Genomic DNA, 142,055 nt, shown 5'->3' with positions numbered 1-142,055 from the left:
CGCCGCCGCCGCCGCTGCCGCCGCCGCCACCGCCGCCGCCGCCGTTGTTGGTTGTCGTCGTTCGTCGCGCGTGTGAAGTCGATTCGCAGATTCGCGGAGGGGGAGCGCGTGTATGTATGTGTGCGCGCGCGCGCGCGTGTGTGCGCGGTGTGGCGTGTATGTGTTGAGTCTTCGCTGCGTCCTCGTTTGCTCGCGCCTTGACGCATCGGGGATACACACACCGGGGTTACCGCCGCTGACCGCCGCCGCTATCGGCCGCTGTTGCTGATTCCCGAAGAGGACGAAGCTGCGAGAACGGGCCACCTGCTATTACAAAGCATGGAGATATCCAAGAGCCTGCAGGAGGAGATCGTCTCCGTGCAAAACAAACTGCAGAAAGCGATACTCGAGCATCAGGTGAGAAAGAAAGAGAGAAACGATGCTCTGTGTGTGTGTGTGTATGTATGTGTATATATATATATGTATCTGCACGCATGTGTGTCGATAGCGATCGAGAAACAGACCGTCAAGGGGATTAAAAGGTGAAAAGAAGACGCGCGACTATGTGACCACGGAATTTCTATTACGGTTGTTTCTCAGATTATGACACGCAAGTTCTTTTTACATGTGAGGTTTGCGGAGATATTCGCACGGAAAGAGAGAGAGAGATACGAGGCCGGTCTGGCGATAATGCGATAGATCGATCGTTCGAGACTAAACTCGAACGATAGATCCACCACACAACGTCTCTCTTTCTCTTTTCTCCAGTTAATTCAAGCGTGCGTGCGTGCACGCACCTGACTGTTCGCGCGAAAACTTTCGGAATTGCGTGACTCGGCGCGAAGAACCGACGGAAAGTGATTTTGCATCGAAAGTTTCATTTACGACTCCCGAGTATGTTCGTCCTGTTTCGTTTCTCGTACTTGGCGTCTTCGTTGTACATACGCCCTCTCCAATCCGTCTTTCTCGCCTCTCTCTCTCTTTCTCTTTCTCTCTTTCCCTGTCTCTATTTTAGCCATCCGTCTCTTTCTCACTTTACACGCGTATCTTGTGCGCGCGTCGTCGTTAGCTCGACGGAAACTGTCGCGTCCGAGTCGCGAAATTCATCGCCGACTCGAGGAATTAAATTAAAAAGGTGTTTCACACACACCCGAATATATATTAATCTCCGATTTGTTGCGTGAAAACTTGTTGATTGTTTCGCTTGTCTGACAAAAGCAATGACAAAAGTTGTACATCTCCTCCAACGTACCAACCTCCTCCTCCCTATACGCTTCCATTTTCTCGAATAAATATATCAATAACACGCAAAAGTTTTTCACTTGGAGCGTCGAAGACTGACGTTTGGTTTAACAGTTTCGATAAAATTGCTCGAAACCGTGAACAATGAATGATATACGACGCTGTTACGAGGAGTCATGTGTACGGATGAATCGGATTGTCTTCGACGTTACAAAACACACGTTTACCTAACGTTTTAACCATTTATGATCGTTATTGTAACAACGAACGATGATAATATCATTAGGAGAAATTGATTTGTATTCCAGTGAAGACAAACTCTTTCAATTCCCGACGAAATCAATACTTCATGTATTTTATCCGACACAATTTTCCGCAAGGTCGAGAAGAATTTTTTCAACGATGCATGTCTCTGTCTCTGTCTCTCTCTCTCTCTCTCTCTCTCTCTCTCTCTCTTCAATCTTTTCTCTCTTTTTCTTTCTTTGATTCTTTTCTTTCTCCTTCCTCTCTCTTTATTACTAAAATATTACTTTAGAATAAGTATCGACAAACGGTAACGTTAGGTGTTTATTTTATACAATTTGCTTTACACATGATTACAAGGGAAACAGTTATTGCAGATATATATATATATATATATGTATATAATAAAGAATATATGTATTTTTTTATTATATACACAAAATATATATGTAACATATTTGTGTGTGTACTGTGTATGTGTAAAAAAGAAACAACGCTTGTGTGTCGCGGTTTCGTAATCGTTGAACGCGATTTATGTAATCGAAGTTCGCTTATTTTGTTAGAGAGAGACAGGTGCAGTCGATACTCGCGCGCGCGGAGAAGCTTTCCAAGTTTATGCTTGATTTACTTTTCCTGCGAAAATGTTGACAAGATCGTTTTCGCTTACTTTTACGCGCATGCTCCATGCGCGTTTAGCTTTGATTAATCCCCTTTATTTGCGACGAATTATGAGCGACAAAACATCTCCGAAAGTTGTACGATATTGCTTGAATGATTATCTTTGTCGATAATTACTATCTAATAAAAACAAAGGAATAAGAGAGAGTGTGTGTTGATATTTTTATAACTAACACTTTTTTTTAAATATATTTTTGATGAAATATTTAATTATAATCAAGTTGTAATTTAGTTTTTTCTCGTTATTAAATTACAGACGTGCGTGGGAAAGTCGAAGGACGACCCAAATGTGAGTATTTTTGCATTGTATTATTTGCATTGTATTATTGTTTATATTTTTTTTACCTCTATTCATCGCAATGTCTTTTTTTAACTGTCTGACGAAGAAATATGGACGTATTTCTCTCTACGCTGCCCAGCAATAAATCGGTTTCGCGAGAGGAAAAGAAAATTTTCCCCCTTCTCTCTGTGCGCAGCAGTTCTCTTTCCACGCGTCGCGCTGTCCACCACTGTCGGTCGGACTCTCGCGGCTCCGGTAAAACGGAGCGCATAGAAGGAAAAAACCCTTCCCCGCTCGCGCGGAACCGATTTATTTTTCGTGTATGTGTGTATGTGCTACGGCATTACATACAATTACGTATATTTACTGAAAACACGAATCTTTTATTAAGCGATTAAGCGATTTCATTAATTTGTATGTGTTTATTTCTCTAAATATTCCACACAACGCTTACGCACTATATATATATATACATTTATGTATTATTGCACATTAATTATGTCATCTGTTACGTCATTAATATTTCAAGAACAATTCATTTTGTAGTCGTATGATTATTCACCGTGTTACAGAACTCAGCCATTCTTGGCCAAATACAACAGATTCAGCTGCATATCATCTCTTTGGGAAGAAGCCAGGTAAGAAGCGGGGACAACAATTGATTTTCTTCCACATCGCACACACAAAGATTTGCGATGCGATCTATATAATCAGTTTTTATTTTCCAACTCAAGTTATATGAGGTCATGCGATTTCACGTTATAAATCTCTCGATAAATCAATACAGTTATTGAATTGTTTTTATAGTTTGCGTGCGCGCACACACACAGCAGAAATATAAACAACAAAATTATATATTGATCATATATCACACGGTGATGCACCGCTTTAAATTGCAAAAGCTTCGAGATACAAAAAAGAATGTCAATTAAATTTGATTGTATAAAATTTGCGATTGCGACAATTTAATTCTCTTTTGTATACGCAATTTGTACTACTTGTTCCTTTTAACTCGCTTCGGTGCGACATTCTTTTCTTCGATCGCGACGCCGTTGTGCGATAACGCGCGAGATAAATAGTTAGGATGTAACGGACGGAGACAGACGGATAATACGCAGAAGCTGCGAGAGTGGAAAAGCGCGATGCGGAGGGAGAGGTGGGAAGGAGGGTGGTAGAGCGGACGGATGAGCTAGAGAACGGGCGACAATTCAGAAAGAAAGAGCGAGAGCAACTTGGAACGAAGGAAAAGCCGAGAGACAGAGACGGAGGAGTTCAAAATCAATAAAATGTTCTGCGGAAACGTTTTCGGCTCTTTACAAAATGTCACAGCGTCTTCTACACTTGGTTTTTGCATTCTTTCTCAACTTGTTTTTTGTCCCGAGATCTTAATCGATTCTAAAATCATCATTTTTATTTAACAATTATACGTATTTCTTGTTTCTTGCATTCTGCACAAATTAATTTACGCAATACTTAATATGTACATAAATATGTACACTTGCTGACAAAAGTTAAGAAACAAAGTAGTTATTTAAGAACTTTGGTGTACAAGTATATATGTATACCTACATATATATATACATATATATATATACACTACTAAGTGGTCAAAAATTCTGGTGGAGTGATGAAAGTAAATTCAATTTATTCTCCAGAAAATAATGTGCGGCGTCTTACTGGTCAGCGATTTGATGTTAAAAATACTACTTTGTTTCTTAACTTTTCTAAGTAAACATACATAAATTTTGCATAAAATTGTTGATACATAGAATAGTAATTTGTATGCGTTACAGCACACACATGTGCGTGTGGAAATGTGCACGTTATATATTTAATTGTTACTACTTGGTTTTTTGCAGAAGCAAATTGTACAGCGGCTACGTAAAGAAGTGGAAGCGTTCAAGGCGGACAACGCAAACGGATCGAAAATTTCCATACCATCTCTTTTAGGTCTGAACAATAACAATCACATTACAAACAATAACGAGACGAAGCATGAAGCTGCCGTTGAAAATGGATTTGAAACAAAATCTTCCAAAGAAGATTACGAGGAAGTTGTCAGAAATGGCGACGTTCATCGTTCACCCGAACAAGAAAACGATTGTGCAAAGTAAGCATGTGATGCTAATACGAAATGGTATAAAGAAATTTTTTAAAATTAACTTCTAAAATGTTTAATTACAAAATGTTTTTGTTACAATGTTGAAAAAAATTGTAGAATTGTTTTAAATCAGAAGTTTTTTTATCTCTTTGTAGATTATGTCCTAGTTCGGTGGAAACTATCTCCAATGAAGATGACGTCATGGAGATGTCAATGGACGAAAACTCTAACGAGAAGCAAGAAGAAATGCAACAGGAAGAACAAGATGACGCTGAATCAGCGGAACAACAAAGTTTCATGTATATTCTCGGACTTATCACTAAATCGAAATTTATAGAGCTTCAAAATAAGAGAGTAGAAAGAAAGCGTCGCAGCACGGCAAATCCGCAATTTGTGTATTCCATGCTTGAACAACCATCTGTAAGTGTAGGTGTAACTTTTTCTTTGATAGTTTTTTTTTGTAATCATTTGTGCCAATGAAGAAGCAGATTAGCATGGCCTTTTTTTAACGCATATTTTAGAAGCGAAAGAGACATACGTACCTGCAATCCGGAAATGCGCCACATACTCGGCAGACGACAGCGCGTATGAACGGTCCGTCACCACCACCTCTTAGCAAACCTCAGCCAACCAAATCTACCTCAACATCTCCACCAGCTCAAACAGTAACGAAGTCGCTGATTCCAATTCAAAGATCCATCACTAGGCCAAATATTCTCCGGAACACGGACAGCAAAGTCTTCGTGAATAAAAGCAAAGCCGAAGACAATCAAACGCGATCGTCCGTGCCTAGTGCCAAATCAATTCAGTCGATAAGCAATAAGACTGTTCACATACCTGGACTACCGTCTAGCCTGACTATCGAGAGAATCGAAAATGACTCTATCGTGTGCATCTGTTGTAGAAATCCAGGTGAGTAAACATAAACCAATCTCAAACACACAATATAAATTAAATGAAGGTTATATACGTATGTACATGTGTATATGTTATTAGTATATATTACATATTGTTATATTACATATTATATATATATATATATTATCATTAAAAAATGAGGTTTGATTGATGCGCATTTTTTCGATAGGTATATTAACGGTGTGCAAGAATTGCTCAAATAACTATCACATCTCGTGTCACATTCGATCATCGGCTCCAGCCAGAATATGCCCAAAATGTGTATTAACAATGGATGAAGATGAAGATGTAAAGGATGAAGTAGCTGAGATTGAAAGCCAAGTGGAAGAAGAGAACAAATTGCCGCGTTGCAAAAAAGATGAAAAATTCGGTAAATCGTCCTCGGTTTCTCAAAAGAGGAAATCCTCTCCTTACACTAGCACTAAGCGTGTGATTGACAAAAAAGTTCTTGTTCCTACACTCTTAGTACGTCCGTGATAGGCTTATTTCATTTCGCGGCAGCAACTTGACCGGGAGTCATTGATGTTTCCGGATTGTGAGAAAAAATCGGCGATTTTTTTGCTGCCTTCTCAATTGATGGATTGTAAAGATGCGAAACAAAATACGAGAACTAGAACCGAGATAAAGTCACAAAAGTCCGGTAAACCGGCGCAAAGCACCTTATTCTGAATAAGCGTACACGGATTTGTATAACATGAGTCCATAACTTCTAGATTTAACATACAACGAGGTATCGCAGCGTTGCCGCAGACTTAATTGAGTGTAAGCACGCACACACTGAGTAAACGAGAGAGGCAGCCTGCCGGAAGAAGTGTCCGCGTGTGAGACCGGCTTCTCGAATAACGGCCGAAGAATTTGCAATTAAGAAGAACTTTTTGGTCGATCGTCCACGATAGGGCACAAAAAAAACAACCTGTGTATTGAACGCAAAATATCTTGCAGAGGAAAAACAGAGAGAAAGATATGAGCTGCGCGAGCGAAACTCGGATCTGAGAATGCAAGTTTACGAATTGGAAAAACGCTCACAACTACTCGGCCAGTCATTTCAGGTTCGTCCTGTGGCCTGCGTGTAGAGAATTTTATAAACTTTATTTTGGAATGCTTTTGAGTTGATCGTTAACTTATCAATTACAATTTTGCATCCTTTTGCTTTTTTATCCCCATCATCAGAAAAAACCTGCAAGATCTCTGCGTTGGTATTTCTTGTTTTAGTTGTAGGACATTTTTATCTAGACAGATCGATTTTTAACCTTTAAATATATCTTACATGTATCTTTCTGAGAGATAAATCTCTCCGAGAGATAACGTATCAAATCAATTGAAGATCGACTGTTCAAAGATATTTGCTCAATTATTTTAATATATATATATATATATACAGGGTGTCCGACAATTACTTTAACATCTCTCGTAGGCAGGTAGAAAGAGTAAAACTGAGTCGAAAAGTCCTGAACCATTTTTTTCTATTACATATAATAAAGGAGTAATTATTGAATAAATCAAGCCAATCAGCGCCGACCTTTAGCCGGGCTCACGTCAGTGAGCCGCACGGAGCGCTCACGCACACCAGACGTGTAATTCACTGACGTGCGTTCGGCTAAAGGTCGGCGCTGATTGGCTTGATTTATTTAATAATTACTCCTTTATTATATGTAATAGAAAAAAATGGTTCAGGACTTTTTGACTCAGTTTTACTCCTTCTATCTGCCTACGAGAAATGTTAAAGTAATTGTCGGACACTCTGTATATCAGTTAGCTTTATTAAGGCTATCGCACAGCTGTAACCATAAATTGCCGTAGCTGTAACCACAGACGTAGAATATATAGATTGCGTGTTTGGCTGAAAAGATGTCTTTACGGTTGACAGAGACAACATACTTTGAACAGTAACTCTCTCTGTCTCAATGTCTGTGGTGGGATCGGGGCCTGCTGTTTCACACCGCTTAACCTGCCATCATCCCTTAATCTCTTTTATTCCTCTTCATCCCCACTATTTTTCTATCCCCACTTTTCCAATACTATTCTATCAATCAGCGAAGACTTCTTTTTCCCCCACTATTTTTTGCTAGACAAAGCTGAGGCTACAGTTCAACACCAGCTGTCTCTCTCAACGTTGAAGACATTTTTTTAACAAGGCAAAGATAGGGAACGCGCAGTCTATATATTCTAAGTCTATGGCCGTAACGTAAGACATGCCGTAAAGGGCCTTCTACACAATGAGATATTAGTAATAAATCAGAAGTCAGAAGCAAGAAATTGACCAATCACAGTCAAATCACAGAAGAATAATCGATTGTGATTAGTCAATTTCTTGCTTCTGACTTCTGATTTATTACTAATATCTTATTGTAGAAGGCCCTTAAGAATTGACCAATTACGATCGTTTGTACTCGAAAATGGCAACCGTGTGATTCGAAAATTATTAATATACGATTGATTAATTTTTATGGTACGTCTTATGTTACGGCTACGGCAATTTGTGTGCGAATGCCTTTAGGGCATTAATGCCTTTAATGCCCTAAGTAATGAATTTTGTTTTATTAATGCTCTGTGTAATTTATTTTATTCACCGAATTTACATAGAAACATAGAACGCATGATTATCAAAATTCTACACCTTTTGCTTTATTATTTATTATTATTATTATTATTATAGTTGGGAAACGAAAAAGATAAAGTAACATGAAATTAAAAAAAGTCTGTGAATTATTGAGACACATGATAGATTATTGAAAAATAATATTAGAAACTATTGTACAAATATTAATGAATTATTTCATATATATGCAACGCGCCAGATTTTGAGATTTTATGAAGAAATTTTTTTTGAAATAAACATTCTACAAAATATTTGCGATTCTTATTTTGCTAAAACTCATTTTGTACATCGAAAAAACTAAAAGACCGAGAATAGATATTAAGAACGCGATACTATCTGTGATGAATATATTAAAATTTAAAATAGTAAAAATCAAATGAAAAATTGGATCTCTGAAATCAAAATTACAATTTTGGGAAAAATGTGTACATATGTGCTTCTTGAACAATGTAACCACAAGAGTTGAAAACTTACTACATCTCAAATTGGGGATTCCATCAATTCTTTCTCGGTTCAAAGTATTTAATAAAAATTTTCTTCTATTTTTGATAGTTACAGCAGCGCTTGCACCAGGAGCTATTGGGAAAACAAGAGAAGACACAGAAGTCAATAAAACGACTAGTGGATTTCATAAAGTTGATACAAGCCAGAAAAAACACATCCTCTCCAGTACCTTCGGCGTCAACCAGTTGTCCGCCTCAACCTTCCTCATCCCGATCGCCCCAAACAACACCTCCACCTCAATCGTCGACCAATCAGAAAGCGGCAAATTCACTCCCGTCGTCGATACCGAACAACGACAGCAAGACATCGTGTCCCGCAACTCTCACGATCTCTACCAGCATTCACGATCGAGCATCACCTACGTTCAAGCAAGAGATCAAATGCCTTGCTCCTACCAATTGTCCAGTAGCGCCGTCCAGCAAGAAAAACATCAATCATATCTCATTGTCAAAGCAGTCGAACCGACTGGGAGGTGCAATCAGCCTAGTGACGGTGAAACCGACGACCAAAACCACTCTACCACCACTCGCTCAAGTAACAACCTTCAGCTCTTCTCAGGCCAAGGCATCACCCGGTGCAACGACATCCGTAAAAAGCAAATCAGTCAAGGAGTCCCATCGCTACACCGTGTCCCTTTACCAAAACTGTCAAATTCTCCTGCCGAGAACTTCTATCACTTGGACCGAGCGACCTTCAATGGCAGAAAGCCCTGGGCCAAGCTCACACGTGGAAAACTCTGTATCAATCAGTCAGCCAGACTCGCCACAGAGAACGTATTGTCTTTCTACAGCGACGCCGAAAACAACGATGACGAGCAAGTACAGCACCGACCAAAGTCAACCGGATCAGCAGAAGAGACAGGAGCAGCAGCGAACTTCGACAGTCGTAGTAAACACGGAACAAGAGCCAGCACTCTCATGCACACAATTTTCTCAAACTGTAACAAGCCCTATACCATCACCAGTCGTGTACGCGAGTCACGAAGCTTCGGCCCAAACGACCGAGACTATCCGCTCCTCCGACAGCAGCTCTGCCGCGCAGTGCACGAATTTGAATCCCGAGAACAATCAGACGATAAGCCAGCAACAGTCCAGCTCCAGCGGCGCGCTCTCACGAGATTCTTCGAGCACGTGAAATTGGAAGAAGCGCATATATCAGCGCCACTTGGAACAAAGCTAGCATCTCAGGACGAAGTCAATGACGATATTTCCCGAGAAAACACGCGCATCGATGACGGTGGTGCCGTTGCTGAAACTCCACTGTTGACGTCGTACGACGATCTGGACCGAAATCATGTGGTCGTCCGCTGGACAGAAAACTACCGTGACGATGGCAACGCCACCAACAACAAGTCGCCCGTCCATCATTCCTCGGACGTAGCCTTAACACATTCCGGCGATCTCGCCGGCTACGAGCTTGATCGCGATAACGCACAAGTCGATCTTCGATCGAACGATCAATCGGCGGCGTTCCGCGCTCTCTCGCTGCGTTTCGCACAAAGCAATCCGTGTACCCGTGTGGAACTTTCCAGTAAGGTTTCTGTTCCTGATGATAAGGCTGACACCGAGAGACAAGACTTATCCAGTGGTAGGCGATCGAAAAGCAGAAGTAGTAGCACCAGCAGCAGTGGCCATAGCGACACCCCCGAACAAGCAATGAACAGTGCGAGTGACCTCTTGAATGAATACGAACTTTTGGATCTTGACGTTATCTCTCCACGTGAAACGGTGGAGGAAGAGGAAGACGAGGAGGAGGAGGAGGAGGAGGAAGAGGAAGAGGAAGAGGAGGAGGAGGAGGAGGAGGAGGAGCCACGCGAATCTCTGATGGTGCGTGAGCCTGATCACGGTGACGCCACCACTGGCTAGACATAGTTAGGCTAATTATATTGACCTTGTGTTAAAGTACGTTTCGCAATTAAAAAATTTGTGGAGAGAGTCTCGGCGATGCGTTTTTCGTAAAATTCTCTCAAAAGAAAACCACCGTGTGTGCTTTTGCGCAAATCGATTTTCAACAAAAAACCAATTATATAGCGCTTACGTCACGATCATGTATTCTAGAAATATTTTATGGCGACATTCTTGTCAAGCTCTCGTGTCAATCGCCTGCATGATCGCGCATATATCCCGAAATTAACATAATTTGTATATATCGATTCTTCTGTAATTAATTATCTTAAATCAAACAAAGTCGTGGCGACTCTACTATTTTTTCTGCTATTTAATTTTGTACGTATTTTTTTGCAGAACGAATCGTTACTTCCTACGTATAAATTACACAAGTGTCACACATACGAGATTCTTAATTTATTGCACAGAGGTCATGACACTTAGAAAAAAGTCATGTTCTTTGTGGCCATCAAATATTCACATATAAGGTAAAAACTTTGAAACCGAAAGAATCCTTTAACTAAAGGGAGAAACATGTGAAGTTTTGAAAACTGTCTCTCTTCTAAAATTGGCGTTTTAAAGTTACGGGATTGACGTAACTCCAAAATGCAAATTTATATACGTAGGGAGTGACGAAATTATCGCCACTATGTTTCGTTACGTGTTTGTTTGTTTGTTTTTTTTTTTTTTTTTGTTCTATTACATATCAAAGTCTATTAGTGATGCAAATGTATTTTTTTGTCAGTTACATTTCTCTGTACTTACTGACAAAAAAAAACAAATCTGTAGAAAGTTGATTGGTAACCGCAACTGAGTGGTTAAAGAATTTAATCGCGTTCTTGTTTCTCATTGATTTACATAACTCGTGCAATGATTTCCGTTACAAAATATAGAGAAGTCGCCGGAAAAAATTTACTATACTTTTTTTTTTCATTAAATTATTAATCGCGTTCGTACATATAAAAAGGAGCATGTATATATATCGGGAAACCAATGTTTTTAGTCAAGTGTGAGAAATCACGCATCAACATTACATTGCCGCAGACACGTTGGTGACTAAACAAATACGATAATTGATGTCACACAGGTGTGATGCTAATGAGAGAAAATTGTTTTTTTTTTTTTTTTGTTTTTTTTTCTGTACATTTCGTATGTGTATATATATCTTGTATTTGTGATTCTATGAATAGAGAAACAAGTACATATCCGAGATTTTGCGTAATATTAACGTTTAGAGAAAGAAAGCCTAACTATATACGTGAATCAAGTCATATTACCATACTGCCTTAATAGTGATGTAAACGTGGTTCTTTGTAAAAAGAGAGAGAGAAAAGAAACAAACCGGCAATCAGAAAGTTATGCGCATCCCAGTAAAACTACACAAACGTGTGTGACGTGTAATCTCGATGATTGAGGAAACGTTGAATGAAACAATACGGTTTATAATCAAATCCTCGTTACCATAATTGAAAATGTAGATATTAAGAGTCGTCGAGTCCCATAGAGAGAGAGAGAAAGAAAGAGAGAGAGACTCGATCAGAATCTATTGTTCCGTTTCTCACAAAAGTTGTATCCTTGCCGAAAAGAGTTACAAGAAGAGAGAGAAACAGAGAGACAGAGAAAGAAAGTTAAAAGAGTGAAAAGGGAAAGAAGATTTATGTACGCGTATGAATGATTGCTACGTTTTTTCTTTTTGGTACAACTTCGATGTTTGACAATGAATGAATTTTAATGCGATAGTGATTTTTTTCGCTTCAATGAACCGATCTGTGATCTTTTGCAATGTTCTGCAAACAGAGTCCAGAATTGACCGTTTGAAGGATACAAGTACTTCGATAAAAAATATCGATACTATTATTATTATCATTATTATATAATTATTACATTATTATTGCTTAAAAATACGATAGTAATTTTTAAGTTCGACGAGCCATATTAATTATTTATTTCATATTAATGTTAAGTTCTTTTAAGGGCGTTATCGCTGCCGGTTTGCTCGAAATATTTAAGTATTGTATAAAAGTAAGGAAAAAGTTGTTATGCAATTGTAGGCAACGGAGAAAGTGAGATCGAAATTCGTATTTTTTATGAAATAAAAAAAACCGCTGAAATAGCATACACTTTTGTGCACGTGCTCTTCTCAAGTGTAGATCGAAGAGTCTGCAATCCATTTGTTTTTTCTTCAACACATTACGTACTGCCCCAAAAATCATATCCTACCTAATTACCTTTATCCTGTCATACAAGTGAAAACTGTTACGTACTACGTAGAAAAAACAAACTCTTTCACTTCCTTTCGGACCGGATTTTTTTTGTTTTGTGTGAGATTTTAAAACTGAGGCAGAGTATCGAGCAACCGTGTGTACCCGTCCGAATCGCGAACGGGGATCCCGTTGAAAAATGGCTAAAACCGCCGGTGATGTGCAGGGAGTGCGGCAAGAGTTACTGACTTGGACAAACAATCGGCTAATGACATGTAAATATGGCGGAGCTAATCAAGCGGCTGTGCCAACAGGCCACGGGAAGAGAGTACGACGGTGTGTGCGGGGCGTGCACACCGAGGTCTCTCTCGCGAGGGAGCGAGCAGAGCGAGTATTCGATACCCCCGATGTATTTGCGCCCTCCCCCTCCCTCCCGACCTGCGCACATGCATCGCGCTGTAGCAACGCGCGCGTACATATTTAATGGTTGCACGTTAATTGCGCTCTGTTTGCCCATTCCCCATTCTACGCTCCATCTACACGTCCACCTGCATTCTCTTCACCCTTTCCGTGCCGCAATTCTCCTTTGTTAGCGTGCGTGCGTGCGCGCGCTGCCGCGCGCGGTTCGATTTTAATCAATTCACCTCGAGCACCTAGTTGGTTCACGCTCGAAATCCCACGGAAACCTACTTTCGCGCATCATATTGAATGCACTCATTTCCGCGTTTACCATAACGAATTTCCAGCCTGCCGGTAAACGTGCGATCTCGCGCGGATACGCAGTTATTTTCAACGGGGGGAGAGAGAGAGAGAGAAATAGGCTGCGTGCGGGCGGGAGTTCGAATGCGAACGATGAGAGAATTTCATCCGGATTAAATTAGATCTGGAAGGCATCGGGAAATGTGAGGGGATGCGCGCATCATCACCACCACCACCACCACCACGCGTATACACAAGCTCGCAAACGACAAAGAATACGTTATTGTTCAAAGTCCTTTAATTATTTTCTTTTGCATCATAAAAGAGAAGAATCAGAAATGAGAAGTCTTGTTCTCCATAAAACATATTTTTTACACTACTTTGCTTTTTCTTCTCTTTAAACGTGTACTTGCTTTACGAGAAACGAGCTAATTAGAAAATTCTTTTTTTTTTCTCTTGCGCACTCTAATAAAATAAAAAACATATATATACCGCAAATCTGGCATCGCATTTCTATGTTGTTGCGAACAAACGAAGAGATTTGTTATTTTCGCATATCTCGATGCCGTTCGAGTTTCGCCATTCGGCGCAAAATTGTGGCGTTTTCCAGCGTGGCGAGCTAAAACGCCGAGTAACTCATTTACCGGAAACAATTGTCCGTAAAATTGATTCGCGTACGGTTCTTGCACCCGTGTGGGTGCAAGGATTCGATCGCGCGCGGGATTCGTCGCGGCGTCGAATTTCGGACATCGAATTTTTCGGAGACTGTGTGCTCGTTACGTGCCTCGCTTGCGATCCTGACGTTAATTGTCCGTTAAGCGGGTTGAAACGCGCGCGCGCGTGTCGTTGTCCTGCAGGAGCCCGCATGGAGGTTGACGAACATCCTCTCTGGGATCGTACGCTGGGAGAGACAAACGAACGCCGTGTAGGATGGACAGGTGGGGGGAGGGGGAGAGGGAAGAGCGGGAGAGAGAGCTCCAAAGAAATTTTAATCAAGCCGATCCCACGTTTGTGTGTGTGTGTGTGAGTGGGTGGCTGGTTGGCTTCGTGCGTCGCTTACGCGCGCGCGTGTGTATGTGGATATGTATGTGTGTGTGTGTGTGTGTGTGTGTACGCAGACGCGCACTCGCCTCCAGTTCCGCGGTAAATTACACATACGGGTTCCATTACCGGACCTCGTTACTTTGGAATCGAAAGCCTCGGCATCTCTCCCGGCCACCGATGTTTCCCGGTGCTACGGAGGAATCGATATCTTCCAATAGCGGGGAGCTATCAAGCGCCGTTTAGCGACGTTCGGCGAAGAGCGCAAGCGAAAGAGAGTCGCGGAGAAACGTCGTTTTTTTTTTTTTACGAAATTCGCTAGAATTAATAGAAAACGGAACATGTAAATTAGCGCGCGTGTTGACTTCTGACAAAATTACCTTGGAATTGTTACGATATTAATTTACTCGCACAAGTGTACGTGCGCGCGAAAGAGAGAAATAATGTGCGCTTGGACACAAGTTAAAGTTATCCCGGAAAAGAAAAGCGTAACGGGAGAAAACGCGAAGGGAACACAGACATGGCTCCCTTTATATATATATATATATATACATCCTTTACAATCCTTTAACGATGACACATTACTTCCGAGTCTTCCCAATGGTCGCAATTCCGGCTACGTTACTGTCACTTAGCGAGCAAAGTCGCGAATCTGTCTCGAAGGAGACCGACGAGTAATCTTCTCTCAAGATTCACTCCGAAAGACCGAGTCACAGAGGTTCTACGTGTATATGTTTGCAATTTTTATATTGCGTGTCAAGAGAGAGATATTAATTAAATAGTAACAGTAACTTAGTTACTTCAGCTTAGGCCAAGAAGAGAACTTGGTCCACAACAAGAGAGATTAATTTATAGACTATTGGAACATTTGATTAAAAATGATCAATTTGCGAAAGAATCTGTTTTAAATATCTCGCAACGTAAAAAAAAACAGAAAATTCTTCAATGTCACTACCGTTTTAAGTTTTTCTTCTCAAGTTGTCGCTTCTTAGTGCAATTCCAAACTCCCCGCGTGTGACGGGAAATTATTCGAAAACAACGGTGCCGGCCATTTGAAATTGCAAGCGATAATCAAGGTGAGAGCAGCGTTCTCTCGAAGATATTTGCTAAGTTTTTCTCAAGATATAACTGCGCAACTGCGAAGGGAAAGGATAAGAGCGACTAAAAGATAAGGGTGTGAGCTGAAGAATAGGAGGTGGGGTCCTTAGTGGCGTGTCGTCCTTCTCTTCTTCTACATCGTTTCCTTCCAGGCGCGGGCAAGTGCGACCGATGAGACGGACCGGCGAACGGTTAGTTAAGGAACACGAGAAAGCACTTCTGGATCACTCTCGGCGCTCGCGTCCCTCCCTCCGCGAGCATCGTCTCGGATACGAAGATACGATCGACTCTCCCCATAGATATCATCTCGTGCATATAATACGTCAATTTCACGCGCGTTCGTCGACACATGTGACGAAGACTGTATACTTTCGTCTTATTATTATTCTTTGGTCCGCTTTTACCTCTTGGTGGTTTTATTTGTTGCTCGAAACATCGAATCGTCTATAGTTACTCTCGAAATAATTAGTAGAGACAAATCTCTTAGTTTACGTTTTCACATTGTTCAACTCATTTTCGATAATTTCCGATCATATCCGCGAGACTGTGTTACGAGTATCATCGAGTTACATAAAAGAGAAAAGTCGGGAAGAAAGAGCGATTCTTCGAAGAGAAGAATCCTGACGGCGAGTCGTTCGTCGTCTCATCCTTTTTCGTTCTGTCGGCGGATTTTTCTGCGGCGCGCGCCTTTTTCGCGCGAAACCGAACTCAGAAGCGATGCATCATAATCAGGCGGTCAACTTACTTAGTCCGGAGTGCTGCGCGCTTAAGTTAATTAGCTAATTACTAATTTTAATCGGATGACGTATGCGCATCTCGAGGGATACAAGCAAACCCTCTTAGCTGGGGGATAGCTCACCTCCCCCTAACTCCTCGCACACTCTCACGCAAACGCGCGCACACACACATATACATATCGCCTCTCTCTCTCTTTCCCTCTCTCTCTCTCTCTTTTCTCACCCTCTCCTTTCGACTTCGCTATCCCCTGTCGTATATGTCCGACGGAGTAATTCCACGGTCTAAGTAATTTAACTAAAACTTCTCGGACATTTTTCCACCATTTTCGACCGTCGAGACTCCCTCTCTTCCTTTCTCGTCCCGGTGCGTTGCGCGAGCGTTCGTTTGTCGCGAACGCGCAATTTCTCGGTCTTTGTTGACCGGACGTGTACGACGTCCGAGAACGTTTTATTCAGGCAACGAGCGGGGCAACTCTTATGCGCGCGTAAGAGAACCGTCGAATATGAAAATAAAAACCGTTTTCCGTGTTTTGCGAAAAAATCGCAGTAATTACGTCGCTTGTGAAAAAGACTCGTGAGGAACAAAAACAAACAAAAAAAACAAAAAAAAAGACGAAATAAGACGAGTCGCGGAGAGAATCTGACTATGTCTCTTTGACGGTGTTTTAATTAATATCAATGTAACGTCGATGTGTATCGCGTTAGGGTCTTATTTTGTAAAGCTGCAAATACAGAAAGAGAGAGAGAGAAGGAGAGCAAGCCGATAGTGTTCCGAGAAAAGATGGAAAAAAAAAAAAAAAGAAATCTGGACGAGAGAGCGGTCAGGGCGAGGAGATAGTAAAATCTAGACTCGTTTCGTTAACGAGACACGGGTACGATTACAAGGGGATAACGACCGCCCTTGGAAAAACATCGAGCCAGACCGCTGGACATCGCGCGCGGCGCGCGGTCTTTTATCATCACTCGGCCGCGTCGATAATGCGCCGTTGTTAACGCGTCTGAATTCAATATCTAGCAGTCGACAAATTGGCAAGGAAAAGGAGGGGAAAACGGAGAAAAGCTGTCCACATGAAACACAGCGTTGCGTCGTTTATTAATAACAACGATAACGCATCTGCGGCGAGTGCGCGTATAAGCTTTCGCGATTTCCGTCGCGCCACTTACACGGGAGAAAAACACCGGCCGGCCGCGCTGTGCGCGCTTGCTCGCCAATGAGATGGGAATTAATTAATCGAGGATAAAGCAAACGAGAAAGATTGCGAAGAAGAGAATGATCCTGGATATCGGCGAAAAGAATGAAGCTGATGTATGAATAAACGTTAAAAATTCCGCCTGTCGTTCTTTCTTACGTGTTCTCGGCCAAATCGGCACTCGTGAATATTGAAATATTCTGAAATGGAATTAAATATTTATCAATGGTTTCTCAAATTGTTAATTAATGACAAAACACAGAATTCTAAAAAAAATAACAATAATTTCAACAAATATTAAATTCTATCTTAACCCCTTCTAGATCTCAAAAATGACGATTAGTTGGACAGACTGAATCTGTGAGACTCACTTTAAAATCAAATATCTCCCCGAAAAATCAATATTTTTTAAATTTTGTTATTTAAAATCAAAAGTTTGAACACAATTCTGCGTCAAAAAAACCTCGGTGAAAAAAACAAATTGAAAAAATCTCTAGTAATTTCGAAGATAGAGTAAAAGACTGTTACTGTCACCCGAACAATGAACTCTAGCGTCATTGCATTGTTTTTTTATTATTTATTTATCAAAAACGTGTTCTTTTTTTTATCTGTTATCATTCCATGTTTTTAATATAAGAAAAAAATTATACGTCGCTCAAAATCTCTACTTTTATTTATAATTTCAATAATATTAAAAAAGAACGGTGTGAAAACTGTCACTCCTAAAATCTAGTGTTGACCTAATTAGCGGCACTCTAATTTAAAAAAGGGGCATATGTAACATAAAATTAAAAAAAAAAAACAGAATTTCCTGTTTTTTAGTATTTTAAATCAAATAGCTTAAGGTAACGCGGTAATTAGGCAAATGATAGTAATTAAGTCTTTTACCCTACAAGCGTTTAAGAAAAAACTAATTTTTGCTAAAGACGCGCTAATGCGCAATTTTTAAGTAGGTCTGAAAAGATCCATGTCTGTCCGCGAAAGGTTAATAAAATTTTTCAAAAGTCTCTCCTAAGAAATTTTTTTCAATGAACAAAATTCCCTGAATAAATTTCAGATTTGCAAATTTGTCCAGATAATAAACAGTTCTTGATAATTGTTCTGACGTTTGCATAATTTTCATTTATCTGATTTTAATAGTGATCCGACTGCGAGAGCTGACGCGTGCAGTGTCGAGCAGGGGAGAAAGGGCCGTAATAATTAGGGAATCTATAGTCGCATGGAGTCAGCTAGAGCGATCGAGTTGCGCGGACTATCTATTCAGCGTCATGCTGTTTGTGTTTGGTTGTATCACGTAGCAATCTGACCACGTGTTAAACCGCACCGGACGAAAGAACATTTTGGAAACGCGTAATTTCGTCAATTTTACGACGAATTTCAAGCGATAGTTTTTCTTAATAAAAACCAGATAGTGCGAACCGTTAATTATCTTTAAGTAAGCATCCCGACAATTAGTAGACGCAGATAACGCGCGCGCATCATTCTCTGGCACATTACATCGCGTAGGAAGCTTCTATCCGCTTCGTTAATGAGACAGATTATTCGCGCCGGTTCGACTGACAAGAAAACTAACGAGAGTGTGCATAGGAAATGGTTTGTCGCGTTTGCATACTGATAGCACGGGTAGCGTCCCCAGCTGGACAGATAAGTGCATCTGTCAATGACGTCCGTCTCTCCTCTATGTTTTTGCAAGAGTGAAGATGTTGGAATCCATAATTTTGTTATGTAAAATACACATCAAAATAACCAAAAAAAAAAAAAAAAAAACAAAAACAAAAGATGACAAGTTGACCGGAAGTGTCTTTATATATTTTTGCATACGTTAAACGTTGTATTATCATAAATTGAAAAAAACAATAGCGTTCTGCGAAGTTTGATAGATATAAGGGCAGCACATATATAGGTAGATAGAATAAAATTTGTTACGTTTTCGAACCAAAGATATTCTCACAGAGATGGAAATTCGAGAAGGTACCGAAAAGGTATCGGAAAGATACGTGCGTGTATATCGGAATTGACATGTATATGTAAAAACGTGGCGTACAGAATACAAAAATAAAAGCGCGACCGGTCAATGTCGAGCAGCAATCGAGGGGTGAGCAGAAGAAGATTCTCACGCGAGTGGCGCTTTCTTCGGGTTGGCAATCCTTCACAGTTAACGCCCCTAATCGTATTCATTAAAGTGCTCTCAATGCTTTTACACGGCTCTCAAGCTTCGCCACCACTTTCTCGCTCCCGCTTCTCACAAACGCTTCTGGCTCTCGCCCCCTCTCGTCGTGGTTCTTCCGCCTTACCGCCTCCACTTTCAGCGCCCAAGATTTCGAGCGGATTCCTTCCTCTCAGCCTCACTTCTCCCTTTCTCTTTCTTTCTCCTTTTTCTCTCTCTCTCTCTCTCGCTCGATAGGTTAAATAAAATCTCTCCTTCTCTCTATTTTTCTTCCGCGCTACATTTCGCCAGGGCCCTCCTCGACGTCACTCTCTCGCGTTCCCTCTCTGTTTCTCCCGCTCTTCGTGTCCGGTCGTCGGGAGAGCTTTTAAGTTGGCAACAATGCGCGGATTTATAAACCAGCGGCACCGGGCATTGTTATCAGCGAGTGATTGGAAGGCGTCGTTTCGACACTGGCCGAATACCAACCATCGGTTGCCCGGCCATTGTTGACCCCTTTATCTTGGAAATTCGTGCTGCTACGGTCTCTACTTTCTGCGTGCTTGCTCGTACGTCTGTCCGGGGACTCGCTAAATCACTTGGTTTTATTGATGAACCACGGGCGGAAAAGCGCGCGCGGGCCGGCGTATCAACGACTCCTGATAAACGGCCCATTGTGGGCCGTCTTTTCTTCATGGTTCCTTAGTGTGTCGCTCGTGCCGCCCGACTTTCGACCATTTCCCATTCGAGCGCCCGGCCGAAATCGAATTTACCTGCTCGTTCACGACCGCCAAGTGACACCGCCGTTGCCGATGCATGTCGAGATCGAATACATATATTCGGTCTCGAACGCTCGATTTGAGACCTTACTAAAACGAAGGAGGTCATATTATGTCCGCCTAATATATTTACATAGTTTAGAGTCTTTAAGTTCAGAGAAATGCAAGATGTATATGTTTTAATTAATCAATGTGACATTGACAAAAAAAAAAAAAAAATGAGAAAACAACTTTTGAGAAAAACTCGAAGAATTAGAAACAATAAATGATAAATAATATTTTTCGCAATATTTTAAAATTAATTAGGGGGGGTATACGGGATCTCTCATATATGTGATGCAACTAAAGCATCCTATGAATTTAAGAATTGAAATTTCAATTCGGAACTCTCGTGTAAAAATTTACACGAACATATATGTACATATGTAATAAAAAGAATACGCGACAAACATCCAGCGTACGGCTCTCATTGACCGAAAATTTCACGTTTTTTGATTTTCAAAAGCCTTAAAACTCATTATAAATAATATTTAACAATCTATACGCAGAGATGTATATACGCGGATGATACTGCTTTTATACTTCGCTACACACAAACTTGTAGAACTCACATTCAACATATCATCGTTCTTCTTTTCATGCATGATGCAGCTAAAGGATGGAAGAAAGCATGACCACTCCTCGGGATATGTAAATTGGGATTTCCAGTTCACATTTAACCGCCTTTACATCGTGTACGCACCGCGTCGCGACAGAAACGACGTTCTCACCCTAATGTCTGTGTTTCACGTTTTCTATATACCGCGGTGTAACTTTAATGCGGAGCACGTGGATGCGCGTCGATCTCATCGAATTATACGCGTCGGTGACAGTCGTCGTACAATGGGAGTATAGCAGGGTGAATCGCACGTTTCTCTAACCAAGCCGGCTCGGGCAAGCTGACTTTCCCATGATGTGCCCGTAATCAGATCATCTCTATCCAACACACCCCGTCGTATATACCGATGCCCGTGTACCGCACGCCGCTCCGTGTGCCGCATCACCCCGTCCTAACCCTGCGCTGCCACATTATGCTATCCGCCACACCGTCGGCTTCTCTTCTATCCGCTATGTCACACACGTCCGCGCTTACACAATCCCGTCCCGTAATCCCTGCGAATTTTCTAACTAACTGCTTTTTTACGCACCGCTCAGTCGAATAATCAATCTAATGACTAGTCTTTGTTATACCGTCACGTTCGATACAATACCGAATGTATTCTATTAATGTGCGCTTTGTGTGTACACGTTGTGTGTATAGACGTTATGTGATACTCTCGTGCTGTTTTTCTAAAATTGAAATCTCTCCCGAAATCATTTGCAATTAAAACTTCTCACGGAGCAATATTTTTTAATAATAAACATTCATTTACATTCTCTCGGACGACAAAAGTATAAAACAATTTTTAATATAATTTTTAATATAGTTTTTAATATAATTTTTAATATATAAATTTTTAATATAATTTTTTAATATAAAAACTAATTATTGAATTATGGTAATTTATTATTATTATCGTTATTATTGTTGTTGCTGCTGTTGTTGTTGTTATTATTACTATTATTATCGCCGCTAAACGTTAATAAAGTGACCAACCGTTCCAAATTAGTGGGACAATCTTAAATTTTAACTGTTTGTTTCACTTTACAATGCGATCTAAAATTTATTCCAAATTAACCCTTTGACTGTAGACATAAAAAAATCTACGAGAACCGTAGACCGGGTCTGTGAATCCCACGCAACTTTAAGATCGAATATCTTCGCGAAAAATCAATATTTGCTAAATTGCTTTTATTCGAATCGACAGTTTGAATGATTCTGCGTCGATAAAAAAAAAAAACAGATTGAAAAAATCTCCCGTAGTTTCAAAGATACAAGCGTTTAAAAACAAACTTATTTTTTTCTAGAAACATCAATACGCACTTTTTGAGTGTGGGTTTGAAAGATCCAGTACGGACGAAGTATGCGGGTCTACTGGAAGATCCAATCTACGGTTAAAGACCTGATTATACTGTTCAACATATTTTTGGGACCTGTATTAAAAAAGTGTTTTCTAATCGAATTTTGGCTGCTGGAAACGAATCCAGCGATGAAATTGGCCTACCACGTCAGGTTTCCGAGAAAATTGCGGTAAATGTGTCAAAATTGGCGTTTTTGGCTATACTTACCATTTTTTTGCGGCCAAACCGAATTGTTTTCTGTAATTTTACTTACGTTACATTAAAGTGCTATCTTTTGTCTATAATATGAATTTATATTTATTCGTACGATTTTTTTCGTACACATAATTGACATGTATTATAAATCATTGAATATAGATAATATTTTTGCTAGATGTAAGAACGTAGTCGCATTTTGACATTGTAATTATCTCGTAAAATTGTTTATTTTTTACTATTGTAACTGATAAACTTATATTTCATACATATATATAAAAATAGTACATGGAAAAAAAGATTTTGTTAAAATAGCAAGAAATTAGTTACTATATGGCCAGCAAAAAAGCATTTGCTAAGTTTATTAAGATATTTGTTTTGCCGACAAAACATTTCGTTGATGAAGCAACAATTTCATAGATTCAATTTTTCTTGCTGACTATATAATAGCAAAACTTTTTTTTTCGTGTAATAATCATTTTCAAGTTACTGATTTATAATTATGTATATGAAACAAATATCGTAATAAATATAAATTCATATTATAAAAAAAAAATAGCACTTTAATATGACGTAAGTAAAATTGCAAAAACCAATTTAGTTTGACTGCAAAATAAAATGGTAAATTCAGCCAAAAAAATACCAATTTTGGCACACTTAACCTTAATTTTCTCGGAAATCTGACGTGGTAGGCCAATCTCGCCGTCGGGAATTCGTTTTTAGCGACCAAAAATCCATTACAAAATACTTTGTTTATTCCGATTCCTCCGAAACAGTTTATTTTTGTAGGACTGTGTTATGAATCGCTTCTTCTTTTTTAATACATAATCATAATGCAATATTAAAAATTTGAACGATCAATCGCAAAAATTATGGAAATGTATATATGATGTTATTACTTATGTAATTGATAATTATAAATATCAATTACACAAGAATCATAAACCCGAAAAAACATCTTTGTATGTTAATCGTAAACCGTTAAGTATTAAAATTCAGCTTGCTCAGCTAACTAAATTTGATAATTTACTGTTTAAAAAACATTCAAAAATCTTTTATACAACTTGTATAAATTATGTAAGTTCTTGGACTGGTCATCTTAATAAAGATAAATATTTTTCTTGGTCATTATTGAAAACTAAAATTGAATAGAACAGTGTTTAAGAAACGGTGCAAACGATAGAGAAAACATTCGTTTATACAAATTGATGACAATATTGTAATTAAAATAAATAAAAAGATTAAAATGTGTTTTTGATGAAAAAAATAGAAGATTAATATGATAATAAAGAAGTTGATCAACGATGGCCGGAAATATTTCTACATTAAAATCAGCAGCACATTGATATAAAAAATTTGAAAGTACTCGTGGAATTTGGTTTACGTATTCCAGGGACAAATGCTTGCATCGCGAACAAGTTTTTTCATTAATCAACCAAATATGAACTCGCGAAAAAACAAATTATTGGTAAAAACAATAGAGGTCATAATAAGTGTAAAATACAACTTTTAACTAACGTGTGAAGAATTTTCTGATTTTTATTAAAAAACGCAAATATTATTAAAAAACTACATTCAGTGGAAAAGTACAAATTTAAAATGCAATTTAAAATGTAATCTCGTACTTTGATCAGAGGATCTCATGTAATACGTTAAGTATATTATTTACAAATAAAATATAATATTATGTAAAAATTTATTTACAAATGTAATATTTTATTATTAAAGAAATTTATATATGTAAAAAAATGTTCGTCCTTTTCTTTGCTAGGAGTTGGTCACCTTAGTCTCAATATATCAACTTGATTTCGAATTTATACAATAAGCGCGAAACTGTATATTCTAAAATTGTTATAATTTATGTCATTATCTCTCAAGCGTCATTTGAAAGCGACGACGACCGTTCGCTATGATTTGCGACATCGCGACGAATTTTTGTATGTGCTAAAATAATATACAAAGAGACGCACAAAGAACTATCGATTTTCATCCACAACCGACACGTGGCCTCCCCAAAATAGGAGGACACGTGCCGGCCCGCGTTCGGTTCCGGGGAACCGCGAGATGCGCGAAGAGAGAAGGCAGTATCTGCCGATTTCAGTTGCACGCGTGCAAGTTATGTTAGCATCGCGTGTGCGTTACGCGTATAAATGCGATCAACTCCCCCATAGACGCGATTCGACGTTGCTATTTTCGCAGTCTGCCGTTCGAAGCCAATCTACCATCGATCTAATCCGTAATTACGTCGCTGAAAGAGCGACCCGAGAGTCACGGACACCTCGATAACGGAGAACTCGAGGAGTACAGTCATTTTTCAGGATAAGCTTTCTCCCCGGAATCAACTACGGCGGTGTAGTCCGTCAGTGTGAGATGACATCTTATATATAAATGCTATTAATGCTGTTGTAGTAGTAATAGCATTTTATTAATGCTAATACACACTAAGAATTCTCTCTCTGCTTCTGTTAAAAATATCGTTACGCTGAAATATCACAGTCAACTGTTTACGCAGTATTTATACGAGACCTTGTTGAATAAACGCTATGTTTACCTGCCCACAAAAAAACTGCTGTTCTCGACAATTCTTTCACGTTTCGATTGAGATTTGCACAATTTCGTCCGCAATAACCGTCCGTATAACGGCTTTAACGGTTCCGTTGCGGATACGCTCACACGCTTCTTTGCCACGCTAATCTGTCCCTAATCGCGTACCGACTTTGTCACGGTCGTGTCGTTTTCCCCGACGATTCAATGCGAACCGCCGTTCGGAAGGATCCCGCACCCCTCGCACGGCCTTCTCGCTACGACGGTAAACAAGCGGGCCGGGGTTTTCTTTGCACAATATGTTGCAGGACCATTACTTAGTCGTGGCAACCTCCGTTCTCGCGGGGAGAGTGGCTCTTACCTAAATAACCACTCAGTCACTCGCAGACTTAGCTGGAGAGGACGGCGCGGGGAAAGAGAGAAACAGAAGGAGAGTAAGTGAGCAAGAGTAAATGCGCGAGTGAGAGAGAAAGAGATGGAAGAGGATAAAGGATGTGAGACGAGGGGCAAGCGAGCAGCAGCCCGACCGGTGGGGGTGGTGGCTCCGATACTATTACGTGATGTAAGAGTAACCGAGCATCCAGAAACCACCCCCGTCAGATTAACGAGGCCATTCTCCGATTGATTTCTCGAGGAGCGCGCTTCGACCGTTAACTTCTATATCGCGCTCGCGAAGGTGGAGCGACTGCTTTTTGCGCGAGATCCGATATACAGGGTGATATTGAACTCTAACTCCGGACGGACTTTCAGCTATTTAGACGGATTTATTTGGCCACTCTGGCGTTGATTCGTTTTCTTCGATAAAAATGCTATTATTGTTAAATTCAACAGTTATAGTTACACACACACGTGTAAAAAATGTAATAAATTTTTTAATAGATTTTTTAAAAAGAGATATCAGTCGTCGAATCAATTTGTATATTGCAAATAAAAATCTGCTGACAACACGTGTTTTAAGAAATTATAAATTTATAATATGATCTAATTTTTTTATATTATAAATTTATAATTCTTTCTCTCTCACAGGTTGTGTTTCAGGTTATTTCAAAACAAAAGCTTTATCTTAACAACAAATTTTGAGTTTTATAGGTAAAATGTCGAACATTAAAGTTAAAAAGTTGCAGTTGTTAATAAATCGCACAGCCACGCGTAAAACACATCGAGTGGCGTTATTCGCACCACAGAGAAGCGGAACTCGAGACACACAGAGAGAACGCGCGAAAGGAGGCGAGACGAGACGAGACACGTAATGGCGTGTCGGAGTTAACCGGCTGATAACCATCGGCTATAATTAACTCGGGCGTACCGGCGAACGAGCTTCAAACCACAACTATGAGTTTGCGATACACACGGTGTCTACATGTGTGTCTGTGTGTACCAGAACTCCTTGCCCTTTCGACGATCGCGAGATCCTTGACGAGGTCGCGCGGTGCGCCTTGTAGCCCTTAGCGGAGAGGAACCGGTTCATAATCGGAATCACGTTCGAGCGCATTATGTGTCTAGTGCGGAGCATCCTGTGCATACGATAATTTCTGTTTCACGCCCTGGTGGCTTCGTTAACCGACTATAATGTTATACTCGTGTGCGGACGAAACCGTTTCTATCGAAAGCGAGAGAAGATGACGTTGTTACGTTCATCTATATGGAATAGTATCTAAACTATACTCCGTAATATAAGACTTGGGGAAAGGGAATTAGGTGATGAGAAAAACCAACTGGCAGTCAAGCGTTAATTATTAACTCTTCAAGTTCATACACTGGGTCTTCCAGACCTACTCTAAAACTTGTGCGTCAGCGTTTTTAGAAAAAACTAGGTTTTTTCAAACGCTTTCATCTTCAAAACTACTAGAGAGTTTTTCAATTTGTTTTTTTATCAACACAAAATTGTTCAAACTTTCGATTAAAAAAAAACCAAAATGGAAAAAATATTGATTTTTCATGGAGATATTTGATCTTAAAGTCGCGTGGGTCTCACAGACCCGGTCCGGCCAACTTGTCATCATTTTTTTGAAGTCTGGCCACGAACGGTAAAATACATTGTTTTTGTGTAGTTGCCAATAAACCGCATTGGCAGTAATCTCATTTACTCAAAGCAATTTTCGTTATAAGCAATGATTTCATTTTTTCTTTTTTCTTCCCCGCTTCCGGGAGTCCGTTTCGTTTTTAAGGGGTTGCTCGCCGCTATAAGAGGAAGGAAGGTTACACCGCGCCGCGCGCAATCTTTCATCGGCCAGTCTTTTAATTTCCTATATTGGCGAGAGAAAGAGAGAAAGAGAACATATGTACACAGAATTGGAACTAGTGTGCGGACAAGCGTACGTTTACGACGTGAGGATCAGTGGCGGACGTGAAACAGACGTTGCGCCTGACGTCTCACATATATAGGATCAGTTTGAACTCTCGTTCTTTATCATAAGTCGTTGATGATTGTTGGCTTCAAATTGCGAAAAAAGAAAGAGAGAGAAAGAAACTATCATTATAAAGTGAACGAGTTCATTCCGCAACACCGTGTATAAGAGTATACAACATCCTGCAGAAATAATACCGCGCCTAGGGCGTCAAATTGTCCCGACACGTCACTGACGCGAAGACGAAGGATCGCGGGAGGAAAGGAAGCAGAGTGACGGCGTACGAGATAGAAAGGGTCGGATGAGATGGTTTTGTGTGTGTGTGTGTGTGTGTGAGAGAGAGAGAGAGAGAGAGGAAGAGAACGAGAGAATGAGAAGAGACGAGAGCAAAGGATAAGGGAAAGGAAAAGAGAGAGAGAGAGAACGAGAGGTAGAACGATGGCTCGTGCGCGAGGGTCGGCACGGAGTGGTAATTGGCTGTCAGTGCTTCCCAGTCCTACCAACCGCCCAACAACCCCGAGAGATTGGTATCGCTTATAATTAACTTCTCCGTGCCACGAAGCCACCGTTTCCATCGGCGAAAGAGAGAGAGAAGGGAGCAGAAAACACAAGTATGGAAGATCACTGACTCGCGATGGGGTGCGAACGGGAGGCTTCATACATCGGTTGAACAATTGTTTTTTGAACAGTCCGCAAGTTCAACGATGACCGCGTGCCGGATATCTGCGGAATATTAGTTTCCTTCCTTCATTTTACACACAAATTATACGTGTGTTTATTTAATGTTTTAGTGTTTCTCCGATTCAACGCGATAGAAAATATTGACAAAGATTTTTCGCGTATGCGTTATATAGTTTTCTTCGTCATCTTGTTGGAAATTCTTTCCAAAAAACAATCACTCGTACGACAACTCATTCTGTTGTACGGAAAATATAATTACTACGTTGAATATAGGATAATATACACATGTGTGTGCAACAATATTAAGAGAGAAAATTAAAAATAAAAGTTTTACCTCAACGGCAAAATCTGTTCCTTCGCGATCCTCGCGAACCGTCGCGACGCCGGGCGCGGCAGATTGAAGCTAAGCGTGTGCTGTGGAGGGGAGGGAGGGGTTGCATCAAATCAGCGGGCTAACGAACTCGCAGCATCCGCGCGCGGCTGGTTAGTTACCGTCGTGGAATACGACGTGAGTCCGGGGCATCAACCGCCGCGTGTACCACCCGCCACACATACCTCCGACTTCCACCTCCTACCTCGACCCCAGCATATAGGATCCACGGAATATCAGTGCAACCCTCCGGTAACTAGTTTCTGAGCAGGTCACCCCAATTAACGTTTCCACGTACAGTACGACCACCCCTATCGTCCCTCCCGTTCCCTTCAGTCTCGTCTCCTCTCTCTCTCTCTCTCTCTCTCTCTCTCTCTCTCTCTCTCTCTTTCCCCTCTCTCGTAAATGTCTCCCTTCTGATTCCGAGCCTCTTGCGTTCCACCGCTTTCCGCTGCGCGCCGCGCGCCGCGGTAAGTCTCCCAGAAACTTATAATTGCGAAAGGAGTCGGCAATTATAATTGCCTCAGACCAACGGAGACGGCTGTAATTATCCAAAAAGTCGGTGCGCGCGGCGAGAAACGCGCTCGAGCACCGCAGCTCTGGCTATCGCGCGAGTACGAGCGCGCGACCGTAGTAGTTCTCTCCGAATCGCAGGGATTAAGGAGAATAACGAACGAGAGAGAGAGAGAAAAGGCACATTTGCGCTCGGTGGAAAATTTGGTGCAGCTCCCACGTAGTAGCGCAGACACGGCAAGCGGATAGACGGTGCTTGGCCTCGAATTAAAGTTCGTTAATTATTTGCATTCTTAGAATTTAATCCGTACGAATCGAGACCTAATTCGAAACTATTAGCGCCGGAAATTGCGGGACATTGTTTCGGACATATTTCGATCAATTTGTTCGCCTCAATCTCCATTTCCGGTTAAAAAAAAAAAAAAAAATGCGCGATAATAAATGATGAAACATCGAATACTTTTAGACACGTGTCAGGCGTCGTTAAACTGCTGCTCGATCATGATCGAACGTTCTGTATTATCCGAACGTACGGAACTCGTCTGGCTAGTAAAAAGCCGGGGCAGCGTTGCGCCGTGCCGCCGACACGCTTAATCCTCGTCCGCCCGGCGGAAAACGCTCGCAATAAAATTCGTCGCGCCAAATCGAGTTTCGCCTCTTGCCGGGGTTCGGCGGTGTTTTTGATTAAGTTCGCTCGGGCGGAGGCATTTAACGGAAAGGCATCCTGTTCCGGTTGCAATCGGTAAACTGATTAAAATATAATCTCGGCCCACAGCGGACAAACAATCGACACGATCGCGTGCGCGAGTATTGCGACTGGGCCGGTTCGCGTCGGTCGATTCGTCGGCGAGAGCAAGGAAATTTAGCTCGGCGAGATATTCGATTTCACCGCTGACCTCTCGATATTCATCATCCGGGGCTCCGGGGCTCGGGAACAAATTAAAACAAAATCGAACTAATTTAACGCTATTCAATCAACGCGCCTTACGTCCGCGTCGCTATTTAGTCGCGCGCATTTTGCGCTAATTACGCCCGCGTCTGAATACCGCATTTCATTCATCTGATATGAATATTGCGCTCAACGTTATCATGCTCAACAAATCAAACAGCCGCATTTAACGCTAGTTGTAGGTCGTCTGAATATTCTCTCTCTGCCTATCTCTCTGTATGTGTTTGTTTTATTCTACGTGTAGTATTTCTACATTGCATCACATACATGTATATAAACTCGTCAATTATATATTTCTATTAATTCCTATGTTGTTGCATATAAAGAAAATGGAAATAAATAATTAAAGCGCAGCTAAACTGTCGTAACTTCACAATTTCACCGTTGATTTGAAATACACGTCCTTATTGCTATTCCGGTTGCATCGAGTGCCATCGATTAATTGGATCGGTATTTTTTAATCGCGCCCTTCAAAATTCGCTCGATATCTCGTTTAAAACTTTTGTCGTAAAAGACTGACTGCTCGACCTTTGGGGAAACGTCTCTTAAATTTGTCACGCACTCGTGATACGTTGTTTTTCGAAAATCATTGAACGCCTTAGCGTCGAAGAGAGAAAGAGAAAACCGTTCGCCGTCGTACCGCGTCGTCACCGCTCGTTGGCCGATTGCGGATGCCTTCTTCACGGCCCCGATGTAATTTTCTGAATGACTGCGTAATTAAAACTCTAATTTCCTGCGCTTAATTGACCGGAGTCTTGGTTCCCCCTTTGCTCGGTACCTCCCGTCTCTCTCGCGGCTTCCTCCCCGGCTCACTCCGGCTCGCCCACCAGTCATGCCCGCTCGCTTCGTTCGCTCGCCCCCTTACGACCTCGTCGTAAAGACGAACAAGGTGGAAGTGGGTGGGACCCTCGTGCTATTCTTTAGGCTCTTTTCTCTCTGGAAAATCCTACTGGCTGTATCTTGGAAGCAATATAAATTAGTGTCATCTGTGCGAATTATTATTTCTATAATTAGAGAAAAACGTGTATTAAAAAAATGTCATATATTATGAAGAATAATACGTACTGGCTTTGATATAGAACAAAATATTTTTGACAAGAAAAAAACATAGCACTTTGATATCAGCCTTGAAATTTCGCGGAGATGTCACACGTTCTCCGTTGACACGTTGCAAATGCGAGAATGGAAATGAAAAATCACGAAAGAAAATCGGGGAAACCATGGCGCGGTTACAATTAGGAAAATAGATTTTAAATCCGGAATATAGCGCTGCGAAGACGGGCGCCGCTGGTAAGGATCGACGCGAATAGCCGCGAGGGGGGTTGCGCGTGACAGTGGAGACGAGGAGACGGGGGACAGAAGGTGGAACTCCAATGGAAATTAATTCATTACTCTAATGCATTGAGCGAGAGAGAATGGGCCAGGCGCTGAGGCGTCGAGCGCCAAGCATTTCGCTAAAGATGGATGTCTCGTTTTCATTTCGAAAATTAACACTCTTCGCCATTACTTTCCGAGCCGGCAATGATTCCCTTGTTTCGCGTCCTTCTGGTAGTAGTCGGCTTCGCACAAATCTAAGGACGCTTTATAGTTTCGTATTTAATGAAAACTTCACAAATGTAATACCAAATTATGATACACAGTAAAAAATAAAATGTTAATTTTACTTTGAGTGGACCTCCCGGGGACATGTAAAAATAACTCATTTCGTCATGTGTTACTTATTGACAAACTAGTAACGTTAAGCAATTGACGTTTTACATTTATACTTGTTATTTTGTCTTTAAGGAATGTAAAAATAAAATAACATAATTAAAAAAAACTACATGGAAAAATAATTAAAATAACTCATAAAAAATGTACTTCAAAAAGAATAAATACATTTCTTATTATTGTAACTGTTCTTTCATGTAGTTTTTAATTATTTTTATGTGTTATTTGATTTTTACATTACTTAAATAAAATAACAAATGTAAAATGTCAATTGCTTAACGTTACTAGTTTGTCAATAAGTAACATATGACAAATGAGTTACTTTAAACATTTTTATATATCCCAGGAGATCCATTCAAATTAAAATTAACATTTTATTTAAATAAAAAGATAGGGAAATGGCAATAACAATTTAACACCAGATATTCGGTACAATTCTTTTTTAATTCGAAGATTTTATTAACATTTTATTTTTTACTGTGTATAATAATATATAATATTTAAAGTTTTGTTTATATTATCTGTATACATACAGCATCTTTCTTTGTCTTTTTTTTCGTAATAAGGGGAAAGCGTCTACATATATCCGGATAAATTCACATTTTCCAGTGATACGAGACGTTCACGTTTCTTCACGTTAGATTTTTCTCTTTTTCTGTGACAGAGACTATTATATTATTAAAAAAACCACGTTTAAAATGATTTGTGCGAATAAATATTATCTAAGGTAGTGTGTGTTTTTCCACACAGGTTTTTTTTTATCTAATAACGAAATGTTTTTTTTATGTCGAGCCTTCGACTAACGATTCCCATATTATGTCTTTTTCTTTGCGCGCTTTTATGTAAGCTATTCCGTTTTCCTCGTCGCGAGGCTCCTTGGCCGCTGGCGATGCTCGCGAGGTGCGTAGCGCGCTCGTTAACGTATTCATGGGTTTATGGGACAATTAACCCTTTGAAGGACAGTTTAATTACAGAAGTGATTAAACATCTTAACGTACAAACTCGGTGGGCTCCGGACGACGTATATGCGTTCGCAACGCGACGTGGCAGGCAGCCGGGTTGGCGAGCGAGCATGGCAGGAGCGAGGGTCGGGGGTGAGTGAGGCACAAGCCAGGCAGGCTGTTACCAATTAACATACTAATGACACGAACCGCTTTTCGAGGGCCGGTGTAACCGACCGGCCGGGAGAGAGCTTCGTGTAGGTGCGCCTGTTGACATATTCTTGCGTGCGCACACGTGTCGTATAAGAATCGCGCGTTGTGGTACTCTCGCGCGAGTTTACAATCGAGTTAAAAACACCGCGTCTTTATTTCGTACGCGCCACTTGAGAGAAAAAAATTCAACGATTTAGTTGACCGTTAGAGAAAAGTGTAATCTGTGAAATTGCGAAATTTACGCAATTTTCCCGTTTCTTACTTCATTTATGTGGGTGCAAATAAAACTAAAAAAAAACAATAAAAGTACATTCAACTACTCGGAATTGTATTTTCCAAGTCGGAGATTTATATTGACGGCGATATTTATTTAATTAGTTAAGCTCGGATTCACATTTTTATGAGAAAATGTCTAATTAGGGAGTAAATATCAAGCGCTGCTGCTCGCGCGCGTGTCCGTTGAAGTTGTTCGTGATCGTAGATATTATACCGCGGACGTGATCGTCGGACCGCGCTAAAAATCCATGAACTTTTCCTCGCAGAGCTTAATTAAACGTTTATCGGCAAGCAATTACGCGTCGGATCGCAGCGCCGCTCGCTGAAATGCCGCGACGAACCGCGCAAGCGATTCCCGATAGTAAATCTTGCTCGACACGATTGAATTTCACGATATTGTGTATCTTTACGGTAGAAGCGAGGAGAGGGTGCGGAGAGTGTTTTGTGTGTGTGGGGGGAGGGAGGGCGCAGCGGGGGTTGAGTGCGCTAGATTTAATTAGCTGATTATAATGTTTATTTAATTAATATAATTGGCAAAGCCCCGCGAGCGTGTGTATAGACTTACACAGGCGCCCCGCGGCCATTCCGCCGGCGTTGCATTTAATGACGTCCATTAACGAACATTTACATTAGCAGTAATTATTATCGCGAGGGCGACGTCAGTGCGCGCGAACCGACCGAGGAATTTTCGGGCACTCGTTGCTGGGTGCGGAGGCCGATAAAAGCGACGATTACACACACACACACACATTTTCTTTACTTCTCTCTCTTTCCCGCGCGATTATTAACGATATTATGTTAAACTTTCCGCGTGCTACACCATAAAACCGAAGCGACGCCAAAATCACTGTTTAACCGATATTCGTTACGTGATATTAATTGAGCGTTTACACCGATACAATGTTTGTTGTTCGATACCGCTTCCGGCAGCAATATGCAAAGCAAATATGTGCGGCGTGATAGCTCGCAAAACAAGTATTACCACGCCATATTTTTTGGCGTCGTGAACAGCCGCAAACTTTTCATAATATCCTGCGCGTGCGCAATGCGTGTGTACCGTACAATCTCTCTGTCCAATACTTCTCATCAAATTTCCTAACGCACAATATCTTAACGCGCGCTCAATTCAAACATTAATTAATTATAATTAAAACCAATTTGCCTCATACGCGCACCTTTACACGCGCAATTCGAACTAATATATATATAGAATCGAATTTGCGTTTCTACACATAGATCATTCTGATGCGCTGAAATCCTATCATTCGTTATCAACGGCATGGTCAGCTCCTGACGACATCTCAGATTCCGTTGCGCGTGTGTCTGACGTGCGTGCACGACACGCGCCCGCTTTCTCTTCTCGGGAGAATCGTAGACGTGATCTCTATGACGTGGGAGGACGCGCGCGACGTAGGAACGCGCGACGGCGATCCTGTATAACCAGTGTATCCTGGACGCGTCGGGGGAGCGAAAGAGAAAACGGGATAGATAGATGTATACACAGGCACTTGCGATCGTGCCACGTCGGGCGCTCCCGGCGAGTCTCGTGTCACGGTACGCGTCGTCCCCCGCATTTCGTGTGTATCCGTCGTGCCGAACGGACGTGTGCGACGAGTCGCGCCAATAGCGCGATTGCGCGCAGCGACACCAAACGGCCGCGACGAGTACGACGGTTCACGACTCAGTGCACGACTTGGCGCAGCGGCGAACAGCACATCGGACGTATGCGATTCGATGATTGGCGCGAATCGTGGACCGGAATATTTATTGTGAGAAGTGTTTGCGCGCGCGGACGATTCAACTAACTTCGGCGACCGAAGCGGATCGATCGGGTCCGGAGTGAGTATTCCGAATAACGAGAATTTTGTTCTTGTGTGAAACCGCGCTGCTCTCTTCTCGCGAACATCTTTCCGTGTGAACGGCTTCCCGTCACGACAACGACGAACAACAACGACGGCAACAACAACAACAACACAACGACCAGCTTGTGCTCCATGAGTGTTCTGGACTGCGCACTGCTCCGAGCGGACGACGACTGTTTGTCGCGAGGATTTTTTGGCGCAGATCATCATCACTATCGGCTTACAGCGGCCTTCTCGTCATTGCATTGGTGAGTAAAATTGCAATCGATATATATTATATTTTCGAGCATCGCGAAATTTAAAAGAGATTTTGATCATGTAAGACCAGTATGTCCTAATTAACGCTATGATAATGGACCGCGGATGAAACAATGCGCGACATAATTCGTGGAAAGGACAGCGGCACTGTGCGCGGTGCAATGAGAGCGATAAACAATGATGAGTGATGGTATATTAATCACGACGATTGTTTACGCGTAACTGTACTGCTCCGAAATGCAAATAAGATTACAATAAAATTCATTAACAGATACAGTAAAAGAAAAGTAATATTTTTAATATTTTTGCGGTATTTGCGGTAAAGTTATTCGTTGTTTGAAAACGCGTAAAGTTGTTGCGCGCGACTTTACGCACTTGCGGTGATCTTGCTCTGCGCGTTTTTTTTTTGCGCGTTACATTTTTAATTTTAATTTTTCAAATATACCTTAAAAATATGCGAAACTCTGCTCCTCTTTGCACGCATTAACGAAATTATGATGTTAAAATTACTTTATCGGTTTACGATTGTCATTTACGATTTTAACGAAACGCATTTCGCTGATTTGTGATATTGCCCTGAAAATAGAGACACTCCGCATAATTTACATTAATTTACGCACGCAGGCAAGATGTGTTGCATCGAATTACATTTTCGACATTCGATCGATAGCGTGTGTGTGTCTGTGTGTGTATACAGGAGAGGGGGGAGGGGGCTTCCTGTTGCCAGTTATGAAAATTATATCGAAACGCTTCTACATCACGTTAAAAATCTACTACGTGTTCGCAACATTTTGACGACAAATTGAAATTCAAATCGCGGTGATGGCAGTGATTCTCAATAGTAAAGTCATGCGCACTGACCCACTCATCAGGCCTGTTCATTTTGTGCCTGATTTAAAGCCAGATATGATTTATTAAAAAGCTCGCGCGTTCTCGAAACATCGAAATATTTCTCTGTAGATAAATGGAAATTACATGGAGTGTATGTTGTTGAAAAATTTAATTAAGATACAGTTTTTTAAGACTTGTCGAGAGAAAATATTCTCTTTAATTACTATTAAGGCAGATGCCAGCATAATAGAAATAGAAGCAAACGAAGCATAAGATCAATTCACGCTGTTGGCGAAACACGAGCAATTCTCGATAACACTCAATAAGATCGAAAACGGACGCACAAGCGACCGGATGAGGAATCAGTGGCAAAACAAGGTACTTACGAAGAGAGGGTACGTCAGACACCCGGGCGAGGGAGGAGGGAGGGTGGGAGGGAGGGAGGGGGTGAAGGAGAGACGGGAGGCTCGCATGGGACACGGGGGGGATGAACAGGACGGAAGAATCAACGCGCGCGTGTGCGTGTACGTACGCGCGCGTGAATCAGCGCAGGCGCGTTCGCCGAAATGGAATAGTATGACCGAACTCGAACGAGAAAAGGGAAATAGCGACGGGAAGGGTGAAGGGAATGAGATGGCAAGGTGGCGGACGAGGAGGAGGTGTCGGGGGGAGGAAGAGGAGGGAGCGAGGGAGTGACGAAGTGGGCGAATGCGGCGTAGGGAACGGGCGGGAAGAAGAGCGAGGGGGTCCAAGGCGTTGCTTGCTTAATTACTAAAAGCTAATCAATTCCGGAGGAAGTAAAGTTTAAATTGCAAACTAAAGTATAGCTACCCTACCCCGGACGTAACCCTGCAAAGCGATATTACCGCTCACTGCATTCTGCAATTAGCCCGTGGTAAATCATTGAAGGAAAATTATGGCCTCCGTATTTCGGCTTTGGAGCGAGTGTCAGCTTCTTCTGCAGTGAGAGAAATTAATGTGATTTCACCGATTGACTCGATACTTTTCTCTTACTTAGATCTGCTTTTATATAAAATCATCTTAATACATTTTTCATCAGCAATGTACTGTATAACAATACAGGAGCAAAGTTTTTAACTAAATTTCAATTGAAGGAATTTATATATATATATTTTAAAAATTAGATTTAGTATTATGTAAAACCGATTTATATGTTGGGCAATATTGGAAAATAAACTTTTGCATAACGCAACAAAGAGTTGCCGAGGTGATAGTGGAAAACGTGTCGCGGTTCTGAATGGGGTGGCAAGGGGGCGGCAAGTAGGTTGGAAGATGGAGAAGAGGGTAAGGATGAAGTATACAGCACTGGAAACAAGCAATAAAATCAATGTCGTTTCCGGCGATTCAATTCGCAAGACACATCGCACAATTTCACATACAATTTTACGGCAGAACGACCACGACTCCTATTTACTTCACGGCCGCCATCCCCCTTTTCCCCCGTCGACCGTTCGCTAGTTCACTCGTTTTACCGTCCCACGACTTCGTCTGTACCCTTGTGTGTTTTTTTTTTTTTTCACAAAATAATTCAAGTTTGTTGACTTAGTCGTTCGGTAAAACTGAACGACTACTTTTGCAAGAGAAAAGAATTTCATAACAAAAATTTATATGAGAGAATAACAGAAAAAATCGTTTGAGTAATTCTGTTTTTTTTCCGGAAATATTAGATAAGCTTCGTGTATGAATAACAAATCAAAAAATGCACGAGCGCGAGAATCTTTTGATCGTTACCGTTAGTTTTATTTTTTTTTTCTATAATGCCTATTGCTAAACTCAGGGAATAAGCTCATTCGTGATTCTCGAGTTTGGATTATCCCTTGCTCCTTGGCCGGGATCGGATTCTTAATCGGTGAGCACTGGCTGGAAAATAGCCACTTTGCTCTGGCACGAACGGGCGCGAATCTACAAACGCTCCTATCGCCTGTACCATTGCTTGCGAAACAATGGAGGGGATAGATGGAAAAAAAACTGACTCGAAAATTCGTTTGAGAAGGAAAAATTAACTGCGTTGTGCTTGTAGCAATTAAAAGAAAAAGTGAGAAAAAAATTCGTGCGATACATAAGTTTTACACACATCACACAAAACAAAAAATATGAAACGCATTTAACAAATATTCTCGTGCAAGGCTTTTTTTAATATTCAACTAGCAGAGAAATAAGGCCCATTAAGAGCCAAATGGATGTATATGCGCGAAATATATTTTTTAAATATGTAAACACACACATGAATACACACACACACAGTAATTCCGAATTGAATTCATTTTTAAAATTCCGATGCTTAATTTGCATCTCATATATAAACTACCTCTTTTATGCTCTTGTAAAATTAAAAAAAAAAAAAAAAACATTGCGGAAAAGACACCTTGGCCAGGAGTCAAACTCGGATTTATTTCACAGAGGGTAAAAAAGTGTAGTTTATGTATATAAGATGCAAATGAAGTATCCGATATGAATTTTCAGATTTAAATTCAGTTCAAATTGCTATAATGTATAAATGTATACGCTTGAAAAATATATTTTTGCACATACGCCCGCTTGTTTATTTCTCTGACATTTATATTTATTTTCAACTTACTTCGATTCGTTCTTTTCTAAAACAAAGTTGAAAGAAAAAGAGAAAGGTTAAAGAAAAATAGTTGGAAAATGTTCAGGCAACTTTATTTTTGAACGTTGAATATAGACATCGTAGTAAAAGATTTCCGTTTTAATTTGTCGGCTTTTCAAACGTTTGATTTTGTCAGTTTTCGGAGCGTTAATTTTTGCAAATTAATATCCACGCGTTCGGAGGGGGCGTGAGATGCGATGGTGTCATTCATCCGTGTAGCCGCGGTAGGTAACTCTCTCTCTCTCTCTCTCTCTCTTTCTCTCTCTCTCTCTCTCTCTCTGTACGCATGCCAAGAGGCGAGACCGTGCGCCACGACCAATCGATATCGGCGGGTAATAAAATTTGAAAGAATGTAATTCCGAGAAAAGTAGAAAATGCAATAACGCTTAATCGTATTTGCAATCTGCATCCTATATATCAGCGCGGAGTCGCGTCGAACAGTCGCGATTGCGCCGCGACCGATTCGATCTGGCGATGCGGGTATCATAATCGCAGCGTCGTAATATTATTTTTATCTGGTTTCGATATCGATTACGTACATGATGCGCCCGCATCTCATCGCGGTAATCGTCGGATATACACGCGCGGTAATAACGTAACTAAATATGCGCGTGCACGATACGCGCCGTGTGTCGTCTTTCATTGCATAATATTTTTGTACGCTTATAATTGTGTATATATATATATATATATATATACACACGTATCTCTTCTCCCGTTATTTTCGAATTTTGTTGGATCTTCTAACACGCAACGGCTTCCTTTTCGCGGCAGTAATTAATCGCGCATAAATAAACGCTAAGCGAACCATTATTAACATCCGCGATATTAGCGTATTACGGTATTACGTATCACGATATTACAATATCGCAATATGAATATTAATCGTCAACGTATTGTTCGTTGGTGTAATTAAAGTGGACGTTCGTTCTATCGAGCTGGAAATTGAATCAATCAATACGGAGCTCGCTTCCTAATTATCTGCTCCTGGTTATACGGATTTTTCGTTGCTTCAGATTGGATTATCATGCGTCGACCCATCAATCGCATAATAATGCAAACGCCATTGATCTCGCTCGATGTTTCAATGTATGTAACTGCACTGCAGAAATCGACCAATAACAGCAATCGTGTACATATATATATATATATACTATATGTACCACGACATTGCAGCGTTATTATATTAAATGAAAGCGTGAGAGAGGGAGAGACACAAAATGTAATGTTTTATCCGGAGAGGATAAACGGCGGCGGCTGCAGTCGCCGGAGTAAATTTTCGGGATTTCATTTGGAAAACATAACGTGCCCCGTGCGGTATTTACGGGTTCCATTAGGGAGCTGTCAGTCGGTGATCCCGCGGCGCATCTTCGTGCCGCACGTATCCAACAGCCGGGCCGCAGAGACGCGCGACATACGATGCACCGAACTGTGCACGAGACGCTATACGTTTCGATGGGGGACAAGCTTATGGGATGGAACGTTCATCCGCGGTGATCCTCCGAGTACCGTTTCTTTCGGCTGACTTCCAACAGTCTCACTCCGCATACCTGTTTGATCCAAGTGTGTGCGAGAGATTCTCTACATCGTCGCTCTTTATTGTGTTAGATATATATATGTATAGATTGTATAAAACCTTTGTGTAATTTCATTTTGTGCGTGATTTTTTGTTCAGTTTCTCATCTACAATAAATCGAGATTCGAAAAAAAAAAAAAAATCTATTTTCGGAGGAACAGATTACCAGAGAATCGCGCGCCGAGCTTTCTCTATGAATGAAACATCTCGGTCGCCGGTGGTTCGCGATTTTTCTGGAATTTGAGAGACTACCCCGCTACCAATTTGCGCTCCAAATCCAATTACGGTTACGATCGGGCAAAAATAACACTACATGATGACACGTGTGTTTTTGAGCGTTTTTCGCCCACCTGAAATAACTCGACTACCCGCTGGCCGGGTTGTTACGAAATTTGATATCCCGCGGAGAGCTTCGCCGCGGTTTCGGCGTCACGAGATCGAAGGCATCGCTAATAAAAATGTTATCGGGATTGCTCGAATCCCGGATAGTTCAATTGTCTATTAACGCTTCGTCTTTTTCCATCTTTTTTTTTTGTTTATTTTAGTGACGTGTTACACGCCAAGTTACTGTGCGCGCGCTATCCGATTGAACCTAAATTAGTCGCAAAACAATTTACCGCGCCAGTGAATATCTTTTTTTTTTTTTCATTTGACACGACTGTAAATAGTGTCCACAGCTCTCTGCTTTGTAGATATCGATTCGGTGTTGTCGGCCAACTGCACCAATCTTTTATTGGAGGTATACGTAGGTGTTGATATAAGAGCACCGTAAGATCGCAAAAATTCGCAGATTCTGTTTGTTAAAAACGTTTCGAACATTTTTGACGTGTTCGAGATAAAAAAAAACTCACATTTTTATGAATCTTTTTCACAGTTTTTCTATAAAGTTTTTGTTTTTTGATACATAACAAAAAATGAGAAAATGATGGCGCTTTGCTTACGTGTCTCATATATATAAGTCTTACATTACACGCTTCTGTTCTATTTAATTTTTCGTTCACACGCAAAAACTTGTTCATCCGCGCGCGATAGAAACTGCAAGCAATCGGTTAAATTCTGAAATATTCACAAAGACGCGATCGATACTAACCGATCGCGTAGTATTGTGTAATTATCGAGCCGTGCGGATAACTCAGTAATTAGGAATTCGCGCGACGAGTTGTTGTTACGCTTTGCAACGAACGATCTTCACATACACGCGAGCAACGTTAATAACTTTATTAATTTACGTATAACGATTAATGTGACCGCTGATAATTAGTCAACGTAACTCTCGCACAGTGTTGCTTTCAATGTGCGAGGCGAGCGAATATATAATATTACGCAAATCGTCATCCAGTTTCCACCAAGCTGCGTCGCGCCGTTGGAAAAACTCGCTTTTTGTCGCGCGAGTTAGGTCGATCATCGACGTTGTCGGATGCGATGGCCCGATATGGAATATTAATTTTCGCTAACTCACCAACCTCTCACCTTCCCCTCACGCCGATCTGTCGTCCTGTCTCCCTTCCCGTCGTCCCTCACCCGCTCCTTCGTCACAATTCCGTGTCCCGTCCCGTCCCGTCCCGTCCCGTCCCGTACTACAATGTTTTCCAATTAACTTTATTCGAAATCGAGCGAACCGCCGCGCCGTTTTCCCACCCCCTTGCTCTCTCCGACCAGTCGCACCCCTTATTCGCTACACTCGGTCGTAATAGCCGGATTCCATGTACGGAAAAATTTACGAAATGCTAAAATATCGAAAATCCAGAATGTGATATTTCGCGCAAAAAATGCGCTTAATTTTCCCGTCCTATTGGAAATGACGGGGAGGAAGGGAGGGGGGAAAAGGGAGTGTGTTTGTGTGTTTTACATTCTGCTGTTGCTTTTGCACTGATTTTAAGAAAACAAAAACATCTCCGAAAAAAACTAAATTTATATTTTTGATATCTGCAGAGAGAGTTTGGGCTGAACTTCTGTAATATTAATTAAAATAGACATATATATATATATATATACATGTGAGCGTTCAACAATTGACTTTAAACTCATCAGTTGATTAGCACGTCTCGGCCGGCAGAAATGCGTCATAGTTACCTCGGGCGGAAGTCCCTGTATTATTTCGCTCGCGCGAGGTGATATAAAGTTAATGATATTTGGTGCTGTCACGTTCCGAAAGTTAATTCGTTCTCGGTATTAATACGGAGAGTGCATCCCCGATAATGAGATTGCGTTGTGCGAGGGGACGGATATAAGAGGTAAGTTATAAAGCTGGATCGTAATAACGTATTGTCTGGCCAGCCAGCCAGAGCGCGTGTCTATCGAAAACGAAACGACTCGTGTATGCCGTGATGCAATACGTCAAATGGAAGAAATCCGTGATGCACTTTTATATTTAATAATTGCAATTAAACACGTGTATTAAGTTTGAAGATTTTTAATAAGTCACATTTTAATGTTTAACTCTTCGTGGTCAGATGTCAAAAATGACGAGTTAAGTCAGACCGGGTCTGTGAGATCCACGCGATTTTAAGATCGAATATCTCTGCGAAAGATCAATATTTTTTCAATCTTTTTTTTTTTAATCGAAAGTTTGAACACTTCTGCGTCGATAAAAAAAGACAAATTAAAAAATTCTCAGTAGAGTTTCGAAGATATAAAATTAGTTTAAAAAAACTAATTTTTTTCAGAAATGCCGATGCGCAATTTCTGAGTGGGTTTGGGAGACCCACGTCTGACTACGAAGGGTTAATATTCGAGGTAACATACATTCAACACACATTTTCTTATTAAAATTTTTTATTAAATGTGTAGAAGGTTTGATCTTAAGTTTCTTAACGGAATTTCTAGTCTTGACGATGCCTCTTTTCTCACAACATATTCGACAACTTGACGCATGAAGTCATGTCGCATCGTCGGGCATTGATGCATAGGAGTGATTGTCAGATCAAGTATATTTTACTGAAAAAATAACTTTAAAATAAAAATTCGAAACGTTCGGGTGTTACATAACTTTTTCTTTTTATTATTTCTGCAAAACATTCCGCAAACGATTCTAAATTGGCGAATTCTCGAAGATAATCTCTCGAAAATTTTTTACGTTTTAATTACAGGCAATAGTAGTTTTTATTTTAACAAGTCGAACACGCGATGTGTTGAATTTCACTTGTAGTTTTCAGAATACGCACAAACTATCTGTGTGATACAATTGTCAATGACTCTATATAGACGTACGAACTATTAAAGTGTTAATAAATCACATAAGCGAGTCGTAATTTCTTTCTTCGGAGTCTCTATAACGGCGATGGTGGGTCTAAAAAGCACGCCTTTCAAGTCTAATGCGCGGGACCCATAAATCGAGACGGCTTCTTGTCGGTGGGCCAGGCGATGCGACCGACGGTCCGGCCGTTTTTAGTTCCGCTCCGCTGCTATTATTGCGCCACGCTTATAGGTCAGAAATCCACTCTTATACGGAGAGAGATATTTATACGCTATTCCATTTGGGGCAATCATGGATGAAACAAGTTGGAGAGAGAATCCTCGCATTGCGACACATAAATTATGCGCGTTGCCTTGTACGTTTTTCCTTCCCGTTCCCGAACACATTTTTATGCAAAAATCTTTATTCCTACAGTTACATATGTTTTTTTGGTTTTTATATCCACCGGGATATTCTATTTTCTTCGTATATATAGGAGAAACTTCAGTCATAATTTTACGTGTTTTCACGATCCGGTCGAATCTCACATGAAATTGTTTAGCGAACGAAATGTAATATAAAATGTTACTTTATTTGCAAAAAAATATTTTATTTCTCAAATAAAACGTTTATTAAGTGTAATTTTCTGTACCGCGCGCGTAATGTGTGTAGTTTGAAACACACACACAACGTATACTTGTTACGGAAATTACGATGGCGAAACGGATCGCGATAGTAGGTAGTAAAATCGCCGATGTATTGGCCAATCATGCGTAGTTGCGTGAAAAAAAGGTATTGACGTTGCCGGTATGCGGTGTGGCCAATGTGTTAATTAGACGAGTTTTCTTGCGCTCTCGGACGCAATTACCGGTTTCTCCTGTCCTCATCTTTCTCACCGACACGGAGAAACGATCCATCGGCGTTCCGACGTTTCTCGTCCAACAGCCGGTGGTGGCTTCTGTGAAAAAGAGACGTGACCGGCCGTTCGGAAAGATTCAGATAATTACTTTCGCTTCTCGAGCGCGCTCTTCGGCGGCGAGTCCGAAACAAACCGTATCTTGCGGTCATGAATTTAATTAAATATTTTCGTGGCCGAATGTGTCCGTTCGGCCGCGATTATCTCGCTGTTCTTTCGCGCGCGGAGAGACGAGGCAATTTACTTTTTTAATCTCCGTAATGAATTAAACGCTTTCCCCCTCGGTCTGGCTGCTCGCGATGGCGCCTCACCCCAGCTTCAAACCGGACTCCCCTTCACCCCGCGGCACTCCATTCCGTTCCGCCCTCCCCCTCCTCCCTCGCCTCCTCCTGCCACGTTGCTGTATTAGCTTTTCCGATGGTTCTTGGTCGTCCATTGAGCTTTGTCGGTCGCGATAGATATGCGCGCGTGCAGCTGTAGAGCGATATTGCTTGTTCGGGAAATGCGATCGTGATAATTTGCGCCACCCGCAAATGACTAAACGAGAAGCCACGGTTTTTCCGAAACAATTTTTTACTTTAAGTTTTGTTTCAACCTTCACACTCAGCGCCAGGACATCTAGAATTTAAGATCTCTGCAATTTAAGATTTCTTGTTTTTTTTTTTTTTTTGATTTGTTGTTATGTCTTTGGTAATCATAAGATTGACATAATTTGTTAACATTGATTCAATAACATTTTCTATTTTCTTGGATTTAAATTTGACGCCACGTCATTCAGTCATGCCGTAGCTTCCTTCGATCAATCCTATTTCTGTCGCGAAATCGATGCTTTTCGATGTACTCGGTGATGAAGAGAGAAAGAGAGAATAAAAGAGAGAGAGAGAGAGAGTCGTGTCGTCGAGTATATATACGTTGTTCCCTTCGTGCTCGGATAACAATCGAAGTAACCGTCGAGAAACCACGAGGGAAGACAGTAAAAGTGGCCGAGAGCGCGCGTTTCCACCCTCGCCGCGGAATCTAATTTCGTCGAATGTCATCCCCGAGACTCGGCGGCGGTGCAGCGATCTGCATTCGAGCGCTCGAATCGCTCGATAGCGATTTCCAAACCAGCGCGGCGAGAGGCGAGACGGGGAGAGAGCGGAGGCAGGGTCGCGAAACGGGGGTGGATGCGCTGTCCGTTTTCCGAGGAGAGCGCCTCGTTGAAGTATCGAGCCCTCGGATCGTGCCGGCTATAATATATTTTTTATCTGATCGAGGGGATCGTCTTTATGGGAGGGTGTTCCGTGCAGGCTCCGGATAGTGTGTACCGGGTAGCGCGTACATACGTAGACGCGCATCGAGTATAGTCTTTCTGTGTACAAAAACGTTAAAAAAAAAAGAAAAAAAATACCCGACCAACATCGAGTGCAAAAATGTCGACGTCGAAAGCACTCGTTTTATAGGGGTTAAAGTATCAATATTTCGTCAGTCCCGACACGTCGTTCCCCGCTCGTGTTCACACGTGGACGTACTTTAGCCTCCGATCCGTAATCCCGCATCCACTCGGGACGCACGTACTCTGTGGATTCTCGCGAGTTGCGCGTGTTTGCGTACGCAGCCGCGTATTAGAGACAGCGTATATACCGATGGTTGCTGTTTCCTGAGCTAATGCGGGCGAGCGACCCTTTGAGCTACGAAAATTCGCAGTAGCGCACTTAAAAGCATTACGAGAAGGAGAGAGAGCAAGAGAGAGAGAGAGAGAGAACTAGACAAATAAACAGAGTTTGCATTACTCACAGAGGTGAGTGAGAAATGTGACAGTGTCTTAAACGAAGTTACGTCCAAAGCAATGCCGTTGCGCGGAAGTGAAATAATAATTTTGTGAAGTGTTTTTCTAATATGCCTTTTATACGATCTCTCTCTCTCTCTCTCTCTCTCTCTCTCTCTCTCTCTCTCTTGTGAGAAATTGAAGAGTTCAGCTTCTAGTTTTGCACCGGATTTCGTACTATTAGATTTCGCATAAATCCGACTTTTGAATACGAACGCCACAGCAGCAATGACGTCGACGAGAGAAATCTACCGGGTGATACGCGCGTGTATAGAGAAGAGCCGGAGGGGAGAAACAGAGCAAGGAGAGGGCTACGCGGAGAACTAGACGGAGATAGCGGATCAGATGCGGGTGGGAGTCGCGGCTAGAGGGGGTTAGGCGGGACGGGTCGGTATAGGGGATTGAAAAGCAATTTCCCCGCGACGGGGGATGCGCGGGATGTATGTGTGGAGAGGAGGAGGGCGGCCCGAGCTTTATATTAATGATCCAGATATATTATCGGACGTGACCGAAATTGCTGTCAAAAAACTCGGATATTGGAGCGAGTCGAGATCGCGAGACGAACGCTCGCTTGCTCTCTTCCTTCGCGTGCGCTTATATATGTGTATAACACACACACACATTTACGCGAACGAAACGCCGCTCGTGGAAAATAGCATCGATCAAATAGCGCGGGAAAAGTCAAGACTTCACGGCCGTTTAGGCGTTTTTGCTTGTAGCGAAACTGTCACGACGACGATGAATCATTCGTAAGCATCCTATCGAATCGTATACTCTTAATCCTACAACAAACCTCGATAATCATTTTTGTTCGGTCGGTATAGTTTTTCTTGTATCATGATTTTAATGTCAAAAAAATACCAATTTTCGACTTGTATTGTTACATTATAGATGACGACTAATCTCACTTCACACAATGGTGCGAACATTAATACATTTTGTATTTTTCACAAATATTCGATAATTCTCTTAATCTTTTTGATTCTTATTTCAATCTCACTTTGTTAGTAATTGCTATTTATATTTTTTTTACCTTTCGATTATTCACTGAAGAAGATCCCAACGACGGATAGAAACGTTTGGTCGAATAACAAACAAATTAAAAAATTGATACACCAAGATCATTTACACAGGCTCTTTTCGCCTTTAATTCTAATTCCAAAAAAAATTGTCATTCAAATAGCGTAATTATGTTTTATCATTTTGATTTGCATAAAATATTACTCTGTGTCCTTTTAGATAGTTTTCTTTGAAAAAAAAAAAAAAAAAAGAAGAACGTCGTTGTTTACGCGGAAACGCGCGTAAGATATGTGTTCTTATATAAAGCTTATCGAATCCGAGCGTGCGTGTTGAGTGCGCATAATAGCTGGATAGGCATTTATTTTAGGGACGCCATTTATGCGGGTACGTTAAGTAGGAAAACCTGTCTTACCGCATGCGTATCATGCGGAGCATGTCTCATGCGAGCTCATGATAAGCAGCTGCAACGCGGCGAGCATCTCGAAAAGATAACGCGCACATCCCCTATGCCTATACCTACGCTTCGCAACACCCATATCCCTTTTGCCGGCGAAGATAGCTCGACGATTAGCGATTAAGTTCATTACGCTTGTTAATGAACTTTTTAGCGTAATGAGAACGACGTGGGGGACGGTAATTGACCGCCGTTGTGACTCAAAAAGATAACATTTGCACGTACATTCTTTTCTCCGCTTCTCCCGAGTAACGTGTTCGTGTGTCGTGTCGTTCGCGAGCGTCTGTGTTTATGGAAGTTGGTGGTGGAGAGCTAATTAACGATTATTATTTATAATCAGTGTCTGTTATGTTAAAAAGTTTATTTTATCGCACAACGATGAACAAATTTTTGTCTGATTTTTCGACATTTGTGTGCGTTTTCTGAGCGCGACTGAAAAATTAACGATAGATAATTACCGGTTTAACTCCATTACGCTCGTTAATTTTTCAACTGCACTCAGGAAAAACGTGTATACACACAATAGGTACAGAGAGAGAGAGAGAGAGAGAGAGAGAAATAGAGTTTAATAAAATCGCGTTGGAGAAAACTTTCCGACATAAAAATCGCAAAAGGCAACATATAACTGTGTGGAAGGACTCTGTTCATATTACACATTATGAAGAACATGTCATTATATTATACAATACGACGTTCCGAGATGTTTCCAGTGGACAATATGGAAGCCCATGAATATAGGTAGATTATTCCATAATGAGGCATCGATTATATCGCAGAGCGCTAAGGGGATTTGATTCGCCGGTCGGTCGCTCGCTCACTCGTTACTGCGAGCGCGCACAAGCCGATATAATAGCGTCGGAGTCGGTGCTCTGTTCTCGATTCCGGATTCTCAAAGATCGCTCTCTTCGCGTTGCTACGGCTATTTACATAGCCGGGATACACGGACTCGGGTAATAGAAGCCGGTTGACCGCGGGTTGGTCGAAGGGTAACGAGCTCGCCTGTCTAACCCGGTCGCGTTGGATCGGACATCCACATTGGCGACGAGGTGAGTTAACTCACGGGTTGCGTCGGCCACCGGGTAAGGTGCTTGGATAGGCATAGCTCGGATTTCCATATCTGGGTGATTGTAATGCACATTTATTAGCCGGTAACGAGAACGGGCCGGAATTAACATTCGGCCAGGTTGCCGCCGCGTATTTATATTTATGGCTCCGCTGTCCCTAATGCGATTAGCTCGACTACGTGTTTCTCCCTTCGTCAGCTTGTCGTGTCGTGTGTTCCGTGCGTCGAAGGGCTTCCGGCCTCTTCTAACCAATCAGGTTCGGTAAGCAGCCGGACGGCGCGTATATATACATATATATATATATATATCGACGCGCACACGCTTTTAGGGTATCGTAAGTTGGCAGGTCGACGTTAAATTAACATAACTAGCTTTCTCATAAATTTCTTGCCGATCATGATGTTTTTATTACTTCAATTAAAAAGCTAGCGAGAGCTAAAGAGAGAGCGAGCTTGCTTTTCTCTCTCTCTCTCTCTCTCTCTCTCTCTCTCTCTCTCTTTCTCCTCTTTGTAACTTAATTTATCGCAACGTTTTTACACAAAAAACAATTTAAACATTTTAATCGCACCAATAAATAAATTTGCGAAAAATTTATTATCCTCTGTTATAAAATATAATTATTTCGTGTTTCTTTCTCTCGTGTAATAAAAAAATAAAAAAATATTCAAATTGTAATCCTGTAATGGAGACGAGAGAAATTTGTTTAGACGACGGACGCGTAACCCGATTGATTGTTTCCATCAAACAAAATGTACTCCGTACTCGACGGAAGGTTGTGGCGCGCGGCAATAGCTACCAGCTACGGCTAAAACGTACGTCGAGTCGACGTATCACGGGCGACAGTAAACTTCTACTATCGTTGAGTGCACAAAAACCGATCCCGAAGCCGGAGCGAAGTAGTAAGGGAGACTCTTCGACCGGCACTTTGCGCTGCAACGTCGTCGTCCTCGTGGAAATCGAACGTGGCGTGACGTCGCGGCGAGGCTGAATCGAGTAGCGCGGCGGAGTGAGATATGGGGATGGATGTGTCGGCAGAAGCGGATGGGAAAAGACGGAGGCGGGTGGGGGGGTTGAGTGGGTGAAAGTGGTTTGTCGAGCAGTGCGAGCCAGACGCGGCTTGGCAAGCGGGACGAAAAAAAAAAAGAGAGATAAAAAACTACTATAGAAGATAAAATAATAATAGCGCGATAATGTAAGATGGGCCCGGGTAAAAAAAGAAAGAGAGAGTGAAAGAGAGCGCATTTTTCTCTTTCTCTCTCGGCTATTAGCCGAAGATTGACAGCTCGCGTATTAAGCTCTGCAATTATTGAAAACAAAATCAAAATTGAAATAAAAAACGATGAAAGTACAGAAACGACAAAATCATAAAATTATATGAAATCGGGATAAAAAAGTTTGCAATCGCGCGAAACAGATCTTGGGTTGCATCGGCTCGACCGAGCAGCGCGACTCGAGTGCGTTGCTACTCGAGCTGCCGGTTGTGCCGTGGAACAAGCTCCGTGGAACAGCAACGGCTGGGGATGGAAGAGATTCTACGTGCGGTCGCGAGGGGCACGAGGGCTCTCGGAGATCAGTAGGTTGGTCGAGGGCAGTGGGTAGGGCTGCGTCTGTACTTAGTTAGCGGACAATGCGGCCTCTAATGAACAGCCAGGGGCGCGCTTGGCGCGCTGCGCCGCCGCGCAGAGCAACCAGTGGAGCGCGCCGACCGGTCTCTGAGATTGCACTCGCGAGCGAGCGTTATATGCCGGCGTTAACGCCGCTAATGCGATGCGGTGCACACACGAGAATCGTAATACGTTTTAATGTCCATTCCGTGCGCGCTTTAGCGCTTGGTAGCGTCTCTCGGTTGAAAAAATTCCGTTTTGCGCGATGTTCGCCTCATTACGCGAGTCGCTACTTTACATACATGACGTCGGTCATACGCCACCATCTCTATTTTATCAGCACGTGGCAAAACTTGCTCATTAATCGAAAAAATAATATCATACATATGTTCGATATCAGCAAAAGAAAGATTTGTGTATGTGTGTGTGTTTAATTTATAACGTCTTGTGACATATACGTATGGAAAGTTGGATACTGTGAATCTTATTAAGGACTTATGGTCTTTTCCAATCTCGCGGCTGAGCGCGCATGCCGTCAGGAGTCTTTTAATAGTTGCCGTAATGGAAAAGAAAATTGACGGGCGGGAAAAATATTACCGGTGCCGTGGAGCTCGACGTAACGCGCAATATCGACTCGATAGAGAACTAGAGACGGAGAGGATACGGAAAAAAACGCGACGCGGAATGGGCGGGATTGAGTATCACTGGCTGCCGCGACGCTCGTAATTAGATTCAATTGTCTCGCGTTAAATCAGTGACTGCCGCCGCGCCGACGACTCCCCATTCCGCGTGTCTGTCCACCGTCGTCCTCTTCGCTTCTACGATGCGACTCATTGAAATAACTCGGCCGTGGTTTACGTGCATGTTACTTTGCGTACGGAAAATCAAACTCGCGCGTTCGAGAGAACTTGAAAGAAAGTTCCGCGTGCCGGAAAGACACCCGATTCCTCGTCGCGTTCTTTGTTTGAGCAACTCGATTCCGCTCGCTCGCTCGCCCGCGAGTCGCATTATGCTTTTTTGGTTTTTTTTTGCGTAAATAACACAGAAATGTACCCATCAGGGTTGCAGGTATCTACGTATCTCTTTCTTGCGAGTGTCATTCGCACACAAAGCGATATCGTTAAGGAATAATTCAATTTTTGATTTTAAAAATACATTCATATTGCAATAAAATAATAAAAAATATATATATACATATAATGGCATATAAAAAGAAACGATGTGTTTAAAAAACTCGCCGAACAGTAAGTACAATGTTTCTCTGTAAAATAAACTTTAGAAAAAAAAAAAAAAAAAACTATACCAATTGTCGAACGCTTCATGCGGGTCATTTGAGAGCCCACGTCTTTGCCGGGGAGAAAATTCTTCTCTTGCGGCAATTTAACGGAAATCAGCGTTAACGATCCGAATTGAAGTCATCAGGAGGAACGCCGGCTGGACGAAAGCGGGATGAAAGAGAAGATAGGGGGAGAAACTGGAATCGATCCGGCCACGACGACGTGCGGCGTCGAATATGCCGTTTCATTCGAATCTCCTAAGCGGAATTAATAAGAGCGAATTAATAACGAAACATACCCTCCGCGTAGCAACCCGTCCTCCCCCTCTTCCTCACTTCTCTTCTCACTCCTCGCCCCGTGTTTCCGCCGGGCTTAATCTCTTTACGCGGCGGCCACTCGGCACTCGCCTACAAAAGCGAAGACTTTTGCGCTGGGCGAACTCACCGCCGAGTTTAATGAAAATAGTTCTTACGTTTTTACCTGCGGATCTCGGTCGGGCAATCGTGAGGTCGCGGGGTAAACGAGGACTTACGCCTCTTAACGAACATTCTAATTAAGCGAGTCTTTTATTAGCCGCCGCACTTCTCTTTCTCTCTCTCTCTCTCTCTCTCTCTCTCTAACTCGATACTTAGCAAAAAAATAGTATCGGTATCTGCTGGATCGAACGGTATTCTAAGACGTAGGTGGAAAAAGTGTCAGAGATAAGTTCATAACATGTAGCTTTGATTAAGCGCGCCGTTTATGTTCCGCTGTAGATACCGGCGTGTCTTGTGTTTGCATCAGTTACGAAAACGGTACTTCCCGGGATGTGTTATCGCGCTATTCCTTCTCTCTCTCTCTCTCTCTCTCTCTCTCTCTCTTTCTCAAGCGTGGTTGCTATATCGATAATATCATCGACCACGCCGTAGTTTCGCGAGGATATTCTATACAACAATGTTTTTCGAGATCGGCGACTACATCGAAAATTGCAAATTGTTTCTTCGTAAATTACTTCTCTTTGTACGTTACTTTTAATACCGAATGGTGTGTCTCAAGATTTTAAATGACGATAAATCAATTCGTTACATCCTCGCTTCGCTCTTCGCGTATCTACCGCTCTTTTCCTGAAAACGTGAAATTAGCACGTATTTCAGTCTCATCCAGGCTTTCCGTCGCCCCGAAGAGTGTAGAAAGGAGGCCACAGCCGGAGGAAAAGGACACTACTACCGGCTGCGGCGGAATTTCCATAATTCCAGCTTACAGAAAACGACAGGTTTTAGCGTTGATGTTCAGTTTGTACCGGGTGTATTATTTTAAGTGGCGCTGTCTGTATAATTCAAGACCTGCGGTGCAGGCGAGATGAAAGACGAGAGGAGGACGTGGGCGCGGGGGTTCGAAGGGGAATACGGCGGAGGGGGAGGGGGACCGAGTGAGAGAGATAGACAAGGACAGGCACAGGAGAAGCGAGACAGAGAAGAATGGTGGAGCCGAGGGTGTGGGAGAAGGTCGACGCGGTAATGGCATCGTCGTGTCGCCAGCCTCAAGCTTCAGTGATCCTCAATCGCGCGAATTCGCTTGCCGGATGCGCGCCATATGAAGGCCGCTTTGCGCGTCGAAGTAAAATCCTGAAGCGAGGGTTGCCTCGTGAGGCGGTAAACATTGCGCTCTTCCAACGACGCCGACGACCTGGTGCAGCCAAACGGTCCAAATTAATAAACGACCGTACATACGCGATCTTGTTAAAATAAACACGCCACATGGCGCGTTCGCGCAGGATGTTTCGAGATCGACCAGTTCTTGTGCGGTCGTCTTCTCCGATATACCCAGACACCAGCCTTTTCCGTCTAATTGTCCACGTTCCACTTTGTATCCTGATCCTACCGCCTCATTAAATCGAGCGATTAAAGCCGAGAGACGGCAATGCTGCCTCGCGTAGTTCTATTCTGACGGAAGAATGCTGTCAAATTTATATACATGTTTTTGTTTTTGTTTTTTAACTTTGACGGAGATTAATCAAATTAAAAGCATTTGCGTGTGTGATAATGCAAAAGTTTGATATATTTATCTATTTATTTATTTATTTGAATAATTCATACACATTATTTTGTCGTGTTCTTTTGCAAAAAAAAGTTCTCGTTCTGAAACTTAATACCGTGTTTTTAATAGAAGTTTCTGGTGGAGTTTTTTTTTGAAATCCAAATATGTTTTAGTGTAGACACAGTGAATTCGAATCCGATAAAATTCGGGTTCCAGGATTGGACTGGCATTACAGCGAACGCGGGATGAGAGAAATCGAGTACGTGAATCGTTCCGTGGAACCGCTTAGTCGCTCTTCCCCGATACCGCGGCGATGGTTAATTCAACGGAATTTACCGACGTTTGTGCGCGGGCTGAATAGCGTATAAATTTTACCGAGCGAGACGCATTACTTTCTATTGTGCCGTGTTGCGGTCGTCCTCGCGATACAAAAATCTCGCTCGACCTTTCACGATGATTGTCTCGTTTTGATTGCGCGCATGTTGGCAATCTAATGAACGGTGCAGTTACGCATTGCGCGCGAACAGTAATTAGATTATTTAAATAAAATTGTTCATTAATTCTCTCTTTCATTCGTCGACAACTTTCTGAGAAATATTTTGAAAAAATATTTCTTAACATTCCGATATATCGCAGGTATATATATAAAACTGTATTTTGTTTTTAATATAAAACAATTTTTTAAATAAGCATATCGTTTGTGTATGTGATATTTTAGAGCGCTTTTATACCGTCTGAATACGATTAAAGAATATTTGACAAAGTTAAAGCGTGCGCACATATATCGCACTAATGATAAGCTCATCAATTTTATCGTTCACATCACGGTTCGTCGCTTATCGCTCATTAACGTGCGCATGATTTTTATCTTGTCGGCAACGTCGTCGGGGTTTTGCGGGAACGAAGACGGAATTCGAAAAATCCAGGACTCTCGCAACGGTAGTTGGGCGACGAGTGTATTTAGCGTTAACTGCCGCGATATTTAAGGAACGATCGGATCGCCGCTGATGACGCCCCCGCTAATGCGAGAGACGGTAAAGAGAGAATGGCGACGAAGGGAGGGGAGACAGTTCTGGAAGCGAAGGGGAGGGGACGAGGGCCGATAGACGTAGGCGCCGTCCAAGTTGCGCCGTTGATTGCACCACAAAGGGTGCAATTATGCGGCCCTTCAGCAATCACCGCGCATTCTGCCCGCCATTTGACCCTCCGGCTCCCCCCTGCCGTCCTTTCTCTGCCTATCCCTCGAGCTCCCAACCAACCCGATTTTGTCCCGCGCGAGATATATCGCGCTCCAAGAGCGGGGGCTATCGTGTCTTTTTATTTAAATGCACCCCGTCGACGTGTCGACGTGCACCAGGTCGACCTGAATGCAATCCGCGGCGTCGAATGCGATTTAACCCATGTCGGCAGTGCCGCCAAGAAATCTGTTAATGAGCGATTGTCGCGTTTACGAGATCGGGATAAAAGACACGCCAAGCTGAAAATTGGGCCGTGCACTGTGGGGCCTAGAATTATCGCGCTTTCTTTCGCCTTGCGGCTTTCAGGCGCAATTTGCAGAAAGAGATTTTTCCTTTTAATAAAAATTGGATCGCAGCGCGTTCGGTCTTCCCTCGTTTATATTGTTTTTACATTTTTCACATAAAATTAAAATTCAACGATGATGAAAGTACAAAGTTTTAAGTTTACTTTTTATATTGCAGACGTTTGAATATTCGAACAATATTTAAATACTTTTCTAATTCTTCAGCATGTTTTTTCAACTTTGTTTTTCTTACGAAATACTGAAATATATTTATATTTTATTCGTTTACATCTAACTTTACTTGTGTTGTATATATATTTTACGTGTATGTATATTATATGCGTATGTATATACACAAGATAGATTTTAAAATACTCTCGCTAATATACTTGTGATGAGAGAGCGTGATGTTAGAATTCTTCTGTTGTTGTGCACGTACGACAAGAATATTCGTGCTATTACAGCGACGCGATGACTTTCGACGTGCTAGCGTGCAAGGCCAAAGCGTGTAAATGTCGAAATGCAAGAAGAAAGCGAAAACAGAGACCGTGAGAAAGAAAACAAGAGGTCGAGAACGCAGAGGAGATACCGCGAGAGAGATACGTTCCAGATGTGCTCTCTGCTTTCTCAGCAAGTTCAGAGTCAAGTTGCCAGACCGCGGCTTCACGGCATGACCGCCGTAGACAGGAAGTGCCGCATTAAAGTAGTTAATCCGCACGCTTTCGTGCCTCTCTTCGTTGCGTCGCACGGCCGCATCAATTCAATCCATATTCGAATATCGTTAATCCGTTTTCTAATTGAAATCTTTTGGAAGGTTTCCAGCGCTTTCTGATGAAAACAAATTTGCGTGAAAAATAAAATTCTTTTTTTTTGCCAGTCTTTTTTTATAAACAAGTTCGGTGTTAAAAATAAAGCCTTAGAATATAATTTCCATATTGTTCTTCAGAGATTATAGTTATTACTTATCAAATGTTTGACGGGAGAAAAGTTAGAAATTTTCTCAGTTCTGCTGGACCGGTACGGTGCGCGTGAGGTGATCGCAATGAGTCATCAGAGATAATCAAAGGGGCCGAGACGTTTCACAATAACGCGCGCGAACAAACCGAAGGGATACGATACGGGACGATGCGGATGTAACCGCGGTTTGAAGTAAATTTTGAAAACGGCTTCGACGGCCCTCGACGGAAATCTTTCCCTGCGGTCCGCTTCCGTAATCCGAGGACATTAATTTGTCGGCGGCGGTAAACTTACGAGCGCCAGCCGTAACGCTCCCCCCCGAGGGAGTTTTTGTATTTTCTTAGGTTATCCTTCGGGAGTCTCACAGCGGAGCAGGATAGAACTTTACGTCGTGACAAAATTTTTTTATTTACTTTACGTTCTGACAAAATTATACGGCTCCGTATCGTGGACATTTGAAAATATCGTTTCGAACATTTTGTCACCATGTTGTTTTGTCAACATGTTTTTGTCATATCAAAAGTCGCGTTTAAATGGTTATTATTATTATTATTATTATTATTATCCCTTACACTACAAACCACAAAGTCATTCGTGTCCGCGCAAAATCTACTTGCATCTATAACTTAAAGATGAGAAAAGAGAGAGAAGGGTCTGACCTCGCCCTAAAAATAGTTGTATAGAAAGGGAACGTAACTGCCAAATTTCAGATCTCCATTACAACTTCGACAGCCACAGTGACAAAAAAAAATCCAAAATATTTAATAAAATGCAATAGCATGATTTTAAAAAATGAAAACTGCAATCTTTATCTTCAATTTAAGTATTTTTTTCAATTCGATCAATTTCTTGGAAAGTTACGATTTTTTTAAACAAAACTACATTTCGAGTAAAAACTTTATTTAAACAAATTAATTTTTTTCAAAATGTTCTGATTGATTTGTAAAAGGTAGAAGTTTTAAAGATACTACGTAAATTTTCTCAGAAGTTTTCTAAACTTTAACATAGAGAGAAATACAGTAGGACACAAACGACCCTGGTTTGCAGATAGAAGTTGAAAAAAACTTTTGCAGTTTGAGTGTTATTATTGCTATATACATAATACTTTTAATGTAATGTGAACGTGGAAGATCTCTCTCTCTCTCTCCTTCTCTCCCTATTAGGAATTTTAGTTGTCTGTCTCCGCAGAAGCTTGTCTAAGTTTGCGCGCGCATTATGCTATCAGTAAGATAATATTGTGCGCCGGTAATGTTGCCATAATTATGGTAATTCTATTGCGTTTATTATCGTCTGATCATAAGCGTCATTACGCTTCGCAGCATCCTCAAGATACGTACAATCCGACGCCGTTAAAACACTAGATGCAAACGTTTGCAGAACGCTTGATTAACATAAATGAAGACCTCGTGGTAAGGAGTGTTAGCGATTAAATGCGCATTCTTGTGCGTGCACGTGCCACTATCGTGGGACAAAGTTTTAACGGTAGCTAAAAATAAAAAAAAAAATTTGATTAAATCCCGCGTTTACATGATTGAGATTTCATGGATTTTCCTCTCGTTAAAGAAGTTTGTATATCAAGTAAAGAACAGCTGCAAACATTCAGCTACAAAAAAAAAAAAAAAAACAATGTATTAAGTTATATTAAATAAAAAAACGTACTTTCTTTTTTCCAGTAGCTTATTCAGAATTTGTTTTTGTAATGAAAACCGCATCATTTTGTAAGCAAATCGTTTACAAGATAAGAAAAAATAATACAAGATACATTTGCAAAATTTATAAATGTTTTTGTAAACAATCGAGTCCTCAATTTTATCTTAACTTTTTCTCTTCTATCTAAATTCTTGTGTTAACGTAGACAAAAAATATATATTACCGCGTCTGACAAACACAAATAACCAACAATCGGTAACAACAAAAGTGAAGTTGAGATCGAGAGAATAACACAAATGAGGAAAAGAATCGGCGTGAAATCTCACTTCCTCCGTGCGAGACGCAGACGGTGTTCGCGTCGTCGAACGGTATCAGTGCTGTCGTGGTGGCAGAGAGATCCGAAGGTGGGTAGCGAGCCGGCGAACGAGAGCGGGACCCGAGAGGGGGGCAACGGGCGGTTATTGCCTGTTGGGTGATTTATCTAGTAATACTAGCCGACAGGGGCCGCGAGTCCGGGGCATGGGCAACGGGGCGAACTCGTGGGCTCCTAACCCGCGGGGGCCAACCACCGGCACTGCTGGAAATTAAAAACTCACTTTATTACACGTCTCATTCCGCGCTCTCCCGCTTCTACCCGCTTCGACCCTTCTGCACGGCCTCCTCCTCCTCCTTCTCTTCCTCTCCTCTCCTCTTCACCACCTCCTCATTCTCCGTCGTCGTGCCACCTCACGCGTCCTCTTTTCTCTCCTCACTTCACCCCCTCTGTCCTCCATACTCATCATATTCTCCGACGGCGCCTCGTTCGCGCGGACCGACTTAATATGAGGCCGACCATACCTGATGGAACGAATATTATTAAAGTTCGCCCGCACGCGAAACTGGTGAAATATCGCTCGACCCCCTTCGTCCTTCGATCCCCCTTTGCACGTTCTATCCTTCCCCTTCGGCTTTTCCACCGACCTTTCGGTTTCTCGCGCGCCGGAGGGCGCTTCTTCCCTCGTCCTTTCTCTTCTCGCCACTGCTCTCTTTATTATCTTGCTTGTACCCGAACTTAAGTGACATTTCAGCCGTTGAGATGTTGAGTTCGCGGATAAAAGCACGGCGCAACGGTGGGTGTTGCGCGCGCCCGATAATGTTGCTCGTTATCATACTTATCGAACTGGAATATATTTCAATGCTCGAGTAGTGCGGAGCATTCCATCTCTCATCGAGAAATATATAAGTTGTTGGAAACTCTTCAACTCTGGTATTTATAATCTTAACCGCGCGCGCGCACTTAAGAGCGATACGCAATGGGATTAAAAAAGTTACAGAGCTCAGAGTGTTACAATGAATTACGGAAATGTTCAACTTGCGTCAATCCAATATTACAATTTCCTTCGTTACGGGATAGTAAGCGCGCGCGCGCACACACATAACAACGGACGTTTCGATGACATTAGGCGTCGGTTCGCATCCGGCTCGTTTTATTAATGTCAATAAGGCAATTGGCGACGAGTAGTATAGATCGGTGATATATATCTCGTTCGTTTACCGCCTATGGCGCGTTGCGAGTGTTGCCCCCCCCCCTCACCCCCCCGTCTCGGCTGGCGATGGTTTCGCGCGAGCGCGCGTTTAATCCCGCGCATATACGTCGTCGTGTCGGGAAAGGGCGGATTATACTATTATACTCGCTCGTTTCGATAATCGCGCACGATAGATCGACGTCGTCGAATTCGCGAAGCGATCCGCGATTACGCGTCCGCATTGCGAATTCAACTCTCGCCGCTTTCGTTAATGAATCGCTCCCTTCGCGCGAGCAAACAGATAATTATCGCAAAACAGCTTGACTGCGTTAACAGTTGAAGGATTACCCGCGTGCGTTTTTTTCCGCAACGGGACAAGTGGAAGCACACCGTGGAACGAGATAACTCGAGTTTACGGTACTTGAACGCTCGCGCGCGTCACTCGGCGCAGTCGCTGAACGAGATCTGAGAGGTTGGGGAGAATAATATAGGAAAGAGAGGTTTCCTTGGTCTCGCGAGCTAAGCAATATCCATCCACCCACATGCTTGCCCGCCTATCTGTCTGCCTGCCTGCCTGCCTGCCTGCCTGCTTGCTTGCTTGCTTGCTTGCTTGCCTGCCTGCCTGCCTGGTTGCTTGGCTGCCTGGCTTTTCGGTACCGTCGCTATGTACAGACGCGCGTTCAACAATTTATTCATTACTGTCTCGCAAATACCCACCCGATGCTCCATTATTCCGCGCTTCGCGACTCGCACGAATCTCGAGGAGACAGGACAGTATCCGTTCTCTTTTTCCTCATTTTCTTTTGTTCTTCAAGACAGATTTTTGCAAACTCGAAAAGGAGATACGCGCGTATCTCATTTCTTCGAATCTCGCGCGATTTGCGATCGCGCATCGCCGATGACACCGCGATTAAGAATCCCGCGCGACGCGACCGAGAAGTACTTGGCGAGTATGTAATCGCGTGAGTGCTCGTACACTCTCTCGCAAGTAATGCATTAACCGGGTAAGTGATTGCCCGTAGAACGGACCGCAGCTGCACACTCAAACTCGAGCTATTTGAACAGTCGTGCTTATTCTTTGGGGACTTACTTATATTCGTCGCGCGCTTATTCTTCACTTTTTAAACGACGAGGAAACGTCAATGATATCTCTAATCGATCACTTTTCTCACGTCCTTTTCTTACGGATTGTAAAAAACACTTATTACATTAAACTAAAATCGCATATTCTCGGAGAATATTGAAACATTAAATTCGTTACGCGAAACGTTCGACGGAGAGCAACACAAACGACGAATTTTACGGAAGCGAAGTAGAATTTTTCGAAGAATTTTACTTATTCGAAAAGTACTGCCGACTCGGGAATACCTTGGAGACGCGGCAGCGTCTATCCGGGGAAGTCTCGGGATGGCCCGTGGTGCGCGTAGCGCTCCAAAGACGTATGTCGGTCGGGGCAGGCGAAGGCCCGCGGAGGCCCGGCGCGGAGGGAGTAAAAATTTCACGGAGTGAATAAATCAGGGGACGCCGCGGCAGAGCGGCGCTCTTAGTTTAAGTACATCTGGCACGGCATTCGCGGCTCTCTCTCCTCTTTCTCCTTCTCCTACTTCTTTTTCTTCTTCTTTTCGCGCGAAGAAATCTTTATATCCCAATGTACACATTGAGATGAGCGTTAACGTAGGCCCATTGCCACGGCAATCGTTTGGACAAAATTTTAGAGATTTAAATTTTCACTCAATGAATCTGTTTAAAATAAATAACGTATTAAAATGGCGAAGTAAAATTAATACGTTAAAATATTAACAATGCAATTAATATATCTCAAAATCCGCTTATAAAATCAGTTTGAAATCCGCTTATTAATGCGAATTAAACCGTGTAATATTCTAGCGTAAAGTGTGAATTTTATATAAAACAGTGTATATTTAGAGAGAGAGAGAGAGCGAGAGAGAGAGAGCGAGAGAGAGAGAAAGAGAGAGAGAGAGAGAGAGAGAGAGAGAGAGAGAGNAGAGAGAGAGAGAGAGAGAGAGAGAGAGAGAGAGGGAGAGAGAGAGAAAATTCAATTGCAACGCTGCTTCAATTCTGGAAAATGGTCCCGCGCAAGATTTGAGTGCGGTCGGTCTTCGTTCGCATTCGTCGAGTCTTCAGAAACGCGTGGCCATCCTTTACGTGGTCGAAGAACAGGATTGATCTTTTAAATTGCATCGTGTTTACGGTCTGGCGCGATACATATATACATACATATATATATATATATATATATATATATATATACACGTATATATACAATACATATAAAGAGATAGCAAGAGACACGGTGGTGGGACGAGCGAGTGAGTTTGCGTATCTACGAGCAATGTGTGTAGATTGCAACGTGTCAGTGAGAGAGTAGTTGGAAAGGGAGTTGGGCGGTCGGATAGGTGGGGAAGGTCATTCGGGAGGATGGCGGCTCATCTTGTAATGGACTCAGAAGACAGGCGAGTCGGCTAATGGAGCCCTGCTCTTCCAGAAAAGCTCTTAGTATCCGCGCCGTGCGAGCGTCGATGCTGTCGGGCTGCGTCATTCTAAATCCGCAGCATCCCCAGCGGTTATTTCCGCGCGCAGGTGCAAAGGACAGATGGGCGCCGAATTTGGATTATTTCGGGTCTCCGAGATACGTGACACACGTCTCTTGGAATATTTATAAAAAAAAAACTAAAATGTAAATTGTATGATTGTACGTAAAAGCTGTTTGAATTTTTTTCGGAAGGTTGCGCAACGTATCCGCACGTGTAAGATTTTTTTGACGTTATAAAAAATAGTCCACGTCCGTAACATCATTGCTAATACACTTTGGCAACTGTTTTTTTCCTCGAATCCGATGATGGAATTTAAATGGAGAATAATACTGTTTTCGAGAAGCAATTATATTTTTATTACTATCATAAATTGGCAGAAACGGGCACGGAGGATTGTAACACGTCGCCTTCTTCATGTTCGACGCGGAATTTATCGTCGCGCCGGCGCGGCGCGTTGCGTCGTTAAATGCTTTTTCGCGAGATAAGGGCATCGCGAGCGCGGTCGGCGAGAGTGCCGCTTAGTTTAATACACGTAACGCTACTTTCCGCCCGCTTTTTCTATCAAATGCTCCGCGCCGAGCTCCAACGGGGTTCGAAGTAGTATAAGTCGTGGACAAAGTAGACGGCGTACAGAAAACCTCCATTAAAGTCCGTAGAAGTGATTAGTACGCTCCCCATCCCCCTCTTCCGACCCGCGCACCCTCCTCCTTCATTCTCTGTTCCTCCTCTCTTGCCCTTCGTCCTGCAGCACACACACACGCGCGCGCGCACTCTCTCGATTCTCTTCTCGCTCTATCTTGTTTCTTGTGACTTCAGAGCTCTCTCTCTCTCTCTCTCTCTTATTTTTCGCTTTCTCCCTCGCGCGAAGAAGCAAGCTTTCGAAACGCGCGACTCGCGATACTCGTGGGAGAACTATTATCGAACGTCGTATATGGCGATTTTGGATTCGCGACGGAGAGAACGCGGAGAGCATTTTTCATCGACTAGAGATTTCCCGTGCGATTGACTCTCGCTTGATATTACATAGGTACAGTTGCTCGATGAAGAAAGAACGGGGAAGAGTCATTTTCTTTCCTTTCATAGCTCTTCTCGATTTTCTCAGTATTAAACATCTTGATAAGCGCGGGCGTGCGCGTTTTTAATTTACGACATTCAATAACTAGATAATTAAGTCGCCAATTAAATCTCTGTTAAAGTAAAGCGCACCTGAGATTAATTGGCAAATGAAGTTTTATTAGCTATTTACATTCTCGAAACTTATATTCGCCGTAGCTCTTTAATTTTCAATATTAAACAACTCTTCAACTCTAAACCTCGGGTTTGAAGAACGTCGACTTGAAACTTATCTCACTACTCTCTCTCTCTCTCTCTCTTTCTCTCGAGAGACCATCCGGTGTAAAATACTTTTTATGAGTGTCCTTGGAAATTCGTTGAAAATACAGAAGCTACTCCTATTTTCTCTGATAACGTCGCCAAGATTAACGCGAGGGATAATATAAACATGAAAGGTCAGATAAGATCACTTTTTTTTTTTTTTCTGGTTTACTTCCTGAAAGGTAACTCGAACTTCCCGCGCTGTGATAGCTCTGACGTCATAAATCAGTCGATAATTAAAAGAGACCATTCGACAGCGGTGGCGGCGATAAACACGGCTTAATCCATTTCGTCGGCCCGGTGGATATGGGAGTGGAAAAAAGGTCGTAGCCTTTCTAATTTAATCTGGCGAATGATTCCGTGATTCTCGAAGCCGGCGGCAACCCTTTCATTACTTACGTCCCCACCCTCGCGCGCGGCTCCTTGCTCGTGTTCCCCCTTGCCCCCCATCGTCGCGCGCGGGCGCCACCGTGAATCGACGCAGAACACTAAATCAGCGACCGGTGTAATTTTTGTAATGGGAGGTGTGGCTTCGTAGGGGTGGTAGAACGCGCAACGCGGAGTAGGGGACGCGAGCGCGCGGAGGGGATATGCCATCCCTACGATGGCTCGCGTGTAGGTGGAATGGTAGGGAATTCGTAGGGGTGATTCTGGGGATATCCCGTTGAGAGAGAGACGCGCGCCACGCCGGAGGTTAATCCTTCGCAGCTATTTCACGACCATCGACGAACGCGCGATCGTTCATTACAACGATCCTTACCGAGCGCTTATACGGTTTTAGCTGTCAGCTAATTCATCAGTTTATAATTAGCTTGTTTTCTGATAATTCGCACATTCTATGATATGTAATGCATATATTTTCCTGCACTTTATGTTGTTTAATATGCGCATTTATCTGTTTTTCTCAATGTTCCTCAAATAGAATATTTAATTTGTAGAATATAATATAAATCAACACACGCGAACGTGCAATTAAAAATAATTAGACAAAAGTATTTTATTAGTAAAATTTTTATTTGGTCCAATACGTGAGTTACAAAAATAGTGTTATTTTTAATATGACGTTTGCGTGCTTCAAAGATTGTTTTGCAGACACGAGTCTATTAATTTTTTTAGACCGCGAGTCTATTACGCATTTGCTATAAGAGTTTCTTCTCTTTCCGATGAAACAAGAAACTATCTGAATTATTTAACATCTTTCTGATGCATTGGCGAGAATGTTGTGTATTGATATTTTTAGCACGAAAAATATTGACACTAGAAAAAGTACATTAAGTGAAAGAAGACTCAAGAGCAATTTTAATCAATCGTTGCTTTCTTGATTTAATCATTCGCTCTCTATTACTGCGTTATGTCACGTTGGCGATTAAATCGACGAGACGGAGTATCGATTCATTACGCATTCATTATGATAAACCGCCGATAATTGAAATCCCCCGTTCAATCGTGATTACGATCACTCGCTCGCGCCCCTTATCGAATCCCGGACAAAAGTCGATTTTTTATCCTCAACGTCGACGGGCGTTAAATTAAAAAGAAACAAACATACCGACAAAAGCGTGGAATATAATCGATATTCTCTCGCATTTGTCGTCGTCTTCGCGTCGTCTTCTCGCGTGGGTGTCGTAAGCGGCACGTTTCTTCACCTCCCTCCCCCTCCCCTCCTTCTGCCACGCTCGCTCGTTTGCCGCTGGAAATCGAGAGCTCATAACTCGTGTCCTAAACGCGCCGCCTAATCGACTGGAGTGCGGCCGCCGCTATCCCGAATCGGGGGTGCATCCGGCGTGATGCCGCGCGGGGGTTAAATTGTGCGGTAGAGCGCGGATGGTTGAAGGATCGACGCTCGCAATCGTGCGAGTCGGGGGTGGAGGGATGAAGGAATACGGGTGAAAGACGGAAAGTGCGAAGGAGAGAACGAGAAAACGCGCGAGCGCGCGAGAGAGTAACGTGTCGGTGGCTTGCTGGTGGTGGCATTCGCGACGCGGTGGGGAGAACACGTAGGGGTAGCGCGCGGCACCGCGAACCACGGAGTGGGGGAACGATGGGGTGGCTCGGCAACCCGTTGGTAGGGGTTTATCACTCTCGGTAGCGTGCTGTGGCCACACGCGGCACTCGGCAGTTCACAGCCGACCGCTGAAGCGGCGGCCTCGTGATATTTTCGGCGGACCATCGCGTCACAACACACACGTTTTTCACAGACGTGTTCTGTTCAATCGGGGACAAAATTTATTTAAGGGGGATCGCGCGCACAAGACAATTGTAGAAAAACATTTGTCGCGTGAAGAAATTCTTTGCAGATTGATTGATCGATCGATCGATCGACAGAGTAAGACCGCGCGGATGGGGTTAGTGGCCGTTTCGTGCGTCTTGTGCAGTGCCACGTGATGCGAGGAGCTTAAGCGGCTGCTACTCGCACGAAGCCTTTGCCGTCTCTCAGCGATTGTTGCCAGGTGAGTGCGATTGGAGATTGCGATTAGATTAGCGCGCGCGCGAGAGAGAGAGAGAGAGAGGGAGAGAAAGAGAGAGAGAAAGAGATGGACGGATGGGAAATAGAATGAGACTTTGATGAGAACTTTAGATCGCGTCGAGATTTGATTAGGATCCTCTGTAAAGGATCGGAATCTAATTATTCAGCTCAGTGATAGATTGCGTTTACCGCGATATCAATCTCGATCCTCGCGATTCTTGTAACGTGATATTTGTACGAAATATATTTTTTCGTGGGAGAATGCATAGGAGTGAGATGAGAGGATAGAAGAAAAACGAAAAAAGTAAAAAAAAGAAGTGCTGATAAGCTCGTAACGTATATAGATGATGTATAAATGAACGTGCATTTGCTAAAGAAGTCGCGTGAGAGTCTCGCGTTAATTATAAACTGTCTTGCTTTTTAGCCCGGCAGATAAGCACGCGCTGGTATACTTGTGTGTGTGTGTGTGTGTGTACAATCATTCACCCCCTTCTTGCACTTGCATCCCGCGCGAGTGTCCCATCTCTCATCGACCGACGCGACGTCTGTTCCAATTACCGGTGGCGTTTTAAGGCGATTCCGTTGTAGGGTTGCCGTTATCGACGCGGATTAACTGCATCCCTAGAAATGATTCGCATAGCTGCCTTACTTCGCGATTTCTTTGTCCCGTCGAATCGTCGTAACGGCGCGATATTATCGCAACCAGAGAGTGCGCCTGCGAGGGAACGCGATTAACTCCGATGCCAATCCTTGAGACGTTTAATTAACCGCCGCAATAAAAAAAAAAAAAAAGAATTATATAGCTTGCGCGCCCTCGATGAAATTATATTTATCTTATACCTCTCTCGAGTGTTATTTCAAGAAATTGAATTTGTCGCGACCACGTAAAATGCCTCCTTTTATCATCGATATCACGTGTAATTAACGAACGAAGCGAAAATCGTTACAACAGAAGTTTGCAAGAATAGCTTTGATGTTTTTAGATATAGATTGTTTTTACATATAGATTGGTGCAAAAAGCTTATTTTTGTGAAGAATGTGTTATATATATATGTAAAGAATGTGTTATATATATATACATGTATATATGTATATAAATCATTATTTTCGACAATTTGTAAATCAAATATAAAACCTTGGTTTTAAGTGGAGAGACAAAATATTTTGAATATGACACAATATATATATGACAAATTTTGATCGATATAGTTTGAAACTTTGTTTAATTTTTGAGTGTTATTTTGACAAATATGAAACAAAAAGTTTTTTGTGCTACACAACTATAAACCTTTCAAGTTTGAAGATAAATTGATTTATTTTTAAGGCGATATATGGACACATCTCTTTATTGAACTGTCTTACAGCGAAATTTCAGAGGGATGCCTTGAGATAACATAATGCACTATGTATGAATCGTTTTCGAGATATCGTCATCCAATATACAGGAGCGAGCCGCTTGTAGCGCGTGACAAAGCTTTCACGAAGATTAGCGCTAGGTGCAATCTCGCAAGCGATTCATCTGGAATGGCACGTTATTATATAGCTACGCGGAATTTATTTCAAAGCCTATATTATGAGATAAGCAAACTATAAATACATCTTTGTCATACACATATATATATACATACACACACACACACACATAAGATCTGCAGTCTAACTAAACGATTTATAAGTAAAAAGTAAAAAAAAACTTAACCTTCTTTTCTAAAATAAAATTTTCTTTTTTGAATTTTTCAAAATGAAATTAATTTTTCTGTTTGTATTAGTTTTTAAGCTGAAATATATATTTCACCGAGATGTATTTCTAAAAAAATTTTATACACCGCTAACAAAGATCTTACGCGTAAAGAGCGTCCTCTATTTATTCAGCTAAAATTTAATTAGAAGCCTAATTAGAGCGAAATATCGAGCGTGGAACATCAGAAGGCTTCACAGCCGATTAAGAAATTAAGAAGAAAATTCTAGTGGAGAATGTAGCATCGCGACGAGGTTGTTCGTTAAAAGAGAACCGGAAATACTACTATCTTCTTTAATATTTTTCTTTTTGAGCAACAGATAAGATACAGATGTATCCGCCTCACGTGGTCACATAACGTGTTTTATTCCCATATGTTGTCGGAGGTCTTGGTTGAAGTCGAAATAATGAAGCTAACTGTTTGCTCGGAGGAGCATCCTATCCTGTTTCACGAAGATTCTAGTCTTCCTCTTCATCAACGAATCTGCCTCTCTCTCTCTTTCTCTGTCTGTCTGTCTCTCTTTTCTCTTTTTCCGTTTCTTCCTTCACCGTCTCGACGTCCCGCCAAAAGAGCGACTCAACTATCGGCCACCCGCGTGTACTCGTCCGTTTGAATGCCGATAATTGGCACTAGTTTCAGCCGGCGGCTGGCTCGTTAGTCGGCCAGCTAAAGAGAATCACTTAATTATTTCGTTTGAAGTTCGCTTCCGATAGGAGGAGATAGGTAGGTAAGCACAGCTCGGCTCGCGGATCACCCGTGGCGCGGATAAATCGAGAAAACTAAAACGAAACGAATAGAAACGAGAGATAGAGAAAGAGAGAGAGAGAGAGAGAGAGAGAGAGAGAGAGAGAGAGAGAGAGAGAGAGNAGAGAGAGAGAGAGAGAGAGAGAGAGAGAGAGAGAGAGAGAGAGAGAGAGAGAGAAGGAGAGAAGAGAGACGTTTTCGAGACCAGGCGTTTGTTTCGCACCAACAAATTGCTGCGGCTAATTAGCCTCGCGGGCTAAAAGAGGAGCACCCGTGGATGCCAGACCCGTTATTTTACCCGGTTTATTACCACGACTGCTCTCTGTTTCTAAGTCAAAAGTGAGCCATTATCGTCTTTCGTTCCGTTATTTCGAAAAATTCCCTCACCGTTGGCCTATCTGTCACAGAAACGGAGCGAGTTATTATCGGTTCTCGATACGGCAATATATTTCCTTTCCTCTCGCACACATTTACAAACAAACTATAGTTGATATTATAATTATTTTAATAGTGTCTAGCGTGTGAAACAAATGATGGGTTATAATACAAATTTTATGATAGAAATAAATTGTTTTATAAGAGTTGAAAACACATGATGCAATGTTAATAATAAAAATCTACTTGCGTGTATCAATAATAATATGACTGATGAAATAAGTCTCGAAACTAATATTCGTTCGAAAAGTAAAAGTCTCCCCCCTCTCTTCTTTCTCCCTTTCTCCGTCTCGCCAAAACAGTCGTCTCTCACAACCGCGTTTTCTCATTTCCTGGACATTATAGCGTGTTAGCAGGGGCTGCTGCTATAATTTAATAACACCGGGGCGCGCGCGTAATGCCTTTCGACACGAGTCAGCGATAATTCCGCGGCGAATGTCCAATAAAAAGCCACTTTGCCCGATCGAAATATCAAATGTAATCCTCTTAAGTCGGCATCGCCGAACGTGTATCTCGCGAGCTTGACCATCGCGCCTTGTCTTCCTCCCCGCGCTTCGAACCCCCGTAACTTTCCCGGCCTATCAACCCATTCCGAGACTCTATCTCTGTCCGTCTTCGGTCGAGCTACTAACTTTTACTTCTCTCTCTCTTTTGATAGCCTCACTTCTCTTGTCTCTCTCTCTCTCTCTCTCTCTCTAACTTCACTTCCATTCTACTCTCTTTTCTCTCTATCGTGTTCCTTAGGTTCGGAGGGGTCGCTTTTACGGCGATTGAAGTTTCTCGTGGGTCCTTGGGCAAACCGCCAGGTGGCAGTGCCGCGTCCTTCTGGGCGTCGGCCCCGATGTCCTTTATCCGTGAGATTTTTCTCCAACCGAACGAACGGCCGAAACAGGCAGGAGGGAGGGTTGTGTGTACTTAGGATATCGCACGTGCCGCCCTGGAATATCTTTGTGCCAAGTATGTCGGAATGGAGGATATACAGAGGGTCGAAAACTGAATCTGATTTTCCGAAATAACTTGGGTAACTGGAGTCACATTGCCTCAGTGTGTGTTTCAACTGTACAAAGTAAAGAAACAGTTTTTTTCAACGATATAGAACGGTATGATAGGTAATAGGACTCTAGGAGTTACGATATTTCGGAGATCGCAAATTCGGATCCGGGGCGCGGGAAACATAGCGGGACGTCGCTGTGGCGAGAATTCTGCAACATTCTTTTTATCGATCGTTAAAAGTTTCATTGGCTCACGACTGGCTCCTTGGTGCGCGACGCTATTGAGCACCTCGTACAATTAGCTCCTCTCATTAAAGAACCATTAAGCAGTGCCACCGAATGCCGAGCGATGCTGAATAATTAGCATTCGACCGAAATCGATTTGTTAATTAATAAAGCGCTAACGTTCGCCGTACTAATAATACCGATCAACAATTGAATAGAAAGCGCGTTCATTAACTCGCCGCGCAGCCGGCTAAACTGCGGCGCGTCGGATCGGGCGCTCGATATCGAATAATCGAATTCGTTACGGTGCTTCACGAAAATTCCCTTCGAGCGATCGGCGAAACCATATCGACGATAAATTACATAAACGATGTTTATTTACACAAAGAGAAAAAGCAACAACAATGAAGAAAAAAGAATCTTATTTTATCGTTGCAATTCTTTTTATCTCCTCGTGGTTTTTTTTCCTTTTCGTTTTCTGCTCGCTTTTCTTTTTTTTTTTTTTTCTACCACCCCTTCTTTTACTCGGGCAGCGGGACTTCGTGCCGCGAATTTTCCCGTTCACGAAAAGGAAGCCCCGAAGGAAAGTTCCTTTAACCAACTCGTTCGCCGCTCTGGCGGGTTAGCGGCGGCTATTGGCCAGGATATCTTTCGATTATCAAGACCGTCCATACCTACCGCCTTAGCCGGCCCAGCTCCATTGTCTTCTCGGCTCTTTCAATTAATGTTTTGATTGATTTCGGACCCTCTCCTTGGTTTGGAGAACGACCCTTCCTCACGGTCGACGCGCCCTCTCTCTCTCTCTCTCTCTCTTGCTCTTCACTGGCAATACTCAAGTTGGTTCCCCATAATCGGCATTCCGCGGAAGACGGAGCTCAGGAACGTGAGAATTTCGCACGTTAATATGAAAGAAGGATATTGCATCTTCGTTGCTTCCTTCGTGTGCCACGTAAAACGCTTGTAATATAATCGCTCGATTTCATTCAAAGTAGACGAGCTGTCAACTCTGTGCTCCCGAAAATTTAAATCTCAATTGTTTCCGCTTCTTTTCAGACTGTGTAATATATAATATTACACACACGCGCACACATTTATGTGTAAAAATAAAACATACTCTCGGTAAGTCTCAAACTTTGTTGCGTAAAACTTCGATAAGGCGAAGATTGAATAGCGCATTAGAGAGTTAACGATTCTAAAAAGCTAATTGCGGTCTCGGAGCTTGGATTACCAGAGATTTTCCTCTTCCGGAATACTACGTGCCGGAGATAAATTCTACCCCTAGAACGCGCCGCGGGGGGTTGCGCTACGTACGAGGAACGCGCGCGACGTCGCCAACGCTCGACATCGTCCTCGCTCGGGATAGCGCCGGGTTGGCTGCTGGTAGACGACGGGAACCTCTCTCCCTCCTTCTCTCTTCCACGAATCGGTGTTATACCGGTGGCTGTTTTATTGCGAGATTTGCGGCGTGGCCTCCCCGTGTAACAAGACTTACTGAGATCTTAATAGAATCTGAGACTACACACACATACAAACACACATATATGTATGTATATACAGGGTGTCCCAGAATTGCCGTACAATCTCTTGTAGGCAGGTAGAAGGAGTAAAACTGAGTCGAAAAGTCCTGAACCATTTTTTTCTATTATTTATAATAAAGGAGTAATTATTGAGTAAATTAGGCCAATCAGCGCAGACCTTTAGCCATACGCACGTCACTGAGCGCTCACACACACGAGGTGCGCGGCTCACTGACGTGCGTCTGGCTAAAGGTCTGCGCTGATTGGCCTGATTTACTCAATAATTACTCCTTTATTATAAATAATAAAAAAAAATGGTTCAGGACTTTTCGACTCAGTTTTACTCCTTCTACCTGCCTACGAGAGATTGTACGGCAATTCTGGGACACCCTGTATATATATTACACACCGTGTCGTAGCACGAAACTCGACTTGGTCCTCGTCTACCGTCTTGGGTGCGCCTTTCCAACTTTCTTCCTCCTCCCCTCGGTCACCAATCTCTCTTTTCTTCGATGGACTTTGAGGGACCGGAGGAGAGGAGATGCGGGCGCGGTGAGGGGGGTCGAACAGGAAGTTGACCTCGGCACTGCATCCCTTCCGCGAAAAAAAAACTGGCGCTTATATTCTAAGCGTATATATAAGAGGGATGGGAGAGGGTGAAGAACGAAGAGTGGAGCGGTCTGAAGGGTGATTTATGAATATTGCCTACGGAGAAAAGTGTATCGCTACAACGCGCTACCACGTCGATTTTGCTTTCTCCGCGAGAAGACTTCGCGAAAGAGCTTCCGCGCTCCGATTTCTCTCATATACATTCGTGTTGTTTCCGGAAGAGGGATGGTCGGCCCCGGCAATCGAAATGCCTTCACCAAGACTATCGTGGAATTTGACGAAATACATAAATGGGGATGTAATAAAAGCACGTAAGAACAAAAATTGTTCTATTTTACGATGAACTTTTTATCATTGACGCAAGTCTGCGTTTGCGCACGTTCTGTAAATGAAAAAAAAGGTAGTTTTATTTTTCAAAAGATAAACAAAGATATGTAGCACGTGTGCGTAAGTTCGAAGGAATAGAATGTTCTTCGACGAGGAAACAAAACAGGTCTGATCTTACCCGCGTGATTTAAAATTTGATCTCTCGTCAAAGCACAACAAAGTAGACGAAGAAATGGGTTGGTTGAGCAAGTTCGATATCATATAAATTACACAAAAAGAAACAAAACAAAAAAAAAAAAAGAATAATAGATGTCATGTTGCGCGAGATGTCAGAGAGTCGAAGCTGTTTTATAATCAAGTCCGCCCACCGTGTTTCGCTCTTTTGTCATTTCGGTTTCTCGCAGTCCGGATCGATATAAACCTCCCCCTGCGAGCTCTGGCGCGCTCCGAGGCTCACCCTTATCCCGTAACGAACACAATTGGCATCGTCAAGACGATCTCACGTGCGTCTTAATTATACCGTGAAGCGGCGCCGGTCCGGTCAGGAGCATCGAGTTGCAGTGAATATTTTATAGCAGCGATGCCAAAGAGAGAGAGACGCGAGACGTCGCGGCGCCGCGTATAACGACGCGAGAGTAGGTTTGTCCTCGCCCTCTTTCACTCCCTCTTTCCCTTCTCCGGCCGTCTTTCCCCAGGAAGCTTGTTAGGCGACGCCGTGCTCCGCTATCTTCTAATTGGCGATATAATGATCCTGAAGGATGGAATACCTTGGTCCTGAAGGACCTGAGGGAAGGGGAGGGAAAGGGAGCGAGAGAGCACCTCTCTCTCTCTCTCTCTCTTGCCGCGCCAGCCTCTTCTCTTTGTCAAGGGCGAAATTAAAATTTGGTTCTGCCCCCTCTGTGTGTGTGTGTATATGTGCTCTCTCGTTGCCCTCTCTAACATCTCTTTTTGGTCTCTCCCTTTACCGGATTTATTTTTTGCGGCTTTATTTCTGTGTACCTTCTTTTGACGCCATTGTGTCGTCGCAATTTGCAGACTTATTGGAATAAAGAAAGAATAAAAAAACAAAATAATCTAATTTGCATTGTACTGTCGAAATGTCCGTGTCGAAAACCTCGTATCGTATACTCTCTTTCTCTCTCGCATTATATAGGGCGGCGGTTTTAGGTCCAGTCGCGAGGACTATTAATTAATCGACCATTACCTATACATAGTTGGAAATGCGCAACGCGCGGAACGGGTACTCATTCTAATTACGCGCGCGCCCTCATTAACCATAGTAATATAGTAAATTTACAAGTTGTAATTATCTCTCATCCGGCATGACGACGTTGGTTTGCAGAGTCGCGACGCAGTTTCGCTCCGTGTTCGTCCAATCAGGACGAAGACGGTATATCCGTATCGTTATCGCTGCTCGTCCATTCAGAATTTACGAACGGACCCTTGTAGCGGTGTTGATAGTTACGATGCCGGTCTCAATTAGTGGAACTTACGTCGCTAGGGTCCAATTAGACGTAGGCCAGCGCAGCTACACCCTGTTTGCCCAAGTTTGCCGTGCATCGTTCTCGTCGTCGTCGTCGTTGTCGTCGTCGTCGTCGTCGTCGTCGTCGTCGTCGTCGTCGTCGTCGGCGGCAGCGGCGGCGGCGGCGTCGCCATCGTCGTCGTCATGGTCGTCGTCGTGGTCGTCGTCGTCGTCGTCGTCGTCGTGTCGGATGAGGTTGTTCGCTATCCCGCAGCTGCAGCTGCGCCGGTTGAAGGTGTCTTTTTCCTACGCTAATGACTAATTAGCAGTCTCTCCACTTCGTAGTATAATGACACGGGATCCAGCCTGGGGAGCCGTCGTACTGGGATCATTATTAAGCCCCGAAATTGCAGTCGTGCTTGCTCTATCTCTTTCTCTTGGCGTTCCTTTTTAGAGTCCTGAAAGATTTTTTGGCACAAACCAGGGATATTAATAAACGAATTTCTCTCTGTATCGGTCCGTTCCTCGTCGCGCTCGAGAAAACGCCATATTTTATTGAGCGTACTCTTCGATACGAGTTTCTCGACGCAAGAAACGATTCGATTGAACCGACGAATGCAGTAGCGCGCAGTTTGGGTCAGCTGGGTGCGTCGCACGCTGACCTCCAACCGTAATAATATATATCGAGTTTCCGCGATATTCCCGCCGCTCCTCCTTCGAGACGATTTCACTGCCCCCGTCTCGTCTCCCGCTCTTCCGCCACTGTCTGTCTGTCCATCCTGCTTTCGGTTTCTCTCCTTTCCTCTCGCCGGTCTGTCTTTTACATTTATTTATTTCCTAAACGTCCATCCCCACCGGCTACTTTATATTTGACATTTTTATTAAACCACCTAGCGGCCCCTGCCCATCTCTCCCTCCTACGGGATATCCGGAATAGAGACGGCGAAGGGAAACGCGAAGAGGGGTTGTAGAGACACGCGCGGGTGCAAGAGACACCGAGGAGGAGTGTATTTCTCCCATATTGCTGTTAGGGCAATTTCGTAATCTTCGGAGAAGGGCTCGCTTCTTTATATTGACCAAATAAGAAGTCGTATCCGTTGCCGATTTGACGATCGAATGCCGCCGTTTTTTTTTTTTTTTTTTTTCTATTCTGTATTTGGAGATTGACCGTTTCTCCATATCGGGTAAAATCACAACGTTCGAAATCAGTTTTGCCGCACTTTACGATTATGTTATCTCGTAGACGAGGGGCTGTCGTGCGGTACACGGACGTGAGAGTGATTTTATCAACGAAGGATCAAATTTCTTCGAGATCTGAGTTACACAGAACGGCGGTCACTTTTTTTCAACTGTAACTTTTCAGTATAATATACAAGCAATATTGCGTGGCAATATACGAAATAAATACTTGATCGATATTAAAATTATTAACAACATTGACATTTTTTATGTTATTATCGCATATATTGAATTATTTATTTACATATATGTTTCATTATGATTTGTGCCGTTCTTGCTTTGAGTGCAGTTTATTGTGAAACTTCTCTGTGTTTCAAAAATTTCCGAAAATTTTCGGGAAAGATGTCGCTGCAATAAAGTTTAATTTCCATAAGACGGCTAGTGCTAATAAAAGACGCCGTAAATCTCGTCGAGAGCAAAATTTGTCCTTGCAATTTCGTTTTATATAAGCGATCGAAATATTGACGTTGTCCGTTGCTGACGACATCGGCTGTACACCGCGAGATAATACCAATATCCGAAACGTCCTTGTCCGCAGAACGGCCGATCGTTCAGTGTGACAAACAAGTCGCAATATCCTCTGATGGCGTATTAGCATTCACAGAAAAATTACGCTTTATCCCAGTTTTTCCAGAAGACTTTTACGCAAGTCTCTAAATACATCTCGCTTCTCTAAAAGGTTTTACTTAATTCGATTACCGTTTAGACGTAGTGGTTATTACTTACCGATTGTTTACATACAACGTTTTCTATTTGTTGAATTTCAATTGCTACCGAATAAGCAAGAAAGTTAACGACCGCGATTAAAGACGCGTAAAATTTCATTCGGCTTGTGCGAATTTTTTCGCGGTCATATCGCAACAAGCTCGACACGGAAAATTTTTTGCCGACGCAAACGATTAATTCCTGCCGAAATATTTTTTTGTTTGATATTTTGGCCTACGCGCCGATTGAACTTTTAATTTGCTCGCGAATATCGTCAATTTCGATATTTGTTATTTGCCGATAAAAATGTCAAAGTAACGTTCAATGTTTTACTCTATCAACCGTCTGTAAAAGCACAGACCGATCGCGATCAAATATGATAGACGCGCAACGTACATGTAAAACGGAAACACCGGAGTTTGTGGTGGTCGCGACCTCATCACATGGTTGAACTCATTTATCTATCAGATTTATTCTAAACGATCGGTCATTGCGATCGGTATAATTAGCATTAAGCGGGTCTGTCTCTTGGAAACGGGCAAAGAGCTTAAAAAACCGTTATCGTTAGCCTCGTTTTTCAGCGACACGTCACATGGTATCCTTCTTTTTTTTTTTTTTCTTTTTTTTTTTCATTCTCTATCGCGATATCAATCGGACCAAGAGAGAAAATCATTAAAAAAAACTAGATCCAGGGAAAAAAACGGAGCGTACGGGTCGTTTGACGAATCACGAGACGGCTCTTGGATATACACCGACGTGGGATCGTGGAGGCGCGCCGCGGGAGGGAGAGAGGGGAATGATGTTTTTTTCCTCGGCGGCGCCTCTTTAATTTGCCCTCCAATTAACGGACGGGGTCCTATTTGAAAAATACCTGCCACGAGGGCTGGCAATTATACTCCTTCCTTTTTTTTGCGTCACGAGCGCGTTATTAGCGCTATCCGTCCAGCTCTGCTTCCTCTCTCTCTCTTCCTTCATTCTCACATCCCTCTCGCTTTTCCTTCATCTCTCGTTTGCTCTTTCCACCGACTCTCGCACTCCCGTCTCGCGCCCGTCTCCTCCACCTCTCTCTCTCTCTCTCTCCTCGCTTTTCCTTCATCTCTCGTTTGCTCTTTCCACCGACTCTCGCACTCCCGTCTCGCGCCCGTCTCCTCCACCTCTCTCTCTCTCTCTCTCTCTTTCTCACCCATTTTGTCTTAGCGCATGTGTGCGAAAGTGGGCGAGCGTATCCGCGCAATTGTATGCGTTTTACGTGTATTGCGGAGCACGCGGGTGAAGTGATGCGGCCAAGAGGATGAAGAAGGGGAGAAACAAGAGAAGGAAAAGGACGGAGCGAGATAACGAGAGGCGAGAGAGACAGAGAGAAAAGGGGTTCGGTGGTGAGTAGTAGCGAGAGAGAAAATTGGAACCGGGAGTGAAAGCGGGTTAGCGCGGGGAAGAAGAGGGAGGGTTTCGGTGCGCGGAGCTGCGCGGCGCGGTGGTGACTGCGGGCCGGAGTAAGAGAGGGGCCAGGGAGGAAAGGAGTGGCGTTTATAACTCGTGTGCCCGGGTCTCCCGGCTTTGAGAAGACCAATTAGCAGCATAAAGCTGCAGCTCGGCCCCGAGGCCGAGGATGTTTGTATGTAATAATGGATTGTTACTCAAAGTATCCGGCTAATTAATTAAGCCCCCGCCGCGCGTCCGCCTGTTCGTCGTCGTTTCTGAACGGTACGCGACGGCGGCGTTGATGCTGTTGGTGGCGGCGGCCCACTTCGCTCACCACCCCCGCTGTCACCTTCGCGCGCTAGTCTCTTACTCGCCAAGTGTTACGCAGATTGTCTCTCTCGGAAGAACGCAACTGCATTATTGCAAATGTCGCTTTTGGATTATGCACATAGTTCGAGTTCAATCGAATGCTATATAGCTCGTTTGTTATTTTTTTTTTTTTTTTTTTTTTAAAGGAATATATGGATGCAGTCTGCAAAGATTTTCTCTATTCAAGAGACAAAAAATAATTTAAGAAAAAGGATTTATTTTTCCGTAGAAATTCTGTTTAACATTTGATAAAAAGAATGAACGAAAGACACTGGATGTGTCAGTAGATAAAACGAACTTCATGCAAAGAGAGAGAGAGAGAGAGCGGAAGATTCCGCAGCAACCCGTCAGTGCTTATTGGAGTCTGGGCGCACGAGGACGAGCGCGGAGACGGTTCCAATTAGCTGCGCTAATTATTGCGTGCTGTCAGCCACTTACGACGCCGGAGACGCTTACAACTACTGAATACGCGTGTACGGCGTGCTAGCCGTCCGTGCAGTAGTTGCCCCTTATAAACATGCGCGAATGTATATTATATGTTGTATATCTGAACAGGGTTGAGGTTCTCTCATTAACGGGAAATCAAATTTCGGCTTCCCGAAACATGACGCCGTGTGTAATTTCCTCGTCGTAAAACAAAGCTAAAGTACTGACGTAGTCAAATTTTACTTTGATCTTGTATCTATATATCGGATCTCATTGGCGGTGAAATTGGAGAAGTGTTGTGATTATTTTCAGTTGAATCTCACACATATTTCAATGTTAGAAAAATTGAGAAAAACAACATGATAATAATAATAATATATTCACTATTTTGCAACTGTGTGTTTAGGTGAATATATTTCTAACGTTTCGATATATTTTGAAATTTTTCAGACGGCGCCGTGGCCAAGATCACGATGACTATGGACGTGAGCAAATCCGAGACGAATAAAAATGGTTCGACGCAGCAGGAGTGCGCTGGCTGCGGGAAGACAATTACGGAGAGGTGAATGTCGACATCATCGTTTTCATTTATTTTTCATTATTTTTCTTGTTCATCCGTCATATATCTATTTTAAAATGCATCTACGCTTTCCAACAGAATGTTGAAGCGATAAGAGATATAAATATTTTTCAAAAAATAACTCATTGTTTTTATCGAAATGTTTGCGTTGTCTTTTCTAAAATAGATATATACATAGATGTTGTGAGATACAATTTCCTCTTATTGAAAAAAAAGAATAATAGAATAAATATTAATACTGTGAGAGACATATGCGCATAGTTTGAAGAAATAACTCGAAGTAAGTCAAGTTTTGTCACTTTCTATGATTCTTTGTGTTTTCTATGAAAACGCGCGCGCGCGCGCGCGTCACGTTATATCAAAATATTTATAAAATAATATATCGAGATAAAAGAGGAATTTCCAAGTCTTAACGGCCGGTAAGAACGAGAACTGCGGTCGGTTCTTCAGGTATCTCCTCAAGGCCTTGGACCTCTACTGGCACGAGGACTGTCTCAAATGCGGATGCTGCGACTGTAGGTTAGGAGAAGTCGGTTCTACCCTCTACACCAAAGCTAATCTTATCCTCTGTAAGAGGGACTACCTTAGGCTCTTCGGCAACACGGGATGTTGCGCGGCGTGCAACAAACAAATACCGGCGTTCGAAATGGTCATGAGGGCCAGAACGAACGTTTATCATCTCGATTGTTTCGCCTGTCAGCAATGCACCCATCGGTGAGTGATAATGATAATTTTTATTTATAGCAGATCTGTTGGTTTTACCAAACACATGTAATTTACATGATTTTCTTTTTATTTCAAACACGAGCGTTTGAAATTTAGGAAACGTTAAAACTAATCTAACGCGCGAGCAGATCTTTTATTCTGAAATTGACACACGAAGTAATTGAAGTATTCGTAATTTGTGCTATAAATTAAAATTATTCCAAAAGAAAACAAAATCGAGATTTATATAGTTTTATTCATCGTTAAAACAATTTGGTGATTTGTGTTTGAAAGTCATATTAAGAACCCCAAATCTGACGATGACTCGATAAATTAAGTCGAAACGTTTGGGAATTAATTACTTTATTCATTCAACCCGCTGCAAAACATCCAGCAACCTGTTCGGTATCGTCCCGCAATCCCGCGGATCAGAAAATCAAAATTGTTCAATTATTAAAAATTACCGTGCCACGTAAAAATCCTGGTTGAGAGACTTGAATCAGTAAATTACTGATCCCTCTTTCACATTTTCTCTTCTCTCTTGCCGTTCACGGCGATACATCTTCCCCCGCGTGGACACAGGAAGGAAGCAAGAAACGGCCACGGGGAAGAAACTGGTAGTCCGTGAGACACAAAGCCTGACGGAGGAAGGTTGCTTTACAGGTCAGCTGGGAAATCACCCTGCGCTTTCCTTGCCGTGACCTCTTCTTTCGCTCGTGTTGCTATTTTTCGACTTCTTCATCATGAAACCTCGCGGCTCGTCTTCGCGCGCGCTTCTCTGCGGGTCTTTCATTCACCAAAAAAAAAAAAAAAAAAAAATGCACAACATGCTATCCACTTATTTAATTTATACCGCAAAGCAATATTAACACAAAAGTACTGAGCAAGCAAGAGAACGAAAAGTGTGAAATAAAATTCGACGATAATAAATGAAAATAATCGGATTGGTAACCGGATTTTTTGTTTTTGTTTTTGCGGCCACAAATGATTTGTTACGAGAGTTGAGTGATGAGCTGACGGGAGATTAAGCGTGAGATTCCAATTTTAATGGTTTTTGAATTTTGCCTCTTTTAAGTTCCTTTTATATTCCAATACAAGTTTATAAGTTCCATAAGTTTCTTAGCAATATCCTCGGAGGACTTGCTCCGGGGGCGAGGATAAACGCCTTCTTCCTTTTCCATCCTTCTCTGTTCCGTCTTTCAAAATCGGTTACGTAATATCCAAGAGTAATATCGCTGACATTCTCGCATTCCGATCGAGATCATCTTCGCGGCGTTGAGATATATGTGTACCGTTGATTTTTACGATATCGTGAGATATAAATAAAAAAAACAAAAAAAAAAAAACGAAAAAAAAGAAAGAAATGAAAAAACAAACACAGAGTGAAGTAAAACCAACTGGCGTGGGGATTTCTATCGGGCGGGAGAGTCGCGTGCCGTCAACCAGTTTTTATTCTTTTTTGCGGTTGTTTTAATTATCCGGAGGCCACGGTATGACGTGTAAACAATATGTAGCAACGACGAGGCGGCGGCGGCGGCTCCTGTCGCGATTCAATAGCGGCAAACGTACAAACGAGAGCACAAAGCCGGCGAAGCGCGCACAATGCCGGCTTACGGACGAAGTGACTCGTTTTGGGGGTAACAACGTTCAGGAGAGCGCAGATAGCGAAGAGGGAGGGAGAGAGGGTGGCTGCTCTATCGGCGGAGAGTGGCAGCATGGGGGGGTATGATAGAAGAGCCGGAGGTGGAGGATGTAGTTGAAAGCCAATAGCAATGGTTTGTCCAGGCGTGCGGCAAACGTTGCGCAGCGTCTCAAACAATGTGAACAAAAGAGCATCAATTTTACGTTTTTATCGTCCGGCATTGTCTATCTTTGACAATGTTCCCGCTCGTACGACTCGATGGCGAAAACCGCCGGTGAAGAGGAGGCCAGAGGGATGGGTTTGATCGCGCGCAAAGGGTGGTAAAACACGTCGCACGTCAGGATCAAAAACGTATCCGCACGGAATACAGCCAAGGAGGATGGGGGAGAAAGAGTCCTTTGGCGAAGAAACGCGTGACGTTTAAAGACGCGAGTAAAGAATCGCCGACGTCGTGACTGGGAAACGAATATAGCGAAGAATTGACTTGAAGTAAATTGAGACAGCTGCACTCAGTTCGGCCCATTACATTTGTTTACAACAATCGCGTTTGCGTGTCGCGGATGATGCACGAGCGCAATTATGAAGCGCGCGGGGCAAACGCGCGAGCGCGCGGATAAAATATGCCCGATGCGGAATATTCGGCGCGCGAATGTTCCCTGCGCTTCCCGTGTGCGATCGCGTCGCTAAAAAGCAGGTAGGTAAATTTGAAGAGGGCAATTACTCGTAGCGCTGTGCGCGCGTCCTGTAACGAGACGACTTAGAGTTTGCAATTAAACAGCAACAATTACACGGGGTAACTTTAGACTGTAATAACACAGAATAAAGGGTTGCCGGTGGCGGCGACTAGGCTCCCACCCTCCTGGTTAGAGGATGATTTACCGATGCAATTAGCTCTCTCTCTCTCTTTCTCTCTTGCTCGCTAGGTCGCTCGCTTACCTCGTCTCTTTCTCTCTTTCCCACTCGCGCATCCCCGATGAATTTACACGTATACAAACACACATTCGCGTAAGCGTCTCAATGTGAGAGCGCGGGCATCGCGCGTATCTGCTCCCCTCGATTTCTTTGCTTGCGCTGCTCCCGTCGAATCCGGTCAAACATAATGACTACTCGATTAAACTTTTGCCCTTGCAACTTGGATTTCTGGATATCTCGCGTCAGAACGAAATTACCAACGCGAAAGTTTTTATTCGGAAATAATTTTGTTTGTTTCCAAGTTGCTTACAAAACTCTTATAAGAGTACAATAATTTATAAGAATAAAAAGCAGAAAGTTGGACAAACTTACTGTAAATCATTATTAAGATGAAAGTGTTTTGCAAATTTATTTACATATGTATGTAAAATAATAATTCAATGTTTGTAATATAAGTTGAAAACACACGGGAGGAGAGCAACCAATTGCTATCGTTATCTCATATGTATTACGCTACTATATTTTATTTTATAACAATATCGCAGAGTGTGATTATATTCATTTCTCTTCGCGTATTTTTTTTTTCTGTAATACAGACTCGACACTTGGCCCGCAATTTCCGCGATTCACGCCGCGGTGCGTCGAATCAAGATTTTATCTGAGAAACTGGAGTTACCGGAGTGATGCACACGGCGGAGCCGTTGAAACTTTAATGCGCCGAAGCTCGCGCAGAGACGGTATTACTCTTTGAGGGCTATGGCCACGTCGACGGAGCGGTCCGTAAAGTGCCTCTCTAACGGGGTCACGCATTGCCACCAGTGGTATCATTTATTGAATCGCGTCGGCTCCTTTTCGTCTTTGCACCTTGTCGACCGTATGTCGTTGTCCTCACGCTCGGTTTCGCTTCCTCCTACCGGTATCGTCCGGTGCCTTTCCTCGATCTCCTCTCCCCATTGTCGTCCTACAGTTCACGTTAAAGATTCAACCGAGTTATCTGAGCACCACACCCAGATTGAAATTTTCTATGTAGACCCGAGAGTCGTTCTCACGACTTCATTCTACTTGAACCATCTTTCGCGAGACCGAAACATCTTCTTTCATTCATACCGGTCGAAGTGATGTTTTTCTCGAATATCTCGATCAAAGGTCGTCGCAATCGCAGCGACTTGATATTTTTAATATATTATATATAATATTTGAAGTAAACGTTGTTTCGGCCTAATTTCATCCAAGAGATTTTGTAATCGATAACGGAATGGCAAACTCAGCGACGACTTGCTGACGAGTACGCGAAGCTATACAATTTCCTGGTAATCTTGTGAATTCGAAACGGTGAAGAAATTGCCAGCTCATCGCAGGCTCCCGGGTGCCGTGAAACGTGTCAAAACGACCATAAACAACGTGATGTATCCCGGAGTGTGCGTGCGACGCGGGCGAAGAGGAGGGAAGGGGGGGAGGGAAAGGAGAGGGGCTGCAGCGGCAGGCACGTAATAAAAAGAAAATTGAATGGAAACACTTACGGAATTGCGCCAATTACGTAGGTGCGGGCGTGCTAGATGCGCTTGCTTGCTGTAATAAAGCGCTCGCACGGCGGTGGCGAATTTGTTCTCATTGCGATGTACGCGAGAAAGAGAGATAAATCAAATTTTAAACGTTTATGACTTGGTTCCGCGCGAACGTTACGCGGATGAGCTCCGATGCGATGGAAATTAAAACTTTGTAAAAGGGCCTTTTGCCCGGCACGATTTTAATATTTCGATTATAACGGTGGATAAAATACTTTCGCGTTTTAATGGGAAAAGAGAGACACCTTGTGTAAGCTGGTAAAAATGGCGGATATTTTCGAAAACATTTTAAGGTTCAGAAACAAAAAACGGGAGAGGGGGAGGGAACTGTAACTTTTTCAAAATTTACTTATACATTTTGCTCATTAGGTCGGTTTGCAAAAAGTTTTTTTTATAGTTTCCTGCTCTTTGAAATTCTTTAAATAAAATTGAATAAAAAATGATTTGTGTGACTGTTAGTCTCACACAAACAAATTTTTATACATAATTATATAAATAATTATTTTTTTATCATCTCTTCAATGTCAGGGTAGAGATAAATTTGACACTAGCTTTGACTCGAGAGAATAGAATTATACTTCTCACACTTAACATTCCTTAATGTCGTATAGAAAAGCAGGTCGCGAGAAGCGTCGTTCGGCAATGTAAAAAAAAAAAAAAAATGAATGTCGGATAGGCTAGGTGGAAAATTACAGGGGTCAGCGTGCGCGCCGATATCGTTTCGCGGCAGACATTTGCGCCGTTTTCGCGAGAAAGGATCGGGCTTTGCGCGGCATTATTCGCGCGCGCATAATGGAAGGTCCGCGAATGACTGCGCTCGTGCAACGCGATAATTCTATTGCCCGCGCAATTATGACAGTATCTGCCTCCAGCCAGACGGTCAAAAAAGGTATCCAAAGCGTTACAAGGATTATTTTCGTTTAAGCCGTGCGCATTGCCGTGGCGCCTGGCGGATATTAATTTTTTTTTTTTTTGTATCCCTTCCTGTCCGCTCTTTCCCACTCCTCTTTCCTCCCCCTTTCCTCTCTTCAAAGATTAATGGGAAATATGACTAACGGTGAGATATAAATGTGCTTTCGTCGATCATATCGCGCGTACATGTGATCAAGAGCTGTAAGAATATCAATAACAAGCTGTGTTTTAATTAATTCATTTAATTTGCGCTCGTTATAATCTTTATTTTTGTTATTCATTTTGTCTGTTGTGCGACACACAAAAGATTGAAACACATGTATTTGATTACGTATTGTTGGAGAGAAATAGAGAAATGAACTCCGTTGAGAACTTGAAAATCTTTGCAATATAAATGTGTAGTACAATTTTTAGGGAAACAACTAGATACGTGTCTTTTTCTTAAAATACTTTGACACACATTACACGCGCTCTGAAAAATTTACATAAAATAAAAAAAAGTCGCAAATTCATCTATTATGTAATTATATGTAATTAGTGCAAATTTACGTGCGAAGAAAACTCAGAGTGGATTTTTCTAAAAGTTAAGTAAAACGAAAGTGGAGAAACTGTTAAATGCGAGAAAGAGAGAGAGAGAAAGGAAGAAGAGTGAGAGAGAGGGATAGGTATCCGGGACTGGAGTGTGGCGTCATTTAGCAGACGACGCGTATAATGGGGGAAACGAGCGAAACCCGGTATAAGCCGCGCGCTTGCTGCCACACGGCCACGCGCAGCAACGCGATAATTCTATTTGCCGTGCGATTATGAGAGTATCTACCCCGAGCCAGACTCGGGCCGACGTGCTACTGCGCCGCGCCGCGCCGCGCCACGGCGCCGTACTCTCGTATTTCGTTCTCGTATTTCCTAACCGGGATCAAAGCGGATACGAGCGGCCGCTCGCGGACAGAGGCACGATAATAATTATTTGTTCGATGCGTTACGATATGCTCGTTATCCAGCGGAACTCCTTTTTCGTCTCCCCCACCTCTCTTTTGAATATTCTTTTCTTTCGCTGGCTTTTCGTCATCGATCAGATTTGGTACGACGGGAATATAATGTGGTATCACTTGTTAATCGTGATTTCTTTGAAGAATTTTTTTTTTTTTTTTGAGTCCTTTAAGAGCGACGAACCGGAGTCAAATCTCATGGTTAATGAACGAGACGAGAACAGTGAAAATAATTGGCGGTACTTTTTTTCTGAGACTTATAATGTAAAAAAAAAAAAAAAAAAACGGCTTTCAACTTTTCCTTCGATCTCCAGTCGGGGAACGAAACTCGATATAACTCGCGAAATGTCGAACGAATCGGACAGCACAGCCCCGATAGCCGACACAGCGTGCTTTTTTTTGCTTGCAGGTTTTGCGTGGGCGATCGGTTTTACTTGTGCGAGAATAAGATTCTCTGCGAGTACGACTACGAGGAGAGGCTAGCCTTTGCTAATATGGCGTTACAGTCACCCGCCTCATTGGCATACATCAAAAGGCAACTCCCTCCGACACCGACGCCCCCGGGTCAGAACATGCATCCGGGACACAATCCGCTCCAAGCTCATCAAGGTCTGGGGCAGTCGGTGGCCCAGCATAATCACGTGCCGAACGTAAGTGCGAAGGAATTGTATAGTTAGACCAATAAAACATAAAGTAAACAATTTGCGTGTAATGCGATTATGTGACAAAAACTTTTATTTAATAATAACGTAGAGGAAAATTTTGAATATTCGTACGTTCAACTTTTACCTTTCATTCCTTTTTTTCTACACAGTAAACTTGATAATATCGATTACGTGTTAGATTTTCGTGAGACTAACGTGAGAGTGACGTCTCACGTTTTGCCAACATTTTGTGACTTCAGGGTCAAATGTCAGGAGGAACGCCCACGGTGAACGGGACGGCTATAGGGGTGGGCGGACCAAGGGCGCCGGGTGACATGAACAACAACGGCTTGTCCGGTCCCGCTCTCGGACCTGTGAAACCAGCTCCGATGTCGATGCAGGCGCCGACCAGCTGAAACGAGGCTTCGCCGCCTCTGAAGAAGCTCAGGTGTCTCAGCGGTTATTAAAGACCGACGGGAGTTTTTCTCTTCGTTCGAAAGGGATGAAGGAAGTATACGTTGCATCTCCAAGGATGATAAGGTGAATTGAGTTGAAAAGAGTTGAGGGGTCGCCGAGAAGTCGCCAGATAGCACGGGGTGAAACAGAAGAACCAAGGGGACAGAACCTTAAACGGACAAATTCCAAAATTGGAATTCGAAACTACGAGGACAAAGTGACGGGGTTAATGGAATTACTGTGATCGTGGAAAAAATGAACAAATTTAATGGAAGATATGTTAATACACGTAGGACGCACGTGCGAGGTACATATACGAGCTTAAGCTCGACATACATTTTACCTACAGACATGGATATATAATACACACACACACACACACACACAGAATACACACAAGAACACCTCTCTCTCTCTCGGACAACACAAACGTTTGAATGACGTCGTAAAATTTCTCGAACGTCTTTCAGACGTCTCCTAGACTTTTGTGTTGCCTGGTATGATGATGATGCTGCATGTGCACGTGTGCGTCCTCGAGACACGTAAGAATAAATTAGACGATTCGTGTAAGATATAATTTCACAGAAGCAGAAAAAAAGCGCGAATGTTTGTGCGAAGATTTTGAGTGCGTGCGTGCGTGCGTGGGCGGGGCGGAGTCGCTTGTAAATAAATCTATGTCGTATTCGACTCCGCACGTGCGAAAGAGGATGAAACAATTTACCAGTATACGCAGATCCACCGAGACGACTCTTTATTCCACTCGTGATGCGGACGCCGTTGTCCGTCTGTAAAAAAGGACGCCGTTTTGAAAATACGAATTTCTTGTGAAGAGAACACGCGCGAGGGGTTCTGTAACACGTGCCATAATCCTGCGATCTCCCGGGTTTTTTTTTTTTTTTTTTAATCAAACCACCTCGCGCAACCACAAAAGAGAAAGAAAATAATTTTCCATATTTTGTATTTCGAAATTGGAAATCGAGAATCATAGCACATCGATTTTTCGAATTCGTCTGACACGTGAGATACAAAAGTACATTATTATTGATTTAAAGTTAATTTTCGTGGCTCTTCTAGTCTCGTAAAATTTTTGTTATTAAACATTAGGTCGCGCGCCAAGCGTGCGATCAGTTCGCGACAGCCGATACCAAAGAACAATTGAAGATTAGGTTAAGAACCCCTCAGAACGAGAGTGCGCCGTGGAGAAATTTAGTTTCAAACAAACCCGGCGCGTCACGTAAAATTATTTTTCTTAAACTTCATCCGGCGAATCTTCGCGGCGTTGACGATGGCGAATTATTGTTTTTGGGCTCTTAAACGCGCAAGAAATCTTAAGAGAACCGATTTGTTTGTTCGCAATGACATTTAAATAAAATATATTGGATTTTTTTCTGATAAGTTTGACGATTGAAAATTTGCGCTCTAGCACTGATAACGAAATGAAACAGACTCAAAACAGTTTACAAAATGGGGGCCTTTAAGCACCTTAATCCGCCACTGGCCGAGAGCCGCGCGAGCTTTCGCCGGAGCAGTGAGGGGCTTAGTCACTTAGCTTTAACGCTTTAATGCCAAAAATACAGGCGGCGCTTATCTGTACCAAACGCCAAACGGGGCATACATTCGTAATCGTACGAAGCAGGAAAAGGAAACCGATGGGAAACGTTGCTCTTTGCTGCGTTTGTTGCCGCGATGTTATTAACTTGGAGCTCGTAACGCTATTAACTGCGAGCAATTTCCCGCGACGCCGGAAATGCCGGTCTCTCTCATTCTCGCGTATGTCCGCGGACTTTCTCTCGTTCGCGGCCGGTTGTGCCGCCAGCTTGGTGGACTGAAAGCGACTGTAAAATATATCGCAGCTTTTAGCATCGAGCAGATATATACATTTCTCTTGTAGATAATTTCTTATAATTTTTCTACGTTACATAACTTTTATCATTTTATGCGCTAAACAGGATAAATAATCAAATAAACAATTGTGATTACGTAACTGATTTTTATGGCTTGAGACGAGACAGCAAATTGTTGTTCATTGACGTACATATATGTTTTTGCGAAATGTGAGAGAGAAAGTGTAACGGGAAATTAGTTTGCACACATATTGGACACACTTGTAAATCGAGCATCAGTGGATCGAAGCCAACGAGTGATCGTACGGCGTTAGTACAAAGATCCTGCGACGTATAGCGAAGAGAGAAGTCGGACGATAGAACAAGAGTACGAGCGAGAAAGAAACATTATCTCCCATATGTAGGAACAAAGAGAATAAAAAGTAAGAGACGGGAGACTCTTTCCCGTTTTTTATCTCCATCTGTATATAATACTATTTACCTAGAGGACTCTATTAATATATTTACGACCGTCTCCTCCCTTCCCCAGCGGGGAGCGCCCATTACTACCGAGAAAATATAACATTCTTATAAATACAATCTGGTGTATATTTCAAGAGTGTTTTTTTTCTTTTGTTTTATTTCCAGTCAAAGAACATCCACGCACACGTTGTCCTACGAGATCTTCGATATCCTGACAGATCCTACGCGCGTTTCGCATTCGGAACGTTTTCCCTACTCTTCTTCGCGTCCCCGTCGTTCTTCCCTCGCCCTCTCCCCTTCTCTTTCTCTCATCTCCGAACCGATTAACTCGTCTTAATCTTTCCATCGCGTTGAGGAGTCAAAAATTGAGGTAAGTCCCGGTGCGCGGTCGAAAATCGTCGATCGAGAACTACGATGATGAAAAAGAAGGACAGGAAAGAGACGGCTCACGTGGCATCCGAGCTAATACGAGAAGGGTGGAAACGCGATTTCCCTAATGCCCGCCAGCCTGCGGAGCCCGAATATTATTATGCGCGGTGAAGACTTTATAATAAGACGTGGAACTCCTTTAAAACTTGCGTATACGCGCCTCCGAAAACGCTGCATATACACATACACACACATTATGTATAAGTTCTACCACGTTGAGTTACGAGGTCGTTTTGCTTGATGGTTGTTTCAGTTTTGGAATCTGACTCTGCGCCGAATGACTGCGCAATTGATCGCGTTATACCATTACGATTGCAATTTTCAATAAAAACAAAACAAACAGAAGTTACGATGTGCTCTAATAAGATGCAGATGTTGTTAATTAATTGTTGTCAATTGCAGTTTGCGGCAACGTAATCTTCGCAAAGTTTGAAAAAAGTTGAAAATTACATTGCGTGTAACGCAATATTACAATGTGCCCATAACACGGTATTGATCTTTTCCAGGTAAAAGTCTCACTTCCTGTTTTGGTGAGCTCTACTGTTGCGATAAATTACGTGATGTAATTCGAAGATAGCGTTAAGCTCTGGTTGACTTTAATTAATTTTTACGGGAACGGCGCGCAAAAGTTGTTTTAATTCGCACTCCACGCTATTCATTGGTAAAAGATACGATCGAAAGTAATACCCACCTTTAATGCGTTCAGGCCGGAAGGGGTTTTAACAATTTCGGCTCGCTTCCGGTGCGTGCTCGGGCGAATTAATCCGGCGTCGCGCGAGTGGCCGCCGCGACTCGTCATCTCGACCCTCCGACCACCACACCACCACCACCACCATCAACGTCCACGTCCAGAGTCGCATTAATCACGTCGAAGGCAAGCAAGGGTGGTAGCGGGGACAAGCGGGGGATCTAGAAACGAAAGGGAGAACCCCTTAAAATAATCTGGCCTGAAATGAAATCAACCAAGGCAATTTCCAACCCCCCCACGTATCCGACGGCGATGTTAACAGCAGCGGTTTTATCCACCCGGCCGGTGGGCCCATCCTCCTCTTCCTCTTTCTCCTTCCCCTTCTCCCTCTCCCGCCCCCCTTTATCCCACCCCCGATTCTGTCGCAGTGCAACCGACAAATGACGACGCGGCGGCAACCCCCTTGCGGCGGCTCACGGAATTAAAGATCACGAGATAAGGGTGTCATCCTTCGCTATGCATTATGTGTTCGGCAAAAAGTTCGCCCCCGGGCCATCCGTTCCGCCGCCTTTACCTCTCCCCTCTCTCGCTCCATTTCTCTCTCGTCGCTCTTTTCGCTGCCCGTCTTCTTCTAACACGTGCTTGTTTCGCGGGAGTGGCAAACGCCGAGAAAAAGAGGGAGGAGGATGCAGAGGGAGGCCTCAATTAATCTACTTCGTCCATTTTTTACTGGTTCAAGGCATCTCTCGACTGGCGTTCCTCTCGTATCGACATTCCCGTACCAGGAACGTTTCGAGGACGATGTAGGTATAATGAAGAGGAATTACAAGTTTGTACACAGGTTTTTCTCATAAACTATTGCAGCTGAGAACCACCAAGGATTATATCGGTTATGACTCGCGAATTCTTTTACAACATCTTTTGTTTTTGCTGAATAAATAATTTTCACATCAACCCAAAAAATTACAATATACAAATTATTAATTAAGTAAACTCGACTAAAAATAAAAAAATATGCAATTATATGCACGAATTGTTACAACAATAAATAATGTATGTTAGAATATAAAATATATCATAAAACGCACCGTTTATATCAAGTTATAAAAATACACGATGGTTTTGCCTTGGTGCAATTAACAAGAAGATGAATTCCTTAACTGAAACTCATTAATGACAAGTCGTTAATTTCATTCGAAATGAAATTTCTCGCAGAATCGCGAGACAAACAAAGGAGTGGAATCGCTCTATGTCATCGGCGAAAATCGAATGCGAGAACCGTGTTCTGAAACATCCTGAAACAATCACACGGTCTAGTCGTTAGTGCGCCGTATACACACACACACACAGAGAGAGAGAGAGGGAGAGCCTTACGGCTTTTCTGCTGGCGCGGGAGCGTCGCCGTAGGGCCGCGCGTTATGTATAGGGTGTACCGAAGGAAATAACCGTCATCTGTATTCGCGATAACATCGTAATTGAATGCGGTTGACGGGGATTTGCGGTATACGACGGCCGACCGCCAACAAACGGCACCCTTCTACCGTACTCTCTTCTGCACTTCTTTCTCCACATTACACCCTTTTCTTTTCACTACACTGTACTGATGTTCCTTTTCTCTTTCTTTTTCTTCTCTTTTGATAGTTTTCTCTCTCTCTCTCTCTGCGTCTCTTTTCTTCAGAAATGAATTCAGAAAATGACGTCATGAACAATTGATCCTGTATGATTGAGAGTTAAATATTCAAAAATTATAGCGTATTTGTAATAAAAATTGATTTAGTTAACGAACAATAAGACCACTTTTAAATAAACTATTATTTATTTTTTTCACACGTAGTTATATGCGTACTAATCTCCTATCGCAATCTCCTCTCGTTTACTTTTTTCCATCTTTCTTTCTTGATCGTTCTTCATCTTCCTCGCGTTCTCTCACTTCACTCACTTTTTATCCACATCGGGAAATAGAACATTAATCACACATCACAAGACGCGAAAAATCCACTTCCTTAATATTTAGGATGTGTCGTGATATTGTCACGTGTATGCGTAACAGAAATGCGTAGGCACGTGGAACAATACGGGGGTGGTGAAGAGCGATACGAGAATAATATAGAGAGGAGAGAAAGCGAATTTTATGAAGGAAATTTCGGAAAGGAGAGATTCTTCCGAGATTATTTGGTCGCTATTCTCACTTCAAAGAACATATTCTGATCGAAGACACAAGGTGAGTGTTTTAATTTCGAAATTTAATCGTGCGGCGCGGTCGCGATTATGATTCCTAACGCGATACGTAGAAAAAAGATAGTGGAATACAAGTACGCGTATTTGAGAGCATTTTTCGCTCTTTCTCTCAAACGTATCTTCATCACACATCCGATTTCGTCTATCGATTTTCAGTTTTCCGTTAATTCTGCCGAGACGAGACCGAAAAAAGGGCGAACTGCGGGCATTGCCGCTATAATCAAACGGAGAAGAGCTTGTTTCGCGATTTGGAATCCTTGCATGCGGAATGCGCTGATGGGAAATACTTGTTACGTCGTGGCTACTGTCACGGTCGCTGATTGGCGCATGACCGTTGGATTCGCGCTTTATTAATGGCCGTCCGTCGTCGTCCTCCTTCTCTCTCGCGCTCCCTTATCCACCGCATCGGTTCTCCGGATCTGGATTTAACCGCGTGCGTCTCTACTCCCTCTTTTTATTCTATATCGTTATCTTTTTTTCTCTCTCATAAATACTAAATTGACTTACGCTGCCAAATTATTTACGAAGTTTCTCGCGCCCTAATTTCATTTACGTCGCTTCGTAGATGTAGATCGCGGACAAGATTTTATTTCGGGAGCACATCGCGCGCGGTGATCGATCGCCACACGCTACAACGATAACTTTCGACGCGATTCAATTCGCTTGTTTTGAACGATACCCATTCTGGCGAAAATAACGCAAAGAAATCTATATACAACCATTTCGAACGATCGATTAGCCGAACAGATATGTTAGTTTTCAAATATCGCGTCCATTTTATTATCAATATATCAGCTTATTATTGAGATTTTGAGACTAATGTGAACATTTGATAATTAGCCTAAATTATATTGCGCGGAACTATCGCGCAAGATGAAAATTGATAATACATCAAAGGGTTAATAAACGTGTTTATTATATATGTTTATGTCGATCATGGTTGAGCCGCGCTATAGTTAATCCATCGGTTCGTCCGGCACATCGTTCGGCATATATATGCGAACTTAGAACACAACGGGATATACGATGTAGAATAATGTGGAAATAATTGCTGCCCGCGCGCGCGCGCGCGCGCGAGAGAGAGAGAGAGAGACTGATTGAACGGTGTACATATTAAATCGTTGCATACTATTTCCTGATAATCAATGCAGCAACGATGCGTTTCTATGTTCGATATAATAGCATCGTTATACCGCGGTTACATAAATCAGTGATGAAGTCCGAGCTACAAGCTCGCTGCTTGTAATATTCCGTTTGCCGGATTTCCGCGAGCGCGCGCGTTTGTAGAAAATTATAATTACACGAGCGTCGATCGTAAGCCTATAAATGCATATTACAATTGTCAAACATTTTCGTCATATTACATTAGTCGCGACATATAGTCTTGTGTCTGTGACCTTTGTATGTGTAATAAAATTATTTTAGAAATAGATCCCTCCCCCATTTGAGTAAAAATTAAAATTGAAAATTTCGAACTTTATGAAAAATTCAGCACAAACAATTTCTGTTTTATATAAACAAGCGTAAAATAATTCTTCAAGTATGTAACAAATACAGATAAATGTGATATTTAAAAATTAAGTAAATAATTGACGAGATAAAATATAATTTATAATTAAAAATAATTCTCTTCGGTTCTATTTAATCCTCTTTTGCACACGCGATATCAATTTACATCAATTCTCTATATCGACTATATCGACTCTCGCATATTTAGATTTTATTTTATTAACTTTTCATTTTTAATAGATACCTACGCATATCAAAGAGCAAATCGAAATATGTTTGATTGAAGTCAAAGTGTTTTTATAAAATTACAAAAACGCATGTTGGTGGTTTCAATTCGAATGTGATAAACGAAGCACAGAAATAGCACGAACGGGGAAAACGACGGAGTTTAGTTGAGAAAATTAATTTTATCGTTCGTTTACACCTCGGAATAAGATAATCGTGTCGGTCGAATATAAGCAGAAACGTTAAGACTAACTTCCAAAAGCTCGAAGTCTCTCGTTTATCGCATTACCAATTACTATTCGCGAAGTAGAAGCTTTAGCGGAGCGAGAATAACCGTTCGGTGGCTGCTGCGGAGGATCTCGCGTGCGAGGAGGATGTGAGTCTCGCCGAGACAAACTAAGAATATTACCTTCGGGAATACGGACTAACGATCTAGCGATGCGTATTAATAGTCTCGACGGTGCTAACTGTCTCGCCACTTAAGCACCGAAGTCTGGCAGTCGAATATTTATGCAGCCTCGTAATGGGCTCTCGACGAAAGTTTCTCGAGAACGATCTTCAAGATTGAGCTGACATTATACATTCGGTAACGTATAAATACGTAGTTTTTTTTTTGGCTCTCGAACTAATGTAAAAGCTTTTTGCTTTTGATTCTTTGCTAGCTGTGTTTATGACCAAAAAAAAATAAGATCTATTTATTAAAGTTTTCTTCAGTTTTTTGTTGTCTTTTTACGCAAATACCAAGTTTGAATATTCTTCTCGCAAACGCGTTCAATAATACGAAAATAATACATAAAGTTTATGTTTTTACAATCGCGACGCAAAAATCATTTTCCCTTGTTCGCGCTATGGATTTTTATTGTCCGTAAGTAAGCGATAGTTCGCGTTCTTCGTTTTCCCTCGCGCGCTCATCCACATCCGTCTATCCGTTGCTGTTTCTCCTATCGCAATCCTGAGACCGGGAAGACCGTTCACGGATTTTACGAGGGAGTAGAGTCGAGTATCGGTGGGCAATTATCCGCGAAACAAACAGGTCCGCGAGGGAAAGTCTAACGACTGCCGGGGTCTTCCCGGCGATTACCTCAAAGCAAACCACCTAACAAGACATTGTTCCGAATAGCTTAGCCATTCCCTCTTCGCAGTCTCCGACGCGGTGGCTCTTTTCCACCCTCTCACCCACTACCGTGGAATCCTCGCCAGTTCCCTTCCTCTTCTTCGTGCGCGTGGAAAAGCCACCACATCTACCCAGGATAACCGAACCCAGCAGCAGTTAACAACCCCGGTCTAGCGACGGTCGTTAGCAACCGACGTTGCTCCTTCCGACCGACGAATCTTTACTCGCAACAATGGTCCCGAACTTAAATGTATGCGTATAATGCATTTTGTCGACAATGATGAAGTCGTAACCACGGCGAATTTCGCAATATCATGTCTGCGCGCAATTTTTATCAAGATCTGCAATATACAATTACACAATTACGATTTATTTAAGTTGCCTTTAACCGAAGGAACGTCTTCCTGGTGTAAGTACAATTATAAAATTATGAAATGTAGGTGTTTCTCAAATTTAATTTTTTAATTCTTATATATAATTCTTATATATATATATATATTGTGTGTGTGTTTTGCAAGACTTACACAAAATTGTAAATGTTGTAAAAAATGTGAGAAAAGAAAAAACTACGTATAAAATTTAATTTGTCAGAATTACTAGTATTGTTACTTACACTTTTTTCGGGGGGGAAAAAATATAAGAGTCTCTATTGGAAAATAAGAATAATACTCGGCACGCTCTGGCGAGAGACATTAATACTGTTTACGAAAGCTCTTATATCGGACTTGATAGAACGGATGCGCCGGAAAACGGAAATTTCCCACAAGAGGAGTACTCCTCGCTTTCTTGTCTACTCCTTTAAGAAGTCCCCGCCGCTATATACTCAAGCACGCATATATATGCGCGTTAGCGCCATTATCGCCATCCGCGATAAGGTCCCTCGGGGTGATAATATATTCCGGCAGACATCTCGGGAAAAAAATACAGATTAAGGCTCCTAAGCACGGATTTAACGCTTATTTATACTCCGCTAAGTACCGGCATTACCGCGTATTACGATCCAAATGGTCGCTCTCCAACTTTTTCACTGTCACCTGCTTCGAGATTTTTCTCGCGTTTTCCCGCTCTTTCTCATCGCCACCTCTTCGACCGACAAATTATATCGATTTGTTTTGTGGGTGTTTTTATTTCTCCGTTTTCTTATTGTTACTGTGTTACACACACACGCGCGCGCACACACACACACATCCACGCCCACATATATTGCAAACACATTGTTTACGAAGTGCACGTCGTAATTTTGCAAATTAGCAGCAGTGGTTAATTTTATTAATTACTTATAAATAATATACAGTAATCTGTAGTGAGAAATATATAAGAGTTCGTTATCTCGCTACTAAAATATCGTCTCTCTGAAACGTTCTCCGGTTATTGAGCTACGATCGCCTCGCATTCGAACGCACGTTTCGCTGTTTCTTGCAGTTCATGCCATTAACGGTCTTAGAATACCTCGTTTTCTTTGCCTTCTTCGAGGCGTGCGTATCCCTCTGGTGTGCGCCCAAGGGCTCTTAACTGACGATGGGCGATAAGAGCAAACGGCTTACGAGCCCGTCAGATCCGAAGCACCGTGATTCGGGTCGTGTCTATTCACTCGAGTCCTTTTCGCTTGCGTGGATTTTTCGCTCGCGACTTTTCCCCGACTGCTTTGAAACATTTGATTTTGATTACCGCGAAGCAGCGCGGCAGTAACGTCCGTTCTTTACGTCGAACTTGGAACCTGGTCTAGTCCAGGTGAAACTACGTATATATAGCACGTGCACGTGGCTCGAGTTTTGCAGTACTTTGTTACTGCGTCGTTAATTTTAACGTTCGCTACGTGCCGCCGCTTTCGCCAAGTTTTTCGCATCTGTGGCGGCAAGAGAAATGCTGTTCGCATTGTCAGTTCGGAAGAATAGGTGAACTATATAAAAAAAAAAAAAAACAAAAATAACAATTGTTTGTTATCTGTGTAATATCTGGTTTATTTTTTATATCAAAAATTCCACGTAGGTTTCGATAATGCGAACGTTTTTTTCTAAATATCCAACATTTTTGTTTGGAACATCTAAAGCGCGTGTTGACCACAATCCTCGTTACGTCTCAGTGTATCGATTGATCGAAACGCGACATCCTGTTGTATTATATGTTACTGCTATCTTGCGATTGTTTTATACAGATCGCGCGACGACGAAAGAGGCGGAATCCGGAGGGATATTTATTGCAACCAATGGAACGGAGTCTGAAATCGAATTGCCCGCACGTAATTATTCGGTCTCCTTAGCGTAATCGCGGTAAGATTATCGCCTATCTTGTGGCTCGATTTGTCGTCGTTAAAGGGAACGCTTTCATGTCACCCCGGGGAGCACGTTGGGTAAGGGACACATTATGGCTGGTAGGTCTCCGGAATTAGTAAGAGGCGAGACGATGGCGACTTGATTTCATCTATCATCGCGTCCCGCAAGCCATTCGCACTTTTCTGATTAACGAAACGTGAAACCTAACCTAATTTTTATGAACGCACAATAAAAAGTTTTTCATTTCTAAATGTGTATTATGCTCGCATTAAATACGTACGCATTATATCTGCACGAGAATTGAACAGAACTTGGTTCTTCACGAAGCAGATCGCATCGATTAACTCGGCCCATATATGTAGGCCTCCCGGTAGCGAGCCGATCAAGTCGTTACCGGTTGCTGTGTCAGGTCCGCCGAGTGAAGCAAAATGGACTTGAAGGGTTATGGTTAGCCATCCGCGGGGCTTATGGGCCGATCGCCACCGATGGAATCAGCGTTCTGCCACCATCCAACTCTGCTCATAATCAGTTTTAGATTAATTAAATTTTATGCTCGCTATCGTCGATAAACATTAAATTTAACGGGTCGGTCCTACCAAGCCGTTACGGCTCGTTTATACGACCCCCGTACGCGCTATGAGCGTTCACTCGAAACACCAATTGCTCGCCCCGGATACTTTGGTTGCATTTTTTACTTTATCACTGTGTCATAGTTACACAACAAAAAACAAAATCGAGTTTAGTAGGAGAACACGTTTTTTCGTGCGTTTCAAAACAGATTGCAGTTTTTTCGAACATGTGTGAAAAACCATGCACTTAATTAAAAATATTTTGTAAATATAGCGAGAGAGATTCTCTAATAAATTTTTATAATTTTTGAAAAAAAAATTATGACACGATGTTGAAATTAAACAATAAAACTAACGTTTTAACACGTAACATTGTAATGAAGATTTTAAGGGATATTGATTTTTGTTGATAAATTAATTGTTAAGAGATCCTAAAGTAGGTTTGTTTTATCGATAAAACTGAATTTTTGGTGCACACTAATCTTTTTTTGGCTATATAAATTGATAAATCTTTTTCTACATACGATAAGAGATCCGGGAGGTCCAAATTTATATAACAAAATGGAAAAAAAGTGTTTAAAAATTTTGTTATATAAATTCGGACTTTCCGGATCCCTTATTGTATGTAGTTTAATTTTAGAAAAGGATTTATCAATTCATACAGCCAAAACAAGAGTAGTGTGTACGCAAAAAAGTTTTATCGATAAGACAGACTCACTTTAGGATACCCTTAAAAGCTCTTAAAAGACAAAAGTCGAAAATATTGTTTACAAATTATTAGCGACGCAATCGTATCATGTGTCTCACTTTTGCGAATCCGTATGTATGGCACGGTAGACCATGCGCGCGAGTTTCGGGCAAACTGTTATATCCCGCAGCCGTGAACGCGAATCGTTCTTGCCGACCGGAAAACGGCGAACTCAGGACGCGGGGTGAATCTGGCGAAGGCGGTAATTAAATTAATTAGCTATCTCGAGGATGCAAGGATGTACCCGTGCCGACCGAGAAGGCGGCCGCTCTGCCTCTCGCTCGCTCGTTTTCTCTTTAACGGTCTTAATTATCAGCGACCCTTCTCCCGACGCTACCCCTTTCCGTTTCGTTCTCAGCTCGCGATCCGCCTCTCTCTCGCTCGCGAGTTCGTCCTCTCTCCGCGCGTTCCCGTCTCCGTCTCTTTCTTCCGGCTATTTATTAGGTTTTTACTTATGGCGCCGGTCGCACTGCAGTAGTCCGATCTGAACCAGCGCGCGATCGAATCTCGCCATTATCGCCAGCCTCTTCGACTGGACGAAACTTTTGCCGGTCGGCCGAACTGCGGGCGGGACGGAACAAACCGGGTTTTCGTGAAAGAAGCAAACTCTCTCTCTCTCTCAGAGTAATTAGAAGCGAAATTATATTCTGCCGCGTCCTGTTTCAGTTTATAAACAAGGACTCTTAAATGAAGTTTTCCGGGAGCTGGCCGCTTTAATGCCCGGTTTCCAATGTGTTCCCTGTGTGTCTCAATTCTAGAACTCCCGGCTGGTTCGCTTGCGCAAGTTCGGATTTTTAATCTTTTTTTTATTATCAATGTACACTAGAATTTTTAAACCCCAAAAGTAAACTTTTAAATGATGTATATGTAGTATCATTTTTTTAATATGTAAATTTTGTGTAAAGTTGTATTGTTTTGCGAGTAATTATTGTTTTACTAGTTTGTTTTCATAGCTATCATCCGTTCTTCACGTCGATCTAATTAGTGCCAGATTACTAACAGTGGCGCTTAATCATTTAATCGAGCTAATGGTTCTTCCGCAATGCCAGAAGATCGCGCACTCCTGTTTCCCGCTCTATTAATTCCGGCTTTGAGCTAACTCAGCTTTATTCCATCCGTCTATTCTAGAGAACGCAATTGCGAATAGCGCGGGACAACTTTGATTTATATACGCACACATGTATCAACATTATGCAAAAAAGTCAAATATATATTGTGATTTAACGAAGAATATTGTGGTTATATATATATAGTGATTTTTAAAATAAAATATATATGTTTTATGTATGTAATTACTCTTTTATGTATATATAATATTATACACGAGTTTTAATAAAACCTAACAAAATAAAAATAGACTTGTTACGGACATAACATCACTTACTAATTTATTTTTCGAAATCACTTCAAGACAAAATTTCGTAGAGGATTGGACAGTTTTTTTCCTGTGCTCATCAAAAGCATTATATTACATATTCACACACAATGTTGAGAAGAAACCGCCTAACGACGCACATTCATAACCGATCTCTCGGCTCTTATCGGGTACGTACATGTCTACGACACTCCCAGGGGCACCCTATTCCGATATGGCGCACTACCTTCGCCGCACGACTGCGAAATTAGCGCGAAGCTCCTGCACTCGGGAGCTTTCCTCGGAGAGCTCCAACTTCCTAAGCTCAAGACCCAAGTTTGGTCCCCCTCTGTCGATTCTCTCTCCCTCTCCCTCTTTCTCTCTCTCTCTCTCTCTCTCTCTCTCTCTCTCTCCTCTCTTCTCGCTCCTGCGCGGGCGAAGGGATAGGAACACGCGTTTTAGTTTTTAATGATTATTGCGCTCAGGCACGGCGCTCAGGTAGGCAGACATTACCCGCGCTCTCCCTCGCGCGCATTTGCATATCTTTCCACCCGTTAGGAATTGCCTCTGCCGGTTGCTTTCGTCCGCCCTGAGCAGGCTGCGTCTACCAACGCTTTCGCTTCAACTTTTAAGCCCTTTTCCTCCCCTCTTCCTCTTTTCTCTTTTACTCGTCTCTTATTCACTGGGTGCTCCGCAAAATCGCGCACTTGAATGCGATGTTTTGTTTTTGACGAATTTTTTAATCAAACTCGTTTCGATATTTCGAAAAATCATTCCCATCGTGCGCGTTTTTATTTTTGACGTTTTTTTAATTCGACATTTCTTTATGTATATAACGGAGTCATTAATTAGTCAATAATCAAGTTAGAAGCGCAGTTTCTTTTTTTGTCAGACATAAAATCCATGGAACACCTCGTATAAATCTTTATCTTTGTCTCTTATCTTTTACGCACGTACTTGTTGTTGGGAATCTTGAAAACATCGACGTTCTTCTTTCGGAACGCTACGAATGTTGCGACACTCGTGCTTTACGAACAACAACCGCGTCCGTAATTCCTCTCTCGCTCGAGGAGGAAAGTAGGGGTCTTCGAACCGCCCCCTTTGCCGCTACTTCCCCATTCCGCTTTCTTCCTTTAATGGCACTTGGTTTTCGAGTGCATTAATTAACGTTTTGTGTCAGGCACCCCTTAATTAGACTGCTTTTGAAAAAATCAGTCAGTGAGTCAGTGCGCTCCCGATGAGAGAAGAACCACTCCCTCAACGCCAGGGGTTGATGCTGCACAATTTCGTGTTCATTATCCGAGCGGGAGCTCGGAATGCTAATTTTGCATTAATAAGTTATGCGACTGTCGGATCAAGAATTCTTTTGCAAGAAAATTAAGAGAACTCTTTTCTCTTTGCAGAGTGTTACTATGTAAATGATACTATTATTCGGTGTCTGTTATTGATGAGGTTTTGGTGTAATATATTAGTTAAAAGATCACACACAAGCATTGCATAAGCATTAATCTAAAATCGATAAAATTTATTGAAAAATATAAAGTGTTTAAATGTTCGAAGAACGAGATGTAAAGATGTCTATTATGAGACATCTTTTTTTAAGGACTTATTAAATAATTTATTAAATATGTAATCTTAACTCTTGGTTTTATGTCAAACTTATGAGAAACATATTCGAGTTTTATCGCCAAAATTTAGCAATCGATAATAGCTATACTTTGTTTGTTTTTTTTTTTTTTTATCAAAAATGCCGATTTTACTGATTCAAAAAAAGAGTTCCTAATATGAAACACAAGAGGTTTTTTTTCTATAAGAATCTGTTAGCAAAACGACAGAACTATTGTCAATTCTCAACATATCGCTTAATAGTACGCTTTGGAACATTGAATTGTTTAGATGCTTTTGAATATTCCATTTCTTTGCTTCTTACTGCCTTAACAGCCTCTAATTGACTGTGATACCACGATTGTTTCTTCTTTACCTCTATCTGAAAGTATGATTACTAAAAACTTACTAATACATCAAATAAAGAACTTGACAGTTCCTGCATGTGTACATTTGAGTGAATTGAAAAGACAGTAAAGTTTATGACATATAAAAGTGTTAAATACATATTTTAAAGTTACAATGATTATTTTTTTTCTCCACGCGTGCGCGACAACTCCCTCGCAGACATCACGTCGCCTTCGGCAGTGAGCGACACTAACAAAAAAAGGTTTGATGTTTTTGTGTAAGTGATGTGTTAAAAATACGCAGTTATGAGTGTATAGACGTTTATATGAAATAGCTCGCTATTTCGTATTAGGCGATCATCTCACAATAAGCATCTTTACCACGTAGTAAAAATACTGAGCGAAATATCGCTACTTTCATCTTTTTGTCTTGTAAAATAATTGAATTATATAATTCACTGTTAATATTTTTTTATCACTGTTAATAATTTGGAAATTTAAAATTCCTAATTAATGTACAAGCGAGCTTTATTATTTGAAATTTTGCACATCTCTGCTGGCGATTGTCAAATGACAATCATCAGCGTGATATGATTCTACTCCTCACTTTTGCCGCTACTGTCAGAATCTATCGCATTATTACCGCGAACACTTTCTTTTCTCGTTTACGCGCCATTAAATGCTGTTTCTCCACGGCGGCGCGATTTTCATAGTTTGCAAATGTCGCGCGCGTTCCTTATCGCGCGTAAACGCGAAAGGTTCATAACCTTCCAGTATCGAGTCCCGCGCGAAGTCGGTGGTTTACACGTTATTTAGCAGACACTCCCCGGTGTAAATCGGCATCGGCGAAACTATTGACTTTGTTGTCGTATCGCACACGCGCAATTTTCGTCTTCTATTTCCGTCTCTGTTTTCCCGAAGTTTATTTTCCATCTCTCTCTCTCTCTCTCTCTCTCTCTCTCTCTTCTCTCTCTCTCTCTTCTCTTCTCTCTCTCTCTTTCTCTCTCTCTCTCTCTCTCTCTCTCTCTATCACATCGTTTGTCGGTAAAAGAAAACGACTTCTTAAAATTATACCGGCAAATAACACGCGTTTAGCGGAGTCGATGCGCGAGACCATGGAAGGCTCGAATGCGCGACGACAATAGTTCGCCATTGCCGGGCAAATACTCCCTGTGTGAAGATGATATCTGTATTTCATTAACATTATTCTCGGCACCGCCGCTCCATGCAATGTCGCTTGATTCGCCACAATATCTATGAAGACGCAGCATCCAAGTTAGGATGGCCGAACTTTGAGAAATAAACGTAACCAACGCGTGCAGTTAAATTAGAAGGAAAGAGAAAGAGAGAGAAAGAGAGAGAGAGAGAGAGAGAGAGAGAGAGAGAGAGAGACAGAGATACCACAAAAAAAGAAAATTCTTAAATTAAGTGTAGGAAAGAGTTGCCGAAATCGTACTTAACAATTTGATATATTTATATTTATATTTTTTGTGTGAAACTAATTTATATACAAATTATTATCGAGAATTGTAGCTTGATCTTTTAGGCTAATGATTTAATTATTTTAAATTATTTTAAATTATTTTAAAATGCTCATACAATGAAACATTCATTGTATAAACTCTGCAATAACTTACTTTTATAAAAATATGAGCACATAAAATAGAATAGAAAATACAGTGTTTTTAATTATTATATTCATATTATATATATATATATATCTCTCTCTCACTCTCTTTTCAGAACTATTATCAATAATACTGTTTTTTTACATATATTTTTACATATTATAGCACACTAAATTTTAGATAAAATTTAACAAATATAATTTGTTAAATTTTATCTAAATTTCTAATTGTTCATTTACTTATCTATTGATCATTACATATTGCTTATATTCAACAATTGCAAAGAAATTTAAAGAGATACGATTTGGGTGATCGAGATTCTACGCTATATTTATCCAAGGTTCCAAATAAAGTAAACAAGTATTAATGATAATAATTATTACTCATAAGAGTCAAAAACAATTGAAACATATAAAACCAGTCAAAACAATAACTCATAAGAAAAAAGACAAAGAGTCGCAGCGACAATAAAAGTTCGCGTATTCACGCGATAAAATGGCGCGAAAAGTGGAATAGGTGACTCTTTCTTCTCTCTCTTGTAGCATTGCAGGATATAGGCAACGTTACGAAACGGTTCGGGAATTGAATAGCGACAAACTCTCGCACGGATATTATTCGGCAGTAAAATTTTATTTCGGCGGCATTTTTTTTTATTTATCGGCAGCCGCTAGCAAAGCCCCGACTTGCCCGGAGCCGAACATACTGCGCGCGTCGTTATTTGATAACGACAAATTATTGTTACGAGAAAAAATGAACCCCTTAACCAGTCACACCATCCTAGGTGCTTTCCAAACCAGCTCGAGTGCGTCGAGTCCGTTGATCACGTAGTGCATGCGCGAAGGGGAGTCGCGTTATATTTCACAAATTAGTAAATATCAAAAATAATAACATACGTAAAAACAATTAACAGTTTACAATAAATGCGAAGGACTTTATTAACGAATGAGAAAAGGGGTTACTTTATAACTATTAAAATTCTATTATTTTGCTTAAATAAAATATACAAATTTGAAAGATGAATATATATATTGAAGAAAGTATATAATACATATATGTAATTATACATAGTAATAATTAAATAAATAATAATAAAAATAATTGATACATAATATATAATATTACAATAATACATATAATAAAAATAATTGATACATTTCTCTCTCTTTCTCTCTTTCTCTCTCTCTCTCTCTCTCTCTCTCTCTTTCTCTCTCTCTCTCTCTGACTATTCCTTCTCTCGATTTTGCAAATTATATTTAGTAATAATTATTTATTTATTGAGAAAAATTGAAAGAAAAAGGGAAAAGGAGAGAGAGAGAGAGAGAGTTTGGTAACAAAAGAGAAAGACAAGAGCTAGTTGCGTAATAGAGCGATGAGGTAGAGTGGTATTGGCTTTCGAGCCTGATCCACGGCGGACTGTCGAGTTGCATGTCCGAACGCTAATCTCTCGATATATTAGCGGATTTATATTTTCAGTATCGACAGTCCTGCCTGACCCCTCGAGATATTTACGTAGAAACGTTGCGACGGACGTTTTGTTTGTCCCACCTTTCGCTCCGTTATAATTCCCTCTATCGGATTTTTCCATTTTTATATCATGTTGGCTAACAAAAAATTAATAAAGATTCGCAAATATTACCGCGTTAGCATTGTAAAAAAGTCTGACATGATACTCACTTGATTATTTTTAACCTTTAAATTTCGAATTTTTTTTTTATTTATACAGGTTTTTTAATTGTTTTATTTAATTTTTCTTCACAAATTACCGCACCCAATTCGGATTAGTAACATGCGTCTGTGAGCGTTACATTAGCACTACTCGGAGTCGAGCTTTAATAATCAGTACCCATTGCTTTGTTGTGCTTTATTAACCACATTTATGTTATCAGTTCAAACATTATATCATCTTTTATCAGCTGCAAATATCGATAATCGCTACGCTCATGCTAAATTATTGCTATAGCATGTTCAAATGTGAACACGCGATTCAAATTGCGACCTGTGCGAATTCGCGTGACGGACGCGTCGGACGCTACTTTCCGCATTAAGTCATTTTACGTTCGGTTACGGTATGAAGTATGATACAAGAGCAGGATGGAAGATCGGGTAGAGCGAGCGACGTGTAGTGGTTAACGTGTTCGATGAATGAGGGAAGAGGATAAAACGGGTGGGGGTGTAGGTCTCGTGTAGATACGCGGATATATCCTGGCTGCCGATGGTGCTTGTTGCACCTGATCCTGGTCGGTGAAATTGATGATATAATCCTCCATAACTCAGGATTACTGAGGAGGCTGGAACGCTCGGCCTCTCACGCGCGCGGAGAAAGCGGGAGAAGGAGCGCGGTTCGCGAACTACACTGTTATACTCGGCCGTGCCCGACGTTGACTTGCACTACTGCGCGAAGAAATTAACTCTTTGCAATTTCATAAACAAAATCCGTTGTGACTCAACTAACATCAATTACTAGTTTCTTATCTTTTGATGTTATCGATGCGTTTTTTTGTTCTCATATTTAAGTGTGATTTGGAGAGAGAGAGAGAGAGAGAGAGAGAGAGAGAGAGAGAGAGAGAATATAGTGAAACAACCAACTAATTAATTTATGTAAAGCGTTTGAACATTTAACAGCTCCTCTGGCAAAGCTGGGTCAGTTTTGACCCATATTATTTTATATTAGAATTGAAATAAACATTGCTCTTGGTCTCTCACATTGATGAAATGAATAATAAATAAAAATGATAATAAATTTATTTTTATACATAAATTTGGTCTTGTTCGTAGAAATTATTTGAAAAACGATTACAAAATAGTAGTTAACCCTTCAGTGTCAAATGTGGGTCTACGAGATCCACTCGAAAGTTTTTAACCGGTGTCTCTACTAGGTATTTAGCGCGATATCTGAAGGCCATGAAAAAAAAACTTTAGGACCTTAGACAATGATAGAAGTCGTTGACAGCGTCCTTTATGTAATAGCTTTGCAAAGTTTGAATTTTGAAGTGCGAAAAGAATCTGAGAGACCCAAGTCTAAACAAGACATTGGCATTTCGAAAAGTAAGTAAATTTTTTTTTCAGTTTGTGCACTTTTATGAAAAAATTGTTGTTTTTTTCATAATTTTATCAAAATATATGTACATTTATAGCGATTTATTAAGTCATGGCGCGCAGAAACATTTCAAACGTTTCTTGGAAACTACTAGAGATTTTTTCAATTTGATTTTTTGATCGACGCATAATCGTTTAACTTTTTTATTTAAGAAAAAGAATATGTCTAAATATTGATTTATTGCTAAAATATTGCGTGTCAAAGTTGGGCGCTAGAAAAATGCATTCTTCAAATAACATCCAAAAAAACTCATTGTGAAAATGTTTTTAATTTTACAATTTTTAGAAGACTTTTGTTTCCTAACAATACAAACGAATTCGTACAAACCTGCGTTCGAATTTTGTAAAAATCTTAATTACACAAAAAGTTATGAATTTTTAAACAAAAAACCTTTTTTTTGAAAAAAAATTATCAGGATTTTCTTTAAACTATTATATCTTCAAAACTACTGGAGATTTTTTCAATCTATTTCTTTTAATCGACGCAGAATCGTTCAACCTTTTGATTCAAAAAAAAAAAAAAGAAGAAATTGAAAAAATATTGATTTTTTGCGGAGATATTCGAACTTAACTTCGTGTGGATCTCACAGATCCGGTCTGGACAACTCATGGATCATTTTTTATGTCTGGCACTGAAGAGTTAAAATTTTTAACAGTATTAACAGACTAATAAAAAAATGCATTTTTTGAGGAAACATAAAAAATTGTGCAATAGATCAGGAATGATTCTCGTGGTTCTTCTTGAGTGTTGGATCTTCTGCTGTCCGACTCCGGTTAAGGAAGAATTCGCAAACTTGTTTCGACAGTGGTTAATTTCAGATGGTATCACAATTATCTGTCAAAGAACTATTACTTCCTAAACAGATTAGATGGGTGTATTATATTGTTACGTTCATGTGCATATGAATGTAACAGAATTAAGTATTGTAACTATATATGTACATACGCGTATAAAAAAGATTGATTGGTTTTATAACGCTTTTTTTTGTAATTCCCCTGAGGCTATGGACTTCCGTTACTAATGGCTATTTCACCGACCTTTCCGAAATTCTCGTTAACGAATGCGAAATTGACGATCCGCCAATTTTTAATGGTTCGTTAAAAGTAGAAGTGATTTAACAATCGTTAGCGCTAACGGACGTCGCTGAATAAAAAAAATTGCGTTTATGGGTTTCATTCAACTCTGCTGATTCGATCGATCCTCCCTCGAGACAGTTAATGTCCGTTAAAGCTCTGATTAGCGTATTTAAGCTTTTATTTAGCGCGTTTCAACAGACAGACATTAATATATGGACAAAATTCAAACGAGATATCCGCTGAAATTTTGCAAAGCCGTTTCTTGACACAAAAGAAAGGTAACTCGCCGTGCGAATAATACGTGGAGCGATTGACAAGTATCCGAAACAACGCGACAGCGCATCACATTGCTATTGTCACTGACGAAGTTTTAGTTTTCAAAGGTACAAATGTCAAACTTTGTCTCGTACACCCATTTACGGCGTCGATGACTCATTGTTGCTCGGAAATTTGTTGATTTCACCATTCTTTTGGAAATAAATAAAAATCGCGCACGGAGCGCCATATCTGATAAATAAGGCGGATGAAGCAACAATTCGAAACTAAATCTTCTGAAGAATGAAACTAGCCAGTAGAAATAATGTCAATGTGATGCTACCGTGTCGCTATCTATGCACGTCGTTTCGGGTATTTATCAATCGCTCGTTTTACTCTGCGCAATTGTCACACTGGTGTTCTTTCTTCTCGCGTGGAGAATTGTTTTATTTTTATTGATGTAAAAAAAGAGGTTGAATTCATTCCTCGAATGCGCACTTCCGTGATGCGACAGCCACTATTTCTGACCGAAGGCATCATCTGCGCCTCGGTCGTACATCTTTCTGGCACGCGCATGACGGTTACTATCCTGATCCTCTCTCCGGCCATCCGGTTTGTCTCATCGTTAGCCAACAACCCCCGTGAGAGAAACGCCAGTTCTGTTACTTTTGCGGCTGACGTTTATGGCACGACCGCGAGTTAAGATCTCATTGGTTTCGCGCATCTCCCACTTTCCAGAATAGAGGAACGAGGTCATCGCGACCATTTGAACCACTCGCTATTGTCAGATATCGTTGCGATAATAATAGTCATAATCTGAAACCGCGGATGAAATAATTTAAGAGCCGACGGCGGTAAAAAAAAAAACGCCATTTATTTCTCTGGTGCGACAGCAACGTCACGCACAGCCAGAAAAAAATCCGTTGTCCAAACAAGCAAAAAGTCGAAATTTACAACCTTACATTTCGGATAAAGGGCGGTCGAAGCTGCTTTAAGCAGATTTGTGCAGATGGGCGCGAGGAGTAAAAGGGAAAACACCGTCTGGTTGTAGCTCGTTCTGTCGCGTATAACGCGAAACGTTAAAAAATTCATAAATACTACTCCTAGGTGCCATTGCGAATTGTCCGCGACGAAAAAGAAAAAAGATACGCACGCGCTCGTCTTGCACAGTCTGGAACATCGCATAAATCGCATTTTACGAGATGTATCCTGAATAGTGTACCGCCGCCTCGGAAAAACGAGTTTGAAGATCGTAGCACGTTTTTATGGGACTTTTAGAATTATTCAACGGATTGCCGGAGAATTATACGCGAGATTCCTCGCTAGATCTAACATTACACACCGGTGTAATTGTAATAAGTAATATTGATTATTAAAATAACGCAACATTTATATATATTTATTTGAAAACACATAATTTGTTTTAAAATTATTATCGACCTATACCCCACGTGTGCGTATCAAATAATTAATATCAAATTATTGTTATTAATCTCTCATATTATTTATCGATACACGTATAATATTCCGAGCTGTGCAATTCAAGACTTGTTATGTTATTTTTTGCCTCACTCGAATTATGCGGTCAATTCGGAAATTGAATAATAAATTTACGATTACACACACACATTCAATTGCTTCTGCAATATGCGACAACGTACAGAAACGCAACATTAGATAGTTTTTCATTCATTTTTCAAGATATCGAATCGTTTTACTCAAAGTTTTTACTGAATCGCGCCAAGTTTTTCTATCGTTTCTTCTTGTGTGAAACATAGGCTTCACAAGCTCAATGACGGTATGCAGAAATTAGAATGGGAAGAACGCTCGTAGCGATCCGAGCTCTTTCTCCCCGCGAATGATACTCGCGGCGTATTCCCCTCGAGGAAAAGACGAGAGAGAGAGAGAGAGAACACTGGCGCAAAATGCAAAATTCCCCTCGGTTCTTGCCTGCTGTGCTGCTTGATCTTGGCGGAAAGCGGTGACAAAGTTGTCCCGATAATGTTTCTCGGGCTTCCTCCTCACCGCCACCCTGTCACGGGGTGAAGTTCCGGCTCTCTAGTGCCACGCCTGGCACTCTTGCTCGGTATGTTAATTAACGGCATAAGCTTCCCTAGCCACGAGCTTGCGAGGAGGCCCTTTATATAACTAATTAGCACGAGCGGTATTCAGATTATTTACTTCATTTGGCTCGGCTTAACTTCATCCGACGACAGCACATCCGCCGCACCGCACCCTCCCGTCCCGCTTCCCTCCTCTCTCATCTTTTCTCTTCTCCCTCTCCTCGTTGTGCGTTCTAGCAGTTTACAATATCCTAAACGATCACCGAACACCGTAGCCGCCAGCGACGCGCTCAAATTTTAATTGTCCTCGTTTGCTCGCGTCGTCAAATTTCCAAATGACGCGACGAGTCACCCGATCGCACCGACCGTGCGGTATATATTACGTTTCGCGTATCCTTTGATGTATCGCGAATTTTGCGTTAGAATTCACGGGGAAAAGAATAATAGACGTATATGCAAAAATAACACGTAATAATATACATATAGAGAACGTAAACACATTTGCCACATTACGTCATACCGTTTAAGTTGCTTCGTAACTTTATCCGCGAAAATATGTTTATTTATTGAGCATATAATAAACCTCTCTCTCTTAGTCTCAATCAAATTCATTGTCTCGGTTTCTTTCGTTTTTGTGTAGACATCACTTTTCTACCGCGTTCCTCCCTCTTTTATTTCTTTCTCTCTGCTAGAACCGCGATTAAGAAACGGCGATAAGAAGAGAAAATATTCCGGAATCGGAGAGTGGAATTGGAGGGAAGCTCAGAATTAAGCAAGGTAAACCCTCGTCGTTATCGATTATTGCCAATAATATAATTGGTACTTCGAAACACACAGAAGAGAGGTGATTAAAAAAAGACAAATTTAAGAGCATGATAAAAGTCACTCTGTTTTTAACTTTGAAACACATTTCTCGAATCGAATAGTCGATATAAACGTGCAGATCAATTTGCGATTGAAATAAAAAAAACTGTGTATTGTGTTGTAACCCTTCGTGGTCGGACCTCAAGAATGACGACGAGTTAGTCAGACCGAGTCTGTGGTGAGACCCACGCGACTTTAAGATCGAATATCTTTGCGCGAAAAATCAATAGTTTTTCCATTTCTTTTTGTTTTTTTAATCGAAAGTTTGAATACTTCTTTGTCGATAAAAAAAAAACAAATTGAAAAAATTTCTAGTAGTTTCGAAGATATAAGCGTTTAAAAAAAAAAACTAATTTCTTCTAGAAACGCCGCGCAATTTCTGAGTGGAAAAACCCACGTCTGACTACAAAGGGTTCAAGTAAATTAGAAAAATTAGTACAACATTAATCGCGTATTATTACCTATAGTATTTGAAAAAAATTTTATTTGCTTATTATTTTTCTGAAAAACAGTTACTTATTGTTTTCTCAACACACTACTAAGTGTGTTTCTCCTTTTTCGTTTAACGGATGTGATGAAATCTCAAAGATACGCTCGTTTTCCTGGCGCGTCCCGGCGGTGCGTGGCGCGGCGTCGCGTCGTCTCTCGCCTCGCCGCACGATGTCGTGTAAGATTTTTAATTAATCGATCGAGACGCGAGAGCGCGTTGTGCCGTCGTCGTTTGCAGCGCGGCTGCTTCATTAGAGGCTCTTAATTAACTTGCGGCGCTCACGCGACTTCGCACAATGGATCGCGAGCGTGGGCTCGCATGTGCGCGCGCGCGTGTACGTGTGTGTGTGTGTGTGTGTGTCGTGCGCGCGAGTGTACGTTTGTATATGCGCGTGCACGCGCGCACTCACATGCGCGTCTCCAAGTTCGCGCGCCATTCAATTACATGTTAATAATATACACAACGTGGAGTTACATTGGCTCGCTTCCATGTCGGAAACTCGCCGAATCGAATCCACTTTCACGTAAAATCGAGCTCGAAGGTAATCTCGAAGCCGGCTGTCGTGCATGCGCCGATCGATTGGTAATTACATATTCGCACGGTGAATGCTTCTTTATCGAGCGACAATGGAATTGATTCGCGACGGCCGCGTGCAATTAATTAGCGGTGACCGGCCGCGCACCGAGTGATTAGCACATACGCGGCTGACATCGCGCGCGGCTATAATTGCGCGCTTGTGATACGCGCGACATAAAGAGCGCAGGTATTTCGATGTACGACAGGAACGAACTTATACACGACAACATCGCACATTTATTATGCGTCGCCGAATCGCAATCGTCGAACTTTTACTTCTGTTTACTCGCACTATGAGATATCAATGTTAGTGACATGTTTATGTGATCATTCGTTGCGTGACAACAAAAAATAATATTGTTATTGTCGACCAAAAATCAGAGCTTGCGTGCGATGCGCGGCGATCGACAAATTTCCAAAATCGTTGGATAACACGCAGGTGTGTAACGCGTTAGTGAGACTGCGAACTTTCGCAGTTAAGCGCGTGCAGATTTCTCTTTCGTTCTGAACAATCGTACGGAGGCGTCGCAAATGACAAGGAGACACAGAGACGCGTTCTGTCTAGGAAACGGCGATGAAAACGATCCCGAAACTAGTAGAAAGTGGCAACACATGTTCAAACAGGGCCGCCGTGAATGCGCCGGCCATATATATTCAAGGACGACACCCACCGTGTTCCGGCGAGCTGGTTAACCGCACTCGTTAACCAGTTCGTTCCATAGAGCGTTTGCTCCATAATCTAAAATCCCGCACGCATCCCGGATTCATTCCGTTCGACGAATGTCGCGTGCATGTTTGCGTTTAACCATTTGTCGCGAATTCTTACGTTCCGAGTGAGTGTCGCATGAACTAAAATTGAGAAGACAAATATAAAAAGAAACAATTTAGAAAATACTTGAGAAAACAAGTTGTATCGAACGTACAATAAAGCTCCGAAAAGAGTATCAATAAAAAAAAAGAAGACACACCTCTAATCTGATAAGACAAGCTATTTTGATATTTTGCTTTTACGAAGATATATTGTTTTTTTATTACAGAATCTTTTCGTTTTTGTCATCAAATACAAGTGTCATGTAACCGTTCGTAGTCAGACATGGGTCAAACCACGTCTGACTACGAACCCACTCGGAAATTGAGCATCGGCGTTTCTAGAAAAAATTAATTTTTTTTTAATTCTCATGCCTTCGAAACTACTAGAGATTTTTTCAATTTGTTTTTTTATCGACGAAAAGAAGTGTTCAAGCTTTCGATTAAAAAAAAAGAAATTGATTTTTTGCGAAGATATATTCTTCTCTTAAAGTCGCAAAGGCCACACACAAACCCGATCTGACTAACTTGTCATTTTTGAGATCTAACCACAAACGGTTAAATTATAATAGTTAAGAAAAAAATTATTTTGCGTTAATAAACAAGTTTGTTTTTCTTTTTTTATCGGTGCACGCAGTTCTAAAAAGGCTGATTAAAATGATCATATCAGCATCTTCTTTTGCTTCTTAGTTTTTATAGTTTTGTGAAAAAAGACCCTTTCTTTCCCTACGCTCCTTTTAGAAAGAGATTTGTTATAATCTTAGATAAAATGTGTTTAAACACAAACGCAGACGGAAGGAGAGAGAAACAGAGAGATCGATATTGTCGAATCGGTTTACTGTCGGCTAAGCCACTAGGAAGACTGGCTCAACAGCTCATAAAAGGGCGCGCGCAGAAAATATATGTCGACATTGAAAAGTTTGTCGAACAAGCCCGGCGACATGTTGCCAGGATAGCGCTATAACTTAACGCTGCCGTCGATATGGGAAAGGACTTACCGGCGGCGGCGGGTGTCCCTACGCCTTATCCTATGACAACCGCCATCCAGTTCGCTTCCGCTTCCTCTCGCCCCTTTATACGACGCGCCTACCAAACTTTGGGTCGCGCGCGCGCCGCACCTTTTTCGGTTATGTGCGAGTGAGGAGCGGCGAAAATATGGCAACGCGATTTACGACCTCGCCTTTAAACGCGGGAGCTCCCGCACGCGTTTATTTTTGCTTGAGAGAACAATGTAAGACACCACCAACTACGTTTGCTATATTTCGCGTACATATACATACATATGTACTTTTAGAAATAAATACATCGAACAAGCTGAGTTTTCAGAGAAATATATGCTGGCAAATGACTCCCCCATTACGGCACTAATGCTTCTCCATCACGCGAATCCCCAGTAATGCGTTCTAAACAATTAAAAAAATATTCCAGCTTCCCAGGCGGTTTTTCAACCCGTTTAAACTCCCGGTGCTCGCAAGCTGCGGGAACAAACGCTGCTGATCCATAGTTCTTTCCATCTGAAGATGAGCCGCACGCGCTGAACGCTGAAAACGAATATTCGCGGTGTACGTGCAGCCCTGGCGGTAGCTGTAGGCTGGGGTCGGTGCAATTAGGGGTATTAATTAGCGGGTACTTCATACCGCCCCTCTTTTCGCTCCGCACCCCTCTCCTCGTTCCTTCCCTCCCCGTTCTCATCCCCGAACCAGTCTCTGCCCTCTCTTTCCCGTCCTCTTTACTCCCGACTATCTCTCTCGTTCTCTCTGATAGCGGGCGTTTCTCTCTCTCTTTCTCCTCCCTCTCCGTGCTCGCTCTAAAGTGCACCACCACGCCACCGGCAGGCCAATGCGAACAAGAGGCATACATAGCTAATTACACGGTTTTATGTCATCGGGTGCAGGGTTGGTATAGAAACACCCCGAGAAACTTGTGACGTCAGTGGCTGCGCGGGCGAGGAATGAGGGAAATATCGTGCGCGCCGCGCGGCAGGATCGAAGATTTAGTTATTATCCTTTTTATACCGCTTTCATCCGCGCGAGCACAAAAGCGCGAGGTAATTAGCTGCGGAAATATCTGCACGCGCGCGCGGCAGCGAGTTACGTTTACGCATCGATATGCCGACGACGGTGCTTCGAGACACGTCGCGAGCATGTTACATGAATAGATTTTGTCTTTTAATTATTGGATTTAAATATACGCAATCCTGAAATAAAAAAACTTGAAGAAAATACACAGTATAGTTTGCCAAGTGATTAAGATACAAAATGTGTTTTGTGTATTATTCCAATTATAATTCTCTTTGTAACTGCATTATTGAAATCTCTTATTTTTATAACAAAAGTTGATCAAACGATTACGTTAGTTTGTTTTAATTGAGCGTACGCGGGAATTATTTCGGAACAAAACTTGATTGAAAGAAAAATGAATCAAGGATAAGTTTGAAGATGTGGTCTATTCGCTTTATTTGCGACAATGGATCCGTTAGAAATACCGCACAGCCGCTATAACGGCGGTTATAGCGTCGTAGAAGGTTAGGTTAGATATTCATGTATTTAAATTTATTTATTGGTAGGATTTTTGCTCTCGAGGGTGACGGTGGGCGGAAAGCTGGACCGAGCTCTCACCCCTTTCGAGTCTCCTCCCGCCGCCTTATTCAGTCGGTTGTTAAACCTTCGATGCTCCACAACCCCTTCTGGGTAATTTTCCCGCTTAAAGAGATCTCGGCCAATTACACGGGCTGTCCGACGGGCGTTGAATTTTAATCGAAAAAGAAGAAAGCAGAGATCCTCCTTGCCAGCTTTTTACGCAGCTTTCTCTCTCTCTCTCTCTCCTTTCTGATCTCATGACGGTGTCTCAACGAGAGTGGCGGAAAAAAAACATAACACATGCACAAATATAGTACGTCCTTGTGACTTCGTTTAGTGACTGTCGTCTCGACGCCAGAAGTTTGTTTCGAAGAGTACGAAAGAAATTCTCTTCCGTTTCGCGGAATTATATAAGTGGTTGAAAATTTTCAATGCGTCATTCTGTAGTCGATACGATTGATGGGAAACGTAATTTAGAAGATGTAATTGATGAAAATTCTCAAGCAATTGAACAGTTGCAAATTTGCGAGATAAAAATGTGACATATAATTTAAGAAATAAGATTTATATTATTGTTTGTAATATTACCTTTCGCTGCATATTTTTTTCTCTTACTTGATACATATCCAAGATAAAATTATTTTTCTCGACAGCAATAACGCTTGATTTATACGACCTAGAATTTGTGTAGAATTCTGCAATATGCATTAATGCAATAAAGTTTAGAATGTTGCTGTGTTTCAGATGTAGATATTTTAAGAGCGATCGTGATGTTAGCAGGCACGCGATACATATTTGAGACGCGAGTTTTAAGAAAGGCTCGCGCGAGAGAACATATTCTACTTCATCGTGACACGGGTGCTGCCACGTCGCGGAGGCGCAATAAACTAGCTAGCCTCCCTCTTACCACCTTCTCTCTCTCTCTCGCAACCCCTTTAATCAATTTCCTAAAGTATCCACATACGATCACGATATCGTTTCCAAGATTGGATGAATCACCTGATTCTTGAATAAAAATCAAATAAGCAACAAATAATTAAGTGTATTGTATCAGCTGTGATCATAAAAATAATATTTGAAATATATATATCACACTTTTGTTTAATACATACATTAGAAATAGAGCACAAAGTGAAATTTAATACCATTTGTTCTCTTCTTCTCACGTCTGTGAAAAAAAATCCATGTGTGTTAAAGAAATATGTGACTTTTAAGGTACTAATATATTAGCAAAGTTTCTTTCTAGACTTACATGTGCACGTGTGTTCGCATGATTCGAGTGATCACGCCTTTTGTCGTCGGCTCTGTTGCCGAAAAAAGCTAATAAGTATCGAGAAACACGAGTCGAAGTAACTTTTTAAGAACTCCGTCGAGAGACTTGAAGAAAGGGAGGTGAGGGAGATTGCTTCTGTGCTTGCTGTGGGCCGCAAGGATGTCGAGGGGTATGAGGGAGGGTTGCCGTACTTTATGAACAGGCTTCACATAAATTGTCGCGGCTCTTTAAGAAATTGGAAAAAGGCGCTCGCGCCTTGCGTGAAACAGCTTGCGCCGTAAAAGAGAAAGAGAAAGAGAGAGAGAGAGAAAGAAAGAGAACAGAGGCTGAAAACTTTCTCAACTACTGTGGGACACTAACTGGAAAGGGATTGCGCAAAGAATGAGCGAGCGTGCGTGCGTATGTTGCGTACGTGCGTAGAAGTGAGCAGAAAAAAATGGATACTAGAAAGTAACAATTGAAGAGCTTACTTTTCTAAGCCATCACAATGTATATCTTTATAAGCTGAACGTTACATCGAGCACTTTTGCAACATCTAATCTTCATTTTTCAAATAAGACATTTTAGCTTAACAAAACGTATTGTATTTTTAAGAACATATACCTGTGTGACGAATATGTAAGTTTTATGTTAATCAATATGTAAAGAGATTTTGTAATGTCAATCTTAACCCTTTGTAGTTGTCAGACGTGGATCTCCCAAACTCACTCAGAAATTGGTGTTTCTAGAAAAAATTAGTTTTTTTCAACGCTTATATCTTCGAAACTAGAAATTTTTTAAATTTGTTTTCTTTTTTTATCGACGCAGACGTGTTCAAACTTTCGATTAAAAAATAAAGAAGAGTTTGAAAAAATTTTGATTTTTTCGCGGAAATATTTGATCTTAAATTCACGTGGGTGACTCACAGACCCGGTTTTAACTCATCGTCAGTTTTGAGATCCGATCACGAAAAGTTAAGTAGTATAGTAAAGTAAAAATTAAAAATTTTTGATGTCTATAGTTTTATATCAACATATATGTATCTAATCCACAATCTATCTTATATGGCGCTCTTACAAAAATATCGAACGTAGAACTTTTTATTAATGTCCCTATATATATACGCATGTATAGGAATGGGCAGGGGATAGACGAAGGGCCCCTCGTTGGCGTGACAACGAGATGAAGACGGGACAAATGGCAAGATGGAAGAAGAAGGGCGGTGTACCTGTGGGACACATTTCCCGGCCAGGTAATCTTCGTTCGGAGGCGAGATATTACATTTGAATAAATGTCTCGCTGCCGATAACCGGTGCCGATCGCAAATACGATCGCGAAATACCGAAGCGGGCCTGTGCTGTGCGCGGTGGGCACCGTCCCGTGGGAAATATTTGCTAATATCGATCATATCGTCATTAATGGCTTGTCGTGGTGGTTCTCTCTCAACTCGCGGCACCAATCTGCTCCCTCCCCTAACGCCTATCTGCCGTCTTTATTCAGCGCGGTGAACACTACGAGTTCGCGATAATTCGCATTAAATCGAATTATTACCGTAGGCCGCAGACGCGGGCTGTTCTCCTTGTTTTCATTCGAGATCGTCACATTGCACCAGCAGATTTTCTACGTCAATTGTGCCAGTCGGTCTAAAATTAACTGTTTGTTCTATCATGATTGATAGTTTTCCAAAACAAAAAAATCTTCAAAAAAACTTAACATGAAAAAGGAAAAGAGAAAAGTGTTCGAAATTTGATGTCAGCGTTCAGTCTCGATGACTGGTAAGGTGCAATGACATCATATATAATAATAATAATAATGTACACCGTTCAGAGTATGAGAGATTGAGAGGGGAGGGGAGCGGGTGAGGTAAATCGGAATTTACCCTATGCGGGCGCGCGCGACCGTATCTCGTTGGACTCACCCCCTGTGGCCATTCGACGCGTCCGCCGGTGTTTACCGCAATTATTAAATGTAAACTCATATTTCGTAATTGCCAAATATTGGCGGTCCGATCGTTCGGCCGCGGCCCGATGCGCCTCGCGCGTGGTAGTTGCAGAAGACTGAAGGGAAGAGGGAGAGAGAGAGAGAGAGAGAGAGCTGAGCGAGAAGAGCACTGTTGCTCGCGCCGTTTCATCCCTTCTCGAATAACAATCCTTCCCCCCTCTCTCTTGCTGCAACCCTTGAAATGAATTAAGCCTCGGTGAATCGATAAATGAACGTTTCGGGGGTAAGCGCGACACATAGCGAAAAATACGTCAGACATAAACGGATTGTTTGATCCATCCGTTATGTGACGCTTCTAATAAATCGCCGCGTTATTATATACACGGCGCGAAATCAGAACATCACGCGTATAGTGATATATTATAGCAATTTTCGGTACAGATAGATGTGATATCTGATTTGTAACTTGACTTGTTCGAAGCTTAATACAATACATTTTTCTAAAGTGGCATATACATGTATCAAGTTTTGCATGTAAAATTGAAGACAGAATTACACAAGCTTTTACCAATTGTTTTAATTGTATTAAGGTTTTGATTGATTGATTTAGGCTTCGATAAACATATTTCATCTAGAAATATAGCTCTTCGAAATCAATGATAAAAATTTTAAGAGTAACGTTTATTTAAAACTTTTTCAAAGAAGCGGCAAATCTTTGAGACAAACTTACTACGTAGTGCCATACCTGCATTTGACTTTTTTCGCTCTAGTTGTCAACATATAAAATTTCATCGCTTTTTTTTATTCAAATAAAAAAAAAAAAAAAAATCAAAATCCTTTTTCATTAATTAATACAAACATATGATATACCACGTACCTGCCAAAACATTATAAAAAAATTTCTTGACCAGTAAATAGTAATACAAAATAAAATAACCTCGTGACACACCGGTGTATCGCGTGGCGCTCAATGTGTTGATAAAGATAGATCAATTAACATAACATGTGATATATATGTGTCTCGAGGAAACGATCATTGCAACTGCGCTTAAATTTAGATATTTTAGAAATGTAAAAAATCTCTTAACAATATATGTACAAGAAAAGTGTAATATAAAAAGTGCGAAGTCGTGACTTTCGATAGTCGGAGTGTTGTAGGGGCTTGGCGCGCTCTTGGACGATACTGTGGAGGGTTGTCAACGGAGAACGCGGCGTCAGCTTGTGTAACTATCGGTAATTAATCAGAATCATCCCCGCATATCGTGTCCGTCGGGCGAAGGCGAGCTCCGCTGTAGTGGTGTCCGCCACCGAGAGGGTAGTTAACCGGTGACGTCACGCCCGTGGCGACATCTGGCCCGGCACTAACCGCGTTGCATCGCGCTGTCCGTCCGGCGCGGCGGACACTGGACACCGAACACCGTCCCGACACTAAACTCCCGGATCCGGAACAAAATTACCCTGCGCGCCCGCCGCGGCGAGGCCGCACGCCGCGCCGGCTGGCTCCAATTAATTTCGCATTCGGCACGTTCCGCGATCCTATGTCGCTTCGGTTTTCCCTATTGCGAGCGCAAACCTCGCAGAGACTCTTTATCTATTATTAAGTTTTATTACTTCAGAGTTGATTTCTTTTGTCACTATACGCTTTTTCTATCTAAAAATAAGTTCTCGCACGTCTATGATTTTAGATAACTTTTTTACACAAGCTCGTAAAATGCATTGCAAATGACAAACACGTTGTTTTATCACTTTTAACATTTAATTAGTTGTCGTTGACAGAATAAATTAAAACGTGTAAGTTTTTAATTACAGCAATGTTCTTTGACAAAGAGAAAATGCGTTGAATATTTTCAAATAAGTAATGCACAATTTGCTAAAAAACGAACTATGAATTTAAAACTCGCAAGAATGCAATTGGGCTCACCGGTGGTCACTCTTTGAGCGGCTAACTGCACGACAAATTCGAATGTGTCCCTCCCGTTCTCGTGGCTATCAATTGCGGCTAATCCTTTCCCAAAGCCGCGGAGAAATTCTTGTCCACTGTGCTTTCGGACGCGACCGCGAGCTCGCAGTATAAAATTACACTTGATGTTCATCCGCGAGGGAACCAAACGCGTCATCGTCATCCACGAGCCACCGTTTACGGGAATTTGCGTTCGCTCGATAATCGCGCTTGGTCGATATCCTCAAAAAACTGGCTTTTCGACGGGACAATTAAAATTCAGGCGACGCGGTAGTTTGGTCATGTATATTAGATACCCAATTCCAGCGGTAATCCAGCTATAAATATCTCTGAATTATATTTTCTACCGGGTTTGGGGACATCGCGCCACGGACGATTTGTCCTAAAAGGGTGGAGGAGCAGCGGAAGGTGGGGGCAGAGAACGAGAGAACGGCGCCGCGGCGTCTGTTTACCCGTCAATCGTGCGATTAAATTGGATCGCCGGTATTATCTTTTAATCCCGACGCAGAATGGTGCGGCTTTCGAAAAATCGGTATAAAATTTCGAATCGCATCGCCGGTCATTGGATTGCGACTAGAAACGAAAACAATCGGAAAAAAAAACATTATAGTTATATTATTTATTAATTAAATACTATATTTTATTTATAATTAAATATATTGTTGACGTTTTTGCAACAAGCTTGAAATCTTGCTTTTGTCATCAATTCACATTTTGAACTTCTCGACATGTACGTAAACTATTCCAAATTAAAATCGAATTGTTAAGTTTTATATTTGTCTCGCCAACTAATTGAAAATCTATTTAGCTTCGGAGATATATTCAGGAGATATTTTCCGAGCTCTCTCGAATGATTTTTCATACATCGAACGATTCGTCTTGCGTTCTTCTGGTGAAATATCGCGTGGAATCGAGAGTTACATCTCTTGACAGATGTTTCTTGTCGAAGCTCTCGGTAGTTTATCTTCCGTCGTTATCACGTAACGGGCGAACTGTCGCGCGTCCGTTTCTCTCTCGGTCTCTCTCTCTCTCTCTCTTTTTCGCGCTCGCGAGAACGGCTAATCCAATCCTATTTACATCGCGGAACTGTCGCGGCGGCATTGACGTGCGCGGAAATAAATCCCGACACGACCAACATACGCGACAGCGCGCTCTTGCGCGCGTCCACCCGCGCCGCGTCAAGGGGTGCGTGTAAATCCCGGGCTTTCTCTCGGAACAAATCGAATGTCGGTCGATGTAAATGAATTCCGCTCTAATTGCAATTATGCGACACGAATGCACATAAACGTTCGCGTTATGCGATAAATGACACGTCACTCAGAGACGCGGGGCGGGAGTAGCGAGGGGAGGCTGAGGAGGACTGAGGGGAGGGGAGGCGTAGCCGTTTTCGCTCTCTCGCGTCATTGCGAATTTATGAAATGGCGATCGTTATATCCGTATCGGACCCTCTCGAAACTGTTCGTATCATAATTGCAATTAATCAATAATTGACGTCATATAATTGTGCGGCAGCCGAGACGACGAGACCGTTAAACATTCACGTACGGTCGTCTAGCGGAAGGCGCATCAAAACGAAGCGCTTCTGACACTTTAATTTTGCATAAGATGTCATCTGCGTCTTCAAAAATGCTGCGTTTTAAATTTAGACACGTGATATGCAATTAAGTATACTTCTCACGTCTTTAATTATTATTGCATTCTAGTGGCTGGTGAACGTACCGGATTATATATTCGTAAGAATCGAGAATGGAAAGTTTCGTGATTTTATTTAGGAAAAAGTAAGAAAGTTGAAAAAAAGAGAAAGAGAGATAAAAAGACAGAGAATAATGTATAATTTTATTTAACAATATACTCAACATATATGTATATAAATTTGTATATAAACTTAATATATGTATATGTATATATATAAACATAATTATACGGCAAAAGCGAACCAATAGGCATTTAAATTGGATTAACCGCAACGAACCGGAAGTCACTCCTCATTATATTATTTTATATACAATTAGATACGTAACAATATATTGAACCTTTACAAAAATTTATTACTAATCTGCCGTTCTTAGTTAAAATGTTCTATCTAGCATTTTTGCATTTTTCAAAATATATTGAAGTATTGGAAGTTCTACACACGTTCCATTTTCTAAATGAAGCTAGAAAGTCCTAAAGGCTTTATAGACGTCTAGAAAGTGTTTAACTTAGTTGTCCTAACTGCTGATGGCATAAACAAAAAGAATAAAATCTTAGTTTTTTCGATTCTTCCGATACGCTAGACAGGATATTTTAGCTAAGGCAGTAATAGGGCCAAAATATTACTTATTTTGAGTAATAAAATTACTGTTACACAGCTCTTATCTCAGTGATTTTATTACTTAAAATAAATAATATTTTGGCTCTATTAGTAATAAATTTCTGTAATGAAAATCTAAAATACATTTGACGAGTGCAAATATATACGTGGTAAATTATTAAGGTTAGGAATATATCAGAGATGTGTATACAATATAAAGAGTTAATTATTGCATACCTCATTAACAAGCTTTTATCTACTATATATAATTTAGTGCGAATCATGAACTAACTGAAACTTAATGCGAATGAACGTCTTTGAAAATCGACGACACACGTCGACCTCGAAAATTCGAACCATAATCAATAATCCAGCACGTGAGGCAGTTTGAACGCAAATACCACTCGCCGAGAGTGAATGGGTAAAACGGCGAGCACGCCAATCGGTAGGCATACCGTGTAAATACGCAATCGAGATCACTCTTGTCCCCCGAAATCAAACCCCAATCCCAACTGACTCGCCGGCTGTTTAGTCGGTGCGATTTATTTATCGGCCAGCTGTGATTAGACTTTCGCTTTATCGCGGATTCGCGGGCTCGTCAAATATCCACGAACCGTCCGCATTTGTTAACATCCGATCGAACATCGCGCAAGTATCCAAATTGGTTCAAACACACGTCTACGACGTGTAATTTCGATAAATCGACCATTTGCATCTTGCTGTCTTCGTTTTTTTCGGGCTTTCTCTTTCCATTTTTTTGTTACAGTACACGCTTCGAGTGCCTTCCACCTGTTGCTAAAAAGAAAACTATTTTCCGCCGTTATTGCGGTCAATATACTTGTATTTTTTGTTAAGCTAATACAGTTTATTTATCAATATTGTATGTGTATGTAGGAAAACGTTCCAGTGTTTTGTGTTGATAGCTTGAACGTGGAATAGCGTGAATGTATGTAAAACCACAGTTTTAGTTTAAAAGTTTTCTAATATTTTTTAATAATTCCATTTTATAAATTAAAATAATTTACTGGAAATCTAAAATTAGTTTTTTTTACAAGAGTGACTTTTATTTTCTCGAAAAGTAAAAATAAGTTTTGTATAAATTTTTAAACATTTTAAAATTCTAGTTTATTTTAAAAATATTTGTTTGTTTATATACATTTCTGAAATAATAGAAATATTTATAATAGTAATAATATAAACATTTCTCTTGAATTGTTATAAAACCTAATGTTAAATAGATTTTTGTTATTAAACAACTGAAAATTTTCTTCTATTTCATAGTATTTTATATATTTTGTTTGGTGTTTCCTAAGAAGTTTTTTTTAACACTTTTCTGTCAAAACGTCTTGCAAATGTCTGGAGGCGACTGACTTTACACTGACGTTACTACTTAAACTTTAATCCTCGCGTTCGCCAGCAACGTAATTTTCTCCGCGTTGAGACGTGAGCTCGATGTACCGCCATACTGTCGCGTCATCTCGAAAGAACACGCCCGTTCGCGCGGAAGAAGCCAGTTCGCAAGTTCGAGACTCGGACGGCGGAGCAGTTCTCGCGCTTGTTACGAGATTAAGGAAAAAGCTCTACGTTTCGGAGGGGGGCGGGATGTGAACAGAGGCACTCGGGGTCCACCCACGGAGACGTGCCCTCTTGCGAGGTATCCTATCGGCGACCTGAGCTTATTCCGCCCCTCAAGCTTCGGCCACACCCGCAATCATGCGCAGTTTCCACCCATCAACCAATGAAAGCGCCGAGAGCTTGCAAGCTCACCGCTCCGGTTCGGGCTGTCGCGGCTGAGCCACTCCGACCAAACACCACGTGGCACGCGTCCGAGTTGCACGTGCATTCGCGGAGCTGCGAGAGCTCGTTGCGCGCGCGAGAGCGAGCGCTTGCAAAAGGAAAGCTTGCGATATTGTCGTCACCGGGAATAGCAAAAACCGTGTTTCCTAACATTCAAGACGGTTTTCCGTCTCTCTTCCCAGACTTTCAACATTTTTTTTCTGTAACTCATTCCTTTCAATCTCTTCATCGTCAGATTTTTCTTTCACCTTTCTTTAAATTTTTCAACGTCTTTTGTAAACGATCGTTCACGTTTTTGTCGTATTTTATCTACAGTTGTAACGTCAAAAATTTAAACGTGCTTCAAAAAGTTTGCTGAGATCGACAGGTTTCGACCAAGCCTTTCGTGGAGATCAAGAGCTATCAGCCAAAGACGAAGATTTCAACAAGCTTCAGAGAAGGTTAGAAAATTATTTTATTTATAATTTAATTTACAATTATTACTTATTGTTATAAAATTAGATACAAGAAGTTTACTTTTTAATGTAGTGTATAATAGTGATAAAAATGACATGTTTTAGATAAAATATTTTGTAGTTACATGTATGTCTTTTTTTATATAAGATATGTAACGTATATATATGTTTTCCAAAAGTAAGAATGTTTTCTGCGTAATAAGAAAAATTAAAAATCACAACATATGCAAGAAAAAGAAAGTTTACAATATTTAATTTTTCGACAACTCTCTTTTTAACCGAATAGAACATTATATTCATATATACATTTTTATATATATGTATACATATATACATATATATATATATATATTATATATATAGAGTTTCTCTGTATTAATATTTTATTCTCTAGATTAATATACACTTTTTGTGTTATTGTGAGACAATCACATTTTTCCATTTTATGTTAAATATTTTCAATATTTTTATTGTATTGACCGATATGTTACTAAATATGGGAACTATTATTAGAAAAGAATAAATAAATAAATGAGATACGTGGATAAATTTCACAGAATATCATGTGTATAAAGACGTGAAAATCGTTCAAATATAGGAGACGATACTGTAACATTTATAAAAACAATTCTTTATGATATATTTATTTAAAATTATATACAATATGTGTGTAAATGATTGTAGAATATAATACGCGGTAACATATAAAAAAGAATCATTTTAAAGTATCTTGGCGTCGGCTCTGAAAGAGAGTTGATATTCAACAGTTGGCTCTTCTTTTATCTTTGAAACTTAACCCTCGATGTTACTGCCCTTTAAACACCCCTTTAGACACCCCTCTTCGTACATCCTACGAGAAGTACTTCTTGAGGAAGCAACAAAAGTATTAAAAAAACGTTAATGAAATTTTTGCGTGAAAACAAGAGGTAAATATGATTAAAATAATGAAACAAAATATAGTTAAATAGATTATTTTTACTTGAAATAAATTATCTCTGTGATAGAAGTGTGTTTTATATTAAAAAATATCTTCGACAAGAGAAAACAAACTCTACGATTTTGTTAAAGTTGCGTAATGCTCTTATACATAATAAAAATCTAAAAATTTAAAAATATAAGTATAGAATAATAATCAAGAGTTTCTTTTTGCCAAATTAAATTCATTTGTTCGTCGATTATGGACATTCTTTTTTTGCTCAGCCAAGTAACGGAGGAATTCGCGAACCCGATGCAATAGGTAGGGTCATAGGTGTAACATATTTATGTTGTGAACCGGCCGAGTGCGAGCAATAAATAGCGGAGATGTGTGGGAGGAGAGGTTGGACAAGGGAGACGAAACGTGTGTGAAGGGCAGTTCGTTGAGGCGCACGGGGCTAGAACGATTACGTTTCCCAAACCCCTCGTGCTCTTTCTCTCTCTCTCTGTCGTACGACCGAGTCACCGGCATCACCATCCACCGTCGTTTCGCTCCCTTCAACCCTCCCGCAAGCCTCTCTTGGCCCTCTCTACCCCTCCCCGCGTTTCCTCTCGTCCCACCGGACCCTTTACGGCGTTCGAACAACCCTATTCGTTTGTTTCCAGCCCGTATGTGCGCGTACACGAAGGTATGCAATTTCGGTGTCGGGAATGTGCAACTAGCAGACGAACGACTATCCATGTGAATATCGCGTATTTTCGCGGAGCTCTTACGAAAAAAGTTACTTCTTTGGAAATTGAGCTGGACAACCTTAAAACGTAAGAAGAAGTTCTTAAAAGTTGAGGTTAGGAAGATGCAAACCTCCTCTAATTGCTGCAATAGCGCCAAGTAACGAGAATGTACATTGATTAATTTGTGCAACAGATATACGTATATATATATATATATATATATATATATATACACATATTTATCAGTATGTATATCTTTCACAATTTTCACTGAGTTCATTAAATAAGAAGCTGAGGGATAAAAGTTACAAATTAACACTCGATATTACAAGAGTGAGAAAGAGAGAGAGAGAGAGAGAGAGAAAGAGTCAAACTCCAGGGGTTTATGGTACTTTCGAGATTCACTAGCGTTTATATAGTACCACTTGAAAAAGTGACGCGACACGCGATACAAGCGCGCGTCAATATGGCATTTCGTATATATATATTAACGGCGTATTACTGTTCCGCGGTTATTACGGTTACCGGGCGATGTAACGTTCTCCGGTAACAAAGCGCGCGCGATTACGCACACGATGCACGATACCGCCGACGTATCGGCACGCGGGCGGACTCATCCGATTCGAATGGGAGAGAACGGCATGTTCGCAGATACGGGCAGTTATGCTGAAAATCTTGACTGGAGGACCCTTTCGCATACCGATCGCCCGAGCCAATCGGATCGGAGGACGGATGCATCGGATCGGAACGCCGATCGGAGACACGCGTAGTCGGCCAGTCGGGTAACCAAATGATGCATATCTCTCCTCGGTCCGTCGTGTTCCGAATGTCCCGACGTTGCGAGCTTCTGTTTCTGAAGGGGGTGAGTGCGCGTAGAGAGAGGGTGAAACTAGGAGCATAGGATCGTCTTGGTGGGTGGCCAAGGAGAAGGGGGAGAACCTGCTCGAAAGCTGGGTGGACTTCGGGGGTGAAGCCTATGTATGGTCGCGATGAGGTCGAGAGCTTGCGGCCGGATGCCAGTCTGACCATGTCTAGCGGCACGTTACTTGCGAGCTCGTAAGCCTCTCCACTCCTGGACGCGTCTCGGTCAGAATCCGAGCAATGCGGCTCAAGAGTCCGCGCCGGCGTGCTGCAGCTGCACTCTAGGATGCTGCAGCTCTCAGCTATACTGGTCGCGATTCTCGACGGGGATTGGCTGGCGGAGTATCGTCGAGACGGGGTGGTCTTTGGCGGTCTTCCTGATATATGCCTGCTAATAGAAAGATCTTTGTTGCAACGAAAGAAAATTGCGAATCACACGGAATGATAATATATCGTTATATAATATTTCGATTCTTTAGTTGTTCGAAACTTTAAATGTAACAAAATATGCATATATATATATATATAAATTTTCAATTCCAGTAAATTGAAAACAGTGATAAATATAGAAATTTATATAGATGTATATACACATTGATAAATTTTCTGCATTTAGCGGTTTAATTCTGGGCGGCAATGTTTAAACATTCAGAGGTGTACATTAAATTCGTTGTTACATGAAAATTATATTACCTCAGTCGCGTATTACATTAATAATAATTAGGTCGATTCTATTTAAACTTTTAATCAAACAGTGGGAAAACGCTGCGTCGATCACGCAACGCGAGATCTCGCTCACAGTGTGACGGAGACGCGTCGAATGCGGCTTTTGCAAATGAATTTTTCGGGGCACACCATCGTTCCGCGCCATCGTTCGTTGATACGTTTGCATCGCGGTGATTTCGCAGGGCGCCGAGCTATATAACGCGCCAGGGGCCGCGGGTAACGAAATTCCCCCGATGCGTGCATCTCACGCATTCCGCAGCGAGATTGCGCAAAAATCGGGCGAAACAAACGCAACTAATTTAACTGCTTTCGAACAATTAATCCGAAGCATTTAATTTAATTGCGCCGCAGCCCGTCGAGTCCGGCCAGCAGCAGTCGAAACAACGACCGACGCAAAATCCGGGACGGAATTTTCGGCTCGACGCAATGGCTCGAATTCTTTGGCACGTGTAAAACAAAATAAAAACATTTGGCACTACGATTGAAAGTTGATTCGGGGAGAGAGAGAGCGGGAGAGGGAGAGAGAGAGAGAGAGAGAGAGGGAGGGAGAGGGAGAGAGAGAGAGAGAGAGAGAAAGAGAGAGAGAGAGAGAGAGAGAGAGAGANGAGAGAGAGAGAGAGAGAGAGAGAGAGAGAGAGAGAGAGAGAGAGAGAGAGAGAGAGAAAACGCGGTTATTAATACAAAATTGGAAATGACTGCGATTTGTTTGATAAAACTACTTTATGGATGTATAATATATACTCGTATATATACATTTTCTTTTTTTCTTTTGTTATATTATTTGTTTCATATAACCTTTAATTTACTTTAATTTCTTGTCTATTACAATATATATGTATTATTCGCATTTTGCATACAAATTTAAATGTTATCTTATTTTGTTAATTGCTAATTGTGTTGTATATTTCTTATGCTTTATTGGTACTAAAAACTTTGAGTTAAGAGCAAAATTCCCCGTTCGAAGAGACAATTGTAAAAGCAGTTGTCTATATATTCTTATTTATTTATTGATTGTATAGTTCATGTATATAGTTACAAAAAGTCAAGCGCATATAAAGATGAAAAAAAAAAAAGAGAACTAGTGGCAGGCATGATAGAGTGGATAGACGCGGTGGGAAAAAAAGATAGGAACGAGAAACGATATAGAGGAACGTAGGGAGGTAGAGAGTAGGTATAATTAATAGCAAACCCGTATAAATCAGAGACAGGTTGGATGCACGCTGGTACGCGCCGTTACCGATGCAGGATTATGCCCAGAGGGGCGGTTACCCCACGACTCGCTAATTTTTCACACAGCCGCCATAATGGTCCGGGCTAATTACTGATTTTTATCTCCGCGAGTTGCTCGCGGCGCGCGTGTGAGTACGCATACGTGTCGGTGTGGTCGAGAAGTGTAAAAAAAAAAAGAACACACACACACGATAAGATTCCAAAGCTTTGATTTCAAATCCAAATTGCGCGAATTTTGAAAAAAGTCTCACTCACGTAGCTACAATTGAATTTTTAAGAAAATTCTAAGAGACAAAAAAAAACAAAATCAGCATTTATTCGCAATATCCTCGTTCATGCGATTCGACAACACTTCGACTACGGAACTCGGCGAATTCGCGCAAGTTTGTCGCGCCATAGACCGCTCCAAGTTCCATGCGTATTTCTCCGCTTCAGTAGATACAGCTAACCAGCCCCAGACGCCTATGTACTTAACGTAACCCATGTAAGCTCACGCTAGAACAAATTTACCACCAACCTACGCTCTCTCTCTTTCTCTCTCTCTCTCTCTCTCTCTCTCTCTCTTTCTCTTTCCCTCGTCGCTGTGCTCCTCACTGCGCGGAGCTATCCGCGCTTCGAGTCCCTTCTCACCCCTTAATTCGCCCTCGAAACACCGATGTTATGAAGTTGTGTTGAACTTTTCGCGAGCATAGTTTGCAGAACACCCCCGGGTGACTGCAAGCGCTTACCTTCGCCTGTGACATATATCTACAGAGAGAGAGAGAGAGAGAGAGAGGGCGTCTGTGACAACGGAAAAATAAAAGCGACAGCTGAAACGAAAGGTGAGCCAGGCAGAGTTCAGAAAGGGCGTTGAGAGATGGTTTTATCATTGTCCAAAACCTACGCACGTTTTTCTCGGGAGGGCCTTGCCAAATTGATATTATCAGCTACCTGTTGCCCGTAAGACTTTAATCGGCGAACTACGATTCAATATCGCTCGGTGACAGCATCTTTGAAGAAATTTATTTGAAAGTAAAGAGATATTTACCATTAATATTGCGTCATTAAGCATGAAACTTGAAAAACACACACAGTACTACTTCAGTAATTCAAAGCAAATTTTTGCGATAATCTTGAACTCTACTATATCTTCAACTGCAGACTCTTGCGTTACATTTCAAACTAATTGTTTTTTTGTTTTGTATCAGTAAATGACAAACAATATACATGATCTATTACAAAACAGAAAAACAATCAGTTTGAAAAGTAATGCAAGTAGTTAAAGATATGATCGAGTTTAGATGCAGTATCGCGTACAAATTTGCTTTGAATTACCTAACGTATCGTATCAAAATGCACGAGCGTGACTGCTTGTTTATTTTTTGTTTTTTGTCTCAAGCTTCTTTCTTTTTTTTCCCGAGTCTGAGTAGATTCTGCGCGTATACTCGTGTTCGGCAACTAAAATGGTACACGCGTTAGGAATTCTCGGCACGGCAAGCTCGGAGCCAGCAGGCTCGACGGAAACTTACGGGCCAACTTTGAGGGGAGAAGTGGGGGTAACGGCATTACAACGTTATTAGATTTACCGCAAGCACCTACCCGGAGGCACTCGTGCACACATTACCTACATATCCTTCTCGAAGTATAAGTAACCCTAAGCGTCCCATAGAGTTCACCTTGTGGCTCCACTACCGCGAACATTAAATTATGCGCGTGTACGCTCCCGTAACTGCTAGCTACTTCCAGATATGTCGTTTTTTTTGCATTTAGTATTTTAGATTTATTAGTTATTGTGTATTCATATATACGATTTTTCAAATAAAATTTAAAAAAACATTTCTGTGTCACACAATCAGATAAGTAATGATTATTACGATTTAAGAAGAATATATTTATATAAAGAACGATAAATGTGTGTAAATGTGTGAACTTATATATTCTTTGTACAATGAAAAACTCGATTATACTTTTTCAGTGGTTTTCTCGATGACATTATTTGTAAAACTTTACAATATTTTTACAAATAGTACAATATTTTTGCAAATTAACAATTTGTGTTAAGTATAATCTAAGCGTCATCTGTTTTTTTCTACAATTACACTTTCAGTTCTCACATTCAATTCTCACACTGAATGCGCGACAGCGTCCGAGCGTGGCGCGAGGCAATCTACGTAATTTTGCGTAATGGTCTCGCGGCGAGCTTGACGAGGGAGGAAACGGCAAAATAATTTAAACACACACGAGAAATATATCGAGCCACACGGGGGAGGAAGCACGTGTAGAGCGAGCTGAGTTAGGAGGGGAAAGGAGGGCGCGCGAGAAACGCGAGAGAGCGAGAGAAATTTCGGCGCGGCTAGCTATTGAGTAGCTACCCTTAAGATAAGGGTGGATTCACCCCGTCTCTCATACGTTTCCGCTATCTGACGCTAAACGGCACCGACGCTCGGTGGCCTTCCACGGTAAAAGGGATGGCCCCGGCAGCACTCGGTTATACATAATACGCCGGCACATTACTGTCGAAGCGCCGTTAGATAAGCGGAATTTAGAACGGCGAGACAGGATTTTTGTACGGACGACATTTGTGAAGGATCGTTGGATTTGTAAGCGCAACGTTTTTTCCTGTTTGTCTTCTATATATAAAAGTAAATTTGCGTCTCTACCTTCTTTCATCTGTCGAGAAAGATTTAAATCACATTATCGGATAAGAAAAAGTAAAAGATAATTAGACTCGCTATGTGTGTGTTTTATCAGAGAATTCATATGTATATATTAAAAAACTTAGAACTAGAATTCTCGAACACACAACTGTTTTTTCTAAAATAACTCAAGAACTTTTCAAAACACTTTTTTGAAAAGATATCAGTCCGAGATTTTTTAATCGTTTTTTATCTTATCTTCATTTTAAGTTTTGTTTGAGAACTCTTATAGTTTGTCAATTTTTGTGTGATTAAATATATACAAATTAGTTTTAAGAAACACAGTAATTATGTTTATTCTCTCTCTCTGTAAACAGTAATCATATTTATTCTCCCTCTCTGTCTCTCTCTAAAGTTTCTCTCTGCTAACAATAGAATTTTGCATAACGTAAAGATTAATTTTGTTAAAAATGTTTATTTTAAAACGTTTATCTCAATTGGCATCGCTTTCGATTTTCGATGGAATAAAATTGCCAATTGTGACGAAACTGATTTGAAAAGCCAGAGAAGACGCGAAACCGGCGCAACAAAGGCCTTTACACGTTTCGCCCCCAACTCATTTAAGGCTAACTGTCCACAACGGGGGTGCAAACTACCCTTATCTGCGGACGTTTATGCCCACGCCTTATCTCGCAGCCCCCGACTGCTTCGCACTCGCTAACAACTCGGTATTCTCTCTTCCAAGCCAATCTCCTTTCTCGGACAGAACGACCTTAAGTTCTCTTCCTCTTCACTCTTCTCTCTATCTCTCTCTGTATATATACATATAATCTCTCTCGCTCTTTTTCATCATTCTAGCTTTTACTCCATTCTTTCTTATTTACTTACAGATTGAACAAAACATTTCAGATTTTAATTTTTAATTCTGCTTCAATTATTTCATCATACCTAACAAATTTGAAAATGTAAATATGTAACTAAACGAGAATGGAGAACGAGAATTTTGAGAATAGTGGAATTAAAATAATATTTTTCTTAGTCAAAATTAGATGAATTTTATACTTGAATAATAAAATTGTCACGGTTTATCTCATCGTTCGTTTCAATAACCTATTGATAACTACGACACAGTACATATATGAGACGTCAAATTGGTCCAATTGAATTCGCTTATAGAAAGGTTTCGGTCTTCAATGATACACAGTCGGAAGGCAGAAGACAATCGGAAAGGTTCTGACGTTTCTTATCTTATACCGCTATTTCTATCCCACTGTCTCGTTTTGTTTCGCGAAGTGGAGCGAAACTGGAGGTTTCTGAACGACGGAGGGAGGGTTTCACTCCGCTCTGAGAATGTTGTGGTGAAAACAAAGACGTTACTCGTCCCTATCTGAGGGTTGTAAAATAACCGTCGTCGAACAACGACGAAACAGAGGCGTAATAAATGAGATAAGCTACGGAATAGATTCCAGCGAGAGAACGGAAGACATTATCAATGACTTTTTTCGATCAACATCCCGTCTTCATCTAATCATAGCGAGAAAGTTTGGAGAGAGATCCGAACAACGATAATGCAATAAATTCTAGAAGAAATATAAGTAAATCTCAAACAGACAAAAGTAAAGACACACTTTCTCTCGCAAATATTTGTGACAAAAACGCGCGCGTTGCCGAATTAAAACAACTGGATGGATGGAGAACTAGCGGAATGACATAATAGAACATCCGGAATCTATGAAAGTGTTTCACCGAATCGTTTGTATAATCGCGCGTAGCGTGTAACGTTACAACGGTCACATTATCGTCCGCGCAAATCGCTTGTTTTATACTCGCTTGGGAGTTTCTGGGGTAAAACCGCGTGTCCATTCGCGTCTGGGATTTAACTCGTGGAGTTTTTTTTCGGACGAGGAGCACGCATCCACGCACGTATATATACATACGCACGCACGCGTCCAGAGAACGTCGGACTAATTGGAAGTCTTAATGGCACTCGACGGTAATAACGCACGACGGGATCAGTGTGTGTTGCGCGCATCATATCGATCGGAATTTGCAACGAACCCCTCTCACTTCCCGTGTCTCTCGTTCCCGCGATTTGCCCTCCTCCCTCTCCTATCCATCAATGACGAATCAACAAACACAGGACTGATTTGATTTCATTCATTAATTCCGAGCGACTTCGCTCGGGTTGATTTCCGTGGATATTTTCTCGTGGATTGCGCGCACGTTAAGAGAGCGAAAGCGAGACGGAAAAAAATAGAAGAGTCGATTGGGGATGTAAGCGAGCGAGACAAAGGGGGATAAAAAACATCGAGGAGGACCACCCGTGATTTTTCGACCAACTCGAAGGAATTCGGGAACGTACGAACTGGCCGATAAACACAGCATTAAATATATCATTGCGATACGAATCGCTTATCCTTTGCTTGTTAACATTTTTTCCAGGTTACACAACGGCAATTAATCTCGATATTTCCGACACGTCCGAAAAATTTCGACGCACGCACGACCTGCTGCAGCATGTACCTAGAAAAAAAAAATATGGAAACTCAAACACAGAAGTCCGATTTGTTGGCAGTTCGGATTTCCCGGTTGCGGAATATGAATTCATCGAGCGTACAGAGAAGAGGCAAATAGGAGCCGGAAATGATAACCGCTCGCGTTGCTGCTATGGTTATTGTTATCGGTATATCGGTATGGCTCTATGAGCGGTTATTAAGATAAAAGATGCACGGGATACGCGCGCAAGCACAGAGCTATTGAATGTCCCTAACAAAATCTGGATTTATAAGCTAGCTTTATTGTAGTCATGTGCACACCGTGCATGGTACGTATAACACGCGCAAATATTCAATACGCGTTAGATTCGTTTATTTACCGAGACATATATAGAAATATCAGAAAACATCACGTCCGGTGACTTGTGTGGAATTTTTTTTTTTCATTTTAACATCAATGTATGCTTATGTCGCGACTGTGAGGGATATTGGTGTACAGGGCTTTTCAGAGAAAGAGAAAGACACACATACATAGGGGGAGAGAGAGAGAGAGAGAGAATTTCAGCAAATAAGTTCAATACAATACATTTTAAGAGTACAATACATTTTGTTTAACAACAAAATATTAAAGCAAAATATTATTTAACAAATTAACAAACTATTTAGAACTCATATTGTTTAAAACTAACTACAAAATTTAACTGGTAATAAGAACCGATACGCTTGTTTTGTGGAATAAATACATCTGAATATATATTTATATTTTTAAGAGTGTAAATTGTTTTATATGATTATTTGAATTTAAATTTTTCAATTTGTGAAATCACATAGGATGCTAGATTTGCATCACATGTACATATCTATTTTCCTTTTTCAACTATTTAAGTAATTAAGTACTTATTAAGTAAAATATCACTTATCAAAGGTTTAATTAAAAAGAAAAAAAAAAGATTTTATTATGTAACTGGTTAAAAATATTTGTTGGGGCATGGTATAACGTGTAATGTTAGTTCTGAGTCATCCTGTACATGCAAAAGAATCGAGGCGAGGACCACGGGAGAATATCACGAAGGATGAAGAAGACTCGTCTTATTGACATCCCGTAACTGTACCGTGATTTAATATAAACTGCACAAAGCGCTCACCTTTGATAGGTAAATATGAAATACTCTCTGGTCGTGGACGAGTGCCCTTTCACAGGGCAGCACAGGCTCGCGCTCGAGGGTGCGTTTGTTGTCTCGCTTTCTCGGGAGGATGCAAGACGTATATGTACATACCTTACACCCGCCACGTCCCTTACCCTAAGAGAAAATGCTTCTGGGTAAGGAGCGCGGGATATCTCAGTCTTTGAGAACTTGAGGACGATCCTATCGCCGTACGTCTTCTCTTCTGTGTTGGTCATATCGTTTGAATTCTTTTCGCGTGCGCATATCTGACGCGTGATTGTCTCGTCCGGTTGGATGAACAATATCGTCCGAGAAGAAAGTGTTCGGCGCGTCAATCGATAAAATCGAGTTCGAGCGACTTGAAATTCGAAAAAACGAGAATGAAAATGGAAAGAAATACGTACACTCGAAAAGTTTCATTCGGTCTGTCTGTCTCAGCAAGTAATATTCTTCTCGCCGGTGCTCTTTGATCCTTTATTACATTTTTACAAGCGATTACATTGGCCAGCCGCTGGCGATGCTTCGGGGACGATCTTATTTCCGCTTCTTCCGACGATCGTCTTCAGATACTGTCGTGCCTTGAGACGGCGCGCGCGCTCATCCCGAGGAGAGCGTAACGAAGTTTTCCGTACAAAGAAGAAGATATTGTTCTTGTTTGTTGTGTAGCGAAGTTAATTCGAGTCTTGTCTCGAGACCGGGTAGAGTTCATTCGTCCTTAATTGAGTTTAAGGGATTATAAAATTGTTCCGCACAGAGTCGATTACGTACTTGGTGAGGAAACGACGACAGGTCTTGCTTGTTGACAAAGACGCTCGATACTTGTTAAAATATCAATTGAGAAAAAAAACATGTTTAGTAATAACAATAGATGGGGTAACTGAAGTTTCTTTTCGAAACAAGCTACTCAATCATACAATTCTGATTGCTCCCAAAAGAATTTAGCAAAGCGTTTGATTATAATCGACTTTTCTCTCTCCGCGTCTCTCTCGTCGAAATTGAAATCGCTCGCGCGGTGTTTAAGAGCGTGCGACAAGGAACTGCCCTCAACTGCGGCCTTTAATTGGTACCGGCCGTTAGTTAGCGCGAAATCATAGCTTTTGAGCGACACACGTCACAGACAGACGTTCGCTCTCTCCGCCAAAAGGCACTGGGGTGGCCGGATCAACGACGCTTATCCCGAGCTCGCGGATTAAAGGTGAAGCAGGAGGGTAAAAAGATATAACAGGGTTGTGTGTATGCGCGTGCGTTCTCGTTCTCTCGTAATTTCAAACAGTCTCCCGCGACTCGATCCTCCGACGTGACTCTGAGTTCAGTTAGTGAGCTTGAGCGTGCAATGATTGATGCTGGGGCCAGCGGTTGAGCGGGAAGAAGGGATGAGGGGATTGGGTGATGGTCGAATAAGCGAGAGAAAGAGAGAGAGAGAGAGAGAGAGAGACGCGGGTGGTGAAAGTGAGGAGGACCGGAGGATCGGTCCTACAGCCTGGGGAAATTTAATTAACGTAAATGCCGCCGCCACGGCCGGCGCTACACACCGTGTGTGGCAATCGCTCATATGCAACTCAACTCGATGCCCCCTTCCTTTCCCCTTTCCGTTCGTTGGCCGTTTCTCCTACTCCCGTTTCGACCACCCCCAACACCCCTTAGCGGAGCCATGGTGCCGCGCGCCTCACCCCAAGCTTATCCGCTATCACGTGCATCACTCCGAACAGCCAGCTGGGGGTTATTAAACATCTGGAAAAGGGGGTGAGGAGTTTCGATTGCGGCGCAATTGATGGATCTTGAATCGGAACCGACTCAATTCTGTTTCGATTTATAAGCGCGATCGATCCTCTAACAGGCCTTGCGCCTCGCGGCGGATAAATAATCGGTGTGTAATATCTTCGGCGGAATTCGAGCTGCTCCTTTTCCCCGGGGAGAGTTAATGGCCCGGGCTAATATATTCGGCCGACACTCCCCCGCACTCCTCCTGATTTTACCGAGCGCACATGCCACTCGATACGACGGAACTTCCGATGGCGGTTCACCGTCGCGAGAGGGTCTTTATACGGGTGTCCGTTACGGGTTGTATCCCCGTACGAAACGGGAGAAATACGATTTCGCCGACGAGGGGTGGAATATCTTCAAATGTATATGTTTATCTATATGAAGCGTTTCTCTTCCTTTCTTCTGGAAATTCTTTCGACATCGTATAAAGATAAATTTCTTTTTTGTAATAAGTTAGCGCTTTAAAAGATATACGTATGTAAAATATATTCTTCTCAAAAAAAAAATATATATATATAATTAATATCATATATATATATATATATATACAATCCCAAATATTAAAAATAAATATAATAGAAAATAAAATAGATGTTGATAATAATATTAATGTGATAAAAAAATAAGAAGCTGAACTAAAGATCTATCTATGCAACTTGTATGTAATCAGACCGCGAAATCGGTATATGAGTGAGAGAATTATACGCACAGAAGTGGAACAGTGCGAGTGAGATCGGTCGGTAGCGTCGAGGGTCACCAGAGGGGGGGTTGATGGCGGAGGCGAGGAGCGCGGTAGCGGCAGTGTGGCGGGGCAAGAGACATGCTCTATAATGGCCGCGGCACGTGGTGCGTGCCCCCATTAAACCGATCGCACCCCGGATTGATTTTCAGCCTTTCGGCATTTGATCCGAGCAAACTTCGTTGTCGGTATAATTGAATCGCGAATGTTCGCCCGACTCGGCCGCAAATTGACCGAAACGCGCTGCTGGCCGCGCGCGCGGCGCAACGCGCGACTACCAGGCTCGGCGATCAGGTCGGCTACGGGGGAATCGAGGGGAGAAAAAAGACCGCATCGATGCAGGATGGAATCGATGAAATCGAGAAAAAAAGATATCGCGGGGGAGAAAGAGAAGGGGAAACGGAAAGAGAAGGGCAGGAGAACGAAGAAGGATGGAAAGCGTGCGTGACTTCGCGCTGCGGTTCTCGCAGCAAGTGAAACGGATATAAAATGGTAACTTAATTACTCACGCTCGTTGTGCCAGCCGATGTCGATGCTCATCTCTCTTTCTCTCTATCTCTCTCTCTCTCTCTCTCTCTCGCTTTTTCTCTGTTTCTCTCCCGATCCAACCGCGTCGTCGATACTTTGACAATTAGCGGACTTGATGGATTCGTTGTGCGTCCGTCGCCGCCTCGATTCGATTGCCGCGTCACGTCTACATTGTAATTCGATTCAACGTTCTGCGCGGCACAGGACCGAGTATGTCCGAGCTTCTGTCTCTCTTTCTTTTAGTCTTTTACGAAACACGATCGAAAAAAAATGGAAGAGCATCGTGCGCAATGCAAGGTAAACTAATTCGATGATACTTTCGAAATTGATCATTAAATTATAAAAGCGAGCGTACGCGGTATCGAGCGTGGGTCTCGAGTGCCTGTTAAGTGGCCATAATCGAATGACATGTATGAAAAGTGTAGAACCAGTCTCTCTCAACGTACTTTATAAAATAAAGAGACGCGATCGTTTTTTCTTGCGCGAATTTCTCACAAGCAACATTAATGTTCCTTCACATATCGGTTTTTCTTTCTATAATAATGTTTCCTGGGAGTAAAATAGTTACATACTGAAACACTGATAAAATAAAATAATAATTTTCTACTTGTTATAGAAATAACAAAAGTATCTTCAACGAAGAACAAAAAATGAAAAAATAACGAAAAATGACCTACTGCAATACTTTCACAATTTCTAGAAGGCTGGCGATCTTGTATTTTTACAAAATAGTAAAACTATACTGAGATTCGTCTACAATAAATAATAAAATCGCAATCATTTGACGCAAATTACAATGGCAACACAATTTTCAGAATTCTCCAGGACATGTTTGGTTGAAAGGAGAAAAGTCAAATGAAATACGAAGCGTTTTCGCGCATTCGACTGGTGAATGCGGAATGATATTTTCAAACGGGCCGATGCGGCGTGGCGACCGAGCGGACTGTTCTAGATGCGAAAGTGCAACGCGCGGGACGTAGCAGCAGCAGCAGCAACAGAATGCATTCGTGCGGTCCGCAGGCCGTAACTGCTAATTAGTCCATACAAGAGCCGTATGGCAGGCTGTGGAGGGTCGGCGAAGCGAGTAGCAGGATGCACCCCTTTATTAAATACCATCGAAATTAAAATTATAATTGCGTTCGCTGCAGTGCCCTTCGTCCGCGCCGGGAGCGCGCGCACGCTAGTTCTCTCTGCGCGCGCGCGCGAGAGAGAGATTACTTCCCCTCTCTAATATTGCGTCGAGGGTTTTGATTGGAATTTGCGCTTAAAAACGCTCACAAATCTCGATGAAGATTTCGGGAAATAATTCCATCGCGCGAAAACGCGTAATTTCTAATTATCGATTAATTACGCTAGAATATATACGGAATTCGACGCGCAATATTTACAACAATTTCAGATTTTGAACGTAATAAACGTCACATTACTTTTTTCTTTATAGATATTTATGGTAATTAAGAGTCATCTCGTTTATATAAGAGATTCAATTTACTGAGATAACTCTTTACGCATCAAAAAGCGCACTGAAATTTCTCCTCATCACATTCCAGAAGGGAGAGAGAGAGGGGGAGGGTTGAAAAATAATTTCACCGGCAGAAAGAGAGAAGTTTCACGCAGATGAAAAAACTTGGAGATATCGGTGAGCGCGCACGAACACAGCAAACCATCCCCCACCCTCCGTATAATCGCCCGCGGATATTCTAATTAGGGGTAACGCGTGTCGGTTTCTCTTGCCAGCTGAGTAAGGCATACGAATATACACATAGGAGCCATAGGTGGATAGAGAGAGGTAAGAGAGGAAGGGAGTGTGTGGAGGTAGTAGGTTGTATGGTCCCTGTCAGCCACTGTGCCACTGACGGCTCGCTAATTGCTCAACCAACCTCCGATCCTTCCGCCCCCTCCTTCCACGGTGTGCCACCCTTCAAATCCAAATCCATCCCTTCGTAACGCCTGGTCGGTGCGGCCGTTTCTCGTCCCTCTTCCTTCCACTCAGCTCTCGTTCTCGTTTCCTACTTCGTTCTGGCTCGCAATTGCGAGCATAGATCGACTATTCGCTACGAACGCGAAATTTCTGTGTCGACCAAAGTGGCCGCGCCGTGCCGACGGATTCTTCATCGTGCGTTCTGCATGCCATCACGCGCGTTGTCCGTCATATTTACCGTTTACCGGTGTACGTACACGGTTTTTTGGTCGACATCGATTTGGCTCTCATTCAGAGCTGCGCACGTTGGCAGATCAATTAATTCGTGAAACGTTCCCCTCGTTTCGCAAAATAATTGTTAATATATATGATTCGCGCTCTCAAAATTAAATAAATTAAACTGTCAGTCAGAGCTTTGTAGAAATTTTTTCATAGATATGTCAATATCTTAATTCCATATTACACACGGGATTTTTAAATAAATGTTATATGTATAATAGAAAAGTGCAATTGAGAAGTGATTTTAAACGTACTGCAAATTATTTCAAAAAAATTCTCACTTTGTTGTGCAAGTAAGATTGTTAAAACGTCAAATGCGTCCACGTGTGCGCTTTCGCACGCGTGCTCATGCCATCGATCCCGCGTGTTGGTGCCTACGCGCGCGAGCGGACGGACGAGCGAGTTAGCGAATGGATGGACGGACGTGCGGACCAAGGGTTCGGCACGATCGCGAATTAATCGAGCATATAATCGATGTGCGCCTGTCGATGTATGTATATGGAAACCATCCGCCTGGTCACCCTCGCGAACGCCGCTCTCTCCCTTTCTCTCCCGCCTCCGCTTTTCCGTCCCTCTCTGCTGCCTGTCGTTAACCCACAGTGCCGCGCACAGTAACGCTAATTTCTGTGCCGGACGTGTCGTCGTACTAACCCGTCGAAAAACGTCGAAACGGCGAGCTTACCTTCTCGTTTGTGCCGCCACGCGCTTTCGGAGCGCGTCCGGAGGCGACAATATTTTCCAAAAGTTGCCGCTTTGAATTTTACTGTTGACGGACGTCGCTCGCGCGCGAGAGAGAGTCTGGCTTTGGCAAAATTCAATTGCCGCGCTCTGTTATAGTTGCGATGAAAAGTAAACGTAAAAAGCAATAACGATAGACAGAGCGCAGTGTTACGTTTGTTCTTTAGTTTCGTATCGTTACGTGCTAGCGTAAACTAATCGTTGAAAGTATCGAAAAAGTGCGATCTTAAACTAAGCGAACCAACTTCGTAAACAAATTCTACGTTAACACGAATCTCAAAAACAATTAATTTAACATTACAACAGTAACGAAATAAAAAATAATGAATAAAAAAAAATGTTTTCAGTTTGAAAAGAGATTTTCTATTTAATTCTAAATACTCGAGATCGGCGCGAGACGCTCAACGTTGCTTTTAATATCGTCGAAATTTTTATGAAATATCGACCGCGTGTGTGTACAGGAATTTTCGATAACACAGAGCTGAAAACCGGAAGGAGCGTTGGCGCAGTTTGCTGCACGGGCGAGTTGCAAATTTTGTATCTGATGTCCCCAGAACGGAAATCAGGGAGGCACTGCAAAATTGATCTGTCTCCTGATTTATTACCGCGAACTA

At 41.8% G+C, this 142,055-nt stretch overlaps 3 protein-coding genes across 7 annotated transcripts in view; all 3 read left to right on the top strand.

Moving 5' to 3' along the window:
• Nucleotides 1–77: 77 nt before the first annotated feature.
• LOC109857604 (cyclin-dependent kinase 12-like) lies at nt 78–12,546 on the top strand. 3 transcript variants are annotated; one of them, XM_020434087.1, is made up of 9 exons: nt 78–396; nt 2,399–2,431; nt 2,995–3,060; nt 4,282–4,532; nt 4,679–4,949; nt 5,045–5,435; nt 5,611–5,811; nt 6,384–6,490; nt 8,593–9,775. In XM_020434087.1, exons 1-9 carry the CDS (start codon nt 319–321, stop codon nt 9,676–9,678), a joined length of 2,484 nt encoding a protein of 827 aa, XP_020289676.1. In that variant the 5' UTR covers nt 78–318; the 3' UTR covers nt 9,679–9,775. The 3 variants fall into 3 exon arrangements, with proteins under 3 accessions (XP_020289676.1, XP_020289675.1, XP_020289674.1); XM_020434086.1 differs by lacking the exon at nt 6,384–6,490 and having other exon boundaries at nt 4,679–4,943; nt 8,593–12,546; XM_020434085.1 differs by lacking the exon at nt 6,384–6,490 and having other exon boundaries at nt 8,593–12,546.
• A 22,161-nt stretch (nt 12,547–34,707) lies between these two features.
• LOC109857605 (LIM domain only protein 3-like) lies at nt 34,708–89,226 on the top strand. Of its 2 annotated transcripts, none has more exons than XM_020434088.1 (5): nt 34,708–35,172; nt 78,243–78,354; nt 78,823–79,086; nt 85,504–85,744; nt 85,999–89,225. In XM_020434088.1, the coding sequence occupies exons 2-5, from the start codon at nt 78,266–78,268 to the stop codon at nt 86,152–86,154; spliced, it is 750 nt and encodes a 249-aa protein (XP_020289677.1). In that variant the 5' UTR covers nt 34,708–35,172; nt 78,243–78,265; the 3' UTR covers nt 86,155–89,225. The 2 variants fall into 2 exon arrangements, with proteins under 2 accessions (XP_020289677.1, XP_020289678.1); XM_020434089.1 differs by lacking the exon at nt 34,708–35,172 and adding an exon at nt 65,302–65,564 and having other exon boundaries at nt 85,999–89,226.
• Nucleotides 89,227–124,310: 35,084 nt separating this feature from the next.
• LOC109857609 (LIM domain only protein 3-like) overlaps nt 124,311–142,055 on the top strand; it is an 85,695-nt gene continuing 67,950 nt past the window's right edge. For both annotated transcript variants that reach the window (XM_020434094.1, XM_020434095.1), the window contains exon 1: nt 124,311–124,717. The gene's annotated coding sequence lies outside the window, so the exon portion shown is untranslated. The remainder of the gene's footprint in view (nt 124,718–142,055) is intronic.

Source organism: Pseudomyrmex gracilis, unplaced genomic scaffold, assembly GCF_002006095.1.
Source record: "Pseudomyrmex gracilis isolate BER0280 unplaced genomic scaffold, ASM200609v1 scaffold_166, whole genome shotgun sequence".
NCBI lineage: Eukaryota > Metazoa > Arthropoda > Insecta > Hymenoptera > Formicidae > Pseudomyrmex > Pseudomyrmex gracilis.
The sequence above is the reverse complement of the archived record's forward strand: the minus strand, read 5'-3'. Positions and strand labels throughout refer to the sequence as shown.

Excerpts from the sequence above, each read along its gene's own strand:
- LOC109857604 (XM_020434085.1), top strand. The coding sequence starts at position 319 with ATGGAGATATCCAAGAGCCTGCAGGAGGAGATCGTCTCCGTGCAAAAC. Across the intron at positions 2,432-2,994 it reads AGTCGAAGGACGACCCAAAT|AACTCAGCCATTCTTGGCCA; the intron begins GTGAGTATTTTT and ends ACCGTGTTACAG. Across the intron at positions 5,812-8,592 it reads CAAAAAAGATGAAAAATTCG|TTACAGCAGCGCTTGCACCA; the intron begins GTAAATCGTCCT and ends TATTTTTGATAG.
- LOC109857605 (XM_020434089.1), top strand. The coding sequence starts at position 78,266 with ATGACTATGGACGTGAGCAAATCCGAGACGAATAAAAATGGTTCGACG. Across the intron at positions 78,355-78,822 it reads GGGAAGACAATTACGGAGAG|GTATCTCCTCAAGGCCTTGG; the intron begins GTGAATGTCGAC and ends TCGGTTCTTCAG. Across the intron at positions 79,087-85,503 it reads TGTCAGCAATGCACCCATCG|GTTTTGCGTGGGCGATCGGT; the intron begins GTGAGTGATAAT and ends TTTTGCTTGCAG.